The sequence below is a fragment of the Microcebus murinus genome, chromosome 27 (assembly GCF_040939455.1).
Source record: "Microcebus murinus isolate Inina chromosome 27, M.murinus_Inina_mat1.0, whole genome shotgun sequence".
NCBI lineage: Eukaryota > Metazoa > Chordata > Mammalia > Primates > Cheirogaleidae > Microcebus > Microcebus murinus.
Window position 1 is genome coordinate 3,907,935 of NC_134130.1, and position 117,392 is coordinate 4,025,326.

Consider the following 117,392-nt stretch of genomic DNA (forward strand, 5'->3'; position numbering starts at 1 on the left):
AAAAAAAAAAAAAGGGATTTTTTTGTTTTCTGTTTTCCATGTCAAAATCAGGAGCCCAGCCTCAACTCTTGCAGGGTTCCTTGATGAGATTGGCCCAGTTTGATTGGTGATCCAATGCTTGCAGGAGGCGGCAGTATGGGGCCACAGTATCGGGCCCACCTGTACAGTGTCAGTTAACTGTTGTCAAATCCTCCATTCAATGCCTAACAATCCTCCCGACACTAACTAGTTAATAAAGTAAAACTCTCTTCCACTGATGGTTTCGGGGGCCACAGCCAATAACCCACCTTACATGGTGAATTCCATTGTCGTACAAAACTGGCAAGGTAGAATGTCCTGCTGCACAGGTGGCCCCCCAAAATGCGGTCCCTCTAGGTACGTGCTCCTGGTCTTCAAGGTCCTGCCCACCCTTCCCACCGGTCCCCAGCTTTATGTGCAGGTGCGCCCCTGGGGACAGAAGACCAGCTTCTTACGGCCAACCTTCCAGTTCCTCTTCTTATCCCTGGCTCTGGTCACCGGCTACATCCGGACCTTGGACTATTGGCACCACCCCTATGACGTGGTCATTGGATTCCTGCAAGGAGCCTTGATGGCCTTTTGGGTGGTAGGTGCTGGGTGGGATACCTGGGTACCAGTGTGACTGTGCTCGCCTGGGAGCAGCCACAGGCACAGTTAGCTCTCCTGACCTGGATTGGAGCCCAGGAGAGGCCCAGGCTGGGGAGGGATGTAGGTGACATCACCCATCCCCAGACCTCTCTCCTCTTTGTCCCCATAGGCATTCTACATTAATGACCATTCTACAGTTGGGGCAATACCCAAGAGCTCTGAATACTAGAAGGCCACTTCTGCCCTCTCCACTCACTTCACCCGTGTACTTCCTCTCGATTCATTTCCTAAAGGCCATCAGGGAGCCCAAGGGGTGCCCTGAGACAGAAGAAAGTATAGATCCCCCCAGACCATGTACTTCCGAGGGAACCGTGTCTGGGGCTGAGTCCACATCCAGTTCAGCCCTGCCCCTGGTAGGACGACATAGGAAACGCCATTTTTCTGGGACCGAGTCTATATCCTCAGTCAGCCCCCTCTCAGCAGGGCCACTTCCTTTTTTATTCTTTCTTAAAGACTCCTGATGTATTAAATAAATTAACAAATGCCAGCACAGGGTTTACAAATTCTTGATCTACAATCATAGGGGTTGGCAGACTTCCTGTTGTGCTCGGACGCACTGAGTCTCTGTGATCAGTTGTTAATACCACGTTGGGTGATAACCTCAAAAGTAGAAATTGGAGTCACCCCTCCTCGCACTACTGACGTTGACATTTGGGGTTGGAACATTCTTTGCTATGGGAGCCCTCTTGTACGTGGTAGAATGTTGAGTGGCACCTGTGGGTGCTCGCTGGCCTCCACCCATGAGCTGCCCTGAGCACCCACCAAGTCGTCATGAACAAAAATGTCTCCAGACATCAGCAGGCATCCCCTGGGAGCGTGGGGGGACGGGACCTCCCTCGGGTGAGAATTTCTTGGGGAGGTTCAGCAACCCCCAAGGGACTCTGCCTTCCACTATTGTCTGACCTACTGAAGTCCCAAGATGCCACACACATTTAAATACACACGCTGAGGGCTCTTCAGGAAATGATGGTGGATTGAGCACAGTTAGTTTCAGCCCATCTGGTAAACTTGTCCAGACTCAATATGCTTTGGCTGCTGTAGCTACCCATTACCCCCTTCAATGGTAATGAAATTTGCAAATAGTGTGATTATAGCAACTGAGGAGCAATGGAAATCTCTTCTATAGGATGAGCAAAGTGTACACTAAGTAGAACCCATCACCAACCATATAGGTTCGGTGTATACAGACCATATTACAGAAAGTTTGCACTCAGGACTTGAAATTTAAGCCAGCCTGAGCAAGAGCAAGACCCCAACTCTACTGAAAATAGAAAAAATTAGCCAGGCATGGTGGTGCACGCCTGTAGTCCCAGCTGAGGCAGGAGGATCACTTGAGCCCAGGAGTTCAAGACCAGCCAGGGCAACATAGTGAGAAAAATTAGCCAGATGTGGTGGTGGTGCCTATAGTCCCAGCTACTCGGGAGGCTGAGGCAGGAGGATTGTTTGAGCCCAGGAGTTTGAGGTTGCTGTGAGCTAAGCTGATGCCATGATACTCTAACCCAGGCATCCTTAAACTCCGGCCCGTGGGCCACATGTGGGTGTTTTTGCCCGTTTGTTTTTTTAATTCAAAATAAGATATGTGCAGTGTGCATAGGAATTTGTTCATAGTTTTTTTTTAAACTATAGTCCAGCCCTCCAATGGTCTGAGGGACAATTAACTGGCCCCTGTTTAAAAAGTTTGAGGACCCCTGCTCTAACCTGAGCGACAGAGCAAGACTCTGTCTCAGCTGGGCACGGTGGCTCATGCCTGTAATCCTAGCACTCTGGAAGACCGAGGCGGGTGGATCACTCAAGGTCAGGAGTTCAAAACCAGCCTGAGCAATAGCAAAACCCCCTCTCTACTATTAAAAAAAAAGAAATTAATTGCCCAACTAAAGAGTGAGACAGGAAGGGAAGGAAGGAAGGAAGGAAAGGAAGGGAAGGAAGGGAAGGAAGGGAGGGAGGGAGGGAGGGAGGGAGGAAGGAAGGAAGGAAGGAAGGAAATCTAACTCAGCAATAGGAAGGAAGGAAGGAAGGAAGGAAGGAAGGAAGGAAGGAAGGAAGGAAGGAAGGAAGGAAGGAAGGAAGGAAGGAAGGAAGGAAATCTAACTCAGCAATAGGAAGGAAGGAAGGAAGGAAGAAGGAAGGAAGGAAGGAAGGAAGGAAGGAAGGAAGGAGGAAGGAAGGAAGGAAGGAAGGAAGGAAGGAAGGAAGGAAGGAAGGAAGGAAGGAAGGAAGGAAGGAAATCTAACTCAGCAATAGTATCTTGTTTACCAAGAACCTATTCCCCACGGCTCAGCCAGTACAGAGAGCTGCCCCAGGATGCGAGAATGCACCCAGCCAGGTGGTATTGGTCCATTTACACTTTCTTTAGTTATTTGGGGTTGGAATGAGAGATGACAATATTTATTTCAGTGAGATCCATGGGAAAACTTTCCTTGAGGAAAGATGCAACTTGCAGACGACTTTCAATATAGCTGTCTTAATCCTAAAGGAAAGCTTTCAAGAGAAAATGGTGGAAGATAATGGAGGGTTGGAATCTGTACTCAGCAGGATTTAGAAGGCTTACTCCAACCGAAGTTAAGGATTACTTGGCTGTCGTGGTATAATAACGAAATATCTGGAAGATCCACAGTTCTAGATCCTCTCTCTCCTTCAACATGTTTAAAGTCTGTTTTAGGTGTTGTTTTGCAGACTTTTGCATAGTATTTCCACATGGTTTAACGAACTGATGTTTTTTTTTTCAAATGACACTTATAAATCATGATAAATGGTTAAATCTAACTCCCAGTTTTTTAGGAGTCAATAAAAGTTTAACATAGTTATTTTCTGCTTATCTCCGTTGGTTTCCGGAAACTGCATTGCAAAGCAGAACAATGAAATCACTCTTTAGTCTTCATGCAACACTGGGAAACATCGAATCTTTTTGCCCTTTTTACTACGAGATGTTGCCTATGTCTCAGGAAAGCAAAAATGCCGATTTGGGCAAACGTCACTGCTTTTAGAGGTGGGAGAATCCGTAGACTTTTACAGACACATGAAACAATACAGGTGTTTTCCAGGCACTGTTAGGTGTGGGTCAGTGAAACCCTAAGATGTCTTTGAGATTGTCCCGGGGCCATAAAGAGTGCTAATAAGCTAGATTGGTTTCCTATGGGAGCTATATTATGCAAGTAAATAAAAAACGGTTTGCTGGGGAGGGGGATGCATACGTAAATACACAAACTGAGTGGGGAGGGAGAGAGGAAATCACAGTGGCTGGGCAATCGATGGAGCTGGTCTAGCCCATATGCAGTCCAGCCCATCTGGAATTCATTCTGGCATCTAGTGTGACCTGGAGAGCTAACTCGAATTTTTGCCCAAATAATTAACCCAGGGTTTCTCAACCTCAGCCCTGTTGACATTTGGGGCTGGATCATTCTCTGGCAGGGGTGTCCTGTGCTCTGTGGCGCTGAGAGCAGCTTCCCTGGCCCCCTCCCACCCAATGCCAGTAGCTCGCCTGTGCAAATACACACACACACACACACACATACCCCGCCATGGATGTATGACAACCCCAAATGCCTCCAGACATTGCCAAGTGTCCTCTGGGGGGGGGAGGGCAAAAGCACCCCCCAGCCCCACTGAGAACCACTGATCAAAATTGGTGGCCTTTGTCAAGTGTGAGGGCCAGACCACGTGGCCAGCATGGCTTACCCCACCCCCAAGGCACCATACACCAAGGCGGGTGAGGAGGAGGCTTCCTGGGAGGGCAGAGCTAGAGGCTGCCCCCACCCCCACCCCGGAAGGTGGCCCCTGAGCTCTGGCCTTCACTGGAGGGTCAGCACAGAAAGTCCCGCCAGCACCTGATAATAATTATAATCACAATAGATACAATGTGTTGTCGCCTCCGTACCCTGAGCCATCCTGTCATGGGACCCTCCCAACAGCCCTGCAAGGACCGCATTCTTCATGACCCCTCTTGCAGATAAGGAAATTCAGGCAGAGAGAGAAACAGCCCGTGCTCAGAGCTAATGAGAAATGCAGAGGCAGGGGAGATGGTTTGTGTTAATAATAAATTAGTTATAATAAATTATAATGTGGGAGCAGAGAGGTAATGACCTGGGAGAACAAGGCAACCCCCCAGGCTCACTATCCCCCCCAATATGTGATCCCAGGCCAGGCTGGCGGTGACCCTATCTGCAACAAACAGATGCAAAGCCCAACGGGGAGGGGGGACACGGGAGGGGGAGCCATAGCTACCCCCCTCTTTCCACCAGCATCCCCCACCAAACACAAAAGGAAAATCCGGGTTTTACTGACTAAGCAGCTTGAAGACAAGCCCTCCAGGAACCAAGCGCCCCTACCCAGACGCCACCCCCAATCCAGACTGCTACTCCAGAGCCCCCAGCGCTCCCCCGACCCACGAGCCCTCCCGGTTAACGCCAGGATTCTGGCCAATGGGGAGCGGGGCTGCGGGCAGAGAAACTGAGGCAGGGCCTGGGCGGGGGAGGGGTGGACTTCCCAGCTCCTTGTTTACCAAGCACTCCCCCTTCCCCCGCCCGGTTGCTCCGAGTGGCCAGGCCCGGCTGGGGGCGGGGAGGGCTGGGGGGAGGCGGCACTGACGGGCCGAGGCAGGGGTGGGGGCACACGCAGCCCAGGCGCATCCCAGCCGGTGCCCCCCACCCAGATCCCGCAGGGCGATCCCTGCATCCCCGCATCCCCGCCCCCCCAGCCCTGCACCCTCTATCCCGGGGAGGGACCAGGGGGCGGAGCGGGCCGGTGACCAGCAGTGACGCGAGCCCCGCCCGCCCATATAGACGCTCCCCGGGGCGCAGGGACCGTGCTCCGCCGCCAGCCCCGCGCCGCCGCCGCATCCACCCGCCGCCGCCGCAGCTCCCAGCGCCCGCGCCGCCGCGTCCGCCAGCAGCGCCACCACCATGCGGGAGATCGTGCACCTGCAGGCCGGCCAGTGCGGCAACCAGATCGGCGCCAAGGTGCGCGGGGAGCGGGGGCGCCGGCCGCAGGAGGCGGCCGTGGTGGCGGAGGGGCCCAGAGCGGGGTCCCCGGAGCTGGGGTCTTTGGGGGACCGGGTCCCCGGGAGGCCAGCACCCCAGGGACGGTGGGGGAGGGGTCGCCGCGGACAGGGCCAAGCCGGGAACAAAGAGGCCTCTAGGAGCGGGACCGGCCTCTGTGCGCTTGCCACAGCTGGCCTCGCAGCTGGACGACTGTCCCCTCCGGGCGCACAAAGAGACCCCGCCCTTCCCCCCACCGCGGGCCGCAGCCGGGTTCGGGGCACCGGCCGGCTCGGTCCGAGGGGCTGCTGACTCCGCCGCACCCCGCCCCCACCGCTGCCTTCTTGCTGCCTCATCCTGGTGTCAGCACCGCCCTGCCTCTACGTCCCCCTCTCACCTTGCCGGGGGCGGGAGGCAGCCAGGGAGGGGGGTCAGCGGGGGTGCGGGGAGGGCCTCGGCCTGGCCACCTGCTCCAGGTGTCTCAGTCCTTCCCACCACCCCCGCCAGTTCTGGGAGGTGATCAGCGACGAACATGGCATCGACCCCACCGGCACCTACCATGGGGACAGTGACCTGCAGCTGGAGAGGATCAACGTCTACTACAACGAGGCCACAGGTAGGGCGAGGGGGCACCTCCCGCCTGGGGGGCGGGCAAGATGCTCCCAGGCGCCTGCCTGCGGGGTCCTGGCCGTCACCAGAGCTGCCCTCCGCCTGTCTCCCTGCAGGAGGAAATTACGTCCCCAGAGCTGTCCTGGTGGACCTGGAGCCGGGCACCATGGACTCAGTGCGCTCTGGCCCCTTCGGCCAGATCTTCCGGCCTGACAACTTTGTGTTTGGTGAGTCCCCACCAACGAGCCTCCCCATCCCTTTTGCTTCCAAATGCTTGATGAAAACCTCTACCTAGCACCCACGGGGTCAGCACTGGCAGGGCCCTGATGGGGGACACCCAGGCCACCATGGGAGCCCTGGGGAGCAGCGGGAATCTAAAAGGTACAGAGGGGGCTTCAGGGAAGGCTTCCTGGAGGAGGTAGCATTTTAATTCAACAGTCTGAATGGGAAGCAGAATGCCTGGGTGCGACTCCCACCCCTGCCACTTCATGCATGCAACAAAATAGTAAGCACCTACTGCATACTGGGCCCTGTTCCAGAAGCCGGGGATACAAAGGAAAACCAAACAGCCCCAGTGCAGCTCACATCCTGGTAGAAGGAGCCAGGCAACAGGATTTTAAAGAAGTAAAACTCAGCCACTGATCGAGTTGGCTGGGTGGCTTTGGATGGCTTCCTTAACCGTCCTGGGCCTCAGTATCCTCATCCTGAAAGCAGGGGTTATAAAATGCCTGCTGTTCAGCATTGCGAGGTTTCACGCTGTGAATGTGGGTAATTTTGAACAGTGCCTGGCACAGGGAGAGGGAAAACAAGCATTTGGTGTCATTTTCATTATCACTGTCACCATCTGCAGCCTAAAAGGTGAGTAGGACTTGGTTTGGCCAAGCAGCAGTGCAGAGCCAAGAGATGGGAATGACATATGTGAAGGTGGTGGGGCGTCCACACCTTGTGACAGTCCTTCCGGGAAAGCTCTCCTGGGCCAGGCCTGCCGTGCACACGCACACATGCGCCACACACACGCTGGACTCAAGCCCCAGGCTCCACCCTGCCCCAGCCACTCTCCTCCTCCGAGCTTGGTGGCTTAGAGTTTGGGGTCTAGGAGGATTGACAAGACAAGCTGTGTGACTTTGGACAAGTGACTTCCCCTCTCTGATCTATACGAAGGGTCCAAAGGATAACGATGCACCTGTGTGGGCATGGTCTATCATAGGTCCTCGGGAAAGGGGTGGGGAAGGATGGAATGAGGTTGGCCAATGGGCATGAGGGATTCTAGGATAACCCCAGGGGCCAGGGGTGGAGGACTCACAGTTGGGCCAAGAGTTCTATGGCCTCTGGGAGGTGAGTGGGCGGGGGGGGGGGGGGGGGGGGGCCCAGTGGGGCAGCCAGACCACGTGGTTCCTGGCTGCCCCACTCACTTGCAGTGTGACTTTCTGCAGGTGACCTAACCCCTGTGCCTCCGTTCTCTCACCTGTAAAAATGGAAGTAAGAGGAGTGTGTGCATGCTTCGGGGAGTTGGGGAAAGGAGCCAGAGACGCAGGGCATGCCCTGCATTTAGTGCAGTTGAGATGCTCGATGCAGTCAGTCTTTGAGGTTCATCATTCTCTTTTGGAAACACCATACAGATCAGAGAGGGGGCAGTTAGAGATGGCTTCCCTGAGGAGGTGACATTGAGTAGAAACCTGAAAGGAGGTGAGGGAGGAGTCATGTAAGTACCTAAGGAGGAAGCACCCCAGGCAGAGGGAACAGCCTGTGCAAAGGTCCTGAGGCAGGACCACACCTGGCATGTTTGAGGCACAGCAAGGAGGCCCGTGTGGCTGGAGCAGAGAGATAAAGGGAGGGCAGGGAGGGGACAGGGCAGGTCGTGCAGGGCCTGGTGGGCTGCAGGGAGGACTTGGGCTTTGACCCCAAGGGAGGTCGGAGCCATGGAGGCCTACGGCAAAGAGGAGGGGCGGCACCTGACTCAGGTGCTCGCGGGTGCCCCCTGGTGGTTGTCACGGGGAGAACAGGCTGTGCGGTGAGGGTGGGAACCTCATTTATCCAGGCAGAGGAAGAGATTAGAAGAAATATTCACAATAACACCAGCCAATCTTCTCATACTAACCCTTGTCATCCTGGGGCTTGTGAGATTATAGGCAATGAACATGATTAATAAGAAAACATAGGTTTGTCAGTGCTGTCGAGAAAATAAAGCAGGGAAGAGGAATAAGAAATGGGAGGGAGGCTGAGCTCAGTGGCTCACACCTGTGATCCCAACCCTCTGGGAGGCCGAGGTGGGAGGATCACCTGAGGTCAGTAGTTCAAGACCAGCCTGAGCAAAATCAAGACCTGTCTCTACAAAAATTAGAAAAATTAGCCAGGTGTGGTGGTGTGCACCTGTAGTCCCAGCTGAGGCAAGAGGATCACTTGAGCCCAGGACTTTGAGGTTGCAGTGAGCTACGGTGATGCCACTGCACTCTAGTCCTGGTAACAGAGCAAGACTGTGTCCCTCCTCCCCACCACCATCCCCCGCCCAAGAAAGAAAAGAAATGGGAGGGGTTGCAGCTGTGCAGAGGTTGACCAGGGACAGCCTCCTGTAGGCTAGCAAAGTCCTGCAGGTGAGGGAGGGAGGGAGCTTGAGGAGGCCTAGGGGAACAGCAGGCCAGGCCGAGGGCACAGCCCGTGCAAAGGCCCTGGGGCAGGACCATGCCTGGCGTGTTGGAGGCACAGCAAAGAGGCCCATGAGGCTGGAGCAGAGTGGGGAGGGGGAGAGAGGGAGGAGGGGAGTGGTGAAGAGAGGAGATGGGGCAGATCGTGCAGGGCCTGGTGGTCCTCAGGGAGGACTTGGACTTTTAATGGAAGTGGGGAGCCGTGGGATGATTTTTGAGCTAGGCTGGGGCGTGATTTGATTTAGGTCTTCCTAGGATCCTCGTGACTGCCGGGTACAAAAGGGCAAGGATGGAAGCAGAGAAAACAGTTCATCATCATTAATTACTGACCCTTTGATCGCTATTGTTTTTGCTGCTGTTGTTATCATTCAACTGCTGGGCGCCCTGCAGGTGGCGGGGAGACAGGGCTGAGGGTGGGGTCTCCCCGCGATCACCTGCGCGCCCCCTCCCGTCCCGTCTCCAGGCCAATCCGGCGCCGGCAACAACTGGGCCAAGGGCCACTACACGGAGGGCGCGGAGCTGGTGGACGCGGTCCTGGACGTGGTGCGCAAGGAGGCGGAGAGCTGCGACTGCCTGCAGGGCTTCCAGCTGACGCACTCGCTGGGCGGCGGCACGGGCTCGGGCATGGGCACGCTGCTCATCAGCAAGATCCGCGAGGAGTTCCCCGACCGCATCATGAACACCTTCAGCGTGGTGCCGTCGCCCAAGGTGTCGGACACGGTGGTGGAGCCCTACAACGCCACGCTGTCGGTGCACCAGCTGGTGGAGAACACGGACGAGACCTACTGCATCGACAACGAGGCGCTCTACGACATCTGCTTCCGCACGCTCAAGCTGACCACGCCCACCTACGGGGACCTCAACCACCTGGTGTCGGCCACCATGAGCGGCGTCACCACCTGCCTGCGCTTCCCGGGCCAGCTGAACGCCGACCTGCGCAAGCTGGCGGTGAACATGGTGCCCTTCCCGCGCCTGCACTTCTTCATGCCGGGCTTCGCGCCGCTCACCAGCCGCGGCAGCCAGCAGTACCGCGCGCTCACCGTGCCCGAGCTCACGCAGCAGATGTTCGACGCCAAGAACATGATGGCCGCCTGCGACCCGCGCCACGGCCGCTACCTCACGGTGGCCGCCGTCTTCCGCGGCCGCATGTCCATGAAGGAGGTGGACGAGCAGATGCTGAGCGTGCAGAGCAAGAACAGCAGCTACTTCGTGGAGTGGATCCCCAACAACGTGAAGACGGCCGTGTGCGACATCCCGCCGCGCGGCCTCAAGATGGCGGCCACCTTCATCGGCAACAGCACGGCCATCCAGGAGCTGTTCAAGCGCATCTCCGAGCAGTTCACCGCCATGTTCCGCCGCAAGGCCTTCCTGCACTGGTACACGGGCGAGGGCATGGACGAGATGGAGTTCACCGAGGCCGAGAGCAACATGAACGACCTGGTGTCCGAGTACCAGCAGTACCAGGACGCCACGGCCGAGGAGGGCGAGTTCGAGGAGGAGGCGGAGGAGGAGGTGGCCTAGGCCCGCCGCCTCCGCTTCCTGCCCCGGCCTCCGACCTCTGACCCCTAGACGCCCGCTCTGGGCCCCGGACCCCGACTTCCTCCCCGCCCCTCAGCCCTACTCCTGCGATTTCGTGAATGCCACTTTGTCCTGACCCTGACAACGCCTTTGGAGCCCACTTCACCTGTGATCTTGCCTCACCTTTGACCTTTGACCTCCCTTTGAGCTCTGCCACTTTTGACACCCCCAGGAGCCCCGCTTCGCTCCTGACCCCATAGACCCTGCCCTGACCTCTTCACCTTTGACCCCCCTCATAAACTCCCTTTCACTTCTAGACCTATAAGCCTTGGTTTAATTTTGATGCCTCCCTCTGAGCCTCAACTTCCCTTCACCTTTGACCCTGAGCCCCAGCTTCCCTCTGACCCCATAAACCCTGCATTTAACTCCACAAGTCTTCCTTCACCTCTGACCTCTTCTTCACCTTTGACCTTCCCCATGAACCCCATTTTGACCCCTCCCTCTGAGCCTCACTTCACCTCTGACCTTGCCTCACCTTTGACACCTCAGGCCCTAGCTCCCCTCCGGTCCCCCATACCCCCCACATCCTCCCTGACCTAACCCCCCTCAGCTCCTGCCCCCTTTGGCTTACCTGGGGCGGTGGGACACCACTGGCACCCATGAGGAAGAGAGGCTGTCCCCTCTGCCCTCCCCACCCTCCTCTTCCCCCCCTTACTCTGGATAAATAAATTAATTGTTGTCTTGGAAGCTTCTCCTAGTTCATTTATTTTTCATCTCCTTGTGCAGCTAGCAAAGGCTTTTCCCTGCAGGGTGGGGGTGGGTGCGGACCTCTCACCTCTGGGCGGGAGAAATGGTAGGGAGGGACAGAGGTTTTGGAGTCGGACAGACCAGGCTATGCCACTGATGGGCTGGGCGGTGTGGAGTAAGCCATTCGCTCTCTCAGAGCCTCGGTTTCCCCACCTGTAATATGCTATCGGAGGTTTTTCCCCAGGAATCCCACACGCCCACCACAGGGTTGTTTGTGAGGATCGAGGAGACCTTGGGGACACAGAGTAGGTGCTCATCGACAGAGCTGCTGCTGTTCTCTGCGAGGCACCTTGCAAGTAAGGAAGGCAGGAGGAGGAAGCTCTAGGGAAGGGTGCCAGGGAGACGCCCACCTGGGCTAGCCCCTGACTGGGAGTCCTGCCCGAATAACATTGTAGCTCACATACACGGAGCTCTACAGTGTGCCTGGCTCATGCCTCGGCTCATGCAACCCTCACAACCACCCTGTAAGGTCTGAGCTTTTATCCCCTTTGATACTAAGGTTTAGAGAGACAACGCTAGTATCAGTTAGCTTTTGCTGTGTAACAAACTATCCCCTAAAACTTAGTGGTTTAAAATGACAACACGTGTTTATTTTGCTTCCAAATCTGCAATTTGAGCAAGGGCAGGGCAGGTCATCCTGCTTCCTATAATATCAGCTAGAACACCTTAGCCAGAGGCTGAGGAATCTACTATCGAGGTGGCTCACAACTGACTGGCAAGTTGGCAGCAACTATCAGCTCAGAGCTTAGCGGGAGTGGGTAGAAGAGAATCCTCAGTATTTCTCCACGTGGGTCTCTCCATAGGCTACTTGGGCTTCCTCACAACATGGTGGCTGCATTCCCCAAGCGCAAACGTCCCAAGGGAGCAAGGCAAAAGTAAATGCAGAAGAAAAATGGATTGCTTTTATGACCTAGCTTCAGAAGTCACATACTGTCACTTCTTCCAGACTCCTCATCAAGGCAGTCACAAAGTCCTGTCCATATCCAAGGGGATGGGATACAGGCTCCACCTCTTGAGAGTAGAGTGGCAAGATTATAAAAGAGCATGTGGGATGGGACATAGAACTGTGGCCATCTTTGGACATTGCAATTTGCCACCCAGAGTCACCTGCCCCTGGTCACATGGCTATTGAGTGTTCAGCTGGGATTCCAACCCTGCCAGTTGAACTCTAGAATTCTCATGCCACTTTGTCAGCCAAAGTTCGGTGTGGGGAACTTTCGAGGTATATTAAGCAGAAAGGAATTGAGTACAAGAATTTATGGAACCTTGGCCAGGCACAGTGGTTCACACCTGTAATCCTAGCACTCTGGGAGGCCAAGGCGGGAGGATCACTTGGGGTCAGGAGTTCAAGACCAGCCTGAGCAAGAGCGGGACTCCGTCTCTTCTAAAACCAGAAAGAAATTAGCCAGATAACTAAAAATATATAGAAAAAATTAGCCGGGCATGGTGGTACATGCCTGTAATCCCAGCTACTCAGGAGGGTGAGGCAGAAGGATTGCTTGAGCCCAGGAGTTTGAGGTTACTGTGAGCTAGGCTGACACTACAGCACTCTAGCCTGGGCAACAGAGTGAGACTCTGTCTCATAAAAAAAAAAAAAAAAAAAAAAGAATTTATGGGGCTTGCAAAATCACTGGAGGGGCTCAGACAGTAGGCTGTAGGCCAGTGTTTCTCAAACTTTACTGCACAAGAGAATCACCAGAAAATAACTTGATAAAGCACAGCTTCCTGATTCCACCCTCAGAGTTTCAGATTCAGTAAGTAGGTCTGGGGGTGGGGGTAGGGGAGGCCAAGACTGCGTTTCTAACAAGCTTTGCAGATAATACTAATAATGTGCGAAGGAGACCACACTTTGGGCAGCCCTGTAGGTCACGCTCCCATCTCGATACCTGATAGCTGAGCCACCAGGTAGCTGCTTCCTTTCCACAGTAAGAAACATGGAGGCTGCTGCCAGAACTATGACCTGGAAATAGGTCCAGTGGAGAAAATTCATTAACATAAAATCCATGTCTCCACAAATGTGCTTCTCAGCAAAATACTCACGCACGCACCCAAACATGGGCTCACTTCCACTTTCTAAATCTCTCATGAGCATTTCCCATTGGTAGAACCAATACTGTAGCCAGGAGTGGAGCTGCAAAGGCATCTGGGAAATGTAGTTTTTTTAAAAAAAAATTCCAGACTCTGCATCAGGTAGGCAAACCAGGGAGAAAGGTAGGTGGGAAGGAGGGATGCTGAGAGACAATCGATTATGTCCACCACATGACACGAGACCGCCAGACCCAGGCTAGGGTCCCAGCTGTCGTACAAGCTCCCACCACAGCCAGGAGTAAGGAGACGTGGAAGGAAAACATCTTGGACACCAGGCTACAGCAACAACCTGCTCAGCACGCCGGGTACGGCACTCCTTTTAAATCCCCACCCAGTGGATTTGCCATTGGGTATTTGTTTGGAATTAAAGTTCAAATATAAAAAAAAGTCCTTGGGAGACCCAAAATTATGAGAGGGAGAAAGAGAATCCCTGAGGTCTCTGCACCCCTATTCTTCAGAACCCAAACTCTGTTCAGCCTCATCCACCTGCGTGTTAGCTGGGACTTTGGAGGGGTGTGTGTGTGTGTGTGTGTGTGTGTGTGTATGCGTGTTTTCACATGCTTGTACATGTTCCTCCCTTCTTGATCTCCTACAACATAGTGGGGGTCGCTTATGGGTATAAGTATGTGTCCTAGTGACCCCTTGTGCCTGGCATGTCTTGGGGTATCTGGGGATAGGTGAGTGTGGGTGTGTCTATGTATATCCGGTTGTCTTAGATACAAAATACCATTCAAGCTGCTATAACAACATACTTTAGACTAGATAATTTATATTTTTCTTTCATAATTTTTTCCAGATATTTTTATTGAAAATTTTTTTCAAACGTTAAGGGTGTTACCGAAAGTCTGATACTTGTCCCCACAGCCAAACAAAGAAGAAAGAACAAGGACAAGAGGTTTTGGGAAAAGGAAAAAGAAGTTTATTCATTTGCCAACAAATGAGGAGGATGGCAGACTCTTGTCTTAAAGTACCGACGTCCTCTAGAGTGGATAATTTATAAACAGCAGAAATGCACTGCTCACAGTTCTGGAGGCTGGGAAGTCCAAGATCAAGGCACCAGCAAATTCAGTGCCTGGCGAGGGCATCTCCTCCTAGATGGCGCTTTCTATGTGTACTCAGGTGGCAGAAGGACAAACAGCCTCCCTGAAGCCTGTTTCTTAAGGGCACTAATGCCGGTCACAAGGGTGGAGTCCTCCTGACCTAGTCACCCCTCAAACGTCCCACCTTTTAATACTATTGTGTTGGAGATTTAGGTTTCGACATGTAAATTTTGGAGGGATACACGCATTCAGATCACACCACTAGTCCACCAGACTGGGTGAGGTCATAGACAATGGAATTCTGGCTGTTTGACTGTGGGTACAAGGCAGTTTCGCACCTCACAGTGTGACTGTTGTATTTTTTTTTTTTTTTTGAGACAGAGTCTCACTCTGTTTCCCGGACTAGAGTGCCGTGGCGTCAGCCTAGCTCACAGCAACCTCAAACTCCTGGGCTCAAGCGATCCTCCTGCCTCAGCCTCCCCAGTAGCTGGGACTACAGGCATGTGCCACCATGCCTGGCTAACTTTTTCTATTCATATTTTTAGATGTCCAGCTAATTTGTTTCTATTTTTAATAGAGACGGGGTCTCGCTCTTGCTCAGGCTGGTCTTGAACTCCTGAGCTCAAACGATCCACCCATCTCGGCCTCCCAGAGTGCTAGGATTACAGGCGTGAGCCACCGCGCCCGGCCTGTATTTTAATTTTCCTACTACATCTGCAGGATGTCACATGTATGTGTGTGTGACCATGAGTGGCCGTACTGTGTTCTGCCTGTCAGATTGCGAGTGTGTCCCTGGATCCCTGTGTCTCAACATGGTACATCTGTCCACCCTTGTGCCTCTGTCTTTCTGAGGCTACAGCTCGGTTTGGGTGTGTCCGGCTGTTGTGTGTCCTGCTATATCTCTCTCTGCATCTAGTGGGGTCCTGGCTGTCTGTTTCTGCTCTACCTACCGTGTTTCCCCGAAAATAAGACCTACCCATAAAATAAACCCAGCAGGATTTCTAAGCATTTGCACAATATAAGCCCTACCCCAAAAATAAGACGCAATGATGGGCATGGCTACGCAGCGTATCTGCACAACCCATGCATTTCGTGGCGGAGCAGTAAAGATGACGAGCAGCTCTTCTCATCTGCCCCGTGACAGCTGTATTGCTCGACATGAGAGATTGGGGCCAATGGTTCTAAAGGAAATAGAGTCGCGAGAAATTCAGGATGGAATTCAGGGTTTGGAGAGTTACGATGTTGTTCCAGAAGAAGGCGACTTAACTATATTTGAATAAATGTAGATTGTTGTACCGTACTTAAAAATAACACATCCCCTGAAAATAAGCCCTAGGGTGTCTTCTTGAGGAAAAATAAATATAAGACCCTGTCTTATTTTTGGGGAAACACGGTATGTCTGTGTTCTGTGAGTTTTTTATCTATTACCTGGGTCTATTTCTCTGTTATCCTGTCTGTGCCTGTGGCTGAGGTCTGTGTGTGTGTGTGTGTGTGTGTGTGTGTGTGTGTGTGTGTGTGTTGGCTCTGTCTGGAACTGCAGTTTTCTGGCTCTCTGTACCGGGTCACCTTGCTGGGGTAGGACTGATTGCTCTTGTATGTGTGTCATCTCTCCGTCCTTGCCCATGTGTGTCCGTGACTATGTTCTGACTGTAGGACTTGTTGTCTGTCTGCATCTGTCTGTTGTGTGCGGCTGCTCTGGACTCAGTCTGCCTGTGTCGGTGACTTCCTGTCTGTCTGTCCCTGTGCCTGTGTTCTGTGCTCCCTGTGGTCCCCCTCTGTGGCCCCTGTGTCTACTCCCCGGCCACCGTGAACGGCCAGTGTGAATGGACCAAGGAAAAGAAGAGTTGAGGGAAATGGAAACGTTTTAGACAGACTGTGAATCTTGCCTGCTGCTAAGTAGGGAAGGAGAGGAGGGGACCCGGGCATGATGTGGGGACCAGACGTGGCCCAGCCTGGCAGGGTGGAGCTGGGGGTCTGGCTTCTGAGGCTAGCCACCTGCTGCCCACCCATCCCGGAGAAGGCCAGGAGGAAGGATGCCAGGGTTTCTCACGGCGGGTGGGGGCAGGGCCTCCGTCCGGGGACGTCACCCGTTAAACTTCCTCTCTCAGCCACACAGGAAGCTGAGCCGGCTCCGGGCCCAGCCCCAAACTAACAGAGGCCCCGGGGACCCCTGGAGAAAGGGCCCAGCCAGGCCAGCCCTGCAGGGACCATGGGATCCAGACCCGAGTAAGAGCTGCCCTGTCTGCCCCTCATCCTCTGGACTGAGACTCCCAGACCGGGCCTGGGCCGGGGCAAAAGGGGGCTGGGGCTGGGGCAGGCCGGCGGGGTGGGGTGACCCACGGGGACAGGTGGCTGGAGCCAGGGCAGATGCTCAGCTGCGGACTCTACTGGGGCGTGCTCAGGCGGGACTCAGTCCCCTCCTCGCTCCCCTCTCTTTCCGGTGTCCCGTGATCGTGTCTCTAACTCTGGGAGTGCACGCACCCCTCTGAGCGTGTGTGTGTCTCAGTGATAGCTTCCGGGGGTCCGCAGGGTGGGTGACCGGGGAGAGGGAAGGCCGGGTGTCCATGTGACTGGGTGATCGTGTGTGACTCGGGTCAACGTGGGGGTGAAGTGCCGGGGGACCCCATGTCAGGGACTCTGTGTCTGCCATTGGTCTCCCTCCTGTCTCACTTCTTGAACCCAAGTCTCGGCATCCTCTGTGTGGTGTGGGGGGAGGGAGGAAGGCAGAGAATGCAGAGCTTAGAGTAAGTTCCAGAGTGTCCAGCTCTCCTTGCTCTGATGAGAAACGTGGGGTCGGCCACCGGGACCCTCTGGGATCTCGCACACAGACACACACAGACAGCCCCCGGGATGTTCACGGTTACCCAGTGACACTCGTGGCCGTGCAAGAAAAGACAGGCGTCCTAGGCCGGGCGCGGTGGCTCACGCCTGTAATCCTAGCACTCTGGGAGGCCGAGGCGGGCGGATTGCTCAAGGTCAGGAGTTCAAAACCAGCCTGAGCGAGACCCCGTCTCTACCATAAAAATAGAAAGAAATTAATTGGCCAACTAATATATATAATATAAAAATCAGCCGGGCATGGTGGCTCGTGCCTGTAGTCCCAGCTACTCGGGAGGCTGAGGCAGCAGGATCGCTTGAGCCCAGGAGTTTGAGGTTGCTGTGAGCTAGGCTGACACCACGGCACTCACTCTAGCCTGGGCAAGAAAGCGAGACTCTGTCTCAAAAAAAAAAAAAAAAAAAAAGACAGGCGTCCTCACCCTCACACTTGCTCAGCCATACACACTCATGGTCCCACCTCAAAGATGTGGGGACACCTTTTCAGGCAGACACCAGACGGAATTACACACACGCGCACACACACATGCTCACACAAGCCGTGCACTCAGCCACACACAGTCACACTCGCTTGCTCTGTCCCAGACGTGTTGCATGCACAATCAACACTGCTGCTCGCACAGCCTCACACAAACACACTGTCACCGCCACTGTCACAGCCCCCAGGGTCATGCGTGCGCCAGTGCACACACACAAGTGCAGAGTGGCAGATGCAACCTCACACATGCACAGAAGCTAGTCCCCGGACCCGCTAAGCCCTTTCACGTCCCACAGAGGGGGTCCCCCTGCCGTGTTTGATTGGTTCTTCGAAGCGGCCTGCCCTGCCTCTCTGCAGGAGGGTGAGTTGGGCACATGCGGGTTGAGGGGGGCGTGGAGGGTGGGCCTGGGGCCCCGAACTCAGAGGCCTGCACTCCCCTACAGATCCCCCTATCCTGCGGCAGTTCCCTCCAGACTTCAGGGACCAGGTATTCAGGCTGGCTCCTTGCTCCAGGAGGGGCCAGGGCCAGTCCCCCCAGGGGAGGGGACTCGGGGACTTAGACCTGGAGTCCAGGGGTGGGAGCCAAACCCGAGTGGCCAAGCACTCTGTGTTTCTCTCCATTTCCAGGAAGCTATGCAGATGGTGCCTAAATTCTGCTTCCCTTTCGATGTGGAAAGGTATGGATAGGTGCAGAGACCCAAGGGACCTCTTAGAGACCCCAAGGATTCAACACCCAAAGACTCAGCTATCTGGAGACCCATACTCCTGGGACTCTGAGATGCAGGGACTCAGACATTCAGGGACCCCGATAACTAGAAACCTATATACACAGGGACTCAGAGACCAGGGATCCAGAGACTAAGGGACCCAGGGACTCCAGGACCCAGGGGCTCAAGGGACTCAGGGCTCTGACATCTAGGGACACAGGGACTTAGAATACCAAGGGACCCAGAAAACTGGAGACCTATACACCCAGGGACCCAGGAACTTAGGCATGCATGGATCCTGCCAGCTAGCGACTTATACACGCAGGGTCCCAAGAGCACTGTTGGGGAGGGAGGGGGGTGGCCAGAAAGCCGGGTCACCCAGGTCTCTCTGAGAGCCTTTCCCACCCCCAGGGAGCCCCCCAGCCCCGCGGTACAGCATTTCACCTTTGCCCTCACGGACCTGGCAGGCAACCGCAGATTCGGTTTCTGCCGCCTGCGGGCTGGTGCCCACAGCTGTCTCTGCATCCTCAGGTGTGGTACATGAGGGTCTGGGGTAGGGGTGGGAAGGGCCTCAAGGCCTAGGGCCGCTTCAGGAAACCCGTCTCCTCTCTCCACAGCCACCTGCCTTGGTTCGAGGTGTTCTACAAGCTACTGAACACAGTGGGAGACCTCCTAGCCCAGGACCAGGTGAGACCAGCCCCATTCTCACTCCTGCGGGAGTCCCATCCCCCGCCCTTCCCAGGCCACCCAGCCTGAGTCGTTGCCCTCAGGACCCCCGACCCCCACCCAGGTCTCGGAGGCCGAGGAAGTTCTTCTAGATCTGCTGAAGAAACCCCTGCCTGGGCCCCAGGCCTCAGCGGATCTGGAGCTGGTGAGTAGCCGCCCAGCCCCGGCCCTCGGTGGGTGAGGAGGCTGCGCCCCAGCCCTGGGGACCACACAGCTATACTCTCCCCCAGGGCAGCGGAGTGACCATGTCCAGCGCGCACGGTGTGCAGCCACCTGCCCCCGGGAATGGCAGGCCGGTGAGCGGGGCTGGGGACCCACCTGGAAGGCTGGGTGTCGTCCAGGTGAGGCCAGCCCCGTGACTGATTGATGCCCCCCCCGCCAATGCCCCCTCCAGCTTTCCTGCTTCGTGGCCCCCGACTCCGGCCGCCTGCCGTCCATCCCTGAGAACGTGAGTAGAGACCCGGGAAGGGGACTGTGGGGGTGGGAACAGGTCCCCAAACCCAGGGGGGTACGCCAGCTCTCGGTGTCAGCCAAGGCCCAGCGCACCTCTCTGCTCCTCAGAGGAACCTAACGGAGCTGGTGGTGGCCGTGACCGACGAGAACATCGTGGGGCTGTTCGCCGCGCTCCTGGCGGAGAGGAGAGTCTTGCTCACCTCCAGCAAGCTCAGCACCGTGAGGCGGGGCCAGTGGGCCAGGGGGCGGGGCTGGTCCTGGCTCCGCCCCGTGGTGGGTGGAGCCCTCGGGGGGGGGAGTCCTGGCCCCGCCTCTTTGACGGTCGGGGCGAATTGAATCCTGGCTCCGCCCCTATGAGGGGAGTCGGAGTGGGAGCACTGTGGCTCCTCCTCTCTGGGAGTACTGAGTCCAGGCTCCACCCCCATGCACCAAAACAGGCCTGGCTCCGTCCCTCTGGAGGATCAGACCCGGGAGCACTAAATTCTAGCTCTGCCCCAGGGGAAAGGACAGGTGGGAGCGGAATCCTGGCTCCACCCCTTAGGGGCGGGGCCAGATGGTTGCATTTTTTTTTTATCCCCCCCTCTTTGGGGTGGGGTTAGTGCACTCCCCTGGGGTTGAAGCCAAAAGGTTGCGCTTTTAACTCCATCTCTTTGGGGTGGGGTTTGTGGTTTAGGGTTGTGGCTCCACCCCTAGGGGCAGGCCCAGAGCGAGCTAAATGGTAGCTCCGTCTCTTTTGGGGTGGGATCAGTGGAGGCTCGTCCTTGCTCTACCCCTATGGGGTGGGATCCAGGAAGGTTGCATATTGGCTCCGCCCCTTAGAGGGAGGGATTAGAACGGGCTGAGTCCCGGCTCCACCCACTCAAAGCACACGGTACTCAGCCAAATTCATGGTCTCCACGTGGTTCCTGAAAGGGTCCCAGTTTCCGCCCCTTACCCAGAAGCGGAGAGGGGAGAGGGGACAGGAGACTGGGGACGCGGGAAATGGAGCTGGGACAGCCACCGTCTCAGAGTGGGTTCTCGAAGTTGGGAGTCCAGGCCCTGACTCCACGACCCCCACCCCATGCGTCTCCAGCTGACATCGTGCGTCCACGCGTCCTGCGGCCTCCTGTACCCCATGCGCTGGGAGCACGTGCTGATCCCCACGCTGCCCCCGCACCTGCTGGACTACTGCTGGTGAGGGAGGGGCCCGGGGAGGGGCGGGGCCTGGGGACAAGGCCTGGGGACGGTGCCCCCGTGACCCCGCCCCCTCGGTCCGCAGCGCGCCCATGCCCTACCTCATCGGAGTGCACGCCAGTCTCGCCGAGGTGAGCGCCGACCCCCTCCCGGACGGCGGAGGAGGGAGGGGTCACCCTCCCTCTGTGTCCCCAGACACCCTCCCCTGCCAGGGCTCTGAGTGGCCGTCCCGCCCGCCCCCTTTCTCGCAGAAAGTGCGAGAAAAAGCCCTGGAGGACGTCGTCATGATGAACGTGGACTCCAACACCTTGGAGACGCCCTTCGACGACGTGCAGGCGCTGCCCCCAGACGTGGTCAGTGTCGCCCCCTCCCACCCTCGTGTGCCCCGCACCCAGCCACTCAGCGCCACCCGCTTTGTCCTCTAGGTGTCCCTGCTGAGACTTCGGCTAAGGAAGGTCGCTCTGGTCCCCGGGGAAGGGGTGTCGCGTCTCTTCCTCAAAGCCCAGGCTCTGCTCTTCGGGGGGTACCGGGACGCGCTCGTCTGCAGCCCGGTGAGCACCAGGGACAACGAGGGAGAGGTCTCGTGTTCTGGAAGCACATTAATAACGATACCTAGCATGCATGGAGCGCTTACTTCGGGCCTCTGCTCAATGGGATCGCAATAGGCCCACCAAAAGGGGTCGTTTGAGACAGTGAAAGGGCATATTCGGAGCACTTTGAATCCTGCCTAGCATATAGGAAGCACTCCATAAATGCTAGGTTTTATTATTATTATTATTATCTCATTTAATGCTCACAACAATACCATGATGAGATGGATCCTATTGTATTATAGTTCCATTTTACATATGAGGAAACCAAGGCTTGGAAATTCCACAGTGGGCGAATGTGGAAGCCAGGACCTTGACCTTGAACTGGTGACTTCTCAAGCCCCCTTCTCTGTTTTTCACAACCATTCTTTAAAATCTTTGAGGGGCGCAGGGGGTGGTCCCAGGACCATTTGACCATCTGATGTTCATGTTGGTCTGCCTTTGCGACACATCCCAAATCTGCACCTGTCCCATCCGCCAAGCACCACGGCCTGCCTTCCCTGCAGCAGCCAGAGGCCACCTGTGAATATCTAAGTTACGTCGTGTCCCTCCTCTGCCACAGCCCTCCAGGGCTCCCACCTCCCTCCGAGGAAAAACCCAAGTGCTCCTTGAGGCCCTGCACAGAGAGTTCAGACACACAGCAGGTGCCTGGCCAATGCTTGCTGCACAGAGGAGTGGTAGAGTGAAGGAGGTGGCTGGGGACAGGAAAGCCACAGGGAGCTCAGGGTGCGGGTCTTTCTTCCAGGGCCAGCCGGTGACCTTCAGTGAGGAAGCCTTCTTGGCCCAGAAGCCTGGGGCCCCCCTGCAGGCCTTCCACCAGAAGGCCGTGCACTTGCAGCTCTTCAAGCAGGTGCCAGAGCCCTGAGGGTGGAGCCAGGGCCGGAGGGGGACTGCCAGGTGCCTGAGGGCCAGGCTGGAGCCGGTCTGGCAGGATTCCCAGGGTCCCCAGGTGGGGGAAGCAAGACTGCACTCCCGAGCTCCTAAAGATGGGAGCCCCTCGTGGTGGCTCACGCCTGTAATCCTAGCACTCTGGGAGGCTGAGGCCGGAGGATTGCTCCAGGTCAGGAGTTCGAAACCAGCCTGAGCAAGAGCGAGACCCCATCTCTAATAATAATAATAATAATAAAAAGATGGGAGCCCCTGACTTCTCCTGGGTTCCCGAGGGGGACTGGGGTGAGACCAAATTCCCAGGTCCCATAAGCAGGGATCTTCCTGGGTCAGGGGTGGGGGTCCACACTGCCCGATTCCAGAGGAGGCACGTCCTGACTGCTGACTCCTTTCGGTGGGGGCAAGGGGGGCAGGTCAGGATTTCTGCATCCTAGGGACATGGGGAGAGGGGTGGTAAGTAGGCTGGACTCCAGATCCCCAAAGGTTGGGGGTCAACCTATTCCAGGCTCACTAAGAGGAGGTTGGGTGGGTCTGGAGGGTTGGGGTTTGGTCCCTGGGGACAGGTCCTGACTTGGGGGGTGGGGAAGAGGGTTGGATCTCTGGTTCCTAAGGTGGGCTCCAGTGCCCCAGGCCCTCAGGGTGGCTCCTGGCGGGGCCAGGGATGGCTTGTGCACAGATGTGTCTGACTCATTGACTCCCGCCCCAGTTCATCGAAGGCCGACTGGAGAAGCTCAACACGGGGGAGGGCTTCTCAGATCAATTCGAGCAGGAGATCACCTGCTGCGGGGCCTCCTCAGGTGAGCCCAGCCCTGGAGTCCCCGCCACACCAGCACCCCCAGCCTGAAACCTTCCTTAAATGGCACACCGCCCCCTCTCTCCACCCCAGGCATGATTCGCTCCTATCAGCTCTGGGCAGACAACCTAAAGGTAATTAATTACACCAGACGCTCGTTAAGTGTTTCTTCTTATTGGATTAACCGAATCCCACAGCAGTCGCCAGGTAGGCTCATGAGCACGCTCACCCGTAGAAGTGGGGAAAGGGACGCAGATTCAGAGAGGGAGAGGAACCTGCTCAGCATCACACAGCCCAGGGTGGACAGACGGGGTCTGGCCCCCAGATGTCCAAGCCTCTCTTCCATGGTGTCTGTTGTCCCCTAGAAAGGTGGCGGCGCCCTCCTGCACTCGGTCAAGGCCAAGACCCAACCAGCCGTCAAGAACATATACCGCTCGGTGAGGCTGAACTGGACAGGCCACTCTTGCTCGGGTCACAAGGGAGAGGGGACAGAGGACACTTCGACCGCTTAGTGGGGATGAGACATTTTCACCCCAGCATTCTAAGTGCAAATATGTTTATCAGAACTGGACCAGCAGCCGGGCATGGTGGCGCATGCCTGTAGTTCCAGCTACTCGGGAGGCTGAGGCAGGAGGATCGCTTGAGCCCAGGATATTGAGGTTGCTGTGAGCTAGGCTGCCGCCCTGGCACTCTAGCCCAGGCAAGAGTGAGACTATGTCTCGAAAAAAAAACAAAACAAAACTGGACCAGCACTTAAACCGTTAACAATTCTTCCCACTTTTATTTTTCATAGACCATACTCATTTTAATCACAATCATTTGCTGCCTATTTGAAATTGACAGCCAAGATTCATTAGCCAACATCTTTTATCCTCAGATACAATCCCAGCTTCTGCCCTGTGGTGTTTTGTTTTTGTTTGCTCCCAAACCCAAAAGTTCCCTGGGGCCAACGTTAGCAGCTCGACATTGTCCATTCGATTTTATTCTTCACGACTTTGAGACACGAACACCTTTGTGCCATGTTGCTTGTGCCATGTGCCACTCCCCCTTTTCATCTGGGGGGGTTACTTCCTTCAGGAATATTCCTCTTGTAGTCATCAAGGGGGGCGAAAGTTTGTATTAACTTCCCAGGTGGTGGCGCATGGAGAATCGTGGGCATATTTGTGGGACACAGATGGACAGATGGCAGCTGTCCTAGGGGACAGAGGGCTGAGTTCTCAAACGCCCAGGGTCCAATCACCCTTGCGTCTAATTCTTCCCTTGGCCCCTTCGTAGGCCAAGAGCGGCTTGAAGGGTGTGCAGAGCCTCATGTTCAAGGTAAGACCCATGAATCGCCAATAATACCAATGTGGGGGGCGGCAGAGGGGCTCCCAGCTCATGCATCCTCTTCCTAGGAGGGGGACTCTGCCCTCCAGAGGGGGGGCTCCCTGAGGGCCCTCAGCCACTCAGATCGCCTGCAGCAGCGTCGGCCCATCATTCAGCACTTTGGACAGGTGAGAAGGCCCCTCCTCCACGCACACCTGGAATATCCCTCCAACCAACCAGACCTCTCACCTCCCTCTTTACCTCCCTAATACTTGGTACCTGCCTCAAACTCACCCTCCTCTGGAAAGCCCCAGCCCCCTGATCCTACAGCTCCTGGGGTCTTAGCCCCCACCCCCAAAATCTATCCTTTGCAGAACAGGCCCCTTCGCCCCAGCAGGAAGCTCCGCCTAGAAGAAGGACCTTCTGAGCCCCCAAGGGAGGGGTAAGGCTCAAAGCAGGGTGCCGCTGCTAGAAGTGGAAGGCCAAGTCTGATGGGGAGGAGGGTCCCCAAGCCCTCTAGAACAGCCCGATCAGAACTGAGGGGTGTCAGGCAAATATCTGAGGTCACCTGTCCCCACGCCCAGGACACCCCCTCTGAGTCCTGAGGGCGCCCAGGGCCTGTGGGCAGAGGAAGCTCTGGACAGCAGTTTCTTGGGGTCTGGGGAAGAACTGGACCTGTTGAGCGAGATTCTGGACAGTTTAAGCGTGGAAGCCAAGAGCGCAGGCAGCCTGCGGCCGAGCCAGAGTCTAGACTGCTGTCACAGAGGTGACCTGGACAGCTGCCTCAGCCTGGTGAGAGACAGCGAGCACCCCATCCCAATATTCCCCGCCCCACCCAACTCGCCAGCCGCTGCCCCATCTGAAGGCCACCAACTTGCTGTCCCTCCACCCTGCCCAGCCCAACATACCAGGATGGCAACCGGAGGAGAAACCCTCAGAGCCCCAGCCCTCGTCCCTGCCTGTGCACCTGCCGTCCCTGCAACACGCCCAGCCTATGGACGACACCTGTGCCTCAAAGAACCCCGATCCCCAGCTGCCCTCAGAGGCCGAGCAAGAAGTCACCTCTTCATCCCAGTCCTGGACAGCGTCTGCAGACCCAAGCAGCCAAGGGACCCCTGAATCCTCCCCTTTCACAGAACCTCTAATCCTTCATCTCTCCCCTCCCCCCACAGCGGCTGAAGATTCTAGAGCCCAGGAGAGCTCCTGCTCCACGCTCCCCACAGCTCCCACCCAGCCCAACCCTCCAGAAAGCCCCCCACTTCTGCCCCCCACAAAGCCCAACCTTGACACTGCCTGGACGTCCCAGCCCCTGCATTCTTCCTCGGGGCCCAGCTCTCCGGAGACCCCCACGACCCGGCCTCCCAAGGTCCTGTCAGCAAGGCGTGCTCACCTCCAGTCGCCAGAGGAGCAGGGAGCCCCCGACCCCCCCGCCCCACCCACCAGCAGCTGGCAAGAACCCCAGGCCAGGAGCCGGCCCCGAGTCTCTGACCTTAAGAAGTGCTTTGAGGGTTGAAAGATCAGGGGTCCAGAGGACACCCCAGTCCCTCAATAAAGCCACAAGAGCCCACGGCTGGTTTTTCCTGGTGAGTTTATCTGGGGCCCTCTCTCTGCTCAGAAACCCACCCCACCCACCTCCCTCCCTCCAGGGGCATCTGAAACTCCCTAGGGGGGCCATTCCAGGAAGTCCCCTGCCCAGTCCCCTAGGACCCTTGCAGCCTTACAATTCACCTCTGCAGTTGCTTCCTCCATCTAGGTTAATGCCCCCACCAGCTCAAAGAAAGCTTTTATTATATCTCACTACCAATTTCATATAAATACGTAAAAAGTGAGCAGCCCCACCCTCCCGTGCCGCCAGGGGCAAAGCCTTAGAATTGAAGCACCTTCTTCCCTTCTATTCTTAAGCACAAGGTGGGTCTGAGTGCCCAGAGAGGGCTGTGCCTTCATTCCCCAAAGGCCACACAGCAATGAAGTGTGGGGTGGGGGTTGAGAGGAGGGGACCTAGATGGGCAGGCAGCCCCGCACCGGCTCCTTGGAGTCTTGGGGGGCCCGGGCCTCAGCTGCATGGGAGAACTGCAAGAAAGGAGACGGGGTTGTGGGGGCCGCGCGGCACATCGGAGATGGCTCAGCAATCGGGGACCAGGTCCCCAGCCCTGGCACCCCCAGCCGCGGTCAGGGGCAAGCAGAGGCAGCATGCTGCGTGCAGAGCCTGCCAGGCGGGTGCCCCTCGCCCCTCTGCCCCCCATGTCCTCCTGAGCCCTCAGAGGCTGGTGTCTTGGTGGCAGCTGCTGTGTTCGAGCCAGCACCCAGCAGTCCTGAGCAGTGGTGGCGGCTGCAGCGGGCCCCAGCGTTCAGATGAGCCGCTCCTCCGGTGGCAACTTGAGGTTGGGGGGCGGTGGCACGCGGGCACCCACCTGCTCCTCGCTGCTGGGCCGGTAGGTGCCCTCCGTCTGCCGCTTCTCTCGAAGTTTCCGTACCAAGAGCGCCAGCCCCACAGCCAGGAGCAGGGCGCCCAGGATGGAGAAGACCACAATGATGGCGGTGATGGCTTCCTGAGACTGCGGCGAGGGGACAGGTGTGACTCACCTGAGCCTGGGGGTCCTGTCCACCCCCACCTGGGCGGCATCCTCCCCCACATACGCGCACACACACCTGCCACTTTTAGTGACCTGGTCTGGGGTTCCTAGAGCCTCATCCACCTTTTCCAGGGCTCCGAGGCTCCCCCACCTGCCAGGTCTGGGATTCCTGCTTTTCCGAGTACCTGCCACATCTGGGACCCCTGCTCCTGCCACATCTACCAAGTCTTAGCTCGACCGCTGCCTGAGGGGCACACGGGGCTGCTGACACCTGCCATGTGCAGGATTCCTGTGTGCCCCCCAGCGGCTCCTAGTCTCCCTGCTCTGGGACTTCACATCTCCCGGTTTACCTCCATTATGATGCTCTGGTCTCTTCCACTTCGGGCTCTCCCATGCCACCCTGGCCTGCCACCTCTGGGGGCAGGGGTCTAGTCCCCTCTACTTGCTACATGTGGGACCCCCTAAATAACATCCCTGCTGCCCTCTTCCCACATGTACCCCCAACTCACCAGGGCCCCATTGGAGCTGGAGCCAGAGGGTAAAACAGTGGTGCTTCCATTGGCAGGAGTGGTCGGTGCTGAGGGGGCTGGACAGAGAATAAATCAGTCCCCAACTGGCCTTCCCGACTCAGCCCAGTCACACCTCCCTAGAGCACTGCCCCAAGACCCCCAGCAGGGCCCACTTAAAACTGCCCCACTGAGTCTGTCTTTGGCAGGCAGCCCCCCCCAGCCCAGCAGAGCCCAGCAGGGAGTAACCAGCGGTTGTTTGTGCTGAGTTGGGGGCTGTTATACCAGGAGGTGTCCGGAAGCCCAGCCCTCCCCCCTCACCTCTTGGGCCCAGGAGCCCTTAAGGACCTGGGCGGGTCTTGCTTTTCCCTGGAGTGTCTGACTCACACCTCCCCCCAGGCTCCCGAAACTAGAATTGAAGGACTGAATGGCTGGGTCCCCACCTAGAGCCAGCCCCTCCTCCCGGCTCCCAGAACACCTCAACTATACTCGGGTACACAGAGGTACACGAGTCTCCCTTTCTCCCGCGTTCTTTTTGGGCACCCCAGCCTACAGTTCCACCCCCCTCGGGAACGCAAGAGTTCTCCTACACCAACCTCCACCGTCCAAGGAAGGAGCCAGAAATCCTAACCCCCCAGGCTAACCCTGTAGACCCCTCCCCAAGGTACCCCATGCCCACTCCCCAATTCTAGAGCCTTCTCTCTGCGTCCCGGGCGCCCAGCGCTTCTAAGCCCCGCCCCCAGCAGAGACGAAAGAATCCGGACCCTCCCCCCAGCGCTCCAGCCCGGTACCTACTTTGCCCCCGGGCTCGGCCCCAGCGGGCAGGCAGCAAAGGTAGGCCCAGCGCCAGGAGCAGCCCCAGGCCGGGGTTCGCCATGGGCTGGGTGGCGGGTTGGCAGCGCCGGGGATGGGGCTTCTCGCGCTCGCCTCTCCTACCGCATCTCGCGCCCGGGGTACCTACGGCTGGGCACCTGGAGGCGGGAGAAGGAGAGAGGCCCGGTGTGGGGCTGGGGGCTGGACCCGGGCGCAGGCCCACGGGAGAGGCGACCGGCGCCAGGGCACCCCAGAGTCCCGCCCCGCCCCCGTCGCCAGAGGTCAGCGATTAAAGATTAACTTCCCAGGCGCGCGTTCTTGAGCTGGGGAAAGGAAGGGGAATCGGTGAAGGGGGCTGGGAGGCGACAGACCAAGCCGCGCGTCCTGCCGCCCCTACCTGGCCCAGGCGTCTTAGACCTCGCTCAAGTTCCTGGTCTCGATCCCTCTCTCGAACCCTCGGTCAGTCCGTCGGTCGCTCGGTCCGACCCCACCGGCTCCGCCCGCTCACGTGACCCGGAAAGTTTAGTCACTCACCTGGGAGGGGAGCGCACTTCCGGCTTGTGCACCTGAGCCTAGATGAGAGGGCGGAGCCAAGAAGGGGGCGGGGCCGCGCCCAGGGCGCACCTGTAACGGAAAGCCAATCCCAGAATGAAGAAGCCTGCAGATGTCAGAGGGACCTCACACCTGTACTGCGGACACATCTGTAGGAGCGCACAGGTGTGAAAACACACGGGGCACGTAGACACGCGTGTATGAGGCACTCCTGCCGAAAAAACACCTGCGTGGTCAAGACCTGTATGGGGACAAACCTGTATGGAAGATGCCTGCACGGATTCACGTGTAAGAACGCTTACAGGCTACAACTGTATTGAACCACATCTATATAAAGTATAACTGAATGGAAGCACACCTGTGTGGAAAACATCTGTATAGAACACACCTGCATTATAGCAAACATCTGAGTAGGCACTGTGGTGCGGTGTAGACCTGTTTTGGAAATGCATCTGCATGGCACATCTGTGAAATGTACAACGCTTGTCTGCGGGAATTCCTGCGTGGAAATGTATTGTAAATACCTGTATGAGACACACCTGTGGGTAAGTACACCTGTATGGGACTATGGGACTTAGTTCTATGGAAACGTACTCAGATGGGTGTGTGCTTGATGGAACACACCTACTGGGAGGGAGACTGTATAATGCATTCATGGGTGGAGGAACACTTGTTGAGAAACGTACCTGTGAGGTAAAAGAAACCAGCTTGTATGAGAAACACCTGCGTAAAATTGTGCTCAAGCGAAGGAAAGACCTGGGAACATCTGCATGAGGCACGCCCGCATGGAAGCACATCTGTGGGGAGGACCAGCAGGACCGAGGCTCACGTGTATGGAGGCCCACCTGTCAGAGAAAAAAATAACACCTATTTGGGGCATCTCCGTGGGAAAACATCTGTATCCCTCATGTTGCGGGTCATCTGCAAGGAACACCTGTGTATGAAAACATCTGCTAGGAGACCCTTTATAACGGATCCATTTGCTAGCACACACCTGTTTGAACACACCTGTCTGGGCAGGAACGAAACGTGTCAACCCCTGCTGTACCCCTGGGCGGGCATGAGCCCTGGGGAAGGAGGATCGCTCACCCTCCTGTTTCCTTATCTGAAACGTGGGAAAACCAGTACCACCTACTTTCTAGGGTTTTGGCGAGGACGACGCGAAAGGTGAGTAAAAGTCCTGGCATGTGCAGCGCGCTGAATCAAAGTCAGCTATTGTTATTATGAAGTGGTCTGGGCGCCCCTCCCCCTAATGGCGAGTCGAGAAACTGCGCCCGAAACTAGTGGGCGGGACAATCAGCAGGTGCAGCGAGCGCGACGAGCTGGGGCCCCGCCTCCAGCGCTTGGCCACCGGGTCACCTCCGGGACACTGAGACCCCCAACAAGCAGGTTTGGAGACAGCAGCCTGCCTGGCCTCTGGAGCCGGCCGCGGCCCCTTTAAGACTGCCTGGCTGGCGGCGGGACCGCGGGGGCCCAAGGCAGCCCCGGGTCAGCGGGGAGGCCCCGCCCAGTTGGGCGGGCGAAGTGGGCTGGGTGGGCGGGGCTCTGAATGCTCTGGCCAATAGAAAGCCGACTTGGCAGCCGCGCCGCGCGTTGATCTTCCGTTTCCCAGTCTGAGTGAGACTGAGAAAGGAGGCGCGCGGGCGGGACGAAGGGACCGGGGTTGGTGGCGCGGGGCAGAGGGAGCACCGCGTCTTGATCTTCTGTTTCTGCGGCCGGGCGGGGAATGTGACACGGGCGGGCGGGCAGGTGGAGCGCTAGGTGGCGCAGGGTTCTTGCGTAGATCTGAGGAAAGCGAGAACTTTAGTTCCCGAAAATTAGTAGGGGAGGGAAGTCAGGCGGAAAGAGATTACGAAACAATCCTTAACATCCTCCTACTTCACCGCCTTGGAGAACGGGTAAAGGGGAAACTGAGGCACGCAGAGGCAAGACCCTGAAACTAGACCTGAGACGACTGAGCGCCCTAGCCCCTCTTCCCAAGAGGAGCCCCGATGCACCCCGGCTGTGCAATGCCAGAGCATCCCAGACGTCCCTCCCCACGCCCCCAGCTCCGCCTTCCGCCCCCTCCCCCCAGTGCGGGGCGGGGGAGGAGACGCAAGTTCTGGCGCGGGCGGCGACGGCTAGCAGTCGCCACCCCCTGCGAGCGCCAGAGCCGGACCAGCCGCACGGAGGCTGCTGAGCCGGTGACCGCGGAGCTGGCCCTGCGGGGCCCCGGGGGGGAGGGGGAGCCGCAAAGCCCCCGCTGAGGCCGCCGTGGCCGGGCCTCCCCTCCCCCCCGGGCCGGCGCCATGCGGGGGGGCCCGGGAGACGCGGAGCGGCGACAGCGCTGGGGTCGCCTCTTCGAGGAGCTGGACAGTAACAAGGATGGCCGCGTGGACGTGCACGAGTTGCGCCGGGGACTGGCCAGGCTGGGCGGGGGCGACCCAGACCGCGGTGCCCAACAGGTACCCCCGCCGGGACCCCCCACCTAGAGCCCACGCCCGGCAACCCGAGCCCCTGAGTGGGCCGGCCGGAGCCGCTGGGGACTACCTGTGGCTGGACTCCAGGACCTGTGTCCGGGTTTCCTTCCCCTGACCCACGCGCGTCGGGCCTAAGCGGACGGCTCCAGGCAGGGCCACGAGGCCCCGGGCCTGCAGTCCGGCCCCGGGCCAACACCGAACCTGGGGGTGGGGGCCGTCTGCCTGGGAACAGAGCGGGTGCCTCCTGCCCGGGACACACCCTCCTCCGGACTCCGCGCGGCCCGAGGCGTGCCCTGCTCCCACCTCCGGGAGACACACCCTCCGCCCTCCCCAGGGCACCCCCTGCCCTGCAGCCCGCCGCCCCGGGCCCTGTGTTTACATTCTCCCGCCGGCTCTGCCGGGCTTGGCTCCTTGCCCTGGGCTGCCCCAAGCCGGGGACCCAACCCAGTCTGAGACCACCCTCAGCTAGGGGAAAGGCACCTGTCCAGGAAGGACCTTCCTCCCCTCCCCCTACCTTGCAGGTGTTCCCCGCACCTGTAGCCTCAGATGCCCCTAAAGCATCTCCACCTCCTCCAGTGCGGCCGCCCACTTCCCAGATGGGAACACCAAGGCCGACATACTGCTCAGCTTGGATCTCTCCTGGCCCGCAGAGCTCAGGGCTGTCTCCCAGGGGAGCTCCTGAGACCACCATGTGGACATAGGTTGTTTCTTTAAAGAGCCAGCCGGGAGGACAGGCTTCAGAGACCAGCACCCAAGGTTACCACTTCCTGGCTCTGTGACCTTGAATGTGTTACTTGACCTCGCAGAGCCTCAGATGGCTCCTGGGGAAAACTGCTCAACTGATAAGCCACCTTCCATACCTGTGGTGGCCTTGGGCATCTTGCAGGGAAGTGAACCGACTGAGGGAAGGGGGGTGACATCCTCTGTCCCCTTCCCCACCGCCAGGGCGCCTCTCCTGAGGGTGGCGCTGACCCAGATGGCGGGCTGGACCTGGAAGAGTTTTCCCGTTATCTGCAGGAGCGAGAACAGCGCCTGCTGCTCATGTTTCACAGTCTTGACCGGAACCAGGACGGTAAGGCAGGCTGTCCCGCCAAGGTGGGGGGGGTGGGGCTGGGGCTGGGGGGCCTGGGAGCCGTCAGTGGGGTTAGAACTGGCAGGCTGGGAGGAAGGGGGAGGGCCACTTCTCCCTGGTGACTCACAGGCTATTTCGGGAGCGCTCCTCACCCCCAGCTAGGTGGTTCGAGGCCCAGCCAACCCAGCCCACTTCCATCTCCCTTCCCTGGGCAGAACCCCTCACTTCTTTTGGAGACTGCCCCCCGTAGCATCTTCTGGGTTTCAAATATTGCCTCTCAAGCCCCTGTGACACAGAGACCCCTGTAGTTACCGCTGGATTCATTCATTCGTGGATCAGAGGACCCCCCCCCAATATTGCCCAGTGCCACCTCTCTGATGCCAGTGGGTCAGGGATGCTCCCCCAAAACCCTGCCACAAACCTTGCCCTGGGTTTCTGGATCTCCTGGTCTTGCTGGACCATCTCCATTCCAAGCTGTCCTGATCCCTGGTCCTGGGGTTCCCCAGAGTCCCCACATACCCCCCGTCCCCCTCCTCGGGCCCTCTCTCCAGGTCATATCGACGTCTCTGAGATCCAGCAGAGTTTCCAAGCTCTGGGCATTTCCATCTCGCTGGAGCAGGCAGAGAAAATTCTGCACAGGTGAGTCGTTAGGGGTCTGGAATCCCAGGTATCTCAGGACCCTGGGACCCCTCGGCCACCTTGAACTTCTGGGCCTTAGCCCCAACCCCAAGGAGGGTAGAGCTGAGAGGTTGGGGCTTTGGAGTCAAACAGACCTGAGGCCCACTTGCCTCCTTTCTCCCAGCCTCAGTTTCCCCCTCTGTAAAACGAGGACAGTAACACCACCTCCCCGAGATGTCCCCAGGACAGGGTTAGTATGAGGACAGCCCGCGGAACGTGATTAGACCAGCACTAGACACGTGGCAAGCTCCCAGTGTGTGGAAGCTCGCTCTCCCCCCAAAACTGCAATCCCAGCAGAACCTCCCCCCAGCGCCCCCAGCCCCAGGCACTGAGCCTGTCCCCGCTCCCGTTCTCCCTGTCCCCCACCCCCAGCATGGACCGCGACGGCACAATGACCATCGACTGGCAGGAATGGCGCGACCACTTCCTGTTGCACTCGCTGGAGAACGTGGAGGATGTGGTCTATTTCTGGAAGCATTCCACGGTGAGGTGGGGGCGGCGGCTTTCCCCACCGGGAGACTGTGCCCCTCCCCAGGGGTGAGGGGCCTTTGTTCCTTTCTCCCAAGGCTTAGAAAGGCTGGGCCAGAATTCTCTAGAAGGAGAAGGCACTGGCAGCAGCTGGGAGATGAGACCCTCCCTTCCTCCACTTGGGGTGCAGGGGTCCCGTTCGGTTCGTCTCTGCTATCCCATTGGAGCCCAGCCCTTCAGACTTCCTTTGGGGCCTCCAGGGTTGGCTTGTGGGGGCTGGAGACACAGAGAAGAAAGAGCTCCCCAGATGGGCCACCGGGCCGCCCACCCTCCACCCACACGGCTCCCCTTCTGCCAGGTTCTCTTTGCCTGAATAAAGGGTTCTTGTGCTGAACAGAAAAGTCGGGAGGCCACTGTCTCTGGAGGATCCAGTGGGATCCACTGGGAAGGGGTTGCTCTAGATCCCCACTTCCTGGGTGGGAATCCACAAGTGACGCATCCGGTGCGATCTCATGGCATCTGTGGGAGGGTATGTGGCCCTGGGGAGAATCTTCTGGAATCTTTATATGGGAGGCCCTTGACTGGGAGCCTTCAATGGGGTCTGATTAGCTCTGGAGAGATCTTCATGTGGCAGGGTTCTTCGGTGGGATTTGGTGGGTCCTTCGGTGGGATTTGGTGGGTCCTTCGGTGGGATTTGGTGGGTCCTTCGGTGGGATTTGGTGGGTCCTTTGGTGGGATTTGGTGGGTCCTTTGGTGGGATTTGGTGGGTCCTTCGGTGGGATTTGGTGCGTCCTTCGGTGGGATTTGGTGGGTCCTTCGGTGCGATTTGGTGGGTCCTTTGCTGAGATGTGGGACAGGTCTCCAAGAGGGATGTGAGGGCCTTACAGGGAGACCGCCAGGCTGGATGGTTTGGTGGCATCTGGAGGTTCCAAGAGGCATCTCCTGGGCTCTCCACGCGAGCGTCATTGGCAGCCTCTCTGGGGTGTCCTGGCATGGGCAGAGGAGACTCCCTCACTCAGGACCAAGCCACCTGTCCTTGTCTCTGCCATGGCCTGACATCCCCGGCCCCTGTGCCCTCAGGTCCTGGACATTGGGGAAAGCCTGACTGTGCCGGACGAGTTCTCAAAGAAGGAGAAGCTGACGGGCATGTGGTGGAGGCAGCTGGTGGCGGGTGCGGTGGCGGGCGCCGTGTCGCGGACGGGCACGGCCCCTCTGGACCGCCTCAAGGTCTTCATGCAGGTGAGGGGCCCTGGAGAAGCCCACCCACCCCCGCAGGCCCGGGACCCCGGAGGGGACCTCAGAGCCGCCTTATCTCCCCATTCAGGTCCACGCCTCCAAGGCCAACCGGCTGAACATCCTGGGGGGCCTCCGGAGCATGGTCCACGAGGGGGGCGTCCGCTCCCTGTGGCGCGGCAACGGCATCAACGTGCTCAAGATCGCGCCGGAGTCGGCTATCAAGTTCATGGCCTATGAGCAGGTGCAAGCAGGGGCAGGGAGGGGTGTGCTTGGCGCGGGGTGGCCTGGGCTAGACGTGAAGACTTTATGGGATTGGCTTGGGGCAGGGGACGAATGGATGCAGGCCCCGGCAGTGGGCATCAGCCTCTCCGCGTGAGGCCCCCAGCAGGTCGGGTCCACGGAAGTCAGGAGAACACTGGAGTGCAAGGAAGGCTCAATCCCCGCCACCCTCCCCATCCCTGTGTCTCCCACCCTCAGATCAAGCGGGCTATCCTGGGGCACCAGGAGACACTGCATGTGCAGGAACGCTTTGTAGCTGGTTCCCTGGCCGGTGCCACGGCCCAAACCATCATTTACCCCATGGAGGTAAGAAGGAGGGACCCCGGAGGAGGGCCCATTGCCGGGTAGGGAGCCCTCTGTACCCACTTCACACCGCATTGCATGACACGCACTGGGATGGTACCTCTGCCTCGCTCTAGTTCAAACTGCAGCTCATTAGAGCAGTGCTGTGTCGTGCGTCGCCTGTCTGGTTATTTGGGATATATTTTCTGGGGACAGCAGTGTTGGTTTATCACTGTTGGGATGGTCATCATGGGAGCCAGCTGTTTACAAATATGCCTCTTCTAAGGATAGGAAGCTTGTTCCCAGGGGCAGCATTTCTAGGTGTCTAGCTGTTTTCAGAGAAATTATATCAGGTTTCAGGTTGTGCAGTGTATCGTTAAAATTCTGAAGGTGACAGAAAACTTAAATCACATGAATGAAGTCTACAGATGAGCAATTCAGGCTTGGAGTGGTAGCTTCAGAGTGTTGGGGACCCAGTTCCTTCTGTTTATCTTGTTGTTCCACCACCTCACGGACCAACATGGCTGCTGGTGCTCCGCCCAACATATCCCATATTCCAGCCAAGAAGGAAGAAGCGACAGAGGAGGAGAAACACCTCCACACCTCTAAGGATACTCTCTGAACCTCACATATATCTCCTTCTCCTCCTTCTGTTTTACTGGCTAGGACTTAGTGACATAGCCACATACCTAAGGAATCGGGGGGAAACAGAGTCTTCATTTTGTAGTGGCTGTGTGTTTGCCGAAAGTTACAGTTTCTGTTGCTAAGAAAGAAGGGGACAAGCCGGGCGCGGTGGCTCACGCCTGTAATCCTAGCTCTCTGGGAGGCCGAGGCGGGCGGATTGCTCGAGGTCAGGAGTTCGAAACCAGCCTGAGCAAGAGCGAGACCCCGTCTCTATTATAAATACAAAGAAATTAATTGGCCAACTGATATATATAGAAAAAATTAGCCGGGCATGGTGGCGCATGCCTGTAATCCCAGCTACTTGGGGAGGCTGAGGCAGGAGGATCGCTTGAGCCCAGGAGTTTGAGGTTGCTGTGAGCTAGGCTGACGCCATGGCTCTCACTCTAGCCTGGGCAACAAAGCGAGACTCTGTCTCAAAAAAAAAAAAAAAGAAAGAAAGAAAGAAGGGGACAAAAACAGTGGGACATAGTGTTGGCTGCCACGTGGCACTCTGGTGGGTGTTACCGTTTCTAGCCGTAGAGATTCGGGGTTAGCAGAAGATCGTAGGTGCGTGTTTTTTGCTGATTCAGTTATCATTCTCAAGGCATGGAGGAGTAGCTATTTCTAGGTGGCTTCGTTCCTGGGGGGCAGTGGTTTGGGGGCGGGGCAGCTTTTCCAGGGATAACCGGGAACTCCCCAGGTGCTGAAGACGCGGCTGACCCTGCGCCGGACGGGCCAGTACAAGGGGCTGCTGGACTGCGCCAGGCGCATTCTGGAGCACGAGGGGCCCCGCGCCTTCTACCGTGGCTACCTGCCCAACGTGCTGGGCATCATCCCCTACGCGGGCATCGACCTGGCCGTCTACGAGGTCTGTGGCAGCCCCCTCCCTCCTCCCCGTCCGGGATGTGCTCTCGGGACACCCCTTCCCCTGGGGCTGGTCCGGCTGACGTCCCGCAGCCAGGGATGGAATGACAGCACCTTGGGCTTGGGACCCCCCCCCCCCCCGGGGAGCCCCTCCAGGCTCTGGACTCCCCGCCTCCCTCCCGCGGCCAGAACCTTTGCTTTGCGGTTCAGCCTTCCTGGGTCCCCCCAAAAGCCAGGGAGCCCTCTAGCTCACAGGACTGCCAGAGCAGGAAAAGACGGTCTCAAAGACGTGCGCCTTCCCCACAGCCCATGTCCGACTCAGCCTCTGTCTCCAAGCCTGTGTCGCCTTCAGGGCCGCCCGTTTGAGCGGCCCTCACCCCATGACTAGCGTCTCGGGGACTTTGATGGACAAAGGCAGGAGCAGGGAGCTTTTGCCGTTCTTATTCCGGGGAGTCTTCATCTGTTGCCTTTCCCTTCTCCTGGTGGGACTGCCAGGTTCCGCCTGCCCTCCCAAGTCACAGCGGCCCCAGATGTCCCCAGGGTTCCCCCCAGAATCTTTGTACCCGAGGCAGGGTCAGCTCCAGGGACATGCAATCTATGAAGTCGCTCAGAAAGGCCCCGTGTCTGGTTTTGTTTCTTTGTTTTGAGACAGGGTCTTGCTCTGTCACTGAGGCTGGAATACAGCGTCATCATCACAGCTCACTGCAGCCTCAAACTCCCTGGGCTTAAGAGATCCTCCTGCCTCAGCCTCCCGAGTAGCTGGGAGTACAGGCATGCGCCACCACGCTTGGCTAATTTTTTTCTATTTTTTATAGAGACAGGGTCTCACTATGCTGCTCAGGCTGGTCTTGAACTCCTGGCCTCCAGCAATCCTCCCGCCTCAGCCTCCCAAAGAGCTAGGGTTACAGGCGTGAGCCACCGAGCACAGCCTCCATTTAGTTTCATGCTCTACTGCTGCCATCTTGAAATTCTTAATAATTTTCCAACAAGGGATCCTCCATTTCTACTTTGCGCTGGATCCCACCAATTACGTAGCCGGCCCTGATCTCAAATACTCGGTAGCATCCATCCATCCTGGTCCTCCCCGGCACCCCGCATCTAGACGGCTGAGTGAGACAAGGATGTCACTCACCCATTTGTTCCTCCACCTTTTGGTTCACTCATGTGCTTGGCGAGAGCACAGCAAGGTCTGGAAGCAGCAGTGAACTGTGACCTTTTAGAAGAGTAGAAGTCTCAAGTGGCTGGAGAGAACTGATTAGGGCAGAAGGCGTAGTCAGAAGATCGTGCACGGGTTCAACAATGAGGGTATAGGTTTATCCTAAGTGCAATAGGAAGCCATTAATGGCCATGAGCAGAAAAAGGACACAACCTTATTTAATACGTTCTTCAGCCAAAAAAAAAAAAAAAAAAAAAAAGGGAGTTTGGAAGTCTTAAGAAGTTTTAGAACCCTGAGCCCACTTAGACTTTCAAAATCTGTGTTAGCCTCTTAAAGGCTCTGAGAAGTCCTGCAGTAAATTGACTTAACTCTTTTTCTTTTAGCTCAGTGTTGGCCATAGTTATCTAGTCTTCAGAACCTCTTTTCAACAGACAGCTCTTAATAAGCCATGAAACATCTGTCTGGCAAATGCTGCTCCAAATGCAAAAGAAGGCTACTAAAATTACAAAGGCAACTTGTAAACACTTACCTTTTTCACCCAGGCTATGCCCGGGCCAGGCATTACTAATCCATCACGGCACTGAATTCCTCTCAACACACTTCCACTTCCAGGCAGCCGTTACCAATGGATTAGAATTGATGTAGGAAATGGCCAGGCGCGGTCATGGCGACATGGCTCACGCCTGTCATCCTGGCACTCTGGGAGGCTGCGGCAGGAGGATGTCTTGAGGTTTATAAAGGCGTGACTCTGTTGTCACCTGGCTGCCTTAATACGTGTGCACCTCTGTCTCTGTGTCCAGTCCTATTGGGCTAGGGGGCCCACCCTCCTCACCTTCGCTAACTGTATCTGCAGAGATTATTATTTCCATAGATGGTCACATTTTAAGGTGCCGGGGCTCGGGACACCCACATCTCTTTTGCAGGGAGACACAATTGCACCCATAACTGTGGGTTATGAAGCAAGTTATCACTGCGGGCAAATGGAGTTCAGTTTCGCTGGGGACCTCTGGGAGGCAGCACAGGCCGTGCCCTGCCAGAGAGGTGAGGGAGCCGGGGTGTGCGTACCCCGCGCCAGGCATTCGAAGGTTGCTCCTGGAGAATTCTCCCTTTCTTCCTGCCTGCTCCTAAGTGGGCAGAGCAGCCCGGCCCGGCCCGGACAAAGTCCTTAGGCCGAGCTGGAAGCCGGCAGGTCTGAAGTGAGGGGGTGAGGGGCGAGGGTGGGGCGCCCCACCTTGGGCAGCGTTATCTGTCTCCCACGACTGCTGTAACAAATGACCGTGAACTTAGTGGCTTAAAACGACACGAGGTATCATCTCACGGCTCTAGACATCAGAAGTCCAAGATGCACTTCCGGGGCTTTATAGAATCAAGGTGTTGGCAGGGCTGGGTTCCCCCTTGGAGGTTCTAGAGCAGAGTCTGTTCCCTGGGCTTGAAAACCCTTCCAGAGGCCGCCTGTGTTCCGTGGCACGGGTCCCTTCCTGCGTCCTCAAAGCCAGCAGCGTGGAATCGTCCCGTCCCTCCCTCCCTCGCCCTCTCTCCTCTGCCTCCGTCTTCACATCCACCATCTACTCTTCTCTTCTAAAGGCTCGAGATGGCCTCGGGCCACCAAGACCATCCAGGATAATCTGCCCCATCTCAAGGTCCCTAACTGAATCCCATCTGCAGGGTCCTTTGTGCCACGTCAGGTAGCATGTGCTCGGGCTCAGGGCTCTAGGGCCTCATTATTCCCACGGCCCAGGGATCATTGAGCAGGGGGGTCTAGGAAAAGAGCTGGCACAGCCCCCGGGAGGCACTGAGTGCCTCTTGGCTGGTACCCGCCGTCATGGGGTGCAGAGCTGGCCGGCAAGGTCCTGCTGTTAGTCTAACCCTCTTCCCTCCTGCTGCAGTGGCCGCCTGGCCCAGCCCTGGGGAGACAGGAGTGGGAAGGAAGAGGGGAATTTTGGCCTTATCTAGCCCCCCACCTCCTGCCAAGCCTCCGCTGTGGGTGGCCCCCGCCCCACCCCCAGCTGTCCACGCCAGGGTCCGGGTATCCCCCAAACCACGCCACTACTCCCTTCTCCACTCCAGACCCTGAAGAACTGGTGGCTCCAGCAGTACAGCCACGACTCGGCAGACCCAGGCATCCTCGTGCTCCTGGCCTGCGGCACCATCTCAAGCACCTGCGGCCAGATAGCCAGTTACCCCCTGGCCCTGGTCCGGACCCGCATGCAGGCCCAAGGTGAGGCCTGGGCGGGAGGATGGGACGAGTCCAGCCTCACCACGTGGGCCGGCCCTGGGCTGGGACCCTCCAGCATTTAGATGGCCCGTCCGGGTCCCAGTGACCTACTGGTGACATCCGAACGGGTGTCCTTGACCCTTAGGTCGCTGTGGATTAACCAGGGCGAGCTCCCTGGCAGCCTTAGCCGGGAGGCCACTGTTGGCCAAGGCCTGGCGTTTCCAGGCTGGTAACTCGAGCTCGGACTCGCAAGCGTAGGGAGAGTCGGGGATCTGGGGACTGTCACTGTCATTTGCATTTTTCTTCTATGGATGGGTCTTCTCCCCAACACACAGCCCCACCCCCACCCCCAAGCCTCCCACCACCTGCGAGTCTGTTTTGAGAATTTCCTCGGGAATTTTAGCGTTTTGTGATTTTTCTCCCTGGGGATGTGTCAGGGCAGGAGACAGACGAGGGCCCGCCGTCCTAGAGCTCCCGGGCCAGAGAGCCGGAACGGCGCTAAATAAATCATTCCACGATTAAGTATTGATGGCGGGTTCACCGAAGGGGTGCAGGACTTAGGCTGGGGTGACAAACAGGGCTCCTCTGAAGAGCTGGCTTTGGAATAGAGGGTGGAGGGTGCATAGGAGCTGGCTGGGGACAGGGGGGCGTGGAGCTCCAGAGAGGGGACATGTCTAGCCCGTCTCCCACCAAACACACACACATATCTGCTCTGTTTCTAATCATCCTCAAACTTGGGGTGAAAGGGTGAGCTGCCAGTGCCAAGGCCAGTAGAAGTCCTGACTCAAAGCAGTAGGTCCCACTGTGAGTCTAACCTGCTTCCCTCCTGCTGCAGTGGCCACCTGGCCCAGCCCTGGGAGGGGAGGTGGTCACAGGGTGAAGTGGGAGGGGAACTTTGGCCTTACCTGGCCCCCTGCCCCCTCCCAGCCTCCATCGAGGGCGGCCCCCAGGTGTCCATGCTGAGTCTGCTCCGTCACATCCTGTCCCAGGAGGGCGTGCGGGGCCTCTACCGGGGCATTGCCCCCAACTTCATGAAGGTTATTCCAGCCGTGAGCATCTCCTATGTTGTCTACGAGAACATGAAGCAGGCCTTGGGGGTCACGTCCAGGTGAGGGACATGGAGCCCGGCCCCCTGCCCTGCGACCCCTCACCCAGGTCACGACGTCCCCACACCTCGCTGATGACCCAACCACGGAGCCCCGCACTTCAGCCACTGGATCCCGACACTCCAACTCTAGATCCCAGGTACCCCCCGTCCTGCCACCTCACCTGTGGATCCCGCACTTTGGCAGCCGGAGTCTGACGCCCGGGCCACCAGACCCCAGAGCATCCACGCCCCAGCCCTCAACCCCTCCCTGCCCCCAGACCACCGGACCCCGCACCCCCAAGGTGGATCGCACCGTGTGCTTGACCTCCGCATCTTAACCACTGGATCCCACTTAACTCAGCAAATGGATCCCGACACCCCAACCACAGGAGCACATGTCACCCCGCCTGTACCCCAGCTCCCTCGGGCACCCGACCCGGCGTCCTGGCGCAGCTCTGGATCCCAGGTCCCCCAACCCCAGATCCGCACGCCTCGAGCGCTGGCTCCTGGGTCCCTGCACCTCAAGCCCCACACCCTCGGCCCCCAGCCACAGGATCCCAGATGCCCAGGCACCAACTCACTGGATTCTGGCTCCTAAAACCTATGCAGGAGCCCAACAGCACAGCAGTCTGCAGCCACTGGACTCCAGATTCTAGAACCCAAATCCTTCTGCCCCGTATGGCTGGGTACTGAGACCTCACGCACAGAAGGGTCCGGCCCTCGGTTCCTGGTTTCCCGTCTGCATGTTCCAGGCGCTGGGTTCCGAGTGCTCAGGCTCTGTAATCTAGACCCCAGTAGACCAATCGCAGCCTCCCGGGTCCCACACGGCCGCGTCCCAGACCCACGCCAGAGCCTGGTGGCTCCGCCATGAGACCACATGGTCTGCGGACCCGCAGGGAAGCCCCGATCCCACCTGCCCCACAGCTCCGGGAAACCTAGAGGATTTGTCCCAAGTCCTGGTATGGGACATCGCCAGGCAGCAGGGGAAGGGGGCCTGTCCCCCGACCCGTGTGGGTCCTGGGCCCTACCGCACCTCCTGGTCCTGGGGGGGTGGGGTCCCTTCCCTGGAACCTCTTCCATTCCCTCCCCAGCCCACCCCCTTCCCACCTCACAGGCCCTAACCCCCAGGGCCCCGGGGTCCTTTGGAGGAGCCAGTCGCTCATGCTTGGGGGCCTCAGAAGTCGGAAGCCAGAAGCAAATTTGCATAGCCCACCCTTCCCTAAATCCAAGCATCCAAATTATGCAAAAGCAAACAAACAAAAAAAAAGCCAAATTCCAAAACTCATTCCGGGTCTATTTTTGTAGCAGAGAGAGGAGTGAAGCCTCCCTCCCCCTCCAACCCAAGCCCCAGCCCCCCACCCCCACGTTCTGCACTTTATAGCTGGAGTCTGAGCTTAGGATAATCGGGGGACCCCATGGACAGACATAGAGAGACGGCCTGGGGTGTTGGGGGGCTGGAGGACCCCCCCACGGCTTCCACCTCCACCGTGCCCCGCCTCCCTGCCTGTGTGTGTTATTTCAAAGGAAAATAACAAAAGGAATAAATTTTCTAAGCTCTTTTACTGTGGTTTTTCCTGAAAAGGGATGGGTGGATGTGGGACCCCCTAAACCTGCCCCCGGGGAAGGGACATGGGGCGGCTTCCCATCGCACAGTTCTAAGAGCCAGGAAATGACCCTCCTTCAGCCTCAGTTTCCACATGTAACAGAAACGGGGGGGGGGGAGTCTATATGACTCCTTCTAGTTTTATTCTGTATTTTTTTTCTAATTACATGAGGGTATTGGTTTCCTAGGGCTGCCGTTACGAATTACCACAAACTGGATGACCCAAAACAACAGGAATTTTTATTAACCTTTTTAAAATCAAATACAAGATGTGAAATTAACCATTTTACCCATTTTTTAAAGTTTACTATTTTTCTTTTTCTCTTTAGAGACAGGGGGTGGGGGGGGGTCTCACTGTGTTGCTCGGGCTGGTCTCGAACTCCTGGCCTCAAATGATCCTCCCACCTCAGCCTCCCAAAGTGCTGGGATCACAGGTGTGAGCCACCACGCCCGGTTCATTTTAACCATCTTTAAGTGTAAATTTCTGTGGCAGCAAGAACACATTCATGTCATTGTGCAAGGATGTCCCCTTCCGTCTCCCCTCTGTGCCCTGACAGCCTCCATTCTACTTTCTGTCTCTGTGACTCTAAGGACCTCGTATAAATGGAATCCTACAGTATTTGTCATTTTGCATCTGGTTTACTCCACTTAGCGAAACACCTACGAGGTCATCCACGTCGTAGCATGTGTCAAAAATTCCTTCCTTTGTGTGGCTGAGTAAGAGTCCCCTGTACGGATGGACCACACTGTGTTCATCCACTCGTCCGTCAGTGGCCACTCGGGTTGCTTTCACCTTTGGGCTACAGTGAATAAAAATTCCGGAGGCTAGAAATGGAAGAGGATACCTTTCCGTATTTTGCCAAGTGCCTATTTCCAAATAAGGTCACCTTTACAAGTCCCAGGAGTTAGGACTTAAGCCACACATGTGTGGTGGATAAAATTCATCCCACAACAAGTGCTTCAAATTCGTTGCAGAAAAAAACAGAAAATTCAGAATATCGATTAGATAGAAATATATATGCGTGCATCTCAAAGCCCCTACATAACCACCGTGAGGCTGTTGACTTAAATTCTTCGGAACTTTTTCCTGTGTAGACTGTGATCATCACCTTTCAAGCTATTCCCCAACGGCTCTTTCCTCTTAGTAATTATGCTCCTGTGAAGTTCCCTCTCTCATTGTCCCGGGGTGGGTCCCTTTGACCAAGAGAATGCAGAATCGATGGTATATTACATCCACGATCGGGGTTATAGAAAACACAGCAGCTACTATCTTGGTGACATTTCTCTCTCTGTCTCTCTCTCTCTCTGGTATCATCTGCTCTGAAGGAAGCCAGTGATGACAAGCGCCAGCCAGTACCCATGTAACAGAACTTGGAAGAGGATCGCCCCATCTCTGGCCAACCCCACAAGAGACCCTGGAGACCCCAAGCCTTGGAGATCCTTCCACCCAAACAACTGGATCTCAGATCCCGGATCCTGAAATCGTAGACCCCTATGCCTCAAACACTGGATCACAAGGACACCCAGCTAAGCTGCTGCTGACTTCTCAACCCTCAGAACTGAACCTGGGTGAGATGAAAAATGTTTGTTATTTTAAGCCGTTAAAATTTCTTTGGAGGGGAGTAATTTGTTACACAGCAATAGCTAGCTAATACATACACAGTTACATATATTTGATTTTCCGTGCACTAGGAAAAAGGATCAAACCTTGCTAACTATTTTGTATGTTTACTTCTTCTAAGTTATATTTTTATATCGCATGACAGTCTGGCTGCGAAGTAGGAAGCTCTGCCAACTACCATGCAGTATGACCTCTGACAGACTCAGTTTCCCTCCCTACATCAGGGGTGTTTCAACTGACATTGTTAAAACAAAAAGAACTCATATTTAGTGAGCAAGTACTATGCTCCCTCACCCTGTGACAAGGCTTTCTTTTTTTTTTTTTTTTTTTTGAGACAGAGTCTCACTCTGTTGCCCAGGCTAGAGTGAGTGCCGTGGCGTCAGCCTAGCTCACAGCAACCTCACACTCCTGGGCTCAAGCGATCCTCCTGCCTCAGCCTCCCGAGTAGCTGGGACTACAGACATGCGCCACCATGCCCGGCTAATTTTTTCTATATATATTAGTTGGTCAATTAATTTCTTTCTATTTATAGTAGAGACAGGGCCTCGCTCTTGCTCAGGCTGGTTTTGAACTCCTGACCTCGAGCAAATCCGTCCGCCTCGGCCTCCCAGAGTGCTAGGATTACAGGTGTGAGCCACCGCGCCCAGCCATGACAAGCCTTTTAATGTATTCTTGTATTCATTTATTCATTGAACACTTACTATGTGGCAGACCCAGTGCTAGACACGGGATACAGGATGAAACAGACAAACATCTCTGCCCTCATAGATGCTACATTCTAGTGAGGAGACACTGACAATAAATAACACGAATAAATATACAGCAGTGTAGAAAGCAAACAGGTAAATAAAAGACGGGGAAAGGATAGCAAAGATTGCAGGGCAGGGTTTAAATTTTAAATAGGGTGGTCTAGGAAGGCCTCATAAAGGTGACAGGGTTTTTTTTGTTTGTTTTTTTGAGACAGAGTGTTGCTTTATTGCCCAGGCTAGAGTGAGTGCCGTGGCGTCAGCCTAGCTCACAGCAACCTCAAACTCCTGGGCTCAAGCCATCCTTCTGTCTCAGCCTCCCGAGTAGTTGGGACTACAGGCATGCACCACCATGCCCGGGTAATTTTTTCTATATATTTTTAGTTGGCCAATTAATTACTTTTTATTTATAGTAGAGACGGGGTCTCGCTCTTGCTCAGGCTGGTTTTGAACTCCTGACCTCGAGCAATCCACCCGCCTCAGCCTCTCAGAGTGCTAGGATTACAGGCGTGAGCCACCTCGCCCGGCCAAGGTGACAGTTGAATAAAGACTTTAACGTGGTGGGGAAGAGAGCCATGGCATGTCTAGGGGAAAAGCATTCTGGGAAGAAGGCACAGCCCGTGCAAAGGCCCTGGGGCAGGACCGCACCTGGTGTGTTGGAGGCGCAGCGAGGAGGCCCGTGGGGCTGGAGCAGAGTGAGGAGGGGAAGAGAGTAGTATGGAGGGGATGGGGGAGGACTTGGGCTTTGACCCAGAGGAAAGTGGGAGCCATGGAGGGCTGGGGGCAGAGGAGGAGGGATGGACCCTGACTCAGGTGCCCACAGGCGCCCTCTGGTGGCTGCTGAGGGGAGGACAGACTGGGGCAGGGAAAGGCAAGGGCAGGACCCAGGGACCAGGGGCAGCTGAGGGTGGCGCCCCCACGTGGACACTGAACGAAGCAGCCAGAGTGTGGACGTATTTGGAAGGCTAAGCCAACAGGCTTTGGGGATTTGAGTGTGGGCACGAAAGGGAAAAAAGGGGCCAAGGAGGAAGTCGAGTATTTCGACCTCAACAAGCCAGATGACGGAAGTGCCCTCCGCTAAGCTACACCCTGTAGCAGAGCTCATCGTCACTTCCAACTTCCAGATGGGGAAACGGAAGCTCAGAGAAGGAAAGTGGGAAGCCCAAGATCACACAGCAACAAGCACTCAAGATGGCATTGGAGCCAGGAACATCTGACGTCAGACCTACGCCAGTCTCACTTTGGGGACCAACTGTGTCTCTCTCTCCCGGAGCTCCAGAGCCATCTCCTCGTCTCTCGCTTAGCCGCCGTGACAGTGAAACCCAGTGTATGAGTCTCCTTTGGCTGCTGTAACTAGTGACCACAATGCAGAAGCTCCAAGGGAAAATCCATTTCCTGCCTTTTCTGGCTTCTAGAAGCCACCTGCATTCCTGGGCTCATGATTCCCTTCCTTGCTCGGCGAGAAAGAGGAGGACAGAGAACAAACAGTGGCTCCAGCAGCACTGTAATCCCAGTAGCACTTTGGGAGGCCAAGGCGGGAGAATTGCTTGAAGCCAGAAGTTCAAGACCAAGCTGGGCAACATAGCAAGACCCCACCTTTGGAAAAAAAAAATAAGAAAAATCATCTAGGCGGTGTGGTTCGTGCCTGTAGTCCCGGCTACTTGGGAGGCTGAGGCAGGAGGATCCCTCAAGCCCAGAAGTTGGAGGCTGCAGTGAGCCATGGCAACACCACTGGACTCCAGCTTGGGTGACAGAGCAAGACCCGAGCTCTGATCTCCCTTTTCTTATAAGGGCACTAATCCTATCACGGGGGCCCCACCCTCAAGAACTCATCTAGCCCTAAGTGCCTCCCAAATGCCCCACCTGCAAATCCCATCCCACTGGGGGACAGGACTTCAACATAATAAGGTTGGCGGGACACAAGATCCAGCGCACTGCAAGCACACAGTCACCGGTTTGGGGGTCAGGACGTGAACCTTTGTAAGGGCCAGGGAAGGATCATAGCTCTGCCCGCCACACTCAGCAAGGTCACAGGGCTTCTATGACCTCACTGTCCCCTAAGCGCCCCACCCACCAGACACCGGGCAGGCAGTGGCCAGTAGCCGGACAGGCAGACGACTCCTCAGGAATTTGAATCCAGGCGTCCTCACCTCTAGCTGCCATGGGGCCTCCCGGCCAGGAGGCCGAGAAGCCTTACTCGAGGGTGCAGACCCTGCTGAAGAGGGTCAAGGCCCTCGTCACCAAAGCCCCACCGCCGCCGCCCCCGCCCCCGCCCCCACCCCCGCCCCCGCCGCCACCCCCGCCGCCCTCCTGGAACCCAGGCTGCACCCACGTGTACGGGTACGTGTTCGGGCACGTGCGTGAAAGCAACCCGGAGCACCTGCCGTCCCAGCAGGTGAGCCGATTGAGAGTTCCACCTGGAAGGGCCAGGTCTGGGGGCGGGGGCGGGGGGCTCTCTCACCAGGAGGGTGTCCCAGAGGCCAGCCTGGGGAGCGAGCGAGGGTGGGCCAGGGCCGGCTGTGCCCCCGCAGGTCCTGGACACGGGAGAGCAGCTGATGGTCCCCGTGGAGGTCCTGGAGGTGGACAACGAGGGAGCCTTGTGGAAGTTTCTGCTGTCGGGAGCCATGGCGGGGGCCGTGTCGCGCACGGGCACGGCCCCTCTGGACCGCGCCAAGGTGTACATGCAGGTAGGTGTGCCGGGTGGCCGGGCGGTGGCGGGGCCCGGAGGGCAGGGCCGGGCGGAGATGACGCTGGTGAGGGTCAGGATGGGGTGGAGGCAGGACTCGGGGCCCGCGCCCTGGTGGAGAGCGGGGCTGGGGGCGTGGGCCTGAGTTGGGGGGATTCGCTAAGGGCCAGGACCGAGCTGGGAGCCAGGCAGCTGGGGACGGGGGCTCTTTGGGTGGGACTAGAGGGAAGACGGAAGGTGGAACCGATGGGACTGGCGTGTGGGCACTGCTGGCTTTGGGCCTGGCTTGGTCTGGACACTCGTAGGCCCGGCCTGGGGAGGCGACGGAGGGGAACCGAGCTCAGGAGGGGCCGGGGCTGAGCGTTGGGGGAGGATGGGGGGCTGTGGTCCAGGCTGGGACGGGGACCAGGACAGGGCCCAGGGCTCTTGACCGGGCTCCTCCAGGGTCCTGCCTCTCCCGCCCCCCAGGTCTACTCCTCCAAGACTAACTTCATGAACCTGCTGGGGGGGCTCCGGAGCATGGTCCAGGAGGGGGGCGTCCACTCCCTGTGGCGTGGCAACGGCATCAATGTCCTCAAGATCGCCCCCGAGTACGCCATCAAGTTCTCCGTGTTCGAGCAGGTGGGGGACCGGCCGGATGTCGTCCCCAGCTCAGGCCCAAACCCCAGACCCTCCAAGTCCTGGTCCCGACACGCGTTCACCCTCTGGCCCCCTCCCGGCGGGCGGGCTTCCCGGGGGAAGGTGGCCGGCTCCGCGCTCACACTGCTCCGTCCCGTGCCAGTGCAAGAATTACTTCTGCGGCGTGCACGGGTCCCCACCCTTCCAGGAGCGCCTCCTTGCCGGCTCCCTGGCCGCAGCCACCTCCCAGACGCTCATCAACCCCATGGAGGTAAGAGACCGTCTGCCCTGCGCCGAGGAAACACCACGGAAATTAGTTTCCATCGTCCTCCTCCCCTATTTAACCTCTCCTCTTTAATCTCCAACTTCTGAGCTCAAGCGATCCTCCTGCCTCAGCCTCCCAAATAGCTGGGACTACAGGCACACGCCACCACGCCCAGCTGTCTTTTTTAAAATTTTTTAATGTTTTGTAGAGATGGAGTCTTGCTATGTTGCCCAGGCTGGTCTTGAACTCCCGGCCCCAAGTAATCCTCCCACCTTGGCTTCCCAAAGTGCTGGGATTATAGGCGAGGGCCACTGTGCCTAGCCTCTCCTCCTTATTTATTTATTTATTTTTGAGACAGAGTCTCACTTTGTTGCCCAGGTTAGAGTGCTGTGGCGTCAGCCTAGCTCACAGCAACCTCAAACTCCTGGGCTCAAGCGATCCTCCTGCCTCAGCCTCCCGAGTAGCTGGGACTACAGGCATACGCCACCATGCCCGGCTAATTTTTTTCTATATATATTAGTTGGGCAATTAATTTCCTTCTATTTATAGTAGAGACGGGGTCTCGCTCTTGCTCAGGCTGGTTTCGAACTCCTGCCCTCGAGCAATCTGCCCACCTCAGTCTCCCAGAGTGCTAGGATTACAGGCGTGGGCCACTGCGCCCAGCCTTTCTTTTTTTTCTTAAAAAAATTAATTTTCTTTTGTTTTTTTGTTGTTGTTGTTGTTGTTGTTGTTGTTACTCTTCATTTCACACTTATACAACTGATCTGGGACTTTAACCCTCCTTCTTGATGTGAACTATGCATCAAACTTTTGAGTAGAAAGTACAGGGAGTTTCCATATACCTCTCCCCACTCACACAAAGTGTCTTCTATTGTTAACAGTTCACATTAGGCTGGCATATTTGTTACAATTGGTGCATTGATGTTGATACATTATTATTAAGGGAAGCCCATAGTGTACATTAAGTTTCACTCTTTGTGTTGTACAGTTCCCTGGGTTTTTGACAAACATATAATGTGTCTACATGAATAGTTTCACTGCCCTAAAAGGCCTACTCACCCCTCCCACCTTTCCCCAATCCCTGGCACCACTGATCTTTCTACTGACATACTTTTATGTTCTGTCTTTAACTGTTGTTTTGTTTTGTTTTGCTTTGTTTTTAGAGAGAGAGACAGGCTCTCTTGCCCAGGCTGGAGTGCAGTGGCATCATCACAGCTCACTGCAGCCTCAAATTCCTGGGCTCAAGGGATCGTCCCCCATCAGCCTCCCGAATAGCTGGGACTACAGGTGTATATCACCACACCCAGCTAATTATTTTAAATTATTATTTTTTAAGATGGGGTCTTGCTATGTTGCCCAGGCTGGTCTCAAATTTCTGGCCTCAAGTGATCCTCCTGCCTCAGCCTCCCAAGTGGCGTGCCACTGCACCCACCTTCCATATAAACTTTTTTTTTTTTTAAAGAAGCAAGGTCTTGCTCTGTCATCCAGGTTGGAATGCAATGGCCCAATCATAGCTCACTGTAACCTTGAGCTCTTGGCCTCAAGCAATCCTCCCAAAGTGCTAGGATTACAGGTGTGAGTCACCACACCCAGCCGGTATAAACTTTCAAATCAATTTGTCAGGTTAAGAAAAAAAAAATCACCTACTGGTATTTATTTGTCTCAGGGGGATGGTGTTCAATTCATAAATAAGTTTAGAGATCTCTGCCATCTATATGATGCTGAGTCTATGTATCCAACAACATACTCCATTCATTCGAGTCTCTTTGAATGTCCTTTAATGGTATTTTAGGGTTTTCTTCTTATAACTCTTGCACTTGTCTCGTTATGCTTCTTCCTAAGTGCATTAGTGTCTGATTGTTGTGGAATAAATTGCTACAAATTGAGCAGCATTAAATGGCACACATTTGGCCGGCGTGGTGGCTCACGCCTGTGATCCTAGCACTCTGGGAGGCGGAGGTGGGCGGATCACTCCAGGTCAGGAGTTCGAAACCAGCCTGAGCAAGAGCGAGACCCCGTCTCTACTATAAATAGAAAGAAATTAATTGGCCAACTAATATATATAGAAAAAATTAGCCAGGCAAGGTGGCGCATGCCTGTAGTCCCAGCTACTCGGGAGGCTGAGGCAGGAGGATCGCTTGAGCCCAGGAGTTTGAGGTTGCTGTGAGCTAGGCTGATGTCATGGCCCTCACTCTAGCCTGGGCAACAAAGTGAGACTCTGTCTCAAAAAAAAAAAAAAAAGACACACATTTGTTACCTCGAAGTTTCTGTGGTGCTGCTTAGGTGAGTATTCTGCTTAGGGTCTCATCAGGCCAAAACCAAGGTATCCACAGTGCTACAAAGGAACGCATCTCACAAATAGCCTAAAAATAAAAAAAATGGATAAAGGGAAAAAAAAAAAAAAGGAACCCATCTGAGGCTCGGGTCCTTTTCCAAGTTTCCTGGTTGTTGGCAGGATTGAATACCTTATGATTGTAGAACTGAGGTCCTGGGTTCTTAGGGACCACTATTGCTCTCTGCCACGTGGCCATCTCCATATACAAAGCAGTTTGCTTTTTTGTCACCCAATAGGAGGCTGGGTACAGTGGCTCACACCTGTGATCCCAGCACTTTGGGAGGCTGAGGCGGGAGGATTGCTTGAGGCTAGGAGTTTGAGGCTGCAGTGAGCTAAGATGATGCCACTGCACTGTAGCACAGGAGACAAAGGGAGCCCTGGGAGGGAGGGAGGGAAGGAGGGAAGAAAGGGAGGAAAGGAGGGAGGAAGGGAGGGAGGGAGGGAGGGAGGGAGGGAGGAAGGGAGACCCAATAAGAGAGTACTTCCTGTCTCTCTGACTTGTTGTTTCTGGCTACAGACTCTCATTTTAAGCACTCATTGATTAAGTCAGGCCCACCGAGGACAATTTCTCTTTTGATTACCTTAAAGCAGTGGTCCCAGGCTGGGTGCGGTGGCTCACACCTGTAATCCTAGCACTCTGAGAGGCTGAGGCGGGCGGATTGCTCGAGGTCAGGAGTTCGAAACCAGCCTGAGCAAGAGTGAGACCCCGTCTCTACTAAAAATAGAAAGAAATTAATTGGCCAACTAAAAATATATAGAAAAAAGTAGCCAGGCATGGTGGCACGTGCATGTAGTTCCAGCTACTCGGGAGGCTGAGGCAGGAGGGCCACTTGAGCCCAGGAGTTTGAGGTTGCTGTGAGCTAGGCTGACGCCACGGCACTCACTCTAGCCTGGGCAACAAAGCGAGACTCTGTCTCAAAAATAAATAAATAAATAAAAAAAATAAAATTTAAAAAAGGTAGTGCTCCCCAACCTTTTTGGTACCAGGGACTGTTTTCATGGAAGACAATTTTTTCACAGATAGAGATAGGGGAAGATGGTTTCAGGATGATTCAAGCACATTACATTTATTGTGTTCGTTCGTTCTTTCTTTCTTTCTTTCTTTTTTTTTTTTTTTTTTTTTTTAGAAACTCATGTTTATTTTCCATTAACCTTATTTCCATTTTTAAGAGTTTGTAGAAGAACTTAAGACCACTCAGTGGTTGTTCCCACCCATTCAGTGGCCTCTTTCTTTCTTTCTTTCCTTTCTTCCTTCTCTTCCCTTTCCTTCCTTCCTTCCTTTCTTTTTCTCCCTCTCTCTCTCTCTCTCTTTCTCTCTTGCTCTCTTTCTTTCTTTCTTTCTTGACAGAGTCTTGCTCTTTTGCCCCAGAGTGCCATGGTATCATCCTAGCTCACAGCAACCTCAAACTCCTGGGCTCAAGTGATCCTCCTGCCTCAGCCTCCCGAGTAGCTGGGAGTACAGGCATGCGCCACCATGCCCAGCTAATTTTTTCTATATATTTTTAGTTGTCCAGCCAATTGCTTTCCATTTTTAGTAGAGAGGGGGTCTCGCTCTTGCTCAGGCTGGTCTCAAACTCCTGACCTTGAGCGATCCTCCCTCCTCGGCCTCCCAGAGTGCTAGAATTACAGGTGCGAGCTACCACCCCAGCCTAATTCTATTATTATTACATTGTCGTATACAATGAAATAATTATACAACTCACCATTGGTTGGGGACCCCTGTCTTAAAGAGAACAGATTAGGGGCCTTAATTACATCTGCAAAAATCCATCACCTTGGCCTTGTAGCATAACCTCCTTAGGAAAGTGAAATCTCATCAAGTTCATGGGTGTAGCCCATACCCATGGTGACAGCATCATACAGGGCCTTTTTATGGAGCTGGGCAGCTCCTTGGGGACTATCTTAGACTCTTGCCTGCCACACTAGGTGTTGTATCTTTTGTGCAATTATAGAGTTGGCACTATTGGAGTATTTCATCAAAATTCTGATTTCTGGCCAGGCATGGTGACTCAACCCTGTAATCCTAGCACTCTGGGAGGCTGAGGCGGCTGGATTGCTCAAGGTCAGGAGTTCAAAACCAGCCTGAGCAAGAGCGAGACCCCGTCTCTACTATAAATAGAAAGAGATTAATTGGCCAATTAATATATATATAGAGAAAAAATTAGCCGGGCATGGTGGCACATGCCTGTAGTCCCAGCTACTCGGGAGGCTGAGGCAGGAGGATTCCTTGAGCCCAGGAGTCTGAGGTTGCTGTGAGCTAGGCTGACACCACAGCACTCTAGCTGGGGCAACAGAGTGAGACTCTGTCTCAAAAAAAACAAAGGCCGGGCGGGCGCAATGTTTCACACCTGTAGTCCTAGCACTCTGGGAGGCTGAAGCAGGCGGATTGCTCGAGGTCGGGAGTTCGAAACCAGCCTGAGCAAGATCGAGACCCCGTCTCTACTATAAATAGAAACAAACTAATTGGCCAACTAATATATATAGAAAAAATGAGCCAGATATGGTGGTGGATGTCTGTAGTCCCAGCTACTTGGGAGGCTGAGGCAGGAGGATCACTTGAGCCCAGAAGTTTGAGGTTGCTGTGAGCTAGGCTGATGCCACGGCACTCACTCTAGCCTGGGCAACAAAGTGAGACTCTGTCTCAAAAAAAAAAAAAAAAAAATCTGATTTCTGGCAGCTTTCAGAACATAGGCAGGTCTGGCCACCTGAGCCCTGAATTCCCACGGAGGAATTTGGTGGGAGCTCGGTCACAGCTAACAGACCTCACTTGGGCTCATGTCACTTCTCCGGCCTTCTCGGTCTCTTTGTCAGCACGTGCACGTGTGAAACTCAAAATGTAGAGAGTAGTCCAGGGAGACCGGTGCATCTGTGTTTGAAACCAAGGTTTAAATCCAACGAGTCACCTCGATCCCCACCCTCCCCAGGTGCTGAAGACGCGGCTGACCTTGCGCCGGACGGGACAGTACAAGGGGCTGCTGGACTGCGCCAGGCAGATCTTGGAGCGGGAGGGCACCCGTGCCCTTTACCGCGGCTATTTGCCCAACATGCTGGGCATCGTCCCCTACGCCTGCACTGACCTGGCTGTCTATGAGGTGTGGGTCCCCAGAGGGTGGCAGTGGTGGGGGAGGCGGCCAGGCTTTGAGTGTGAGCTTTCTCCTGGCCCCTTTCGCTTGCAGGTGCTCCGGTACCTCTGGCTCAAGTCAGGCAGGGACATGGAAGACCCCAGAGGCTTGGTCAGTCTGTCGTCTGTGACGCTGTCCACGACCTGCGGCCAGATGGCCAGTTACCCGCTGACTCTGGTGCGCACCAGGATGCAGGCCCAAGGTCAGCGGGGCCCCTGGTAGCCGCCACCTCGCCCTAGATCTCTGGGTGGTCTCAGATCCTAGCCACATTCGCTGACCCCTGAGCCCACCAAGACTTACCGTACTCACCGCAAAATTTGATACTAGCCCTCAAATTAACCCTTATAAAAATCACTAAAACTAACATCCATCTCCCAGCTGACCCCCACAAACTTCCCAAAATATGACTCAGGGCCCCACACAGACCCCAAAGACAAATACTCCCAAAATGATCTCCTAGTTTCTCCAAATCAGACCCTGCCCTCAACTGGCTGCACAAGCCAGTATAGTATGGTCTCTAAACTCACTAAGTCTGATCCACACCCACCTTCCCCCATTACCCTGGGAATGCCCCAAATCTGAGTCCCCTAAATGGACTCTCAGCTAATTCACAAACCTCAAAACCAATTCACAAATCTCAAAACAGGGCGTTGGCCCACCACCCTGATCTTGGAAACGGCCCCAAACTACCCTTGGGCACACTCCCTGAATCTCTAGCAGATCTCAGATGTTCCCTCCCAAATAAGCTCTAGTGCTTTCTAAGATGTTCCCTAAAATGAATCCCCCAAAACTCCTACCTGTTTGATCCCCCCATTGTCCCCAAAACTGACCCATTTCCTCTACAAATTGTCCAAACTCCTTTCCAAGTGGCTGCTGGGCCCCCACCCCTGGCTTCAGCCCTCACTCCTCTACGTTCCAGCCTCCCAGGAGGCGGAGTCATCTCTGGCCAAGTCCTGAGCCTGCCTCTGTCCCTGCAGACACCGTGGAAGGCTCCAACCCCACCATGAGAGGAGTCTTTCGGAGGATCCTAGCCCAGCAGGGCTGGCTGGGGCTATACCGAGGCATGACCCCCACATTACTGAAGGTGTTGCCAGCAGGTGGCATCAGCTATGTGGTGTACGAGGGCATGAAGAAAACCCTGGGCGTATAGACTGTGAGCTACATGACACTTCCCGGGCAGAAATGGGACAGAAGGACCCTTTCCCTCCATGTCCCCAAAGAGCCCTCCAGGCTTAGGCCCTGGGACAGTTTTTGGTGGCAAAAGCAGGCTGGAGACGAGGGTCAGAAGATTCCTGCCCCCACCACCCCCCACTCCAGGGTGCAGCCTGGGACTGGAATTTTGGGCTGCAGTCTGGCTCCTTGTAGCTGGTCCTGGCTCCAGGGCGAAATGGCCAACGCGCAGACAACCCAGAATAAAGAGATGGCTTCTGTTGGATGTGTCTGGGATATCTGGGTCCAGGAGGAGGAACTGGGGACCTTAGGTCTCTGGACCCTGAATGGGAATTGGGAGCTTGGATGATGCCCGGGTCCAGAAGAAAAGTTGAGGGCCTAGGGTGGGAAATTTGGGGGCTCAGACTCCGGGGCCTTTAGGTAAAGGGGGTGTGGGGTGTGGAATTAGGGTCTGGGAGCCCTCGGTCCTTAGAACGGTCCTAGGACTGTTGAGTTCCGGAGGGGAGCTAGTTCCATAAGTCCTGGAGGAGACGTGGAAGATCTAGATTCCTAGGGTGAGAGAGGAGGGGGTGGGTACAGGGATCCCCTGGTTTCGTGCTCTCTCGCCGCCGCACCCCCGGAAGCACCCTATGTCCAAGGCTTCAAGCAGGCCACGTGCTGGGCCTACCCAGCCGGGCTCTTGGGGAGCTAACCCAGACGTCAGGCCTGACGGCCAGCAGCCACCGCCCACGTCGGCTGCCATTCACTCCGGCTCCCGCTAACACCCTCTCGCTGTCCCGCGACCAGCTCCACCCCAATGCAGCTGCGCTTCCACTGGCTCCCACCAAAACCGGGCACCTTTATTTCCTTCATAGCCATTTGTCTCGAGCAGTGTCAGTCACTCCAACACCCGCCCCTGCCATTCAGCCATTGGCTTACAAGTCAGGGCCAGAAAGGGATTCTGGTTAACAAGGAAAGCAATCAAGTCCAAAGCCAATCTCATCATCCAGAACTCGTCAGGGACTGGACTAAGTCGGCTGCCAATCTTTACAAGCACCGCCTCCCATCTGTATTCATTGGGTCGAGTGGGCGACCATCAGGCCAATCGCCCGCCCAACCCGTCCAAAGGAGGGGGAGAATCTTTCACTAGGCACCGCCTCCCAGTCCACGTGACTCCTGGGAGCCGTCAATCTGGTCCTGAAGCCGCCCCTCAAATCTGGAACTCTCGCGTCATTGGGCCTCCCGCCTTCTTGGATTGCCTTGATTTGCCCCCCCCATTCCGGCAATCCACAGCCCATTGCCTCCGGGAGCTGTCGGTCACCGAGCGCCTCCCGCCCACTGCCTCTCGGTGCACTCCGATTGGCCGCTCGCTGGAGCCCGCGATTGGTGTCCGAGGTGCAGCAGGTGCCTCCCATTGGCCTAGCGGAGCTGTCCGTCACGCCGGCGGCGGGAGGGGGCGACCCTCTCCCCCCTCATCGTCTTCCCAGCCGCTGGGTTCCCAGAGTGCTCCGCGGCCGTGTGGAGCGAGGCCTTGTTCCCGCGTTGAGCCGCCGCCGCCGCCGCCTCCTCCTCAGCTTCAGCCTCCGCTCCAGGCCCGGCCCCGCCGCGCCATGTCGGACTACAGCACGGGAGGACCCCCGCCCGGGCCGCCACCGCCCGCTGGCGGGGGCGGGGGAGCCGGGGGCGCCGGAGGAGGCCCTCCGCCAGGCCCGCCGGGCGCAGGGGACCGGGGCGGCGGCGGCCCCGGTGGCGGTGGCCCCGGCGGGGGTTCGGCCGGGGGCCCCTCGCAGCCGCCCGGCGGAGGCGGCCCAGGGATCCGCAAGGACGCCTTCGCCGACGCCGTGCAGCGGGCTCGCCAGGTGAGGAGGCCGCGGGCCTGAGGGGCGCGCGCGCGCGCGGGCGGGGGAGGGGGCGGGGGTCACGTGCGCGCGCGCGGGGTCGCTGGGGGGGGCCGGGGCCGTCACGGGGTCACGTGGGCGGGAGACGGGGGCCCGGCCTTCCCGCGGCACCTCGAGTGGGCTCCCCGCTGGTGACCCCCCTGCAGGGGGTAGGGCCGCACCCGGGGTCACTGAGGGCGGCCCCTGGGTGTGCAGGGGTTCCTGGAGTTCGGGGACTCACTTTGGGACCCCCCCAGTTAGGACACGTGAGGGCAGGCTTTGCTTTCCACGTTAGGGCAAAGGGTTATGTTTGACCCCAGCCCAATTCCATTTCTGCCTCTTCCCTAGGAAGAAGGGGCTTTGGGGGGTCGGGAGGGGGAGTCCTTCTCTCGAGTCTGGAAAGTGGATAGGGGACCTTTTTGCGGCCAGGATGGTTGAGCACTTGGGCAAAATGGCCAAGATGGGCATAGGGACTGACTCTTGGATGCTTTGGGTAGCTTCACCCGTTGTCTGTGTCTTTTCGGAAAAGAGGGGAGGGTCCCACCATCCTGTTTTGAGTCGTGGTGACAACAAGGAGGTGTCACGTGCTGGGGTGTCTGATCTCCCCAGCTTTATTCGCTACCTCCCCACGGCCTGGAGGGGTGGGGGCCCACGGAATGGGAGTTCTTTGCCGCCCTTTCAGGAAGCAGACCCGCTGTGGCCTATTGAGTGCTCTTCGGGGCTGTCCCAATGCCTCCGGGCTAGGACTGACTCCTCCCAAGGTGGGAGGTTCCGTTAGGTGAATGCCTGTGTTCCCACCCTGTGTGGTCTCTGCCTTCTTCACTTTGGCGCTGGGTGGGTCCTAAGGTGCATTTGATCTGGTTGTCCATGGAACTGTCTTGATTCTGGGGCAGCTTTAACTGTGGGAGTTGGAGCTGTCATTTGGGGTGAGATAAGGTCCATCTGGGCACCCCAACCGCTTTGGCTCAAGGTAAGCATTAAAAAAATTGAGAAAGGTAGACAGATCCTGAGCTCGGGTTTGGGTTTCTAAACCATAGACAGACTCTAGTCTTAAGTTTGCTGGATTGGAGTTTATTTGAAGTTGTTCTTTATGTGTCTAAAATGTAGCGTGTGTTCCAAAGGGGTCTTTTGTTTTGGTCAAAAGATGATTTCTGATGCCTTGACACAACCTCCTTCCGTCCAGGGTATTCAGTAAATTTATGCAAAGATTTTTGAGAGTGAAGGAGATGAAGGAAAGTTGAACTCTGCAGCATCCCAGAAGACCTGGGGTATAGTCACACACCGTCTGGTTCTCTGTGCTGGGGGCCGCCAGCAGGAGGAAGTGTCTAAAAGCTCTTGCTCCTGTAGATGACCCGAGGATCCTCCCTGGCACCCAAGCACCTGTTCCTTTCACCCTTAGAACCAAGTCACTGGATTACAGCCAGGGCACAGACAATCTAGACACAAATCCTAGCGAAAGGGAAAAGGGGAATTTTGATATTCCCCTTTGATAATTTGTGAGAACATCGAGGCCTTAGGGAAGCACACTGCTTGTAGGATGCCTTAACCAACAGGCTCTTCCCCACGTTGTCGGGGAGCAGCTCCCAGGCCTGACAGCGAGACCTGATGGGTTTCCATAGCCCAGAGATGTGATGAGAAGTTGCCCTGAACACCATGGAGGGTGGTTTGGGTGGTAATTCTTACTACTTTATTTCTAGATCGCAGCCAAAATTGGAGGCGATGCTGCTACAACAGTAAATAACAGCACTCCGGATTTTGGTTTTGGGGGCCAAAAGAGACAATTGGAAGATGGAGGTAACTCACTCCCTCTGCTGCTTTTAGCTTGGGGAAGGAGGGCTGGGGGCAGAAAGAGGAGCTTTTGTTTGAATGTGGTTCAGAGTTCGGGGGGTGGGGGAGGACCGCCGCTGTTTGGTCTTTTAAAACCTCAGCAATCCCAGCTTTGTTCATTCTTTTTGTTCAGTCTGCCATCCTGAGGTATCAGGTGGCGGAGAGGAGGGCAGATTGCTTGTGACTAGGTCGAAGTTGTAAGTTCCCAAGATGATTCCTCTCCTTCTGGGAGGCTAAGGAAAGGTGGGGTGGGTTATTGAGACCTGATGTGAAGTTTGGTGGCCCTGGGGCACACAGCATTGCCAAAGCAGCCATAGAGCAACTCCTGATCAACTCTAGGTCTATCCAGGACTCTGTGTGCCCCGAGGCAGGTCCAACCCTAAATCCAAAGGACCCTGGTGTCACCATCATTGTTCACTTGATATAAAAGGCTTTTTACTTTTAAGCGTTGGTAGATGAGTGAAGTCTGAGTCCCCTCTGGGGTTGTTCTCTTCTGGGCTCCTCTCTCTGCTCTTGTGTTGGGGGTGGGAGAAGAGGGGAGTTGCTTGCCCAGGACATGTGGCACGAGCATCGGGTTTGAGGCAGTGTGGGTGGGTGGGTGCTGCATCTGACATCCTCTCTCTTTGGCAGATCAACCAGAGAGCAAGAAGCTGGCCTCCCAGGGAGACTGTAAGTCCATCGGCTGATGCATGCGGCCGGAGGGCGGCTTCGGGTCTTCAGAGGTTTTTAGGAGCTGGGGGCTAGAAGCACTGAGTAGGCAGCAGCTCTTCTTTATGGGGGCTCCTGGTGTTGGTAATCTGGGCCCATGGGTTTTAGGGATCCCAGGACCCTCTGGAATTGAAGCAGAACTACTCTGTATATGCTTTTGTGGGCAGGGCTTCACAGTGCCCAGCAGGTGCTTAAGCAGGCTTGGGACCACTATGACAAGTGCCAGTTGCCTCTGAGGCAGGCACTGTTGGGGGGCCCAGAGAGAAGGAGCTCAGCCAATCTTTCTTTTGTTTTTTTTTCCCTGCAGCGATCAGTTCTCAGCTTGGACCCATCCATCCTCCCCCGAGGTAAGTCATGGTTTGGACCACACATTGGTTTCTCACCTGTTGGCTGACTCTGGACTCTGGCCTTTCTTAGTGGCTTGGAGGGTGTGGTTCTGCCCGAGGCTGCACTGGTCCAGGGTTTTATCTCCCATCACTGGTTGACCAGGGAGGGAGTACACAGACAGGGTGGGAAGGCTTGGGAGCTGTGTCTGTTCCTCGAGCCTCCTGTCTACAGCGCTGTGGGGAGGAGAGGCCATGGCAGTCCACTGTGCAGACGGAAGGGCGGTCTCTGCATCCTGGTGCTTCCTCCACTGGGCTGGGACTCCCAGATGTACCGACATCCGTCCTCTTAGAAGAGGCTAGGAAGGACCTTGTTTTTCTCCCACATCTTACATGCATGTGCTTGCCTGCTGGGTGTCGGCAGAGCGTAGGGGGCTTTGCCACCCCAGGTGGACTTAGATAAATCTGACATAGGTTGTTTGTCAATGATCACACTTTTTCTTTTTAATGGGTCAGTAGTTTTGTAAAATACAGTAAAAACGATTTACTAGGAAAATAAAATGAAAAGAATACACAGCTATTTTTATTATTACCAGAGTCAACAGACACAAATGGCTCTGTCAGCTTGCTGTAAACGTGTCTGAGTCCTTGCTCTTGCCCTGAGTCAGTGGAACAGCGCTGGGCCATGGGTCACACTGCCCAGCCTGAGCCCTTCATGGCACAGATGGGGAAACTGAGGCCTTGAGGTTTTGTGGCTTATTATGGTCAGACTCTGCTGAGGCCTGTTGGGGTCTTGGTCCTCGAGTTGTAGGAAGCAAGATCTGTAGCCGGAAGTGTCAGGGACCAATGGGCAGGGCCCTGGCTTCAGGAGACCTTCTAGGTCGTCAGTCCTCCTCCTTTCCCACTTGAGACTGACTATTGTTGTCTCTCCTTATAGGACTTCAATGACAGAAGAGTACAGGGTCCCAGACGGCATGGTGGGCCTAAGTGAGTGTGGGTCACCTTGGTAGGGAGGGCCCAATACCGTCCCCTTCCCTCTTAGGGACAGTGTCTTCAAGCCCCTGCCAGCCCAGAAGCCCTGGTCTGAGAGGGACTCCTGTATCCTGCTCTCATTTGTCCCTCTGTCACCCTGTCTGGGCAGGTGGCACAGGGAGCTTGGGATGGCTGCTGCCTTCCTGAATATCTGGGGGCCTGAGGACCCTGCACACAGGGTCTTCTCAGCTCTGGGCTCCCTCAGTCAATTTCTATTTTCTCTTGTTTTTTCTTTCCATTTGACCTAGTCATTGGCAGAGGAGGCGAACAAATCAACAAAATCCAGCAGGATTCTGGCTGCAAAGTACAGATTTCTCCAGGTATGAGAGGACCGGGTACCCGCCGGAATGGAGGTGGGGATTGGGTTGGGCTCTTTGCACTTTTCTTTAGTTCCTTAATTTCTTCTTTAATTACTTACTTTCTGCTGTGACCATATAGGTGGAACACAGGCTGGTGTTTGTAGGTGCTTACTATGCTGGGCTTACTCAGCTAGTACAGCCCCACTACTGGTCCTGTGACTTTTTTTTTTTTTACTTTTTATAGTTGGTGGGGACAGACTGAGGTGGAAGGTCTAGAATTGAGCACAGGGTGTCTCGTTGCAGCCACCATTCTCTGAACAGTGGCAACAGGTCACCGCCTAACTGATATAACCTGCGGGTGGGAATACACAAGGCAGGGGTGGTGGGCTTGCTTGAGGTCAGGCTTGGGTTTCAGTCCCAGTTCTGGCTGTGCATCTGATCTCAGACAAGTTATTTATCTCCTTGAATCTCTGATTCCTGAGCTGCAAAATGCCAACTTGACAGGGGTTTCTGGGCACTTGGTCTCATGTACATGAGAGGTGTTGTCTGTAGAAGAGGCTCCTGTGGTACCCAGTGCTGGTGGGGGTGGCCTGTGTCTTGGGCCTTCTGGAATCTGCCTTGCCCTCCACCTGATCTTTTTCCCTAAAAGTTCCTCCCTACTGCACTTTAAGCTTCCTGACCTTGGCCTTGCATCAGGCAGCCTCCCAGGTGTTCCGGGGGCAGTAAATTGATTTGTTAGGCTGCCGAGTGGCAACAGAAGTGGCTGTGGGTTCCGAAGTGTCCTTGTCTCCAGGGCAGGCCTCTCTGTGCCTGCAGGCCACGGAGTGCACTGACCCTGTCTCCTCTTCTCTCCAGACAGTGGCGGCCTCCCCGAGCGCAGCGTGTCCTTGACAGGAGCCCCAGAATCTGTGCAGTAAGTCCGGGGCTGGACCTCTCGTTGCGATGAGGGAGCAGGCAGAAGCCCTCTCGGTGCCCCTGAAACGGGGAGGTGACTCCCATGCCACGTCCTCGCCTTCTGCCCCTTCCAGAGAGTCGTAGGAACAGGTGGATTCCGTCCCCAGAGTTCTGAGATCTGGGAAACCTTCCAGCCCAGGCCCCAGTGCCTGGCCCCTCGTCATCTCAGATATGCACGTTGGGGCCCTTGGCCAGTGCTCTGTCTCAGATGGAAGGACCCGTTCTTCCCTTGCCAGGAAAGCAAAAATGATGCTGGATGACATCGTGTCTCGGGGCCGTGGGGGCCCCCCAGGACAGTTCCACGACAACGCCAACGGGGGCCAGAACGGCACGATACAGGAGATCATGATCCCCGCAGGGAAGGCTGGCCTGGTCATTGGCAAGGGCGGGGAGACCATCAAGCAGCTGCAGGTGAGGGGGCTCCCGAGCAGCAGCCCCTAGTCCTGGCATTTTCCCTTCCCCTGTCTGCACCCCTGACCCCTGCCGGCTCCCATGCCAGCAGCTTTTATCCTTTTACATGATGCCTACCTCCTGCCTGCACCAGCCCCAGAAGGTTGTGTGAAAACCAAGCACTAACTGTTAACATTGGTTGTAAAGGAACGAGCTGGCGTGAAGATGATTCTAATTCAAGATGGTTCCCAGAACACGAATGTGGACAAGCCTCTCCGGATCATCGGGGACCCTTATAAAGTGCAGGTGAGTGTGCTTGGGGAGTGGGGGTGCGGGGGATTCTGGAGGGACAGGCGGTGGGCAGGGGGACCAGTGACCTGGGGCTGGTCTTGAACTCCTGATCTCAAAGGATCCGCCTGCCTTGGCCTCCCAGAGTTCTGGGATTACAGGCGTGAGCCACCTCCCACTGCCGAGATGATTGGCTTTGAGGTCAGCTCTTACCTTCCGTTTTCTTATCTGGAAAACAGGGCTGCTGTAGATGCCTGCCTGTTAGGATGGCAAAGAGCTCAGCAGGGTGCAGTGTTGGGCGCAGCAAAGATGTGTGGGCCTTTCCTGAGGCCCGCATCCCTATGGGGGCCTGGCAGGCCACTGCGAGGTGGCAGGGCTTGCCCACGGCAACGGGGCCTGTGTGTTTTGCAGCAAGCCTGTGAGATGGTGATGGACATCCTCCGGGAACGCGACCAAGGTGGCTTTGGGGACCGGAATGAGTACGGCTCTCGGATTGGTGGGGGCATAGATGTGAGTGGGGCCCCTGTGGGGGGTGGCTCCTCATGGCCTATGGGCAGTAGAGCTACAGGACGGACCCAGCTGACTGTGTCCCCCCACAGGTGCCGGTGCCCAGGCATTCCGTGGGGGTGGTCATTGGCCGGAGCGGAGAGATGATCAAGAAGATCCAGAACGACGCGGGCGTGCGGATCCAGTTTAAGCAGGGTCGGGGCCCGGACGGCGGTCGGGGTGGGCGGTGTGGCCAGTCTTACCCATGCCACCAACAGCCGGCCCCTGGGAGGCAAACGCTGAGTACTTGGCACCAGGGTCAGCCCATTGGCCTCCTCAGGGTGCCTCCTTCCCAGTTCAGCCGTCGGGCACACCTGTCCTTCACTGTGTGGGACAGCCACGTGACAGCTGCCGACGTGTGGTCTTTCCAGGTCCATATGGACAGCTTTCTTGTTCCCATCCAATCCCCCTCTTCGCTCTCCCCCACCAAACAACCCACCCTGATAGGGCAGCCCGGCAAGCAGCAGGCTGGGTCGGGTCGCTGTCCCTCTGCTCCAGGCTCTGCTGCTCCTCAGGACTGGATTGTTCTGGGGAACTGAGGGGTTAGTTCTGGAGTGCCACATGCTGGAAGAAGCCTCAGCCACCACCCTAGCTTGGCTGTTCGGTTTCCTTCTGGGGACGTGGGCCTGCCCCTGCCCCGATCCTATGTGAGTGGAGTCCAGGGAGAGCAGGCCGAGTATAGATACCACGTCACGTGCTCTGGCCCTGCACAGAGTCTGCTCTGAGGGCGATACTGTGGGGGGCTGGAGGTTGGCTTTTCTTTTTTCTTATTTATTTATTTTTTGAGACAGAGTCTCAGTCTGTTGCCTGGGCTAGAGTGCTGTGGTGCCAGCCTAGCTCACAGGAACCTCAAACTCCTGGGCTCAAGCGATCCTCCTGCCTCAGCCTCCCAAGTAGCTGGGACTACAGGCATATGCCACCATGCCCGGCTAATTTTTTTATATGTATATATTTTTATTCAGCTAGTTTCTATTTTTAGTAGAGATGATGTCCCGCTCTTGCTCAGGCTGGTCTCAAACTCCTGAGCTCAAACGATCATCCCGCCTCAGTCTCCCAGAGTACTAGGATTACAGGGTGAGCCACCATGCCTGGCCTGGCTTTTCTTTTAAATCGGTGTCTCTGCTCTCTTGGTGCTGGCCCCAGATGACGGGACAGGTCCCGACAAGATAGCCCACATAATGGGGCCCCCGGACAGGTGCGAGCACGCGGCCCGGATCATCAACGACCTCCTGCAGAGCCTGCGGGTAGGGCCTCGGGAGGGTGCTGGGGACAGTGGGTGCTGGGAGGAGGCCAGCCCAGCCTACTAGGGGAGCTCCAGGGCCAGCTGGCTTCCTGCACTCACCCTCCACCCTTCTTTCTTGCAGAGTGGTCCTCCAGGTCCTCCTGGGGGTCCTGGCATGCCCCCAGGGGGCCGAGGCCGAGGAAGAGGCCAAGGCAACTGGGGGCCCCCTGGCGGGGAGATGACCTTCTCCATCCCCACTCACAAGTGCGGGCTGGTCATTGGCCGAGGTGAGCGTGGCCCTCTGCCCTGTCGCCCACACCCCACTGGCACCTGGCACCCCTGGCCCTCCCTTCACAGTCTGTGGCTCTGCAGGTGGCGAAAACGTGAAAGCCATAAACCAGCAGACGGGCGCCTTTGTAGAGATCTCCCGGCAGCTGCCGCCCAATGGGGACCCGAACTTCAAATTGTTCATCATCCGGGGCTCACCCCAGCAGATCGACCACGCCAAGCAGCTCATCGAGGAAAAGATCGAGGTGGGCTCGGCGGGGGGCCTTCAGGTGCTTGGGCTACACGCCCTTTGCCTTCCCTGCTCACTCTGTCTGCTGCTCCTCCCTCCAGGGTCCTCTCTGCCCAGTGGGACCAGGCCCAGGGGGCCCAGGCCCTGCCGGCCCGATGGGGCCCTTCAACCCTGGGCCCTTCAACCAGGGGCCACCAGGGGCCCCCCCTCAGTGAGTATTGCTCCCAGCTCCCCGGGCTTTGGTGCGTGGGGGTTGCCATGCAGGCCACGGGGGCAAGAGGCCCCATTTCCAGTGACCCCCAAGAGAAGCCCAGCTGCCCTGCCGGAGCCCCTGCTCACTGGGGCCCAGTCCAGCCTGTTTTTGTATATGCCGTTGGAAAAGGTGCTGTTCTTTCCTACGGTTCACTTCCTGCTGTAAAGCACACCCTCATTCAAAGACAGCATTCTGTCCGTGCATAGTGAGTTTTGGGCCCTTGTGTTTCACGTCCTTGAGCTGACACCGTCTGTGCCCTTTGTGTTGCTGCCTGTGGCGTGCCCTTCCCCAGGCGCCCCGGCCTCTGGCCTGCACCCAGCGCTGGCCCAGCCGGGCGCCACTGCTCACGCATGCCCTCTTCCCTCTCCTTGTGCAGCGCCGGGGGGCCCCCTCCTCACCAGTACCCACCCCAGGGCTGGGGCAACACCTACCCCCAGTGGCAACCGCCTGCGCCTCATGACCCAAGTAAGTGGCGGCCCCCGGGCGAGGGCAGGACCTGGTCCCCACGCCCCCCCTCAGCCCAGACTCACCTTCCTCCCGCAGGCAAAGCGGCTGCCGCGGCCGCAGACCCCAACGCCGCCTGGGCCGCATATTATTCACACTACTACCAGCAGCCCCCGGGCCCTGTACCGGGCCCCGCACCGGCCCCCGCGGCCCCACCGACCCAGGGTGAGCCCCCTCAGCCCCCACCCACCGGCCAGTCGGACTATACGAAGGCATGGGAGGAGTATTACAAAAAGATTGGTGAGTCTGTGGCGTGGCTGGAGGGGGGTTCCGTCCTAACCGAGAGGGCACCCCCTGACCCTTCCCGTGCCCCACAGGCCAGCAGCCCCAGCAGCCCGGAGCGCCCCCGCAGCAGGACTACACGAAGGCCTGGGAGGAGTACTACAAGAAGCAGGGTGAGCAGCCGCCTGCCGTGCAGAGGGGGCCAGGGGCAGGCGGCCCTCACCCACCGCCTCTCACGCTCCCCTGTCCGCCCACAGCACAAGTGGCCACTGGCGGGGGTCCCGGAGCGCCCCCAGGCTCCCAGCCAGACTACAGTGCGGCCTGGGCTGAGTACTACAGACAGCAGGCCGCCTACTACGGACAGACTCCAGGTCCCGGCGGCCCCCAGCCACCTCCCACACAGCAGGGACAGCAGCAGGCAAGTGGGAATTGCCACCCTCCTCCTCCTCCTTTTTCCTTCCAACCCCCGGCCACCGTCCATCCTGCCTTAGTGGGTAGCGCCGGAAATCCCTTCCCCTGCGGGGTGTGCCCTTGATGCCTGCAGCGGGGGCCGTGTGGCCAGAGGTCTCCGGGAGTCCCCACACGCCGCCAGGGGAGCGCACGCTGGGTCCAGAGGTTAAATGAAGAGGCCTCCCTCCGCCAGCTGCTTGTTCCTGTGTCCCGCTGTGTGATGCTGGGGGAGAGCGCGAGACAGACTGGCGGAACTTTGGAACTGCTGGGTAGTCCTGGGGTGGGGCGGGCGGGCGCGCAGCGGCGCCCCGTCGGCTGCCGATCACCCGCAATCTGGCCACTTGGGAAGAAAACGTCTATTTTTTTCCCTTCTCTGCATCACTTTTTTGGTTTTTGTTCTTTTTATTCTTTTATTTTTTAAACCCAAGATCTCTTTTCCCGTGTCCAAGTGACTGTTGCAGGCAGCCTGGCTCCGGCAGGGACGAGGGGCTGGCCGAGGCCCCCGCCCCGCCGGGCTCGGCCTCTGCGCTCGCCTCGTGTCCCGGTCTTGTCTGTGAAGTGGGCATGAAGATCGTTGCCACCTTCCAACCTACCTCACAGGGGTGTTGTGGGGACACCGTGGTCTCTGACACTGTCATGTTGTGATGCGCCGGGAGTCGCCCGCCTTCCTGGAGACAGAGGGCAGCCCAGCCCTGAGTGCGCTTCTCTCTCCCCGCCTCTGCCCTCTGCGGCCCTGCTTCTCTCCTCCTGCTGTCCTGTCCTTCCTCCTCCTCCGTCAGGGAGCAGCGTGTGACTTCAGCCGAGGCCCGAGCTCTTGACTAGACAGTTAACAGACAGCGTCCTTCCAGCCTGAGCCAGAGCCAGCCGCAGTCTGGGAGGGGGCTTCCTGGCCCTGCGCTCGCGGGTGTCCAGCCCCTCCTCTTCCACCGCCCCTAGTGTCCCGCCCTCCCCTCCCGTAGTGACCGATTCCTATCTCTCCCTCTCCGCAGGCTCAATGAATCGAATGAATGTGAACTTCCTCATCTGTGAAAAATCTTTATTTTTTTTTCCATTTTGTTCTGTTTGGGGGCTTTTTTTTTTTTGGTTTTGGTTTGTTTGGCGAGAGAGCGATGGCTGCCGTGGGGGGTGCCGGGGGAGCCCTCCTGCGAGTGGCTCCGGGGCGTGCCGGCCCTCACTCTCTCGCTCATCTGTGTGTGTCTCACATGCTTTTCCTTTCAAAATTGGGATCCTTCACGTTGAGCCAGCCATAAAAGATAGCGAGAACTAAATCTCTGCCAAAAAAACAATTTTTAAAGTTAAAAACACAAAGCAAAACAAAACTTATAAAATTATATATATATATATTAAAAAAAAATCTATACCCCCACCCCCAGTCTTCTCCAAACTGCCTCTCTGAGGATAAAGCAATTCATTTTCTCCCCACTACCCTTGGCCCTTTTCTTGTTTTTAAAATAAACTTTTAAAAAGGAAAAAAAAGTCAACTCTTGCTATTTCTTTTTCTTAGTTAGCGTTGGAACATTCCTTGGACCAGGTGTTGGTATTGCAGGACCCCCCCAGCAGCCGAGCCCCCCTCTCTCCTCCTCTTCCTGCTCCTCCTGCTCCTCCTCCTCCCCCCTGGCTCAGCTTCCCCGCGGCCTGTCCCCCCTCCCAGGACTGGTCTGGTCTGTTGTCTTTTCATCTGTTCAAGAGGATATTGAAACTGAAAACAAAATAAGAACAAAACAAAAAAAAATTGTACGGCAGTTTTTACTTTTTATCGCTCGTTTTTAACTTCACAAATAAATGATAACAAAACCTCCCTGTGTCTGCCGGATGCTGTCTGTCTCTCTCTTTCCCCCCAACTTTCTCCTTATTCTCCGTAAAGTTTTGAAGCAGATGTTTGTTCTTTATCTGTGTTGTTGGTGGGGGGATGCCTGATAATGGTGATTGGAGATTGCGAGCTTTGTGGGGGTTTTTGTAAGAAAACAAATATAAAATAGTTTTCTGCAGGTGCATTGTGCTTTCTTAACTCTTTCATTCCCCCCCTTTTTTGTTAAATAAAATGCTTTTTGTTTAAAAAAAAAAAAAGCTGCGAGCTGGCCGCAGTTGTGTTTGCTGGAGGAACAAGACTCAGCCAGTGAGGTGCGGTGTGGTCCCCGGAGACTGCCCTGCTGCTGCAGGGAGGGGCGGCTGCGCCCAGGAGGGCCCCGGGGACAGGTGTTCCCATGGATTCGGCCGCCACGGCAAGAGCCACGCGCTGCGCCTCATGGGGCGGCCTGGCTCCAGCCTATTTTGCTAAGGTTTGGAGCCCTGAGGTGGGAGGTGGCCTGTGCCAGTGGGAGGTGACAGGCTGGCAGCACCAAGCAGGAGCCACTAACAGCTGCTGCCTCTAGGTGGGGCCGTCCCCGCCCTGGGGGCCTCAGGCAGGTCAGGCACCTGCCCGGGTGGGCATGTCTGGTGGTGGCCTCTGGTCAGCCCGCCTAGTGGGGAAGTGCACCCAGGAAGAGGGAAGCGTTGCTCTGAGGTCACGAGGGGCACTGGCCACCTCGCCAGAGGTCTCACCTCGAGGCCCCGCGCCCCTCTTGGACAGGTTCAGGCGAGGGGCACGGCCGAGCCCCCAGCCCCTCCCGTCTCTCTACAGACTTTCGATGACAGAGCAGCACTTGGCAAAGATGTTCTCTGGTGCTTCTTCTGCCAGGATCTAGGGACGGGGGGCACAGAGGTCAGGTCTGAGTCCTGGGGCAGGGCCATCTCCCTCCCACTCCGACCAGCCTGGGAAGAGCCCGGGCAGGTGAGGTGAGACAGATGGGAAAGGTGGGGAGAGCGCAGTCGGACGTTACTAGCTGCTGTGCAGAGACACGTGGCGGGGACGGGTGTGCGGGGAACTGCCCTCCAACTCCCCCGTGCCCTCCCGAGGGAGCCAAGGCTGGTTCCGGGGCATCGCTGCCACTCAATTGAGCCTCGGCTGGGGCAGGAGAAGGCACATCTCAGGCGTTTACCTTCAGGCGGGCACAAGGACATCACCAAAGTCCTTTCGTCTTCCTAACTGGAAGGTACAGGAGCTGGGTGGGTCACTTTAAGAATGTTAAGCTATCGCTGCGTCCACCTTGAGGATACAGGTGGATTTGAGCGGCACCGACTTGGACCCTTGGCCATGACCTTATGTTCTTTGGGTGGGTTCTAAAATGTCTTTAATTGCCAGCGTTCTGGAGCCAGTCGCTGTGCTTAGACCTTAAACCGTCATCACAACCCCGGGGGGCCGTAGCCTGCGCTGCCCCCCCCCCCCCCCCCCCCCCGGGGGACCCGGGGCTGCTCGGCGACTGGCTCCCTGGGGGCCGGGGGAGCAGCGAGCAGGGAGCACGTACGTTTCGCAGCAGGTTCTTCCGCTGGTAGAAGGTCAGGACGGGCTCGCACAGGGTGTAGTGCGTCTCCAGGCGCCGCTGGATGGCCGGCTCCGCGTCGTCCGCCCGGCGCTCCACCTGGCCCCTGCGCAGCACGCGCCGGACCATGGTCTCCATGGAGCAGTCGAACACCATGACGGCGTCGGGGGCCCGGCCCACCTAGGCGCCCAAGCAAGGGGCCGTGAGGACGGGCTGGGCGCGCCGGCCCTCACGCCCCAGCTGCCCCAGAGACAAAGGCCGGCCGTCGGGGCCATCACACAGGCAGGTAAAGCAGCCTCGGGCCTCCCTGGCCTGTTCTGTTGTGTTTGTTTGAGTTTTGCAGATTTATCTTCCGGAGAGGCAGCACAGGCCGCTTGCAGCCACACCACATGCACGCACGCACACACAGGCACGCACGCGCGTGCACACACGCACACACAGGCACGCACGCACACACAGGCACGCACGCGCGTGCACACGCACACACAGGCACGCACGCGTGTGCACGCCACGCACACACAGGAAGGAGGGAAGCGGGGCCTCGCTGGCCCCAGGCACACCCTCCTCGCATTTCCCTCGGCAGCTCTGTCCCGTGTGCAGGGTACCAGCAAGCGCTCCCGATGTTCTTCCCCACCTTTTTATGCAAACGGGAAAGACACTGCCCTCCCCGTGACTTCATTCACTTAGCGGAGTTCCAGATGGTTCCACGTTGGCATGTAAGGCGTTTCCTGATCATTTTTGTTGTTGTTTTTGAGACATAGTCTCACTGTCTGCCAGGCTGGAGTGACGTGGCGTCGTCATAGCTCACTGCAGCCTCCAACTCCTGGACTCAGGTGATCCTCCTGCCTCAGCCTCCCAAGTGGCTGGGACTACAGGTGTGCACCGCCACACAGGCTAATTTTTCTATTTTTAGTAGAAATGGGGTTTCACCCTTGCTCAGGCTGTATATATTTCTTTCTCTTTTTCTTCTTTTTTTTTTTTTTTTTGAGACAGAGTCTCACTCTGTTACCCGGGCTAGAGTGCTGCGGGGTCAGCCTCGCTCACAGCAACCTCCAACTCCTAGGCTCAAGCAATCCTCCTGCCTGGGCCTCCCGAGTAGCTGGGACTACAGGCATGCGCCACCATGCCCGGCTAATTTTTTCTATATATTTTTACTTGGCCTATTAATTTCTTTGTATTTTTAGTAGAGACGGGGTCTCGCTCTTGCTCAGGCTGGTCTCGAACTCCTGACCTTGAGCGATCCTCCTGCTTCAGCCTTCCAGAGTGCTAGGATTACAGGTGTGAGCCACTGTGCCCAGCCATGCTGTATATATTTCTATTTAACCCAGCAATTCTACTCCTAAGAATCTACCGAAAGGATACTAGCAAAAAGATGAAATGAGTGTGGCATTGTCTGTCGTGGCAAACGATTGGAAACAACTTCCTGTCCGTAGCAGGTCAGCTGAATGCACAATCGTGCAACCACAAGATAGAATACTATGCCGGTGTAAAAAGGAAGAAGATCTCTTTTTTTTTTTTTTTTGAGACAGAGTCTCACTTTGTTGCCCAGGCTAGAGTGAGTGCCGTGGCATCAGCCTGGCTCACAGCAACCTCAAACTCCTGGACTCAAGCAATCCTCCTGCCTCAGCCTCCCGAGTAGCTGGGACTACAGGCATGCGCCACCATGCCCGGCTAATTTTTTGTATATATATTTTTAGTTGGTCAATTAATTTCTTTCTATTTTTGAGACGGGGTCTTGCTCAGGCTGGTTTCAAACTCCTGACCTTGAGCAATCCGCCCGCCTCGGCCTCCCAGAGTGCTAGGATTACAGGTGTGAGCCACCGCGCCCGGCCTAAAAAGGAAGATCTCTTAATGTGAAATCTTCAGGATCTATCGTAAAGTAAAAAAAAAAAAAGTGAAGAATTGTATATATAGAATGCAAAGGAGAAACACGCACATGCACACACCTACTTTGTATTTACAGAAAGAAACAGGAGGCCGGGCACGGTGGCTCACGCCTGTAATCCTAGCACTCTGGGAGGCCGAGGCAGGAGGATCTCTTGAGCTCTGGAGTTCAAGACCAGACTGAGCAAGACCAAGACCACACCTCTACTAAAAATAGAAAAATTAGCCAGGCGTGGTGGCATGTGCCTGTAGTCCCAGCTACTCGGGAGGCTGAGAGGCAGGAGGATAGCTGGAGCCCAGGAGTTGGAGGCTGCAGTGACCTATGATGACACCACTGCAGTCCAGCCTGGACAACACAGCAAGACTCTGTCTCAAAAAAAAAAAAAAAGAAAAGAAAAGAAAGGCTGGGCAGATGGCTCACACCTGTAATCCTAGCATTCTGGGAGGCCGAGGCAGGCAGATAGCTAAAGGTCAGGAGTTCAAAACCAGCCTGAGCAAGAACGAGACACCCGTCTCTACTAAAAATAGAAAGAAATTAATTGGCCAACTAAAAATATATAGAAAAAATCAGCCGGGCATGGTGGCGCATGCCTGTAGTCCTGGCTACTAGGGAGGCTGAGGCAAGAGGATCGCTTAAGCCCAGGAGTTGGAGGTTGCTGTGAGCTAGGCTGATGCCACTGCACTCTAGCCTGGGCAACAGAGTGAGACTCTGTCTCAAAAAAAAAAAAAAAGAATGAAAAGAAAAGAAAGAAACAGCAGAAGGACAAACCAAGAACTCATGAAAACGGCTGCCTATGGGGGAAGGAGGGCGCAAGCCGGGGTGGGAGTGGCAGAGATAGAAACAAGATCTCTCTGGATGTACCTTTCTATGTGGCTTTGACTTTGGAATCATGAAATAATTTACCAGTTCAAAAATTAAATTTAGAAAAGCAATCCCTAAACATTGAAAAACAAACCGAAAGAAATGGCCCAACCGTGTGTCAATTTCATTACATAACCACACAGAGAGAATAATCATTTCAAGCGACCCAGTATTTGCACAGTGCGTCCATGGAGGGAGAGCCCGCCCTCTACGTCCGTCCGTGGGCTCCACATCCACGGAGTCAACCAACCGAGGATTGAAAATATTCAAGGGGGGGGGAATTTCCATCTGTATTGAACAAGTACAGATTCTTTTTCCTTGTCATTATTCCCTAAACAATACAGTGTAACAAGTATTTACATTGTATTACATCTTATAAGTAACTTAGAGATGATTTCCTGCTGTGTAGGTCATATGCAAACACGACCCCCGTTTTATATCAGAGACTTGAGCAGAGCATTCGTGGACTGTGGCACGCAACGGAAGGCCTGGAGCCAATCGCCCCCAGATATGGCGGGACAACGGTTTATTTATTTATTTATTTTTCTGAGACAGAGTCTCACTCTGTTGCCCTGGCTAGAGTGCCGTGGCGTCATCATAGCTCACTGCAGCCTCCAACTCCTGGGCTCAAGTGATCCTCCTGCCTGAGCCTCCCAAGTAGCTGGGACTACAAGCATGCGCCATAACGCCTGGCTAATTTTTCTTATTTTGGTAGAGACACGGATCTCACTCTTGCCCAGGCTGATCTCGAACTCCTGACCTCAAGCGATCCTCCCACCTCGGTCTTCCAGAGTGCTGGGATTACAGGCACCAGCCAAGGTGCCCGGCCAGACAGTTGGATTTTATGTAAGGAGAACGAGAGCTGCAAAGAAATCTTAACTTCCTTCAATAGTTTCATTTTTTTTTTAATTTCTTTTTACATTTTAAAAATTGACACATAATAACTATACATGTTTATGGGCTACATAGTGATGTTTCAATACATACAAAGTAGTTCTATTCTTAGCAGTTAATACGGGTACATTGTTTTGAAACTACTGTGTAGCTACTCACCATGCAAATGAGTATGTTAATGGTATTAGGAACTGAAATGTTTAGGGAAAGAGAAAAGATAGGCAAAAACACTAAATGTTACATGCGAACTGGAAATATCAGGATAAAACTGTGACCTTTTTTTCCTCTCCTTTCAAGAATATATGTTTCCAGCCGGGAGCAGTGGCTCACGCCTGTAATCCTAGTACTCTGGGAGGCCGAGGCGGGCGGATTGCTCCAGGTCAGGAGTTTGAAACCAGCCTGAGCAAGAGCGAGACCCCGTCTCTACTATAAAATAGAAAGAAAAATTGGCCAACTAATATATATAGAAAAAATTAGCCAGACATGGTGACGCATGCCTGTAGTCCCAGCTATTCAAGAGGCTGAGGTGGGAGGATCGCTTGAGCCCAGGAGTTGGAGGCTGCAGAGAGCTATGATGACGCCACTGCACTCCAGCCTGGGCAACAGAGTGAGATTCTGTCTCAAAAAAAAAAAAAAATGGTATCGAGGAATTAATGTTAATCATCTCAGACGTGGTGACAGCATAATGGTTGGGTGAGGAAATGCCCAGAACCGGATCTGGGATGTGCTTTAAAATACATAACTGGCAATTGCAATGACGAGAGGTTTGGGCAAAGATACAGCTCGTGTGGCCAAACCATGATGGTGGTTTGGCCTTGGCATCTGGGCTTGAACTTATGTGCATATGTCTGAAATAGTTTCATCACAAACATACAAACGGTTTCTTTGCCAGCTTTTTTTTTTGAGACAGAGTCTCACTCTGTCGCTTGGGCTAGAGTGAGTGCCGTGACATCAGCCTAGCTCACAGCAACCTCACACTCCTGGACTGAAGCGATCCTCCTGCCTCAGCCTCCCGAGTAGCTGGGACTACAGGCATGCGCCACCATGCCCAGCTAATTTTTCTATTTTTAGTAGAGACGGGGGTCTCACTCTTGCTCAGGCTGGTCTCGAACTCCTGACCTCAAGCGATCCTCCCGCCTCAGCCTCGCAGAGTGCTGGGATTACAGGCGTGAGCCACCGCGCCCGGCCGCTTGTGGGCTTTTCCACTCCGGGAACAGCGTGCACACACACTGGCCACAAACACTTCCCTCTCCTGGCGAGGGCAGCGATGGTGACGTGGTGTCTTTGGTCTCTCCCATGCCTCCTGGGCAGAGTCACTGGTTGATTCAGTCTGTGTCCCCACATCTGCATTCGGCCAGTGTTTAAGACTTGGAATTCCATCAACTTCCTTTTTCTACTTAACTTTTTTTTTTAAAGACAATGATATCACTGTGGTCAATAGAACGTCAATGTCACCTGCGAGGGAGGTAACTGTAAAAACATTAATAAATACACACCAATGTCAACTTCCTGATTTTGATGTTGGACCAGGTCAGGACATCCCCGTCGTGGGAGCTGGGCAAAGGGTGCATAGGGCCTCTCTGCTATCTCTGCAACTTCTTGGGAGTCTATCATTAATAAAGAGTTTTTAAAAATACATAAGTAGGCAGGGCCTGGTGGCTCACACCTGTAATCCTACCTAGCTCTCTGGGAGGCTGAGGCAGGAGGATGGCTCAAGGTCAGGAGTTCGAAACCAGCCTGAGCAAGAGTGAAACCCTGTCTCTACTAAAAAGAGAAAGAAATTAATTGGCCAACTAAAAAAGAAAGAAATTAATTGGCCAACTAATATATATAGAAAAAATTAGCCAGGCATGGTGGCACATGCCTGTAGTCCCAGCTACTCGGGAGGCTGAGGCAGGAGGATCGCTTGAGCCCAGGAGTTGGAGGTTGCTGTGAGCTAGGCTGACGCCACGGCACTCTAGCTTGGGCAACAGAGCGAGACTCTGTCTCAAAATAAATAAATATATAAATAAACAAACAAACATAAATATTGGCTGGATATGGCGGCTTACATCTGTATTGCAGCACTTTGGGAGGCTGAGGTGGGAGATCACTTGAGGCCCAGAGTTCCAGACCAGCCTGGGCAACATAGCAAGATACCATCTCTACAAAAAATTATAAACAAACTGAGTATGGTGGTGCATGCCTGTAGTCCCAGCTACTCAGGAGGCTGAGGCAGGAGGATTGCTTGAGCCCAGGAGTTGGAGGCTACCGTGAGCTATGATGATGTACTCCATGTACTCTACCCAGGCTGACAGATTAAGACTCTGTCTCACAAAACAAAAAGACAACACCCTCAAATCCTCTTTTATCCCACACTGCAGGTGGCACTTTGGGAAACACCAACCCAGACACATGACCTCTGTCCCTGGGTGTTTTGGGGACTGTGCCCGGATGCTCCCACATAGTCCAACCTAATTATAATAATTGGAGCTGCACATGCATCCCCTGGGCATGTCCTCCCCACTGTCCCGCGAGCGGGAGTGGAGCGAGTGGCTTCTGGGGGGCAGGAGGGTTCATTCGACGTACACTTACGCACGGCCACCACGGGCCATGCCAGGCTCCCCATATAAGCAGCCTTGGGCCTCGGCCCCTTGGAGCTGCCATTCTCACGGCAGATGTGACTGAAGCAATGGTAGAGACATGCGAACTGCCACCAGAACACGCTCACCCCGCCCCAGTCACAGAGATGCTTCTAGTTTTTCTGTCCACGTTGGCAAAAGAGAAAACAGAGGCTCCAAGAGTTCAGTTGTTCTCGTGGGCTGCAGGATACGGCAGGAAGTGGCCAAGTGGGATTAGAACCCCTGGCCCCAAAAACCCTTAACCTGGCAGCGCTAGAGCCCACGGGGCAGGAGGCAACCTAAGGAAACCTTTCATCTTTGGGGCTCAGTTTCCCCGTCTGTAAAATAGGGGTGACGGCTCTGGGGATGCCAGGCAACTCAGAACCTCTGGGCAGATGCTAAGGCGGAGGCCACCACCAACTCAAATGCCTGCAGGGGGGAGCCTGGCAAGGGGGGGAAGGTACACCCCTTCCGTGGTCTCCCGGTGAAGAGGTGACAATCGGGGCTGCCTGGACTTCAGTCCTGCCTCTGCCACCTCAGTGGTGGGTGTGACCCTGGACAAGCCGCCCCATCCCGCTGCGAAAGATCAGGGTGCTAACGGGCGCTGGCGCCTGGAACGTTCGGGAAGATGAGTTCATCCGTGCAGAGTGCTGGGAGCGGCGCTGGGCTGGGTGAAAGCTCAGGGAGCATTCACGCTGCTGTTGCCATGGGGACGTGCAGGCCCCGCGTTGCCAAGTCAGTCGGTTTTCAAGAGGAGCTGCGGGTTTTGATGTGGGAGCGCCCCATTGTTGAGTGCTGGCCGAGAATGCAAAAAAGGAACCGCGAAAGGCTGCGCGGGCCAGACCCAGCGAGCCGGTGGCCGACCAAACGGGGGTCGGGGTTTGCGGCCTCTGCTCCGAGACTTTGCGGCCACCTGTCGGAATCCTTCAGTTGGGCACCTGCTGTCGGCCAGGCCAGGCCTGGGGCTGAGGCCGGCAGAGGGACGGATTGGCCTTTGCCCGCCAGGAACTCCCAGTCCAGGAGAGGGCGCCCGAGAGTCGCTCTGCTTTCCTTTTTTTTTTTTCCCCCCCCCTGTATATTCAGACAGAATTCTTTTCTTTTTTTCCTGGTTTTGTTTTGTTTTTGTTTTTTTTGAGACAGAGTCTCTATCACCCAGGCTACAGTATAGTGCGGAACTCCTGGGCTCAAGTGATCCTCCTGCCTCAGCCTCCTGAGTAGCTGGGACCACAGGCACATGCCACCATGCCTGGCTAGTTGTTTTTTTTTTTTTTTTTTTAGAGAGATGGGGTCTTGCTACATTGCCCAGGCTGGTCTTGAACTCCTGACCACAAGCGATCCTCCCACCTTGGCCTCCCAGCCCTGGGCCACTTGTTCTTTAACCTCATCACAATGAGCCGGACAGAATGGCTCCTGTGGAGGTGTGGGCAAAGGGCAGGGCTCTGTCCTCTGCCCGTGGGGACTGCTGCCCCAGCCCCCATGACCTCTGATTCTGTCAAAGTGCCAGGACTTCTTTGAAAGGGATTTTAGCTGGGATCCAGCAAGTCCCAGAAAAGCCTAGAAGGCCTACCGGCCAGTTTCTCTTTTCCTGCTTAACCATTTCTAAACAGAATCAAAGTGATCCTCCCATCCCCCACAGGTGCACAGCGTCATCGCTGTTTGGGTGCTTGCCGAGACCTTTCAAAGAGTCCGCACTGATGTGTAAAAATAACCTGGGCTGGATGCAGTGGCTCATGCCTGTAATCCCAGCACTTTGGGAGGCTGAGGTGGGAGAATTGCTTGAGCCAAGGAGTTCAAGATCAGCCTAAGCAACATAGTGAGACCCCATCTCTACATAAATAGAAAAATTAGCCGGGCTTGGTGGTGGTGGCGGCGCCTGTACTCCCAGCTACTCGGGAGGCTGAGGCAGGAGGATCACTCGAGGCCAGGAGTTGGAGGCTGCAGTGAGCTAGGCTGACGCCACTGCAGTGCAGCCTGGGCGACAGAGCAAGACCCTGTCTGTAAAAATACAAATAAAATAAAAATAAAAAACCTGAAGAAATTCAAATTCACTCCAACTTGCCCAGTGCCACCTCCTCCCCCTCCACTCAGCGCTGCAGTGTCCCCATGTCACCACCTGGACCACATGACCTGAAATAGCCCACTCCTGTCCCTCCAGATCGCCATTCTGTTTGTGGTGTTCACTGCCCTTAACCACGACCAGAAACATCTATGTTGAGAGCAGGGACTGTGTCTGTCTTGGGACCTCTGTACCCCCAGCCCCAAGGACAAGGCTTGTCTTAAGAACTACTCGGAGATTTGGCAGGAGGGTGTCGAATAAACACATGAATGAATAACTACATTCATTCATTCATTGGGAGGAGGCTGAGCCCACCTGCTACTCAGTGGGCAAAGGATTCATCCACCAGGTGGCAGGAACCAGGCAGAAAGATACTGAAATAACCTCCTCCTTGCTCTTAGAGAGCTTGCTAGTGTCTTTCCTGGGTTCTAGAAGCTTCCAAGACCCTGACTGTCCCTTGATAACAGAACACTCCAGGAGGCTCAGCCCCTCTGGTCTCCAGCTGGGGAGGGACACACACGCACACACACTTTGGGGCCACTCACGATGCGCTCAAACTCCTGGGCCTGCTTCAGCTCCCGGGGGAAGCCGTCGATGAGGAAGCCCCGGCTCTCCGGGTGGGACAGCATGTTGTCACTGACCATATCTAAGACGATACCCTGGGGAGGAAGGAGGTGGATTCAGCGCCCGAGGGCCTGTCTCTTTCCCCGCCCCTCACCCTGGGGCGTCCAGTTTCTACAAGGGTCACCATAGCAAGCTCTGGTCCTCAGGTGAACATGAGGTGACAATGTCCTACTTAGTGCCCTGGATTCTGGGTCTGCCCTGATGCCCTAGGGAGACCACTGCTGAGGACTGGGTGGGTGTCGGCCAGATGCCGGGCCTGCTGGGTGTCATTTCCCTCAGTGTGTGAGGTGCTGGGCTCCCCTGCATGTCACAGGCCAGGAAGCGGCTTTGGAAGGGGCCAGTGACAGTCGCAGAGTCACAAAGGGAGTAAACACTTGCTGATTGTATCGGGTGATTCTTAAGTGCCAGGTGTTCTGCTAAAAACACTGGATGGGGTGATGTCATCCCAACCTCTCTATGGCCTTTTGATGTGGTCTCCCCATTTTACAGACAAGAAAATAGAGGCTCGGCGTGGCAAAGCGGTGGCCAAGCCAGAAGCTGAGGCTCGTTCCAATGTACCCTCTTCCTCCCTCTCCCCGGGCCCGTGAGCTCTCACCGTGGGCACCAGGAGCCCCTGCCGCATGAGGTCGTGGATCTGCCGGCCCCGCTGGGTGCCTCTTTGGGCCTCCTGCCGCAGTAGCTGGCCCAGCCCCACGTGGCAGAGGCCGTACTTGGTGGCCATATACTTGCACTGCGTCCCTTTGCCACAGCCTGGGCCGCCCATCACGAAGATGATCAGGGGGGACTTGAGGATGTCTGCGGTGCGGGGAAGAGGGAGGGGATGGGTTAGCGCCTGGGGTGTGCGGGGGCAGCGGCCCCGACGTGAATGTGTCCACAGGTTAGTTAGTAGAGCGTGTCCTTGAGTGACACTGGACGCAGGTCTCTTGGCATACCCCCTGTTGCCCTAGGCTGGCCTGTGTGAGCACGTGTCTGTGCTCAAGGGTGTAGCCAGGCATGTTGTGAGGACGGGCTGCTGTGGGTTGCGGTGGATGAAGATGCGAACTTGAACCGGCAGGCCCCTTTGCACTTGGCATCTCCCTGGAGCATCGCAGAGACTCTGTTATCCCATTTTACAGTTGAAGAAAACGAGGCTCATCCCATCCCCCCATCCCCTGCCTTCACTCTGTCCCAGCCAGCCCCAGGGTTCCTCTTTTGGATCCTTTTTTTTTTTTTTTTTGAGACAGTCTCACTTTGTTGCCCAGGCTAGAGTGCCATGGCGTCAGCCTCACTCACAGCAACCTCAAACTCCTGGGCTCAAGCAATCCTGCTGCCTCAGCCTCCCGAGTAGCTGAGACTACAGGCATGCACCACCATGCCCGGCTAATTTTTTCTATATATATTAGTTGGCCAATTAATTTCTTTCTATGTACAGTAGAGATGGGGTCTCGCTCTTGCTCAGGCTGGCTTCGAACTCCTGACCTCGAGCAATCCGCCAGCCTTGGCCTCCCAGAGTGCTAGGATTACAGGCTTGAGCCACCGCGCCCGGCCTTAAATGCCTTTAAAATGCTGACGTTTCAACCTCCCCTTCAGAAGAACAGCCACAGCTTGTCTGAGGTTCATTCCCCCCCCCCCCCCCCCCCCCCCGCACATCCTCAAAATCTTGGCTTAAGAAACTTCCATTGGCCGGGCGCGGTGGCTCACGCCTGTCATCCCAGCACTCTGGGAGGCCGAGGCGGGAGGATCGATCAAGGTCAGGAGTTCGAAACCAGCCTGAGCAAGAGGGAGACCCCGTCTCTACTATAAATAGAAAGAAATTAATTGGCCAACTAATATATATAGAAAAATTAGCCGGACATGGTGGCGCATGCCTGTAGTCCCAGCTACTTGGGAGGCTGAGGCAGAAGGATCGCTTGAGCCCAGGAGTTGGAGGTTGCTGTGAGCTAGGCTGACGCCACGGCACTCACTCTAGGCTGGGCAACAAAGCGAGACTCTGTCTCAAAAAAAAAGAAACTTCCATTGATTGAGATTTTTGCCTCAGTCATTTATTTGGGTTGACAATTCCTCTGGTCACACCTCAGCCATCAATCCTTTTCTAAGCTGCATCTAAAGAACCTCATTTCTTCCACAGCAATGGCCACAGTCAGTCCTGATTTCCTGTTTCCTTGTTCTTGGTGGTTGCCCCCGCCCACAGTGTACCTCATGAGGGCAGGGACTATTTCTGTCACGCTCACCCTGTATTCCCAGTAGTTGGCACAGTTCCACAGTTCCTACTCGTAGTGGATGAGGAATAAATGAATGTCCAAGGCTACCAGACACATCTATAGAGTCTGGGTTTTTTTTTTGTTTGTTTTTTTTTTTTGCCAGAGTCTCACTCTGTTGCCCAGGCTAGAGGGCCATGGTGTCAGCCTACTCCTGGGCTCAAGCAATCCTCCTGCCTTGGCCTCCCGAGTAGCTGGGACTACAGGCATGCGCCACAATGCCCAGCTAATTTTTTTTATATATTTATGGTTGGCCAATTAACTTTCTGTTTTTAGTAGAGACGGGGGTCTCCTTCTTGCTCAGGCTGGTCTCGAACTCCTGACCTTGAAGGATCCTCCCGCCTCGGCCTCCCAGAGTGCTAGGATTACAGGAGTGAGCAACCGCGCCCGGCAACGGAGTCTGTTGTTGATAGTCCAATTTTTGTGCCTTGCTTCCCTCCTTTGCTTAGCCAACTCCTATGCATCCCTCAGGGCCCAGCTGAAACCTCCTTTCTTCCCTGAGCTCTCAGAGCCGGCTGTGCTGCTTCTGTTCCCTCCTGAGTTCTAGATTCCCATGTTATGAGTCTGTCTCCTCCACCTCGCTGTGCCCTCCAAGAGGACAGGGAGCTGGTTGGACAGATTCTCTCCTTGGGGGGCCCAGAACCCAGCATGTGCGGGCGGGAGCATTTCCGGGAGGGATCGAAGGGCTGAATCGTGAGCATGCGCAGTTGTGTTACTGCCATGATGGGGGGCCTGCTCCTCCCTCCCTGTTCTCGACGGCCTCCTTCCCTCTTCCCCCAGTACCCCAGCCACCCCGCCATGTTACCCTTCTCCTTCGGCCTCAGAGGCCTGCCCGTCTGGGGTAGCTTGGACCTGCACAGACCCATCCCGCCGGCAGCCCCTGGGGTGGTCCCGCCCCATCCCCACCCAGGCCCTGACCCCTCCTGGCTCAGCTCCACGTCACAAAGGACCCTGCCCCGATCACTTTGCGGGATGATAGGGTCCCCTCCCACTCCTAGAGCAGGGTGAGGACACGAACCCCAAACATGCTCAGGAGGAGAAAGAGTTCGACCCCACAGAGTAGGCCTTGGTTGCTATGGTGATGGAGCCTCCTTGGACTCACTTCCGGGGGCGGTGGCGCATGCGCAGAGCGCCCGGGAAGCCACGATGAGGGACTCCCTTTTACTTCCCTACCCAGGATGCCCCGCGGGGGCTTATGTGAGGACTTCACGAAGGCGTGTCCCAGATGATTAAGTTAATGCGCTATATAAGAGCGCGCCTGCGACAGGAGGCAGTTCGTCTACCTCAGACTCAGGCTGGGTTTGTTGTGTCTGTTAAAGGGGCGGGGGGGGAGGTGAAGCAAAGGTGACAGTGTATTCGGGTGGCCACAGCCGCTGAGGGGTTTCACTTCCGGGTTAGGCGAAGGCCCAGACGGATCTGGCGGAGCGCTGCTTCCGGGTGACTGTTCTCAGGGACGGTGGTGTCTAGGGCTTGGGGTCCTCGCTCCCCAAGCGACACCGAGAAGGCGGCTTCCTCGGGGACTGAAGGACGTGAACTCCGGGGAGACACAAAAGGATCCGGGTCGCACCGGACCCGAGCCCCTGACCGTTGCCCATGGCGGCCTTAGTGAGTATAAATGAGGTGGGCGTCGCGGGTCCCGGCGCCGACCCCCGCAGCCCCGCACTCATCATCCGCCTCCTTTCTTCCAGGGCCCGGGCAGCCAGAATGTCACTGAGTATGTCGTTCGAGTACCCAAGTAAGTCCCCGGCCCCACCGCTCACTCCCCACCCCGCAAAGGAATTAAAACCTTCACGAGCTTCTAGGCGTTTCTGGCCCTGCCTGTGGTTCTCCCTCCAGACTGGGAGCGACTTAGAGGGCAGGGCTGGGGTTAAGCTGAGGCCTCTTTGGGGGCGTCACTGTTGTTTGAATGAATGAATCAGTGCATTTCATACACTGCACGATTCAGCCCCTTGGCCCAGCATTCAAGGCCTGTATGGTCTCTCGATGCCAGGACATATTCTTCGTTCTGTTTTCAACTGGTCAGGTTTTTGTCCTTTCCAGGCCTTTGTTCATGCTGTCACCTGTTCCAGGGGTGGCTTGCTCTCCCCCCTTTCCCCCTCAGTTGTGACTGTGTTGGGCGGATTCTTGTTGATCTTACAAAACCCACTTCTAATATTTTCTTCCTTCAGGAAGCACACCCTGCCTTCCTCCCTCCTTAGGGCTGAGTTCTCAATTAAACCCACATCTCAGGTTCCCCCAAATCTTTGTCCCTCCTTCTGCTCTTTCCATGGGGTCAGGAGGGGACAAGTGCAGCTTCCCTGACAGACTGGGAGTCCTTGGAGTCTTTTAGGAGTCCCCAGCATTGCCCAGCACAAAGGGCTGAGCCTGGGTGGGTTTGATTGAATTAACACTGCCTCTTCTTGCTCTCTCCAGGAACACAAACAAAAAGTATAACATAATGGCATTTAATGCAGCTGATAAAGTCAACTTTGCTACTTGGAATCAGGTAAGTCCCTGGTCTTGGGGGTGGGGGGACGTAAGAGAACATGACCCTGGACTTAGTGGTTGTAATAGTTGCTTTTTTAAAATTTTTTTATCCACATCACCAGCTTGTGAATAGTAGTTGCTTAGATGTAATAGTAATTAAGGCTCATATTCCTGAATTCTCCCCAAGTGGAGATAAAACAATGACAGAGGCCCAGGCTGAGCTGCTGGGTGTCCCTGTAAGATTTGGCAGTCCCTGCAGGAGGCCTTCTCCTTAAAGGGGATCATCTAGAAGTTGTGCCCGCTGATGGGCATTTTTGGCCTAGATTTATCTGGACAAGGGAGCGGGCTGAGCTGAGGGCCACATCCTACAGCTAGCCCTAGAATGCCTGCTGTCAGAGGCTCTAGAAAGGACTTTGGATCCTGGCAGGGTGGTGTGCGCCTGTTGTCCTGGCTATTTGGGAGGCTGAGATGAGAAGAATGAGTTCAGCCCTAGCCTGAGCAGGCAACATAGCAAGACCCGGTCTCCAAAAAAATAAAAACAAATTATTACTAGAAAGGACTTTGGAAGCCATTAAAGGGTTTTCAGCTGGGAAGTGATCTGGCCACCAAAGGGAGACAAACTGGGCTTGAGGACAGAAGATGGGAGGTCAGGATGGAGGCAGCTGCCTTGGTCCAGACGAGTCCTGGGTGGGCATTGCAGCCAGTAGAGGGTCTGAGGGGTGGCCCGACTCTAGGGTGTTTTGGAAGTGGAACCAACAGGGTCTGATGGGTGATTGGATACTGAGGGGTGAGGGAGAGTGAATCACAGCTGATTCCATTTACTGAGACAGAGAAGCTCAGAGAAAGCAGAGTTTGGGTGGAGTCTTTGAGAATTCAGTTCTGGACATCTTGTGTTTAAGCTGCTAGTTGGACAGCAATAGCGGGTGGTAAGTAAGTGCTTGGGAGATGGAGATGGAAGATCTGGGTGTTTGGTGGCATTCGAAGCCACGGAGGCTGGACCAGCTCAGCAGAGGAGTCTGTCTGAGGTCTACAGTTGGCAGCTTCAGACCGTCCCACGGTGGGCAACTCCTGGTGTGCTTCTTGTCTGCGAGCTCAGTTCTGTCTTTGGATTACTTTAAAATATCGCCTCATCCCTGGGAGCCAATGAAACTGTGCTTGAGAGAGGTGATAACATTTCTGTGCGGGTGTTGGACAAGTGAGTGTTTGCTCAGGACACTCTCTTCCCAGGGAGGAAGGTCACCGTCCATTTGAAAGCTTGTGGGGGCCCTGCCTTCTGGGATTTCCAGCTACGTGTTCATATACAAACACACTTTCAGCTGGGCATGGTGGTGCACACCTGTAATCCCAGCGACTCGGGAGGGTGAGGCAGGAGGATCACTTGAGCCCAGCAGTTCGAGGCTGCAGTGAGCGATGATGCGGCCACTACACTCCAGTCTGGGCGACAGGGTGAGACTCTGCCCATTCATAAATAAATAAATAAATGAAATGAAAACTAAATTAATTATTTAAAAACAAACAAACAGATTTTCACATTCAGTCCATACTACTACATCCTCACAGTTGAGTTCTATAGTGGTTTTAGATCAATGTTCAGTTTTTCCTGGAGTTTTTGAATGTGCTGTAATTTTAACATTTGTTTAGTTCAGTTTTGTTTCTTTTTTCCTGAGATAGGGTCTTGCTGTGTTGCCCAGGCTGGCCTCAAACAAGTGCACCCAGCTCGGTTCATTTAGTTTTCTTCACCAGCTCAGTCCAAAAGCTTCCCCTAGTTGTGTAAATCTATGTCTAAGTCCATTAAGTATCTATTATATATTAAATCTAAGTATATATTAAATCTAAGTCTCAGTTCCTTCCCTTGGAGTTTTCCCTCCCAGTTTTCCTGCCCTGCCAGAGCCTACTGACCTGCCCCGTCTGCACTGGCTGCTCTCCCCCTGCCCTGATCTGGGTGGCGTGGCGTGGCATGGCGTGGCGTCTTCTCTTACCTTTTTCCTTGGTTTTCTCCCTCTGTCTCCCTGATTTCCCATTTCTTGGCTCCTACATTGTTGTCTTTCCCGTTTCCCTCCTTGTTTTAATGAAACACACCCTGGAGTAGCTCCCTGAAAAGGAGGTATGGGAGGTACGCTGTGAGTGCTTGTGTCCCTAAAACTACCTTTATTCTCACCTCATGGTTGATAGCATGGCTGGCTATAAAATTCTGGACTGGTATTCATTTTCCTTGGAATTTTGAAAGCAGGGCTCCATTGTCCTTTTGCTTCCTGGTGTAGCTGTTGAGGAATCTTTGCCATTCTCATTCTTGATCTGTTTGTTGTATTAGGAGTCGGCAGACTTTTTCTTAAAGGGCCAGTTAATAATCACATGTAGCTTTTTTGGCCAGTCTCTGTCCTAGTGATCTGCTCTGCCATTGTAGAATGAAAGCAGCTATAGACAGTAGTAAGTGAATGGGCATGACTGTGTGCCAATAAAACTTTATTTAAAAAAACAGGCGGCCAGGGCTGGGCGTGGTGGCTCATCCCTATAATCCTAGCACTCTGGGAGGCCAAGGCAGGCGGATCTATCAAGGTCAGGAGTTTGAAACCAGCCTGAGCGAGACCCCGTCTCTACCAAAAATAGAAATTAATTGACCAACTAAAAAATATGCATATATATGCACCAACCGGGCATGGTGGCACATGCCTGTAGTCCCAGCCACTTGGGAGGCTGAGGCAGTAGGATCGCTTGAGCCCAGGAGATTGGGGTTCCTGTGAGCTAGGCTGACGCCATGGCACTCACTCTAGCCTGGGCAACAAAGTGAGACTCTGTCTAAAAAGAAAAAAAAAACAGGCGACCAGCCCATGCCAACTTCTGTTTTATACAAAACCTGTTTTCCCTCCTCCCTGGGAGCCAATAGGATCTTCTCTTTGTCCCCAGTGGTCTGAAGTCTCATGACAGTTGGAAGTAATGTGGGTCTTCTTGCCTTGTTCAGTTAACATGTCTTGGCAACTGTTCTATACAGTTGTCTCTTTTCTTTCTTTGCTTTTGTTTCTGGCTGCATGGTGTCCGTTGTATGGAGGAACCCCAGTGTATTTAACCAGACCTATTGCTGTGCATTTAGCTCCACTCCCAATCTTTAGCTACAGCAAGCAACTCTGTCATACTGCCATCCCCAACCCCTAGGCTGCCAACTGCTACTGTCCGTGGCCTGTTACGGACCTGGCTGCACAGCAAAACATTTTGTGTGTCTGTGGTTTCAACCTCTGCTATCTCTAGAAGAATCCTTAGGGTAAGCAGTCTGTGCATTTTAAAATGCAGCATAAGTGAGATTATGTCCCAAAAAAATAAAAAAATAAAATGCCGCATAGACTGCTAAACTGTCCAAAGATTGACCTTTTTTTTTCCTTTTGTAAGACAGTTTCGCTCTGTTGCCAGGGCTAGAGTGCCGTGGCATCAGCCTCTAATTTACAGCAACCTCAAACTCCGGGCTCAGGCAATCCTCCTGCCTCAACCTCCCTAGTAGCTGGGACTACAGATGTTCACCGCCACTCCCGGCCTTGCCAAAAGATTGAAATTTGGAAAAAACTCATCCTTTAATGGCATCTAAATTCACGGGGCAGTGCAGAGTCAAATGGAGAGTTCCAGGGAGGCAGTTTTTATTTTTTTGGTTTGTGTTGTACCACTCCAGCGATCTTGTTTCTATTTTTTTTAACTTTTAATTTGGAAATAATTTCAAACTTTCAAAAAGTTGCAAAAAGAAACAAAGCACAAGGCTTCACCCAAGTTCCTTTTCCCCAGATCCACTAAGCACTCCCCTCCCCTCTTGCCAAACCAGAAGTTGGCTTTGCGCTCCCCGAGCTCAGTGTGGGGAGAGCGGAGGGTCTTCCTGGCGGGTGACACAGCCCGAGCAGAGGCAGGACCCTGAGAGATTTCGCTTCTTGTTTCCCCTGCAGGCCCGGCTGGAACGGGACTTGAGCAACAAGAAAATTTACCAAGAGGAGGAGATGCCCGAGTCAGGCGCAGGCAGCGAGTTCAACCGCAAGCTCCGGGAGGAGGCCCGCAGGAAGAAGTACGGCGTCGTGCTCAAGGAGTTCCGGCCCGAGGACCAGCCCTGGCTGCTCCGCGTCAATGGCAAATCGGGCAGGAAGTACGTGGCGGGGAGGGGTGGGTGCCCACCTGAGGACCAGCCCACATCTCCGTCGTTTCCTGCTGCACACTTTGTGGGATGCCCTCTCTGAATCTCAGTTTCCCACCTGTAGGATGGGGGCGCCAGCACTTCTGCCCTTGCGAGGTTTTATTTTTGCAGATGAACCGGGTTGGTGCTCGTGCCTGGCTCTGTGGCAGCTCTGAGTGCCACAGCGCAGGAAGCCCAGGTGGCCGGCCCTGGGGGCGGTTTATGATATTTGGGATGACGCCTCTCAGAGAGGGCGACCCCAGCAGGAGGGGTGAAGGTTGGGTTGATGAAGGGCGGGCCGTACAGTGTGTGATGGTGACAGACGGTAGGCTGGCTGCCGCAGGGCAGTGGGTGCCAGGACGGGCCGGACCCTGGTCCCAGAGGATCCCTGGAAGGCTGTAGGCAGGGAGGGGTACGCAGAGCAAGTTGATTGGACACAGGGGGCAGAGGAGGATGTGTCAGGGGCCTCCGAGGGCTGGGCAGTCGCTTAGCCTCCAGGACATGTGGCTCTAGTCGAGTGCCCACTTCAGGTCCAGCTGTGACTCCCTGTCCCATCTCGGTCCTGAACCCGGGTCCCAGCTGCAGCCTGTGAGCGATGGTGGAATCAGAGGCAAATCTAGATGGGTCAGCCCCCAGGGCTGGGCTCGGCACGGCTGATCCAGCCCAGTCCTCACGGAAATGATGATGCGCATAACACGCCCCGCTCTGGACCCGCTCCCCAGGGCTGCAGCGCCAGCCCTGCTCCCCAGATGCAGAAGCTGAGGCTCAGGCAGTCGGAGAGCCTCTCCAGGGCCTCACGTAGTCCTGGCTTTTCGAGGAGGCAGGGCCGGGGCTGGTCCCCTGACTGTAGCTCCCTGCAGGTTCAAGGGCATAAAGAAGGGAGGCGTGACAGAGAACACGTCCTACTACATCTTCACCCAGTGCCCCGATGGGGCCTTCGAGGCCTTCCCCGTGCACAACTGGTACAACTTCACGCCGCTGGCCCGGCACCGCACGCTCACCGCCGAGGAGGCCGAGGAGGAGTGGGAGAGGTGAGTGGGCTGGGGGCGGCCAGGGTGCGGGAAAGGGAGCGTGCCAGGCCCTGTGCTGGGAGCTGGGGACTCAGTGGTGGCTGGGGCAGACCCTACGCCCCCCTCACGAGCTCTCAGGGCAGTGGGGGGGACAGACTTGGGACCCGTAGGGCCGAGATGGGGGTGTGCAGGGCACTGAGGGCCAGTGTTGGAGCCCGAGCAGGGATCAGGAGAGCAGGGTGGGTCCGGCTGCCCCCTCAGTTTCCCCAAGCCTGGGGCCGGCTCCTCTACGGGGGTTGGGGGGGTCCTGGGAGGGGCCTCCTCAGCAGTGGCGTCAGTTGGGGTCTCGAGGCAGGGTGGGTAGAATGATCGGCAGGTGGCTGCACAGACATCGTGCAGGAGGCCAGAGCAAGGTGACTGTGGGAGGCAGATGAGGCTGCACCAGGCCTCAAACGCCAGGCTGAGGATGAGACCCCCTCAGGGCCCCCACCACCCTGGGCACCCACGCATGGCAGGGAGGGCGCTCTGAGCAAGTCTGCAAAACCGCATTTGTGCATGTCCAGGGTTTGCAGATGCTCACAGAGTTTGTGGCTTCCAAAAGGTTAAGAAACACCTCCCCCCTGCCCCCCGCTTTGCTTAATCATTTTGTTTAGTTTTTACATTTTTGAGTGAGTTATAGGTTGACTCACCCCAAAAGCAACCCCAGTAAAAGGCAGGCAGGGCCTGCCCTCCCCAGCCCGGATCGGTGCAGCGCCAGGCCTGCGGGTCCACGTGTCCCTGCTGCTCTGTCTGCTCACGCCGGTCAGAATTTCCCTCAGGCTGGAGTGGAGTGGTGCAGTCATAGCCCACTGCAGCCCTGCTCCTCCCACCTCAGCCTCCTGAATAGCTGGGACTAAAGGCCATAGCACGCCCAGGTAACTTTTTCTATTTTCAGTAGAGATGGGGTCTCCCTCTTGCTCAGGCTGGTCTCGAACTCCCGGCCTCAAGTAGTTGTTCCACCTGGGCCTCCTAAAATGCTGGGACTATAAGTATGAGCTACTGCACCCAGCCTCTGCTCTTGGCTTCCAGAAGTGTTTTTGGTTGTTTCATTTGCTGTATTTTCTTTCGAGTCTGCTTTGTAAGTTCATTAAATGCAGTGTCACTCTTTAAAACATCCATGGGCAGTGGGATGATGTTACTGTGTTCCACTGTTGCCATGGAGACATCAGTCTGCCTTCTCATTAAAGAAAAAGTTAACCCAGGCCGGGCGCGGTGGCTCACACCTGCAATCCCAGCACTCTGTGAGGCCGAGGCAGAAGGATCTCTTGAGCTCAGGAGTTCAAGACCGGCCTGAGCAAGAGCGAGACCTCATCTCTACTAAAAATAGAAAGATGAGCTGGGCGTGGTGGTGGTGCCTGTAGTCCCAGCTACTTGGGAGGCTGAAGCAGGAGGATTGCTTGAGCCCAGGAGTTGGAGGCTGCAGTGAGTAGGCTGATGCCACTGCATTCTACTAGGGGTGACAGAGTGAGACTCTCAAAAAAAAACAAAAAAGAAAGAAAGAAAAAGTTATCCATAAACTACGATGACAGAAGACCAATGTGAACGTATTGGGGCAGATTGTGTGAGTCGGAGGGAGGTGCGAGACACCAACACCGCGTGACCCTCCTTCTGGTGGGACTCAGGCAGGGAGGGAGTCAACCGGTGTCCTCCCTGTGTGATCTGAGGTGTCCCTGCCACCTGCTGAGTCCCCGGGAGGGTGGGGTCAGGGCACCTTTGCGGTCGCTCTGTGGTGTCCCTGGGCCTGCCTGGTGCAGGCGCAGGGCTGGTGGCCTGTCGTCAGCCCCGCTGTCCCCACCAGGAGGAACAAGGTGCTGAACCACTTCAGCATCATGCAGCAGCGGCGGCTCAAGGACCAGGGCCAGGACGAGGAGGAGGAGGACAAGGAGAAGCGCGGTCGCAAGAAGCCCAGCGAGCTGCGCATCCACGACCTGGAGGACGACCTGGAGATGTCGTCTGATGACAGTGACGCCAGTGGCGAGGAGGGTGAGGCTGGGCGGTCCCAGGGTGCCTGGGCCTTAGTTCTTGGAGGTGACAGGTGGGTTAATGCTGCTGGAAGGAAGGTGTCGCTCACAGTGGCCCTGGAAACGAGAGACTCTGGAGGCCACCCAGGGAGGCAGGGCAGGCGACCAGGCCACCAGGGCTGTGGCCTGTAGTGGGAACCCTCGGAGGGTACTGTGTAGGGTTGTCCAGTCTGAACGGTTCCGGGGCGCCCCTGGTTGCAGGGGCTGTCGCTGGCTGGCTGGCTGGCGCCTGGCCAGGGGCGATTCAGGGCAGGGGTGATCGCCTGGTGTGCGAGCAGTAGAAGAAAGCCTTGGGCTGTGGGCTCTGGCCTGGGGCGTTTGCCTAGGAGAGGCCACCCTGGGCCTGCCCTTCCAGGAGCACTGGCTGGACCTAGGGGCTGTGTCCCCAGCCAGCCAGGCCCTGGGATGTCAAAGCACCACAAAATATGAGAACCACAATTCCTGTGTGCCCTGAGCCGCCCCTTCCTCCCCCCGCGCCCCCCAGGCAGCAGAGCGCCCAAGGCCAAGAAGAAGGCGCCACCCACCAAGGCGGGCAAGAAGAGGAAGAAGAAGAAGGGCTCGGATGACGAGGCGTTCGAGGACAGTGACGACGGGGACTTCGAGGGCCAGGAGGTGGACTACATGTCGGATGGCTCCAGGTGAGCAGCTGGGAGGGGGCGCGGCCCGGCGCTGAGCCACTCCCGGTGGCCGTGGTGCCCGCGCTCACGCTCATGCTCACGCGCCGCCTGTCTCACAGCAGCTCCCAAGACGAGCCCGAGGCCGGCAAGCCCAAGGTGCCGCAGCAGGAGGACGGGCCCAAGGGTAGGCCACGGCCGGCCGGGCTGGGGAATTGGCCGGGCTGGGGGCGGCTGCGCCCCGCCCACACCCTGCCCTCTCCCCCCACCAGGTGTCGATGAGCAGAGCGACAGCAGCGAGGAGAGCGAGGAGGAGAAGCCACCCGAGGAGGACAAGGAGGAGGAGGAGGAGAAGAAGGCGCCCACCCCGCAGGAGAAGAAGCGCCGGAAAGGTGGGGCTGGAGTGGCCTTGGCATTCGAGGCTCAGGCTGGGCTCCCTCACCTGCAGCGGCGGCAAGGGTGGGTGCAGGGTCAGGGCCGCTCTGGTCCTGAGCCCCGGCCTGTGCCCCTGCAGACAGCAGCGAGGAGTCCGACAGCTCGGAGGAGAGTGACATCGACAGCGAGGCCTCCTCGGCCCTCTTCATGGCGGTGAGGCCCAGCCGGGGCCGGGGCGGGGGCAGGGGCAGCCCGGCGTCCGTTTCTGGACTGACATCCCCACCCCACCTTGACCTCTGCAGAAGAAGAAGACGCCCCCCAAGAGGGAGCGGAAGCCCTCGGGAGGCAGCTCGAGGGGCAACAGCCGCCCGGGCACGCCCAGCGCGGAGGGCGGCAGCACCTCCTCCACCCTGCGAGCTGCCGCCAACAAGCTAGAGCAAGGTGGGTGCCTGGTGTGTCCCCCGCTGTCCCGAGAGCTCTGGCCAGGGAGGGGACAGGGAGGTGGGGACGGAGGCCTGTCCCTCCTTGAGCTTCTTGTGCCCGGATCCTGGCACGCCCAGCCTGGCATCCTGTCCAAGGGCCCGGCCTCCCCATTCCCAAGATTCAGTGGGACCCTGCTCCGACAGGGAAGCGTGCGAGTGAGACCCCGGTGGCCAAGCGGCTGCGGCTGGAACCTGGGCCCCAGAGCCTGTCGGGCAAGTCGACCCCTCAGCCGCCCTCGGGCAAGACGACGCCCAACAGCAGGTGGGTTGGGGGGGACAGGGACGCTGGGGCGGGCGGGTCAGCCGGGGAGAACCTTGTTGACGCCACCTCCCTGCCGTCTGCTCAGCAGCGACGTGCAGGTGACCGAGGACGCTGTGCGCCGCTACCTGACGCGGAAGCCCATGACCACCAAGGACCTGCTGAAGAAGTTCCAGACCAAGAAGACGGGGCTGAGCAGCGAGCAGACAGTGAACGTGCTGGCCCAGATCCTCAAGCGCCTCAACCCGGAGCGCAAGATGATCAACGACAAGATGCACTTCTCACTCAAGGAGTGAGGCCGCCCGATAAACAGGCTCTTCCTCCGCCACTTCTCGCCTGTGTGTGCTCACTGCCCGGGTCCGCCGCCCTTTCGTGTCCCTCCCCGAGTCCCGGCGCCCCAGTGTTACCAATTCTGAAAAGCCTAAGAGGTGTCCTCCTCCAGCCCCTTTTGGAACCTTCAGATGCGTTAGACCCTCTCATACCCCTCCTCCCCCTCCTCCTCCTCACTGGACCTGTCGCACTGACTGAGCCCGTGTGCTCCCCGCGGGGTGACTTCAGCTCTGCCTTCCCCTTCACGGGGCCTCTCTTCAGCCTGATTGTCCACTGTGCAGCTCTTTAGACATTTAGTTTGTCAGTGACTCCATTTTCAATTGCTCAAAGTGGTCTTTGCTTCCTTTGCAGGTCACTGCTCTCTTTGGATAGTTTACTTTTTAAATTATTATTATTATTTTAGAGACAGGGTCTGGCTCTGTTACCCGGGCTAGAGTGCCATGGCATCAGGCTAACTCACAGCAACCTCAAACTCCTGGGCTCAAGCGATCCTCCTGCCTCAGCCTCCTGAGTAGCTGGGACTATAGGCAGGAGCCACTGCACCTGGCTCATGGTTGTTTTTTTTTTTTTATTTTGGCATATTATGGGGGTACAGATTTTAAGGTTTCAATAAATGCCCTTTCCCCCCCACACACACACAAGTCTGAGTTTCCAGCATGACCATCCCCCAGATGGTGCACATCTCAGTCATTATGTATGTATATACCCGCCCCTGGCTCATGTTTTAATTTTAAACATCCTTATAGTCTATCAGATGCATCTAGAATTGAAGTTCATGGGCCTCCTGTTATTTTCTTGTGCTGTGTAATTTGGGACAGGTGCTCACTACCAGCTGGGGGCTCTTTATCTGCGAGCATCCTGCGTGGCCTACTTTGCAGGCAGGTCCTTCCAGATGGTTCTGCCTTCGCTTCTGCCAGCCACCGGGGGTGCCGTCCCTCGCCCATTCTGTGTGTGGTTCTCAGCTCGGGGACTCTGTCCCTAAGTGGCCACCAAAGCCTAACCCTCCTGGTTTCTGGGCCCTGTCTCAGCTCCCCAGCGATGTTTCTGGGGCTCCCCTTGCCTCTGTCCGAGCTTGGTTACGCAGTGCCAGGCGCTCTGTGTGGGGAGGGCTTATTCAATTTCCTGTGGCTGGAAATGGAACTTGGGTGCAGCCACAACTTTGGAACCCCTCTTCTGAGTGACCCGGTTGGGGGCAGGACGTCGGGCTTCTGTCTTGGCTGTGGTTGGAAACTGCAGGTGGAAAACTTCCCCACCCAGTTCTGTGGGCCCTTGGCTGCCGAGTGGGGATGCCTGAGATATCAGGCTAATTCCTAGGAATGTCCCTGTCAGTGCAGCCCCCGCTCCGCATCCTCCCGCCAGGCCAGGCAGGAAAGCAGCGCTGGCCCCTTGCCCTGGCACTTTCTCCCCTGCTGCCCCTGTCATGTGGACCTCAGTCTAAGGCCTCTCCACCGGGAAGCCAGGCAGTGATTAGGGGCAGGGGCCTTGCACTCAGGAGGGGACCTGGGTTCAAATCCTAGGTCTGTTGCTGAATTCTGGGTGACTTCAGACAAGGGACTTCAGCCACAACGTCATCACTGCAGCAATGCCCCATGGCTAGAGTTCAGGGCACCTCCAGTGCACCTAGCCCAGACAAGGCGAGTGTCCCTGTGCCGGCTGCCTCACCCACCTGAGTGGGATGAATCCAGAAGCAGGTTTCCCGGGGTGCAGAGGGGTGTGATTTACAATCCCAGGAGCAGCTGCTACGAATTTACACCCCCGCCACGTGTTGGGGACTGCCTGGGTCACCACAGCTGTGTGCACACAGGTTCTCTGGTTTTTGCCAATCCGATGGGGTGCAGTCTCCGAGTTCCACCCCACTCTCTTGTGCGTGGGGTGGAGCCCCTCTTCAGACACACGCACTGTTTCCATTGGCGCAGGAACTCCCAGCACCACTATACACCAAGTGCCCATCCATCTGACAGCAGAGCGCCATGGCGGAGGCCTTCAGAACTGCCCCCTTATCCTGGTGAGGGGACAGGATCACCTCCCCAGGATAACATGGGGCTGGGCGTGGAAGCCACCAGAGTATGCACCTCCTTGTGACCTGCTGCAGCTTCTGTCACTGCTAGACACGACCGTGACCCAGAGGGCCTCTACCTCCCCTTGGGCTCGACACTCTTGGATCCCAGGGTAGGGCTAGTCTTGGGGTTCCCAGCTTGGCCTTCCAGAGACAGGAGTCCCTGCCCCCTTGTCCCAGCCCTTGGCTGTCTCCCAGCCTCTCCCTTTTCCTGTTTTGATGCTGGCTCGGCCAGGCCCGGAGACAGGGCCATGATGCCTTAATCCTCTAGCCAGGAGCCATGATGGGCTCACCCACTTGCCAAGCCGACCTGCCCAGCACACACATCTGCTGCACCTGGCACAAGACACGGGACATGGGGGCTCCTGACCTCTGGGCACCCTGCCTTAGTGGGGAGGGGCCCCACAGAAGACCCGTGAAGCCCCCTGCCTCCCCCTCCAGGCGGCAGGTGGGGTGGGGACACTGGTTGCCTGCCCTGGGCTCAGCCCCCGCTGCAGGCACAAGACTCATAAATCAGGGGGTATCAGGGGCGTCGGAAATGGGTCTGTGGAATGTCGGGGTGGGGTGGGCTGGGGGTGTGGGCCCTTACCTCTTAGGAGGGCGGGAAGCGGGGCAGGAGGAACCCATGCCTGGACCAGAGGACGCGGTAGCAGAACTGGTGGGGGACATGGGGCCTTCTGGCGCGGAGGCCGGCAGGGAAGAGGTTAGCTCCCCAGCCCAGGAGGGGCTATAAATTCAAGGCACAGACCCCTCAAGACCTGCCGTCACAATGGCCTCAGGGATGGCCCTGCTCTGCACTCTACTGCTGCTGTCACTGCAGCTGGGCCTGGGCCCCAGTCACTGGGGGACTCTGATGGCCAAAGGAGAGTCCCTGCCTGAGCAAGCAGCGGATGCTGGAGGGACCCGGCTGGGTAAGGACCCTCGGGGGACCCTGTGACTTCTCAACTCCCTCCTGCCCAGACCCTGCCCGGTGTCAGCGCCCCTCTCTCCCCCAGGCGCCCGCTGCTCCCCTGCCCGCCTTCGCCGAGCGCCAGCCAGCCCATGCCAGCTGTGGAGCCTGACCCTGCCGGTGGCGGAGCTGGGCCTGGGCTACACCTCGGAGGAGAAGGTCATCTTCCGCTACTGCGCCGGCAGCTGCCCCCGTGGTGCCCGCACCCAGCATGGCCTGGTGCTGGCCCGGCTGCGGGGCCAGGGCCGAGCCCACGGAGGGCCCTGCTGCCGGCCTACCCGCTACACCGACGTGGCCTTCCTCGACGACCGCCACCGCTGGCAGCGGCTGCCCCAGCTCTCCGCAGCTGCCTGTGGCTGTGGCGGCTGAAGGCGCCAGCCTGGTGCCCTGGAGCCCTGTGCCGGAGGAGCTCGGCTGACTTATTTATTGGGGGCCCAGGTGCAGAGAAGACCAGGAAGGCAGGTACCCCAGAGCGGCCAGCAGTGAGCACAATAAAAGACACCACCCCCCTGGCCTTGTGACTGTGTGTTCAGCCTCCACTGCCCCTGGGGTGCCCAAGGGCGGGCGCCACCCTGGGCTTCCCCGGCATATCCCAGCCCCGGCAAACAGCACGAGGGTGGCTGGGTTGTCCGTTCTCCACCTTTATTCACAAATCCAGTCTCTGCGGGAAGCTGGGGGACGGCGGGGTGTCAGCAGGCGGGGGGCGGCTGTGCGGGCTCCCCGGGCCCCATCCCCTCTGGGAGGGAGCGGCAGATGACGGAGATGCGTCGGCCTCGGGGAATCCGACGCTCCCCAAAAAAGGACTCTTCATCCCGAAGGATCTCGTGGGAGAAGTCGTAACGGGCTGAGCCCCTGTGGGAGAAAACGCAGGCTGTCACTGGGCAGGAGGAGGAGACCCTTTCTCCGGCCCGCCTGCCGCCTCTGGAGACACCCTGGAAAATCTGCTGGGGGGGCTGGATTGAGGGAGGCTCTCAAGGCTGCAGGGGGGCATCTGGCACATTCCTGGAGGGGTCGAGGCTCCCGGTGATACCTAAGGATGTAGAGGGAGCCTGGCTCCAGCAGGAGTTCCACCCACTCTCCTGGCTCCTGGGTGTGCACCAGCCGCATGACGCTGGAAGACAGGAGGGACAGGCCGGCGATGGTGGCCCCACAGAACTGGAAGAAGGGGTGTGGTGGTGCGTCAGGCTCCGGCCTGCCCTGCCCACCCCCCCAGCTGGGCACTCCGAGGCACTGGCTTCTGCCCACCTTGATGCTGTCCACGTGGGGCTTGATGTAGCCCTGCGGCTCCAGGTCCAGCACGTGCACCGGGGAGAGCAGGGTCTGGCCAGAGCCAAAGGCAGCCGCCTGCACGCGCTGCAGGATGGCCCGGCTGGCCTCTGACCAGCGCGACTTCTCTGTCTCCCGGAAGCCGTGGATGGCCTGCACAGAGGGCTCGGGTCAAGCCTGGGAGCTCACAGCGGGGAGGGGGGGACAGGGAAACTGAGGCAAAGAGGGGCAGAGCACAGGGCACGGGGCTGGTTCTCCCAGCCTGACTCGACCCCGCCCTCAACTCGCAGCCACCACCCTATCTAGGTCTCCAATTCATACAGGCTCCAATTCCTTGTCCCCAATGCTGGCCCTGCCCCCAGACTCAATTCTCAGCGTCTGCATACAACTGGATCCCACCAAGTCTCCAGTCTGTCCCCCCTCATCTCGCTCCAACCCGTTTCCACCTCTCGGTTTTAGATCCTGCCACCAGTTACAGCCCTGCTCCCAAAGTCCCCTTCGCCCAGGTCGCGCTCCTCCCACGGGCCGGTTCCAGCCCCGCCCCCAGCACTCAGGCCCCACCCCTTTCGCCAAGGCCCCGCCCACCGCGACTTCTGAAAGCCTGGCCCCGCCCCTGACGCCCTGGCCCCGCCCCCCACGCCGCCGCCGGCCTCACCGCGTCCCAGTGGTCGTATTCGTAGCGGCGGCGGCGCAGCTCGGGCTCCAGCTCCCGTCTCAGCGTCTCCTCCTCGGCCGCGCTCAGGAAGCCAGGCCGCACCACGGCCGCGTCCCGCAGTCGGCTCAGCACGGCCGGGCCCGAGCCCCGCACCCACCCCAGCCCAGGCAGCGTCCTCAGCGCCAGCCGCCCACTCCCGGCCATAGCCCTGGAGCCGGGTCTTGGAAGCTGTCGGGGTAAGGGCAACGCCCCCCCAGAGCCATTGGCTGTGACTGCGCCAGTTCCCTCCAGCGATTGGCTTTTCTCAAAGTCCCGCCTCTCGCTCAAGGCTACTGGTTGCTGCTCGGCTCACCCTCTTAAGCTATTGGCTCCCCCAGAACCCGCCTTCTCTCACGTGCTATTGGGCATAAACAATGCAGTGGCTTAGACCATTGGCTGTGCCACAAGTCCGTCTGTTGCCAACCCGAGCTCCGCCTCTTTTATTATCCGAGAGTCATAAAGGCCCAACCTAGCCGGTGCTTGGCACAGGGACCAGGGCAAGATCTGGCTGGGGCCCGAGGTCAGGGGTCAGAGAAGGATTTGGGCCAAGGCTAAGGTCATACAGTCGGTTAGGGGTAGAAGTTAAGGGCAGAGTACAGTCAGGCTGAGATGAAGAGGTCAAGGTTACAGGGGTCAGGGGACTCACGTCAAGGGCACGATTATGGTGTGGGGCCACATGTGTACAGTTAGGGATCGTGGTCAAAGATCACAGCGAGGCATTGGCATCATTCATTTACCCCTTCCAGTAAGTATTATTATGTTTTTAGTTTTGAAAACGGCATTATGGTTCTCTTTAAAGATTTCTCATCTATGCATGCTGAAATACAGGTGAAACGATATCTGAGACTTGCTCTCAAATAATGTGCGTGCGTGTATATATATATACTTTTTTAAGAAGCAAGGTCTCACTCTGTCACCCAGGCTGGAGTGCAGTGGCACAATCATAGGTCACTGCAGCCTCAAACTCCTGGGCTGAAGCGATCCTCCTGCCTCACCCTCCCCAGTAGCTGAGACTACAGGCACGCTCCACCACACTCCACCACACAAAAACAAATTTTTGGCCGGGCGCGGTGGCTCACGCCTGTAATCCTAGCACTTTGGGAGGCTGAGGCGGGCGGATCGCTCAAGGTCAGGAGTTCGAAACCAGCCTGAGCGAGACCCCATCTCTACCAAAAATAGAAAGAAATTAATTGACCAACTAAAAATATATATACAAAAAATTGGCCGGGCGCTGTGGCTCACGCCTGTAATCCTAGCTCTTGGGAGGCCGAGGCGGGCGGATTGCTCAAGGTCAGGAGTTCAAAACCAGCCTGAGCAAGAGCGAGACCCCGTCTCTACTATAAATAGAAAGAAATTAATTGGCCAACTGATATATATATATAAAATTAGCCGGGCATGGTGGCACATGCCTGTAGTCCCAGCTACCCGGGAGGCTGAGGCAGAAGGATCACTTGAGCCCAGGAGTTTGAGGTTGCTGTGAGCTAGGCTGACGCCACGGCACTCACTCTAGCCTGGGCAACAAAGCGAGACTCTGTCTCAAAAAAAAAAAAAAAAAAAAAAAAAAAAAAATATATATATACAAAAAATTAGCCGGGCATGGTGGCGCATGCCTGTAGTCCCAGCTACTCGGGAGGCTGAGGCAGGAGGATCGCTGAGCCCAGGAGATTGAGGTTGCTGTGAGCCAGGCTGATGCCACGGCACTCACTCTAGCCTGGGCAACAAAGTGAGACTCTGTCTCAAAAAAAAAAAACAAAAACAAAAAAACAAATTTTTATGTTTTTGTAGAGACGGGGTCTTGCTGTTGCCCAGGCTAGCCTCAAACTCAAGCCATTCTCCCACCTCAGCCCCCCAGAGTGCTAGGATTATAGGCCTGAGCCACTATGCCTGGCCTAAATAATGTATATATTTTATTTAATTTTGTTTTTTGAGACAGTGTCTCACTCTGTTTGTTGCCCAAGCTAGAGTGCCATGTCGTCAGCCTAGCTCACAGCAACCTCAAACTCCTGGGCTCAAGCCATCCTCCTGCCTCAGCCTCTCAGGTAGCTGGACTACAGGCATGCGCCATGATGCCCAGCTAATTTTCTCGATTTTTAGTTTGGCTACTTTCTATTTATAGTAGTGATGGGGTCTCGCTTTTGTTCAGGGTGGTCTTAAACTCCTGACTTCAAGCAATCCTCTGTCTTCAGCCTCCCAGAGTGCTAGAATTACAGGCATGAGCCACCACGCCCGGCAAATGTATATATTTTAAATGGTCCATAATGAAAAGTTCAAACAACTGCAACTGATGAATGTAGCCCCTCTCCAATGCTCTGAATTTTAAAAAACAAAAAATTGACCATAATTCTCCCTCCAGCCACATCTCTGGTGAAGGCTGTCTATCTTTCTAGCTGCTTTGGGCCAACAGCTTGGAGGTTTTGGAAACTGCTCTGTCACATACATCTTACATCAGGCCTGCCTTTAAGACCTAGCTAGACTCCTCCTAGCACTTTGGGAGGCTGAGGATCACTTGAGGGCCAGTATGAGACCAGCCTGGGCAACATATCAAGACCCCAGCTCTATAAAAAAATTTGTTTAATTAGCCAGGTGTGCTGGCACATGCTTGTAGCCCCAGCTACTTGGGAGGCTGAAGTGGGAAGACTGCTTCAGCCCAGGAGTTCAAGGCTGCAGTGAGCTATGATCATGCCACTGCACTCCAGCCTGGGCAACAGAGTGAGACTCTTCTTCTAAAGAAAAAAGGTGGTATGCAGGTTTGTGTGAGAGAGTTACAGTTTTACATAGTGTGGTCAGAGAAAGCCTCACTGAGGTGGTGACATTTGCCCAAAGATACATAGGAGGTGAGAGACGGAGCCTTGTTAGTATCTGGAGAAAGGGCAGTCCAGGCAGAGGGCACAGCCAGTGCAAAAGCCCTCTGGCAGGTCTATGCCTAGCATGCAGAGGAACCGCAGGAAGGCCACCTTGGCCTCCCATGGTGCTGGGATCACAGGCGTGAACCACTGTGCCGGGACTCTTTTTTTTTTTTTTTTTAAAGTGTCTATCCCCACAGCATGGAAGCTCTCTGGGAACAGCTTTTTGTGTTTTCTTCACAGTATTCTGTGGCCTTCAGAACCGTGCCTTGACTGTAGTACGTGCCCAGGAGAGTCTGATAAAGGAAGGGAGGGTCCCAGTCTCGCTCAGAGCGGAAGCAGGAGGGCAAAGTGCGCACCAGGTGAAGTACGCATGTGTGCACACTTTCGAGGAGCAAGACGGAAGGTGCCTCAGACGCGGAGCAAAGAACACAAGAGGTTTAATTTAAAATCACAGTGTCTCAGCCAGGCTGCCCCGTCCACAGGGGGATCCCTCGGATCCAAAGTTCCTCAAGGGGCCTCTCCAGGCTCAGCAGCGAGGGGTCAGCAGGGCTCACGTAGGGGTCTGGCTGCACCCGGCCCCTCACCGTGACTCTGGAGATGAGGCTCAGCTCTCAGGAGCTTGCTGGGACAGGCTCCGCCACCGTCGCCACCACCACGGGCTCCTTCTGCACCAGCTCGGGCTCGTCCTCACCGTCCTGGGGAGGGTGGACCAGGACCTTGTCCAAAATGCCGAACTCCTGGGCCTCCATGGGGCTCATGTAGCGGTCCCTCTCCATGGCCGACTCTGGTGGGGGAAGCGGGACATGGTACATGTGAGGGTAAGAGCAAAGACCTGGGGCCAGGTCTGGCCTGAATGTTTCTGCCCCCCCAATTGCTGTGTTGAAGCCCCCCAAACCCCAATGGGAAGGTATTTAGAGATAAGGCCTTTGGGAAGGTAATTAGGGTTAGGTGAGGTCACGAGGGTGGGCCCCCCATGACAGGATTAGTGCCCTTCTAAGAAGAGACTCCAGAGTTTCCTCTCTCCCCATGTGAGGACAGAGAGAAGGTGGCTGCCTGCAAGCCACGATGGGAGCCCTCACTAGGAAGTGAATAGGCTAGCACCTTGATCTTGGACTTCCAGCCTCTAGCACTGTGAAAAACAAAATCTCTGCTGTTCAAACCACCCAGTCTATGGCATTTTGTTAGGCAGCCCAAAGTGATTAAGCCATGTCCTGATTCCGCTGATTCTTCCCTGTGACCTCGGTCTTCCTCACTCTGAGCCTTGGTTTCCCCATCAGTAAAATACCTATTTCAATTCTTTAACTTTTTATTGATGTATGACAATACATCCAGGAAAGGGCACGATTCATAAACGTACGGTGAGATGGACTCTCAGACTGAACATACCCATAGGACCAGCACCCGGACCAAGAAACAAAACATTGCTGGTGTCCCCCAAACCCTTCTTGGGCCATCGGTCACTAATGCTCACCACCTCCCCCATACCCCAAAGTAACCCCACCCTAGCAGCACAGACTAGCGCTGCCTGCTTTTGTCATTTAAACCACTGTTAATGCACCCATGCCACTGGCACCAGGCCAGTTTGGGGCTCCTACAAACTGGATTGCCGTCGAGTCCCTGTACACCTCTCATGGACACAAATGCCGCGGTCACACTGAGCAGGGGAACCGAGGGGAGCCTTTCTGCATGTTTAGCCTCAGCCGATAACGCCAAACAGCTTTCCAAAGCGGGCATCCCATTTCCACGCCCACCTGTAGTAGCTAAGCGTTCCAGTTGCTCCAAACCCTCCTCAGCATTTCATATTGTCAGTTTTTTGTATCCTTGTAGAAGATGGAAATGGTATCTCACTGTGGTTTTAATTTGCCTTTCCCTGATAACTTTTTTTTTTTTTTTTTGAGGCAGAGTCTCACTTTGTCGCCCAGGCTAGAGTGAGTGCTGTGACATCAGCCTAGCTCACAGCAACTTCAATCTCCTGGGCTTGAGCGATCCTCCTGCCTCAGCCTCCCGAGTAGCTGGGACTATAGGCATGCGCCACCATGCCCGGCTAATTTTTTCTATATATATTAGTTGGCCAATTAATTTCTTTTTATTTATAGTAGAGACGGGGTCTCGCTCTTGCTCAGGCTGGTTTCGAACTCCTGACCTCGAGCAATCCGCCCGCCTCGGCCTCCCAGAGTGCTAAGATTACAGGCGTGAGCCACCCTAATAACTTTTTTTTTTTTTGAGAAAGGATCTCACTCTGTTATCCTGGATAGAGTGCCATGTTATCATCACAGCTCACTGCAACCTCAAACTCCTGGGCTCAAGCGATCCTCCTGCTTCAGCCTCCAGAGTAGCTGGGACTACAGGTGCACGCCACCATGCCTGGCTAATTTTTCTATTTTTCTAGAGACGGGGTCTTGCTCTTGCTCTGGCTGGTCTCGAATTCCTGAGCTCAGATGATCCTCCTGCCTTAGCCTTCCAGAGTGCTGGGATTACAGGTGTGAGCCACCACGCCCAGCCTCCCTAATAACTGTTGATGTTATTATTAAACATCATCACTAAACATGATGAAAATCCACCCTGAATAAAATAAAGGCGGGCGGCCGGGGGCCTGCCCGGGGCAGGGCACTCACCGATCACCTGCAGGCTCTGCCTGGTGTGCTTGGCGTAGATGTTGTAGAGTTGCTTCTTGAGCTTCAGGATCTCCTCCGCCTGGATGGCGATGTCTGTGGCTTGGCCCTACGGGACGCCCCGAGTGCGGCGAGAGGCCAAGGCCAGAGTCAGTGTCGGCCCTTCACGAGGAGGCTCGAGGCGAGCACTCGGGAGCCCTCCCTGGGCTTCCGGCTTCCAGTTTTCAGGCGGGTGGGACGGGGATCTGCGAGTCCCTCCATGTCCTGCGTCATTCTTGCTGCCACCAGGAAGGCTTCCTGACTGTACTAAGGATATTTTCTTATTTTCTGCATCTGGGCCTTGCAGACTGGGGAGGAACTGCCCCTCCCAGGGCTAGCTAATCCTTGGACACAGGAAACAACTCACCTTTGTGCCTTTCAAATGCTGACAGCCAATCCAGCCCCCACAGCCCCCACCGCCTCCCTAATTGGGCTCTGACATGCTGGGCCACTGCCCTCCCCCTGCCCTAATCACCCCAGGGCTGGGTACCAGACAACTGAGGGCAGTCTCTATACCCCAGAGTGATTCAAACCAGCTAATCCTGAGTCTACTCACCCCACCTTGCCTGTTCCTTGCCCGTGTTTTCCCCTCGCTCCCTCTGCTCCCCGACTGACCCCGGTGGCCCTGCCTAGCAGTGTGCCATGGCTTGGGGCACCCCCTTCCTCTTGGGATCTGAGTAACAAACTATCTTTTCGGTGGCAGTTGTCCCCCCGATCGGTTGGCCTCACCATAACTGAGTAACACTGACACCCACACCTGATTTCCACCCAGCCAGTCTTTGTGCCCAGACCCTGTCCTGCGTCCCGATGGCAGCTCATGGCCTGGCACTCACCCGGGCGCCCCCAGACGGCTGGTGGATCATGATGCGGGAGTTGGGCAGCGAGTGGCGCATGCCCGGGCTGCCCGCGGCCAGGAGCAGGGAGCCCATGCTGGCGGCCTGGCCCACGCACCACGTGCAGATGGGGTTCAGGATATACTGCATCGTGTCGTAGATGGCCAGGCCTGCAGTCACCACGCCACCTGTGGGCAGGGGTGTGAGTGAGGGGCTGTGTAGAGGCAGCCCTTTAAAGCAAAGGTCACAGAGGCAAATGCCTCTGGGGCTAGGGAAGTGACAGAAACAGGGAACCAAGTGGGGGTAAAAAGAACAGCGCTTGTGCCAGAGTTAGCTGACTGTTGTCACACAAGCATATGGGTCCACCAGGACCAGACCTACCAGACTTCCAAGAGAAACTAGAAACCAGAATAAGAGTGTTGGCTAAGAGTGAAGGCTCTGGAGCCAGCCTGCTTGGGTATGAACTCTGCCTGGGTAAGTTACCATCTGAGTGACCTTGGGCAAGTGACTCAGTCTCTCTGAGCCATAGCCATCCTTCTTCCAAGCAAATTGGAGATAACTAGATACCACCCCTACGTGGGGTTGCTATGAGGACAAAATGAGTTAAATACATATATAGTGCTTTGAAAAATGCCTGGCTTAGTAAAGTGCTCAATCACAATTGGCTATTCTGTAAGCCAGGTGCAGTGGCTCACGCCTGTAATCCTAGCACTCTGGGAGGCCCAGGTGGGAGGATTGCTCAAGGTCAGGAGTTCAAAACCAGCCTGAGCAAGAGTGAGACCCCTGTCTCTACTATAAATAGAAAGAAATTAATTGGCCAACTAAAAATATATAGAAAAAATTAGCCGGGCATGGTGGCGCATGCCTGTAGTCCCAGCTACTCGGGAGGCTGAGGCAGGAGGATTGCTTGAGCCCAGGAGTTCGAGGTTGCTATGACTTAGGCTGACACCAAGGCACTCTACCCCGGGCAAAGAGTAAGACTCTGTCTCAAAAAAAGAAAAGAAAAATTAGCTGGGTGCAGTGGCATGTACCTGTAGTCCCAGCTACTCGGGAGGCTGAGGCGGGAGTTTTGCTTGAGTCCAGGAGTTGGAGGCTGCAGTGAGCTATTGATTGTGCCATCATACTCCAGCCTGGGTGACAGAGCGAGACACTACCTCCAGCAAAAGAATTTCAAATAAAAAAACATTTTTAAAAGTTGGCTATTCTCTTTTTTAAAAGTCAGCCAGGTCAAGTTGGCAAAATACTAGGTGGGGGATCAAAAGAGGCCATATTCTGAACAGTGTCGCTTAAGCTTTTTTTTTGAGACCGAGTCTCACTTTGTTGCTCAGGCTACAGTGAGTGCTGTGGTGTCAGCCTAGCTCACAGCAACCTCAAACTCCTGGGCTCAAGCAATCCTCCTGCCTCAGCCTCCCGAGTAGCTGGGACTACAGGCATGCGCCACCATGCCCGGCTAATTTTTTCTATATATATTAGTTGGCCAATTAATTTCTTTCTATTTATAGTAGAGACGGGGGTCTCACTCTTGCTCAGGCTGGTTTCGAACTCCTGACCTCGAGCAATCTGCCTGCCTCGGCCTCCCAGAGTGCCAGGATTACAGGCGTGAGCCACCGTGCTGGGCCTCACTTAAGCTTAAAAGCAAACAGCTTTTTTTTAAGCAAAAAGCAAACACCTTTTGGTGGTTTCAAGACACTTGGGATTCTGAAGCTATGCAACCTTTCCTCTGAAAGCGAACATCCCTGACTGCGGAATTTGGTCCCCTGAGTCTCCTGTGTGTCCCAAGGAGTGACCCTGGCACCCAGGAAAGGCCCTGCTCACCAGGGCTGTTGATGTACATGTGGATGGGCTTCTTGTTGCTCTCCGACTGCAGGAACAGCAGCTGCGCGATAACAAGGCTGGCGACGCTGTCATCGATCTGCAGTTAGGGAGGGTGGCACGTGTCCCCAGATTGAGGGCGGGGAGAGAGATTTAAGGAAGGGGGCTGGGGAGAGGGGAGGCTGGGGATGGGTCAAAGAACCAGGAAGGGGGTTCAGAGCCCAAGTAAAAGGGGTCCGAAAGGATTCAGGAACCAGAAGGGGGCTGGTGGGGGTATGGTTTGGACCCTTGGGTTAGAGCACAGGAAGAGGGGAATCCCGACACCGGAAGGGAAAGGATCAGAAAGGTCGGGGGATGCTAGGCGTTCAGGGAGAGGCAGAGATCCGGAGGGGAGGACAGAGGGCTCGAGGAAGGGGGTCAAGGGACTCAGGGCCAGGAGGGAAGTTAGAGGAGGAGGGGAGGGTTTGGGATCAGAGCGGAGCCTGGGGAAAAGCCAAGGGACAGAGGTCGGGGCGTCCGGGAAGGAGGTGCGTGGGGTCTGGGCAGGCGCAGAGGAGGGTCCCGGCGCGGGGCGCTCACCGGGCCCATGACACACACGATGCGCTCCCGCAGCAGCCGCGAGTAGATGTCATAGGCGCGCTCGCCGCGGCCCTGGGGGGAAGAGGGAGGTGAGGGATCGGAGAACAGCCCGTCCCCCCTGCCCCGAGCCCCGAGCGCCCGCCGGGCCGCTGTACCGTCTGCTCCACCACGATGGGAATGAGCGGGAGAGCGCGGGCCGCCGTCGCGTGCAGGCTCCGCGGCAGGGCCAGGCCGCTCTCAGGTGTCCGCTGCGGCGGCCGCTGCGTGGGGAAGAGAGCGGCAAGGCGAGGCCCCAGCGCGGGGCACCTGCCCGCCGCCACCCGGGCCCCCTCTGCCAATATTCCGGGCCACATCTCGCCGCGCGTCCGTCTCGGCTTCCGTCCGATAGCGGAACTACAACTCCCGGCGTGCCTTGCGCATGCGAAGAGCACGCTTTCGGCGACGCCTACTTCCGGGACGCCGGGCGGGTGCTGTTAGGGGCGGGGAGAGGATACATGGGGCGGAGCCTGCAGAGGGCGGAGCCAGAGAAGAAAGTGGAGCTGGGACGGAGCTGGAGAACTTACCACATCTGCCAGTTTGACTACCCTTGCCGGCCAATTCGTTTTAGGTTTTGTTTTGTTTTTTTGAGACAGCAGAGTCTCGCTTTGTTGCCCAGGCTAGAGTGAGTGCCGTGGCGTCAGCCTGGCTCACAGCAACCTCAGACTCCTGGGCTCAAGCGATCCTGCTGCCTCAGCCTCCCGAGTAGCTGGGACTACAGGCATGCGCCACCATGCCCGGCTAATTTTTTGTATATATATTTTTAGTTGGTCAATTAATTTATTTCTATTTATAGTAGAGATAGGGTCTCGCTGTGGTTCAGGCTGGTTTCGAACTCCTGACCTTGAGCAATCCACCCGCCTCGACCTCACAGAGTCCTAGGATTACAGGCGTGAGCCACCGCGACAGCGCCTGGCCTTGTTTGTTTTTTAATTAAAAACAATAGACATTTGGCCGGGCGGGGTGGCTCACGCCTGTAATCCTAGCACTCTGGGAGGCTCAGGTGGGAGGATTGATCGAGTTCAGGATTTCGAAACCAGCCTGAGCAAGAGCAAGACCCCGTCTCTACTATAAATAGAAAGAAATTAATTGGTCAACTAATATATAGAGAAAAAATTAGCCGGGCATGGTGGTGCATGCCTGTAGTCCCAGATACTTGGGAGGCTGAGGCAGGAGGATCACTTGAGCCCAGGAGTTTGAGGTTGCTGTGAGCTAGGCTGATGCCACGGCACTCACTCTAGCCTGGGCAACAAAGCAAGACTCTGTCTCAAAAAAAATAAAAGAAAAAGGAAAAACAGCTGCTGAATCTGCATTAGTTATTGATGTGTGATATCAGGGACCATGGGGGGGCTGAGAAGTACCAGATTGGGGTTCTATCTGAAGTGGGTTTTTACATATAAGTAGGAGTTCACCAAGGAAATAATGGCTAAGTGCTGGACTCTTAAACTTGGTGCTCTAGATAAGGGTAGTTTTGTACCCTCCGTGGCCTCGAGGGGACTTCAATCTGATGAGGAGCTAGAAGAGAACACAGACACTCCCAGCCTTGCAGAATCAGGGGCGGGATGACAGAGGGAAGGACATGAAGGTGGAAGAGTTGAAGGAGCCCTTGAAGGTACCCAGGGCAGAAGGCCCAGACAGAGGCAGGGTCTCCCTGGGGACAGACAGGGCCTGCTGGCAGGCAGGACCTCCCTGTGGGGAGCCGGCATCTGGGCTGAGGGTGGTGCCCAGCAGTCTGGAAAGTCACCTTTATCTCTAGTTGGGACTAAGGAGGTGAGTGGGCAGTTGCTATCCCAGTTTCTGCTGTGAGTCAGGTGGGTGGCCCTGCCCGGCTGGTTCCCCCGGGGCTCCTGCTCCACCCTGGGGAGAAGGGCCAGGCCACCAGCTGCCACCCCACCCTCGCAGTCCCTCCCTCGGGCACTTCCAACACCCCTCTGCCCTCTCCCCAACGTGGGGTCATTTTTGTTGCCTCTTCCTCTCTGCCTTCCCTGACTCCCTTTGTTTCGTCTTCACTTCTGCACAATTCAGCTACTTCTCACCTCCTGCATTCGTACCATCCTGGCCCCCTGACAGCTCCCTGATGGGTGTCCCAGGTTTACTCGTGTCCCTGCGCCCTACAGCCTGAGTGATCCTCCAAAAAGCTAAACTGAACCATGGCTCCCCAGCACCCCTGCTGACCTCTGCCCTCGTGGCCTTCCAGGCTCCCTTCCCTGCTGGGCTGCATTCTGTTCCTCAAACACACCAACCAAGCTCAATCCAGCCTCCGAACCTTTGCTGTGCTCTGCCTGGAGTCCAGCTCCCTCCCAACATGTAAATCTCAGGCCAACCACCATCCCTTAGAGACGCCTTCCCTGACCACCTTTGCAAACATCCTAGGCTCTCTAGAACGTTCGCTTTGTTTAATTGTCTTCTACATGCTACCACTGTCCAAAACAATTCCATCAGTTCATTTGTTTTTTTATCGTCTGTGGAATCTTCTGTTATCTTATTCATCTCTTTGGTCCTTATCAAACCTTTCTGATTAGGGCTTACAAGGAGAAATATATTTTATATAGTGTCTAGAGTACACAAAAGTACAAAAGTTTTATGAAATGATACTTACCCTTTTTTTTAATTTTTTTTTTTTAGAGGGAAGTCTTACTCTGTCACCCAGGCTGGAGTGCAGTGGTGTGATCATAGCTCGCTGCAGCCTTTTTTTTTTTTTGAGACAGAGTCTCACTTTGTTGCCCAGGCTAGAGTGAGTGCCGTGGCGTCAGCCTAGCTCACAGCAACCTCAAACTCCTGGGCTCAAGCGATCCTCCTGCCTCAGCCTCCTGAGTAGCTGGGACTACAGGCATGCACTACCATGCCCAGCTAATATTTTCTATATAAGTTGGGCAATTAATTTCTTTCTATTTATAGTAGAGATGGGGTCTCACTGTTGTTCAGGCTGCTTTTGAACTCCTGACCTCGAGCAATCTGCCTGCCTCGGCCTCCCAAAACTGCAGCCTTGAACTCCTGGGTTCAAGTGATTCTCCTGCCTCAGCCTCCTGAATAGCTGGGACTAGAGGTGCACACTACCATGCCTGCCTGGTTCGTTCTTTCTTTTTTTTCCTTTTTATTCCTTTTTTCTTTCTTCCTTTCTTCTTTCCTTTCTTTCTTTTTTTCAGTGATGGGGTCTTGCTATGTTGTCCAGGGTGGTCTTGAACTCCTGGCCTCAAGTGATCTTCCCACCTCAGCCTCCCAAAGTGCTGGGTGTGAGCCACTATACCTGGCCTTTTCCTTACTTGGAGCAATGTCCTCTGATATTTTCTATTCCATTTTATTTAAATTAGTGTTTCTCAACCTTGGCACTGTTGAAATTCTGAGTTGGTGAAATCTCTGGGCAGAGGGACAGCCGGCTGTCCTGGTCACTGCAGGGAGTTGAGCATCATCTCTGGCTCCACCCTCTCGTTACAATAAAAATGTCTCAGCCATTCCTACATGTCCCACAGGGGGCAGAGTTGCTTCCAGTAGAGAAACATTAATTTAAATTAAAGTGGGTAGTGACCTGAAATTGACAAAAAAAAAAAAGCAACTTTTAACAATGCCTGGCACATTGTAGGGACATAAATATCTTTGTTAGAGAAGATATATATTTTTAGTGTGTCCTAAGTCTTTTTTTTTTTTTCTTATAGCAATGAGAACTTGATTTGTTGCCCAGGCTGGTCTTAAATTCCTGGCCTCAAGTGGTAGCATCACAGGGTCAGCCACCGCCCTCTAATAAGCATTTAATGAGTATTTATTCCTCCACACTTTGCCCAGTAAGTTCTGAATGAATGAATACTTTGGCTGTCAGCTGCAAATCAGCCTGTCCTACTGGTTTCTGGTTATCATTCTGTGATCAGAGAGAAGCTCTGAGGATTGCTGGGATGAATGCAGATGGGGCCATTGAATTGATAGAAATGGAAAATTAAAAAAAAAAAAGGGATCTTTAGGTACTCCAATAATGCATAAAATAGAAGAAAAAAAGAAAAGAGAACCGAAGAGACTGTGGATAATGAATATTCCAATAAGCAGCTCGTGGACATGGCTACAATTTCTCTGGGAACTAAGGTGACATCAAATTTCAAATTCACGCAGTCCACTTCTAGTTATTCATTTTTTTGTTTTGTTTTGTTTTTTGTTTTCCACTTCTGTGTGATAGTTATTCATTTTTAAGGAAATGCTCAAAGGAGTGCACCAAGATTTGGCCACAAGGTTGCTTGGGGCGGAGTTGTTTATACACCCGTTGCTTCCGTTAGCCTAACAAACCATTTAGGGGGCTGGAACAACCACAGCTTATTACGGCTTGAGATCTGAATGGGGCTTGGTTAAGAGGTTCTGCCCGGCGTGGGGTTTGCTGGAGGTGTGACATCCACGATGAGCGTCCTTCAGTGACGTTCCGGGAGCCCTAGTCGGGCTGGCCTGGCATCTCTCTCTCCACAAGGCAGCTTGGGCTTCCTTGCAGCATGGCGGCCTTTACTCCACACACGGCAATGGGCTTCCAAGAGAGAGTTCCCGGATGCTACCTGTCTTCTTAAATACTTGGCTTTGAAGTCACGCAGCTGTGCTTCTGCCACATTGTATTGGTCAGACCAAGTCCCATGGCCAGGCCCAAATCCAAGGGGAGGAGGAGGGAATATAAACTGGGTGTGAGGGGTGGCAGGGGGCAAAGCGGGATGGCGGCAGTTGATGGCAGCCATCTTTGGAGGTAGTCTATCACGCTGCACTAGCAGGGGTGGAAATAAATGTCCAGTAAGACGACACTAGTTAAATTACTTAAATTTTCAAGTTAAACTAAATTATCAAGTATCCATATGGTGGCATATAACTCGTATTTGTCAAGTGCCTACTCTGGTGGAGGTTTTTTTTTTTTTTTTTTTTTTTTTTTTTTTGAGACAGAGTCTCACTTTGTTGCCCAGGCTAGAGTGAGTGTCATGGTGTCAGCCTCGCTCACAGCAACCTCAAACTCCTGGGCTCAAGCAATCCTCCTGCCTCAGCCTCCCGAGTAGCTGGGACTACAGGCATGCACCACCATGCCCGGCTAATTTTTTCTATATATATATTAGTTGGCCGATTCATTTCTTTCTATTTATAGTAGAGACGGGGTCTCGCTCTTGCTCAGGCTGGTTTCGAACTCCTGACCTTGAGCAATCCACCCACCTCGGCCTCCCAGAGTGCTAGGATTACAGGCATGAGCCACCACACCTGGCCTGGTGGAGGTTTTAATAGCCTAGACAGTGAGGGAGAGACATACCAATGACTTAGATAGGATAGAAGTATCTTTCTCTCCAAGCCTCAGTCTAGATGCTACAGTAGGGTGGTGCTATCACATGGGGTCTCCATTGGCCAGCACCTAGTCACATGACCACACTTTGCCACAGAGGATGCTGGGAAATTTGTTCATTCACTCCATTGCCATTTACTGAGCAACTACTATGTGCAAAGCACTGGGCTACGGCAGGAATGAAACAAAACAGACAAGTACAAAGAAAGACAAAAATTCATGCTTTTATGGAGCTCACCTTCTGCGTTCCCCAGATGCCCTGTTGAGTGACATAGAATCAGCGTAAGCCTCCAGCTGCCACTGTTCTGTTTAGTCTCTGCTGCAAAGAGCCACCTCTTCGTAAGTCCCATCCGTCCCAAGGCAGCCCACACCCACTGCTTGGGCGGGGAAGAGGGAGAAAGGTCTGGGCATTAGGACTTAATTTGGGACACCCTGAGCTCCCCGTTGGTTGGCTAAGGTTTTTTCCAGACTCAACCCCAGGTCCCCTTCTCCCTTTTCCCAGCCCCAGTTACTTCCTTCTTTGGCAGCTCTTAAGTCCTAATAAAGATCTCACAACCCAAATTCCACCTCACTATTGTCTTCCTAGGAACCCAAATGGTGACAAAGAGCTTCATGATCCTGTTTTTTTTTTTTTTTTTTTTTTTTTTTGAGACAGAGTCTCGCTTTGTTGCCCAAGCTAGAGTGAGTGCCGTGGTGTCAGCCTAGCTCACAGCAACCTCACACTCCTGGGCTCAAGCGATCCTCCCGCCTCAGCCTCCCGAGTAGCTGGGGCTACAGGCATGTGCCACCATGCCCGGCTCATTTTTTCTATATATATATATTAGTTGGTCAATTAATTTCTTTCTACTTATAGTAGAGACGGGGTCTCCCTCTTGCTCAGGCTGGTTTCGAACTCCTGACCTCAAGCAATCCGTCCGTCTCGGCCTCCCAGAGTGCTAGAATTACAGGCATGAGCAACCTCGCCTGGCCTTCATGATCCTTTTATGTGGCAGTGGTGCATTCCCTGATATAAAAGACCTGTAATTTATTTAACCAATCCTTTATGGATGGATGTTTTAGTCGGGATAGGAAATCTTGTTTTCCTCTGGCCAGATTTGTCTTTGAAGAGACCCCTCCCTCTTGGGGGGCCCCAGGGCTCAGTCCCTGATCTTTTCTTTGTCCAGAGGTCCCTTAGGAATCTCATCCGGCCTCATGGCTTTAAGTACATGTGTTGCAGCTGCATGTCTCCCAGGTGTCTTCCTCACCCAGGTGTCTCTGGAGCTCCATACCCGCCTCCTTCCTACCCTCTGTCGGATGTCTAATTAAGCACCTCAAAATTAGTGTGTCTGAGCCTGGTTTCATTCCCACCTTGTCACTCCTTTATCCACCCACTTGCTGCTCCTGCTAAAAAGTCTTCCTGGGCCGGACGTGGTGGCGCACACCTGTAATCCCAGCACTTTGGAAGGGCAAAGCAGGAGGATTGCTTGAGGCCAGAAGTTCGAGACCAGCCTGGGCAACGTAGGAAGATGCTGTCTCTCCAAAACATAGAAAAATTAGCCAGGTGTGGTGGTGGGTGCCTGTAGTCCCAGCTACTCAGGAGGCTGAGGCAGGAGGATGGCTTGAGCCCATGGGTTTGAGGCTGCTGTGAGCTAGGCTGACACCACTGCTGCACTCACTCCATCCTGGGTAACAGAGTGAGACCCTGGGTCAGAAGAAGAAGAAGAGGAAGAGGAGGAGAGGAGGAGGAGGAGGAGGAGGAGGAGGAGGAGGAGGAGGAGGAAAGGTTAGCCTCAGAATAACCATTTGGATTTTGGAAGATGAAGCAATGTGTAATGCCATTTTGTGGCAATGTTTTTGAAATTCTCTTTTGGAGGGAGGAATAAGGGCAGAGGCTCAATTCAAGAGAAACTTCCAAGTTAGGGTTTCTAGATTTAGCAAATAAAAGTACAGGAGGCCCATTTAAATTTGAATTTCATATACACGAGGAATAATTTTTAGGATAAGTGGCTCCCATGCGGTATTTGGAATGCATTTATGCTAAAAAGTTATTCGTTGCCTGTCTTCTCTGAAATTCAAATTTAAGTGGGCCTCCTGCATTCTATCTGCGACGTGTCTCCAAGTCAGTCATGGAGTTAGCCATGTTAGAAGACGGTGTGATGGATTTCTTGAAACTTTGAGATGGCTTGGAGACCTGGCTGAGGCTGAAGCAGTTTGCAGGCTCCAAGGATGCCTGCTAATAGGATTTTTTGTTTTTTGGACACAGAGTCTCACTCTGTTGCCCAGGCTAGAGTGCCGTGGCGTCAGCCTAGCTCACAGCAACCTCCAACTCCTGGGCTCAAGTGATCCTCCTGCCTCAGCCTCCCGAGTAGCTGGGACTACAGGTGCCTCCACCATGCCCGGCTAATTTCTTCTATTTTTAGTAGAGACGGGGTCTCACTCTTGCTGAGGCTGGTCTCGAACCCCTGACTTCAAGCAATCTTCCCGCCTGGGTCTCCCTGAGTGCTGGATTACAGGCGTGAGCCACTTTGCCCAGCCTGTAAATACTTGTTCTGGCACACGGCCACGCTCATTCGTTTGTGTGTTGTCTATGGCTGTTTCATTGCTGTAATGTCAGAGTTGGACAGAGGCCCTTCCTGGCCTCTCTCTCTCTCTCTCTTTTTTTTTTTTTGTTTGTTTTTGTTTTGAGACAGAGTCTCGCTCTGTCACCCGGGCTAGAGTGCCGTGGCGTCAGCCTAGCTCACAGCAACCTCAAACTCCTGGCCTCAAGTGATCCTCCGGCCTCAGCCTCAAAGCTAGCTGAGACTAATATTTGACACCTTGTCAATGAGAACATCATCGTTCTAATTATCAACAACAATGACATTAGCCTCTTTTTGTTCATTGCCTCGTCTCTCTAAAAAAGAAAAAATGAAACCAAAGTCTTTAATGAGAAGAGAAACCTGTAGTATGGAGTTCTGGGTCTGGGGTCCCCAGTCCTGAATTACAAGCACTCAAGGACTATCTATGTCTTGTGTGGAGCTCATCAGGAAAAAAAAAAAAAAGACTGTGAAAAGCTCTGAATCAGGTGGGCCTGGGTTTGAATTCTAAGTTTCTTCCCTTCCTAAGCTGTGTGACCTTGGACAAGTGAATTCCCCTCTCTGATCCTTGGTTTGCTCACTTGTATTATGTAGAGGAGGAGGATTGACCCAACTGTTACAGAGGTACACAGAGATACAGCGTCTCAAGGGCTTATATTGCTGCATGGCCTGGAATAGACCCTCAATAAATGGTGATGGCTCTTCTTATTAGAGCTGATCTTGAACTTTTTTTTTTTTTTTTTTTTTGAGTCTCACTCTGTTCCCCGGCTAGAGAGCCATGGTGTCAGCCTAGCTCACGGCAACCTCCAACTCCTGGGCTTAAGCAATCCTTCTGCCTCAGCCTCCCGAGTAGCTGGGACTACAGGCATGTGCCACCATGCCCAGCTAAATATATATATATAATTTTTTTTTTAGTTGGCCAATTAATTTCTTTCTATTTTTAGTAGAGACAGGGTCTCGCTCTTGCACAGACTGGTTTCGAACTCCTGACCTTGAGCGATCCTCCTGCCTCAGCCGCCCGGAGTGCTAGGATTACAGGCGTGAGCCACCGCTCAGCCTGAGCTTGAACTTTAAGGCAACCTTGTGGGAATACTACGACTACTACTAATGGCATGTTCTTCCTAATGGCTTACCAACGCCAGGCTCTTTTCTAAGTGCTCAGCATTCAGCATGATCTTATTTACTGTTCTTCACTGCCCTAAGAGAGAGGAACTGTTTTTATCTCCAGGTTACTAGCAAGGAAACTAAAGCCCAAAGAAGACAAGAAATTTATTACATATCATTAGAAAAGGGTACCCGGCAGTGAGCCAGGCCACCTCTCTGAGCCTCAGTTTCCTCCCCTGTAAAATGTGAATATTAATAGTACTACCCTCGCAGAGCTGTTGTGAAGACTTAATGAGCCAACACAGCATTTCCCTAGGAAGATAAATGTTGGTGATATGTGGACCTCCGTTTGAAATCACTGAACTGTGTGGCCAGTAATGTCCTTTTTCTCAATTCCCAATAGTTAGAGGAAGCCGGGCGCGGTGGCTCACCCCTGTAATCCTAGCACTCTGGGAGGCAGGCGGATCCTTTCAGCTCAGGAGTTCAAGACCAGCCTGAGCAAGAGCGAGATCCCCTCTCTACTAAAAAATAGAAAGAAATCAGCTGGACAACTAAAAATATAGGGAAAAAATTAGCCATGCACTACAGGCATGGTGGCTCGTGCCTGTAGTCAGTTCCAGCTACTCGGGAGGCTGAGGCAGGAGGATCGCTTGAGCCCAGGAGTTTGAGGTTGCTGTGAGCTAGGCTGACGCCACGGCACTCTAGCCCGGCCGACAGAGTGAAACTGTCTCAAAATAAATAAATAAATAAAAAACAGAGGAGAGAAGTTCAATCTGTGCTACTATGTTTTATGCCTCTTAACACACCCTTTGTTTGAGCAAAAGAAGTCCTTCAGCAACAGTATCCAGATGGAAAGTAGTGGCAGTATTTGTTTACATTGTATTTTTTTGTACTTATTTTTAAATAAGCGTGTGTTCCAGGCAGGTTGCATTTACTTTCCATTCACAGTAAGGTTACAATGTTTCCTTTTTCTTTTATTTTCTTTCTCTCTCTTTTTTTTTTGTTTTGAGACACATCCTTGCTCTGTTGCCCCAGCTGGAGTGCAATGGCGAGGTCATAGCTCACTGCAGCCTTGAACACCTGGGCTCAAGCCATCCTCCCATCTCAGTAGCCGGAACTACAGGGGCATGTCACCATGCCTGGTTAATTACAAAAAAATAAAACTTTTTTGTTGTTGTTGTTAGAGATTGTGGTCTCACTATGCTGCCCAGGCTGGTCTTGAACTCCTGGCCTCAAGCGATCCTCCTGCCTTGGCCTCCTGAATTGCTGGGATTGCAGGCATGAGCCACCACGGCACCTGGCCGCCTCAAAGAGGCTTTGAAAGTGGCTTCTGGTGGAAGAAGGGCTATTATGAGCATATGAGATGTCAACCACCCAAGAGAAATGGCTTCAATCCAGTCCAACTTTCCATAGCACAGATGGGAAGACTGAGGCCCCCACAGGGGAAATGAATGTGCAGAGTCACATGGCCAAGGAGAGAGCTGAGCCCCTTGGGGCGGGCATACGGCTGTGCTGCTCCTGACATGGGGCTTTGGATGGTGCCGGGATGGTAAAACCTAGTGGTTAAGAGGAGTCCCACACCAGGCTGCAGTTATTTCCTGTGTGCCCTCTGCAGGTGACTTTGCCTTCCGTGCCTTGATTTGCTTGTCTGTAAAATGGGGGCAGTGATAGGTGCTCATCCCAGTGGATTCTGTTATCATTATTATTGTTATTTATTGCTGTT

General features: G+C 55.4%; 12 protein-coding genes and 1 long non-coding RNA gene across 36 annotated transcripts in view; 9 read left to right on the forward strand and 4 right to left on the reverse strand.

Moving 5' to 3' along the window:
* Positions 1 to 1,156, forward strand: part of LOC105869677 (phospholipid phosphatase 3-like) — a 6,886-nt gene extending 5,730 nt beyond the window's left edge. Inside the window, exons 6-7 of one of the 4 annotated variants that reach the window (XM_012761705.3) lie at positions 376 to 604; positions 776 to 1,156. In XM_012761705.3, coding sequence (XP_012617159.2) covers positions 376 to 558 — 183 coding nt within the window. In that variant the 3' untranslated portion in view covers positions 559 to 604; positions 776 to 1,156. Of the gene's footprint in view, positions 1 to 74; positions 257 to 375; positions 605 to 775 lie in introns of those variants that run through there. The other 3 variants (XM_012761703.3, XM_012761706.3, XM_012761707.3) reach the window with 3 other exon arrangements.
* Positions 1,157 to 5,473: 4,317 nt separating this feature from the next.
* On the forward strand, positions 5,474 to 11,155 carry TUBB4A (tubulin beta 4A class IVa). Its single transcript, XM_012761701.3, has 4 exons — positions 5,474 to 5,621; positions 6,147 to 6,255; positions 6,365 to 6,475; positions 9,354 to 11,155. Exons 1-4 carry the CDS (start codon positions 5,565 to 5,567, stop codon positions 10,409 to 10,411), a joined length of 1,335 nt encoding a protein of 444 aa, XP_012617155.2. The 5' UTR covers positions 5,474 to 5,564; the 3' UTR covers positions 10,412 to 11,155.
* Positions 11,156 to 16,448: 5,293 nt separating this feature from the next.
* Positions 16,449 to 25,860, forward strand: DENND1C (DENN domain containing 1C). Of its 4 annotated transcripts, none has more exons than XM_075997974.1 (23): positions 16,449 to 16,569; positions 17,838 to 18,017; positions 18,100 to 18,143; positions 18,284 to 18,333; positions 18,775 to 18,894; positions 18,981 to 19,050; positions 19,154 to 19,234; positions 19,320 to 19,385; positions 19,484 to 19,537; positions 19,651 to 19,761; positions 20,615 to 20,715; positions 20,801 to 20,846; positions 20,967 to 21,068; positions 21,141 to 21,266; positions 22,051 to 22,155; positions 22,900 to 22,990; positions 23,080 to 23,120; positions 23,352 to 23,423; positions 24,262 to 24,303; positions 24,381 to 24,479; positions 24,666 to 24,733; positions 24,876 to 25,083; positions 25,190 to 25,860. In XM_075997974.1, exons 4-23 carry the CDS (start codon positions 18,290 to 18,292, stop codon positions 25,802 to 25,804), a joined length of 2,262 nt encoding a protein of 753 aa, XP_075854089.1. In that variant the 5' UTR covers positions 16,449 to 16,569; positions 17,838 to 18,017; positions 18,100 to 18,143; positions 18,284 to 18,289; the 3' UTR covers positions 25,805 to 25,860. The 4 variants fall into 4 exon arrangements, with proteins under 4 accessions (XP_075854089.1, XP_075854086.1, XP_075854087.1 ...); XM_075997971.1 differs by having other exon boundaries at positions 17,953 to 18,017; XM_075997972.1 differs by lacking the exon at positions 22,051 to 22,155 and having other exon boundaries at positions 17,953 to 18,017.
* CRB3 (crumbs cell polarity complex component 3) lies at positions 23,740 to 28,816 on the reverse strand. 3 transcript variants are annotated; one of them, XM_075997976.1, is made up of 5 exons: positions 28,718 to 28,816; positions 28,166 to 28,341; positions 27,374 to 27,450; positions 26,703 to 26,846; positions 23,740 to 24,175 (listed from the first exon to the last, which is right to left on the reverse strand). In XM_075997976.1, the coding sequence occupies exons 2-5, from the start codon at positions 28,245 to 28,247 to the stop codon at positions 24,038 to 24,040; spliced, it is 441 nt and encodes a 146-aa protein (XP_075854091.1). In that variant the 5' UTR covers positions 28,248 to 28,341; positions 28,718 to 28,816; the 3' UTR covers positions 23,740 to 24,037. The 3 variants fall into 3 exon arrangements, with proteins under 3 accessions (XP_075854091.1, XP_075854090.1, XP_012617153.1); XM_075997975.1 differs by lacking the exon at positions 28,718 to 28,816 and adding an exon at positions 28,581 to 28,703; XM_012761699.2 differs by lacking the exons at positions 23,740 to 24,175; positions 28,718 to 28,816 and adding exons at positions 26,058 to 26,361; positions 28,581 to 28,703.
* Positions 28,817 to 30,836: 2,020 nt separating this feature from the next.
* Positions 30,837 to 42,753, forward strand: SLC25A23 (solute carrier family 25 member 23). Of its 5 annotated transcripts, none has more exons than XM_012761692.3 (10): positions 30,840 to 31,179; positions 32,140 to 32,266; positions 32,818 to 32,905; positions 33,317 to 33,428; positions 34,493 to 34,651; positions 34,737 to 34,889; positions 35,126 to 35,233; positions 36,573 to 36,740; positions 39,960 to 40,110; positions 41,097 to 42,753. In XM_012761692.3, exons 1-10 carry the CDS (start codon positions 31,024 to 31,026, stop codon positions 41,408 to 41,410), a joined length of 1,536 nt encoding a protein of 511 aa, XP_012617146.2. In that variant the 5' UTR covers positions 30,840 to 31,023; the 3' UTR covers positions 41,411 to 42,753. The 5 variants fall into 5 exon arrangements, with proteins under 5 accessions (XP_012617147.2, XP_012617150.2, XP_012617146.2 ...); XM_012761694.3 differs by having other exon boundaries at positions 30,842 to 31,179; positions 41,035 to 41,346; XM_012761693.3 differs by lacking the exon at positions 36,573 to 36,740 and having other exon boundaries at positions 30,837 to 31,179.
* Positions 42,754 to 47,325: 4,572 nt separating this feature from the next.
* On the forward strand, positions 47,326 to 55,742 carry SLC25A41 (solute carrier family 25 member 41). The gene is made up of 7 exons (XM_075997963.1): positions 47,326 to 47,559; positions 47,642 to 47,851; positions 48,319 to 48,471; positions 48,632 to 48,739; positions 53,993 to 54,160; positions 54,245 to 54,392; positions 55,168 to 55,742. Exons 1-7 carry the CDS (start codon positions 47,326 to 47,328, stop codon positions 55,338 to 55,340), a joined length of 1,194 nt encoding a protein of 397 aa, XP_075854078.1. The 3' UTR covers positions 55,341 to 55,742.
* Positions 55,743 to 56,834: 1,092 nt separating this feature from the next.
* KHSRP (KH-type splicing regulatory protein) lies at positions 56,835 to 68,549 on the forward strand. Of its 5 annotated transcripts, XM_012761669.3 has the most exons (20): positions 56,835 to 57,198; positions 58,914 to 59,010; positions 59,674 to 59,712; positions 60,059 to 60,098; positions 61,012 to 61,061; positions 61,355 to 61,426; positions 62,261 to 62,318; positions 62,596 to 62,770; positions 62,957 to 63,055; positions 63,449 to 63,547; positions 63,637 to 63,739; positions 64,727 to 64,827; positions 64,948 to 65,092; positions 65,178 to 65,338; positions 65,424 to 65,533; positions 65,952 to 66,040; positions 66,095 to 66,319; positions 66,397 to 66,474; positions 66,559 to 66,719; positions 67,741 to 68,549. In XM_012761669.3, the coding sequence occupies exons 1-20, from the start codon at positions 56,950 to 56,952 to the stop codon at positions 67,747 to 67,749; spliced, it is 2,160 nt and encodes a 719-aa protein (XP_012617123.1). In that variant the 5' UTR covers positions 56,835 to 56,949; the 3' UTR covers positions 67,750 to 68,549. The 5 variants fall into 5 exon arrangements, with proteins under 5 accessions (XP_012617123.1, XP_012617121.1, XP_075854406.1 ...); XM_012761667.3 differs by having other exon boundaries at positions 66,559 to 68,549; XM_075998291.1 differs by having other exon boundaries at positions 66,095 to 66,244; positions 66,559 to 68,549.
* LOC105869668 (adenylate kinase isoenzyme 1) lies at positions 67,774 to 82,356 on the reverse strand. Of its 5 annotated transcripts, none has more exons than XM_012761678.3 (6): positions 82,286 to 82,356; positions 79,626 to 79,825; positions 78,952 to 79,065; positions 70,096 to 70,216; positions 69,293 to 69,431; positions 67,774 to 68,022 (listed from the first exon to the last, which is right to left on the reverse strand). In XM_012761678.3, exons 2-6 carry the CDS (start codon positions 79,791 to 79,793, stop codon positions 67,950 to 67,952), a joined length of 615 nt encoding a protein of 204 aa, XP_012617132.1. In that variant the 5' UTR covers positions 79,794 to 79,825; positions 82,286 to 82,356; the 3' UTR covers positions 67,774 to 67,949. The 5 variants fall into 5 exon arrangements, with proteins under 5 accessions (XP_012617132.1, XP_012617130.1, XP_012617131.1 ...); XM_012761676.3 differs by lacking the exon at positions 82,286 to 82,356 and adding an exon at positions 82,073 to 82,204; XM_012761677.3 differs by lacking the exon at positions 82,286 to 82,356 and adding an exon at positions 82,073 to 82,204 and having other exon boundaries at positions 70,096 to 70,290.
* Positions 82,357 to 82,499: 143 nt separating this feature from the next.
* On the forward strand, positions 82,500 to 93,002 carry GTF2F1 (general transcription factor IIF subunit 1). Of its 3 annotated transcripts, none has more exons than XM_012761672.3 (13): positions 82,500 to 82,872; positions 82,956 to 83,002; positions 83,680 to 83,752; positions 87,654 to 87,847; positions 88,735 to 88,905; positions 90,722 to 90,906; positions 91,429 to 91,582; positions 91,681 to 91,745; positions 91,831 to 91,950; positions 92,073 to 92,146; positions 92,236 to 92,374; positions 92,560 to 92,677; positions 92,763 to 93,002. In XM_012761672.3, exons 1-13 carry the CDS (start codon positions 82,861 to 82,863, stop codon positions 92,968 to 92,970), a joined length of 1,560 nt encoding a protein of 519 aa, XP_012617126.1. In that variant the 5' UTR covers positions 82,500 to 82,860; the 3' UTR covers positions 92,971 to 93,002. The 3 variants fall into 3 exon arrangements, with proteins under 3 accessions (XP_012617126.1, XP_012617127.1, XP_020139446.1); XM_012761673.3 differs by having other exon boundaries at positions 92,766 to 93,002; XM_020283857.2 differs by having other exon boundaries at positions 91,684 to 91,745.
* A 2,827-nt stretch (positions 93,003 to 95,829) lies between these two features.
* Positions 95,830 to 96,523, forward strand: PSPN (persephin). The gene is made up of 2 exons (XM_012761685.3): positions 95,830 to 95,971; positions 96,056 to 96,523. The coding sequence occupies exons 1-2, from the start codon at positions 95,830 to 95,832 to the stop codon at positions 96,376 to 96,378; spliced, it is 465 nt and encodes a 154-aa protein (XP_012617139.2). The 3' UTR covers positions 96,379 to 96,523.
* A 107-nt stretch (positions 96,524 to 96,630) lies between these two features.
* ALKBH7 (alkB homolog 7) lies at positions 96,631 to 98,134 on the reverse strand. Its single transcript, XM_012761684.3, has 4 exons — positions 97,931 to 98,134; positions 97,255 to 97,428; positions 97,040 to 97,164; positions 96,631 to 96,861 (listed from the first exon to the last, which is right to left on the reverse strand). Exons 1-4 carry the CDS (start codon positions 98,132 to 98,134, stop codon positions 96,699 to 96,701), a joined length of 666 nt encoding a protein of 221 aa, XP_012617138.2. The 3' UTR covers positions 96,631 to 96,698.
* Positions 98,067 to 101,453, forward strand: LOC142864872 (uncharacterized). Its single transcript, XR_012915188.1, has 2 exons — positions 98,067 to 98,166; positions 101,056 to 101,453. It is a non-coding gene; the product is annotated as an uncharacterized LOC142864872 (long non-coding RNA).
* On the reverse strand, positions 101,235 to 107,109 carry CLPP (caseinolytic mitochondrial matrix peptidase proteolytic subunit). Of its 2 annotated transcripts, XM_075998357.1 has the most exons (7): positions 106,846 to 107,109; positions 106,691 to 106,762; positions 106,115 to 106,211; positions 105,331 to 105,429; positions 104,300 to 104,487; positions 103,431 to 103,536; positions 101,235 to 101,599 (listed from the first exon to the last, which is right to left on the reverse strand). In XM_075998357.1, exons 1-7 carry the CDS (start codon positions 107,041 to 107,043, stop codon positions 101,427 to 101,429), a joined length of 933 nt encoding a protein of 310 aa, XP_075854472.1. In that variant the 5' UTR covers positions 107,044 to 107,109; the 3' UTR covers positions 101,235 to 101,426. The 2 variants fall into 2 exon arrangements, with proteins under 2 accessions (XP_075854472.1, XP_012617129.1); XM_012761675.2 differs by lacking the exon at positions 105,331 to 105,429 and having other exon boundaries at positions 106,846 to 107,108.
* Between the last annotated feature and the right edge of the window lie 10,283 nt (positions 107,110 to 117,392).

Excerpts from the sequence above, each read along its gene's own strand:
- TUBB4A (XM_012761701.3), top strand. The coding sequence starts at position 5,565 with ATGCGGGAGATCGTGCACCTGCAGGCCGGCCAGTGCGGCAACCAGATC. Across the intron at positions 6,256-6,364 it reads CTACTACAACGAGGCCACAG|GAGGAAATTACGTCCCCAGA; the intron begins GTAGGGCGAGGG and ends GTCTCCCTGCAG. Across the intron at positions 6,476-9,353 it reads GCCTGACAACTTTGTGTTTG|GCCAATCCGGCGCCGGCAAC; the intron begins GTGAGTCCCCAC and ends TCCCGTCTCCAG.
- DENND1C (XM_075997971.1), top strand. Across the intron at positions 21,267-22,050 it reads ACGCGCTCGTCTGCAGCCCG|GGCCAGCCGGTGACCTTCAG; the intron begins GTGAGCACCAGG and ends TCTTTCTTCCAG. Across the intron at positions 23,424-24,261 it reads TCAAGAACATATACCGCTCG|GCCAAGAGCGGCTTGAAGGG; the intron begins GTGAGGCTGAAC and ends GCCCCTTCGTAG.
- CRB3 (XM_075997976.1), bottom strand. The coding sequence starts at position 28,247 with ATGGCGAACCCCGGCCTGGGGCTGCTCCTGGCGCTGGGCCTACCTTTG. Across the intron at positions 27,451-28,165 it reads GGGCCGAGCCCGGGGGCAAA|CCCCCTCAGCACCGACCACT; the intron begins GTAGGTACCGGG and ends TTCTCTGTCCAG. Across the intron at positions 24,176-26,702 it reads GGCCCAGCAGCGAGGAGCAG|CTGCCATCTGTCCATCTGTG; the intron begins GTGGGTGCCCGC and ends CCCCTAGGACAG.
- SLC25A23 (XM_012761692.3), top strand. The coding sequence starts at position 31,024 with ATGCGGGGGGGCCCGGGAGACGCGGAGCGGCGACAGCGCTGGGGTCGC. Across the intron at positions 34,652-34,736 it reads GCCTCAAGGTCTTCATGCAG|GTCCACGCCTCCAAGGCCAA; the intron begins GTGAGGGGCCCT and ends CTCCCCATTCAG. Across the intron at positions 35,234-36,572 it reads CCATCATTTACCCCATGGAG|GTGCTGAAGACGCGGCTGAC; the intron begins GTAAGAAGGAGG and ends GGAACTCCCCAG.
- SLC25A41 (XM_075997963.1), top strand. The coding sequence starts at position 47,326 with ATGGGGCCTCCCGGCCAGGAGGCCGAGAAGCCTTACTCGAGGGTGCAG. Across the intron at positions 48,740-53,992 it reads CGCTCATCAACCCCATGGAG|GTGCTGAAGACGCGGCTGAC; the intron begins GTAAGAGACCGT and ends CACCCTCCCCAG. Across the intron at positions 54,393-55,167 it reads CACCAGGATGCAGGCCCAAG|ACACCGTGGAAGGCTCCAAC; the intron begins GTCAGCGGGGCC and ends CTGTCCCTGCAG.
- KHSRP (XM_012761667.3), top strand. The coding sequence starts at position 56,950 with ATGTCGGACTACAGCACGGGAGGACCCCCGCCCGGGCCGCCACCGCCC. Across the intron at positions 62,771-62,956 it reads AGACCATCAAGCAGCTGCAG|GAACGAGCTGGCGTGAAGAT; the intron begins GTGAGGGGGCTC and ends TTGGTTGTAAAG. Across the intron at positions 65,534-65,951 it reads CCACCAGGGGCCCCCCCTCA|CGCCGGGGGGCCCCCTCCTC; the intron begins GTGAGTATTGCT and ends CTCCTTGTGCAG.
- LOC105869668 (XM_012761676.3), bottom strand. The coding sequence starts at position 82,133 with ATGGGTCTGTGCAGGTCCAAGCTACCCCAGACGGGCAGGCCTCTGAGG. Across the intron at positions 79,826-82,072 it reads TCTGAGGCCGAAGGAGAAGG|ACATCCTCAAGTCCCCCCTG; the intron begins GTAACATGGCGG and ends CCCGCACCGCAG. Across the intron at positions 79,066-79,625 it reads AGGGGCTCCTGGTGCCCACG|GGTATCGTCTTAGATATGGT; the intron begins GTGAGAGCTCAC and ends CTTCCTCCCCAG.
- GTF2F1 (XM_012761672.3), top strand. Across the intron at positions 87,848-88,734 it reads AATGGCAAATCGGGCAGGAA|GTTCAAGGGCATAAAGAAGG; the intron begins GTACGTGGCGGG and ends AGCTCCCTGCAG. Across the intron at positions 91,746-91,830 it reads GCAGGAGGACGGGCCCAAGG|GTGTCGATGAGCAGAGCGAC; the intron begins GTAGGCCACGGC and ends TCCCCCCACCAG.
- PSPN (XM_012761685.3), top strand. The coding sequence starts at position 95,830 with ATGGCCTCAGGGATGGCCCTGCTCTGCACTCTACTGCTGCTGTCACTG. Across the intron at positions 95,972-96,055 it reads TGCTGGAGGGACCCGGCTGG|GCGCCCGCTGCTCCCCTGCC; the intron begins GTAAGGACCCTC and ends TCTCTCCCCCAG.
- ALKBH7 (XM_012761684.3), bottom strand. The coding sequence starts at position 98,134 with ATGGCCGGGAGTGGGCGGCTGGCGCTGAGGACGCTGCCTGGGCTGGGG. Across the intron at positions 97,429-97,930 it reads AATACGACCACTGGGACGCG|GCCATCCACGGCTTCCGGGA; the intron begins GTGAGGCCGGCG and ends CCCTCTGTGCAG. Across the intron at positions 96,862-97,039 it reads GGCTCCCTCTACATCCTTAG|GGGCTCAGCCCGTTACGACT; the intron begins GTATCACCGGGA and ends TTTCTCCCACAG.
- CLPP (XM_075998357.1), bottom strand. The coding sequence starts at position 107,043 with ATGTGGCCCGGAATATTGGCAGAGGGGGCCCGGGTGGCGGCGGGCAGG. Across the intron at positions 106,763-106,845 it reads CCATCGTGGTGGAGCAGACG|GGCCGCGGCGAGCGCGCCTA; the intron begins GTACAGCGGCCC and ends TCTTCCCCCCAG. Across the intron at positions 104,488-105,330 it reads CCGAGTAGCTGGGACTACAG|GTGGCGTGGTGACTGCAGGC; the intron begins GTACATGCCACT and ends CCCTGCCCACAG.